The 144179-nt window shown below is 50.4% G+C and overlaps 1 protein-coding gene across 6 annotated transcripts; it reads right to left on the bottom strand.

Annotated features, from left to right (window-relative positions):
- Positions 1–51229: 51229 nt before the first annotated feature.
- BCORL1 (BCL6 corepressor like 1) lies at positions 51230–135175 on the bottom strand. Of its 6 annotated transcripts, XM_083160323.1 has the most exons (18): positions 135115–135154; positions 132780–132854; positions 129808–129900; positions 129394–129491; positions 120676–120793; positions 77790–77960; positions 77583–77673; positions 72614–75256; positions 68729–68873; positions 63870–63950; positions 62699–63076; positions 61785–62005; positions 59896–60117; positions 59487–59653; positions 56805–56950; positions 56425–56502; positions 54476–54638; positions 51230–52775 (listed from the first exon to the last, which is right to left on the bottom strand). In XM_083160323.1, the coding sequence occupies exons 6-18, from the start codon at positions 77873–77875 to the stop codon at positions 52505–52507; spliced, it is 4692 nt and encodes a 1563-aa protein (XP_083016449.1). In that variant the 5' UTR covers positions 77876–77960; positions 120676–120793; positions 129394–129491; positions 129808–129900; positions 132780–132854; positions 135115–135154; the 3' UTR covers positions 51230–52504. The 6 variants fall into 6 exon arrangements, with proteins under 6 accessions (XP_083016449.1, XP_083016445.1, XP_083016446.1 ...); XM_083160319.1 differs by lacking the exons at positions 129394–129491; positions 129808–129900 and having other exon boundaries at positions 120690–120793; positions 135115–135175; XM_083160320.1 differs by lacking the exons at positions 63870–63950; positions 129394–129491; positions 129808–129900 and having other exon boundaries at positions 120690–120793; positions 135115–135175.
- Positions 135176–144179: the final 9004 nt, after the last annotated feature.

Here is a 144179-nt window from a genome sequence, read left to right as displayed (position 1 = left end):
GTGACAGGGAAGGTGGCCCCTCTCAGCTCTGGGCCCCATAGCAGCTGCACTCCCTGCACCTATGGTAGTTACACCCTCTATATAACACATGTAACTGTGACAGGAAGGTGGCCCCTCTCAGCTTTGGCCCCATAGCAGCAGCACTCCCTGCACCTATGGTAGCTACACCCCTGCATATAACACATGTAACTGTGCCAGGGAAGGTGGCCCCACTTAGCTCTGGGCCCCATAGCAGCTGCACCCCCTGCACCTATGGAAGCTACACCACTGTATATTACACATGTAACTGTGCCAGGGAAGATGGCCCCTCTCAGCTCTGGGCCCCATAGCAGCTGCACTCCCTGCACCTATGGTAGCTACACACTGTATATTACACATGTAACTGTGCCAGGGAAGGTGGCCCCTCTCAGCTCTGGGCCCCATAGCAGCTGCACCCCCTGCACCTGTGGTAGCTACACCCCTGTATATAACACATGTAACTGTGCCAGGGAAGGTGGCCCCACTTAGCTCTGGGCCCCATAGCAGCTGCACCCCCTGCACCTATGGTAGCTATGTCCTTGCCTATAAGGGATGCAAAACATGCTTAACGTTTAACACAGGGTCTGAAGACGATTGAAGGCAAGGTGATGTCTGAATAACCTGATGCATCTGTCAGCTGAAGTCTGGAATCTGGGGCTGACTCGCAGGATGGAACCTGCACCGAGCACATTTCAATCAGGACGGACTCATTCATGTCAGCAAATCTGTCATCTGGGAACATCGGCATCGTGCTGTGAGAGGATTTAGCCTGATCACCTGCTAAACTCACAGAATTACTCTAATGATTTTCCCACAGAAAACGAAAGACGTGTAATCATGTAGAAATATCTCCTAACCATCGGCCGCTTCTCTGGATCCCGACTTTATTTGTCCGAAATTTCAACTTCAGGGTTTCCTGGCGGCGGCGTAAAGGAGCAGCAATTGGGCTGAATAAAAAATGATAGCAGTAAAAATCATTTGCTCAGGGAATGCGGTTAGTATCCCAGCGCTCAGAAAGCGGTGGTTCAATATACCAACGCCGGCATCCCTATCGCCATCAGACGAGCAGCAGGCACAGGAAGCCAATGCCGGAACACCAGCATCCCAAACATAAGTATGCTGGGGTAGGGTATCCGTGCAGCCGGTAAAGGGGGGGTCATGTTTTAGGACTAGTGGGAGAGTTAGGCTGTGGGAGGGATAAAGGTTAGGGTTAGGATATGGGGAGGGGGGATAGGCACATAGAAGCGGATTTAGAATTAGACAGCAGGGTACGGGTTTAGGTTTAGGCACTAACAGGGAGGACTAGAGTCAGGCTGCGGGAGGAGGTGCTAGGGTTCGGCTATAGGGGGAGGGCTAGAGTCAGGCTGTGGGGGAAGGTGCTAGGGTTAGGGTGCAGGGGGAGGTGCTAGAATCAGGCTGCAGGGGGAGGTGCTAGAATCAGGCTGCAGGGGGAGGTGCTAGGGTTAGGGTGCAGGGGGGAGGTGCTAGGGCTAGGTTGCAGGAGGAGGTGCTAGAATCAGACTGCTGGGGGAGGTGCTAGAATCAGGCTGCAGGGGGAGGTGCTAGGGTTAAGCTGCAGAGGGAGGTGCTAGGCTTAGGCTGCAGGGGGAGGTGATAGAATCATGCTACATGGGGTGGTGTAGGGTTAGGCTGCAGGGAGGAGGTGCAAGGGTAAGTTTGCAGGGGATGTGCTAGGGTTAGGCTGCGGGGGGATGCTAGGGTTAGGCTGAAAGGGGAGGGCTAGAGTTAGGCTGCAGGGGGGAGGTGCTAGGGTTAGGCTACGGGGTAGGTGTTAGGGTTAGGCTGCAGAGGAAGGTGCTAGGGTTAGGCTGCATGGGGGGATGCTAGGGTTAGGCTGAAAGGAGAGGGCTAGAGTTAGGCTGCAGGGGGGAGGTGTTAGGGTTAGGCTACGGGGTAGGTGTTAGGGTTAGGCTGCAGAGGGAGGTGCTAGGGTTAGGCTGCGTGGGGGGATGCTAGGGTTAGGCTGAAAGGGGAGGTGCTAGAGTTAGGCTGCAGGGGGGAGGTGCTAGGGTTAGGCTACGGGGTAGGTGTTAGGGTTAGGCTGTGGAGGGAGGTGCTAGGGTTAGGCTGCAGGGGGAGGTGCTAGGGTTAGGCTGCAGGGGGAGGTGCTAGGGTTAGGCTGCGGAGGGAGGTGCTAGGGTTTGGCTGCAGGGGGAGGTGCTAGGGTTAGGCTGCAGAGGGAGGTGCTAGAGTTAGGCTGTGGGGGGAGGTGCTAGGGTTAGGCTGCAGGGGGGAAGGTGCTAGGGTTAGGCTGCGGGGGGAGGTGCTAGGGTTAGGCTGCAGGGGGGAGGTGCTAGGGTTAGGCTGTGGGGGGAGGTGCTAGGGTTAGGCTGCAGGGGGGAAGGTGCTAGGGTTAGGCTGCGGGGGAGGTGCTAGGGTTAGGCTGCAGAGGGAGGTGCTAGGGTTAGGCTGCAGGGGGGAAGGTGCTAGGGTTAGGCTGCGGGGGGAGGTGCTAGGGTTAGGCTGCAGGGGGAGGTGCTAGGGTTAGGCTGTGGGGGGAGGTGCTAGGGTTAGGCTGCAGGGGGGAAGGTGCTAGGGTTAGGCTGCGGGGGGAGGTGCTAGGGTTAGGCTGCAGGGGGGAGGTACTAGGGTTAGGCTGCAAGCATAGATGGTTTGGGTTAGGAGGTTAGGGGGAGAGGAATAGATACATAGGGGGCCCCTGACGTGATTCTCCTTATTGGGATGCCGGGTTATCACGTGTATCCCAGTTCAGTTATATCCCTTTAGCCCAGCAGTAATTGTGTCCCTACACAAAGGAACGCTTTAGGGGGCATTAACCATAAATGATCCAGAAGGAGTTGCTGGTACTTTTAGTCCCACAACAACCAGAGAGTCTATATTTGAATATGAAGGCTGACAGTATTTTTATAGGAAAATAAAAATATTAGCATTACATTATCTGTTAGCAAACTGATGATTTATATGTACATAGATCTAGATAGCGCCCAAAGCAATATTGTTGTTATCTGCCTGGAAGACAGAGCATTTCTACTATATAAATTTCCTTTACATAATGAGAAAATGGAATTTTCAGTGACATAATGTTAAGTCAGCCCCGCTGATTGGTGACAGAGCAGATTAAACGTGGCAATGATGAATATAGATCGGACCTTTTACATACTGAAAAATCAATGAATAAATATTAACTGTGAAATAAATGAATGTTAATCTGAAATAATGTGATGTACGCGGGACAGATCGATGGAGGAGAGCAAATGGGATATGACAAGAGGTGGCGGAGGGAGGATTCCAACTGAGAAATTAGCTGGGAGTCATTTAGTCGGTGATGTCACAGACTGTCAATTATAATAAGAAGAATAAGTGACACGGTCTAGTTCTGCAGAATCCACTTGTTATTATCCTGCCCATTCTCTGGAGATTGTGCGCTGGCCATTTTCCTGGAGACTTGTATGGGGTCCAAACCTAAATTGGGTGCCATGTTTGCAGAGACTTGAGCATGCACCAAAGACTCTGGTAGGAGTATCCTGCAGACAGTGGCATAACTGGAACTCTTGCACAACCCCCCCCCCCCCCCTCCCCCTGGTGTTGCCAGGAGTTACATGCTCATCGTCGGGGGCTTCTTGCTAATCACCAGTTGCTTCTTGCTTATTGCCAGGGGCTACATGCTCGTTTTCAGGGTTCTTTGATCATTGCCAGGGGTTATATTTTCCTTGCCAGAGGTTTCTTGCTCATTGCCAGGGGTTTACATGCTTGTTGCCAGTGGGTTACATGCTTGTTGCCAGGGGTTTCTAGCTCATTGTCAGTGGTTTATATGCTTGTTTCCAGTGGATTGCATGCTTGTTGCCAGGGGTTTCTAGCTTGTTGCCAGGGGTTTCTAGCTTGTTGCCAGGGTTTTCTTGCTCGTTGCTAGGGGTTACATGCTCATTGCCAGGGGTTATATGCTCCTTGCCAAGGGTTACATGCTGTTTGCCAGGGGTTTCTTGCTTGCATGCGCACAGCCGTTCCCAGAATTCCGTGTACCGCTGTACATGCTACGCTCCTCTGACAAATGCTAGAGGTCCTCTTAAATCTGCCTCCTCCAAGGTGGTGGCCATTTTCAGAGGTTTTTTTTTCAGCTGATTCCATGCAGATGGCCAGACCACATGGAATCTGGAGCTCTGGCTCCCGCTACCACCTCTTGGACTGGTGACATTCCCTCCAGAGAGCAAGGGGCCCACATGGAATCTTCCCACAGGCCCCCTCCTTTTCTATACCACCCATAGATGCATCTGTGGCTGACTTGCAGTACTACAGTAGAGGTAAACGAGTGTTTCTGAATTTACTGTGATGTGTGTGGAATTGTGGTTATTATTATTAGCCTGACCTCACATGACCTCAGCGCCCGCCCCCTTTTCAGCGGACAGCGGCTGTAATAAAAGTCAGACTGACATTTATTACTGAAAGCAGGAGAAATCCATCGATGGTAAGCGATGGCCTGCTAGCAGCCGCATGCGGGGCGGATGTGTTGGCGAACACATTCCCTCGCACAGTACTGAGGGGATTCAGGTGGCAGGGGAGGGGGCAGCCATTTGTCAGGGCGGGTGAGTGTACGCCGCTTAGTGAGCGGGTCTGAATTAGGCCACGGTCCCAGTTAATAAACATGTTATTAATAGTAATAGATACAATTGTAAGTTAGCGTTTTCAGTTTTGCATGACAGGAACTGATCAGCCGACGTCTCTGCTGTTACATCATTTCTGCAAAAGAAACCGGTATGTCCTTCAGACAATTTAACAACAATACAATAATAAAGTTATCGAATTACCCCTAAAATATAATATAATTATATCGCTATATAAACTCACACATTACAACAATATATCATTACTAATACATTTATCTTATCCTGCATATAAGGAATTCTCTTCTCATTGAAATGCCTAGTTTTGACCTATATAATTACCTCGGTGGTGTACACCGCTGCTTTGCAGTAAGGTACGAAGGATGATCTTTCGCTGGTGACTGTGATAATAGCTGATGTGCCTAAATTGCATTATAAAAATTGCTATCATTCATCAGTATAATATTAGGGTCTATTACCAAGGAGTCTCTAGTCAGAGTAGCTAGTTGTTTCTAATCGGAGAAAAACTACAATCCAGCTTCAAGCTTTCGAGTCTGTGGGACACATTTATCACAATCGGCATCACAGATACAGATAAGATGTGATAAATTGGCGATCATCTGACCACCTACCTCACCCAGCAGGCAGGGAATCCTTAGATAGAGTAGGATAGCAGAAGGTAAGCCTGGAAAATGCTATCTGAAGATGGCATTATTATCAAAGGGCTCCATCTGGTATTTTCTCACTATTCATTAGTAAATGTGCCACATTTCCCATAGAAGAATGGGGGGGGGGGGGGGCTGGAAGGGGAGCAGATTGGCTGGTGTGTTACTTATCACCGGCTACTTTATCACTTCACCAAGCTTAATAAATTTGTCCCTCTGTTCCAAAAGGGGTCCCTGGTAACCCCTTATGCTGAGATTCCACATCCCTTCCCCCTGAGTACCATGGTCTGCTCTCACATGGGTTTTCTCCAGAAGCATTTTTACAAAAGCATACCAGATAACTTATGACTAAATTGGCCATGGTGTAGGGATAGTTACTGGAATATAGAGGAACACAACATGGCGGCACCCACGCCATACTTCTCTTCAATATGGGATGCTGTAATTACCCCACAGAGCATGGGTTTGTGTGTCTGGGTTAGGATAATTAGATTGTAAGCTCCATTAAGGTAGAGACCAATATGAAGGAATAAACATTATCTGATTCTACATCACTGCTTTATGTGTTGATACATAATTAATTAATATTAATTACTTTGTTATAGATATACATGTACATTGCGGGGTTAAAGATGATGGGCCATCACCGCGACCACTGACCCATGGGCCCCTGATGTCTAAACTGGGGTGGCCTGATAATAATCCACATGGATTTGAACTATTATTCCATAGCCGGGACAAATATAATATTTTATATGTTTAGACAAAACAGAGGGGCCTTAATTATCCTATATTGCGCATATATATATATATATATATATATATATATATATATATATATATATATATATATATATAAAAGGCTAACTACTCCTCCCCTCTATGAGATAGTACCACTAGAGGCCACTCAACTGACCAAATTACTCCAGAAAGTGAAAGCTATTTTCGCAGGGACATTGATCTGTTTTAAACTAGCTGGATATGGAGAGAGGGAGCGGGGTACTTGTGTATTTTGGCAGAGCCCATCCCATCGCATACCATAACGCATACGATGGTATGCGATGCGACGCGATATCGTACGATAGTGCACGATGGCATACAATTTTGAAATTGTATGCCATTGTACATGGCATACGATGCCATACGATGCGATGCGATTAAACATTGTATAAGCACCCTAATGGGTGCTTATACAATGTTAAGCACCCAAATGGGTGCTTATTTATTTATTTATTAACAGTTTCTTATATAGCGCAGCATATTCCGTTGCGCTTTACAATAGCAGACAGTGATACAACAAAACAGGGTATTTACAGACAGTCAAAATGTTAAATGCACCCCCACGCCACCCCCCCACTATAAACGGGAACCCGAAGCGTGGCGAGCGCGGCGGTACGCGTCCTACGACCTTTTCATACCCCCACTATCCACGTCGGCGTGGAGTTGAGAATAGAATAGTGCGGCGAGCGCAGCAAGCCACCGAGCCCAAAGCGTGGCAAGCGCAGCGAGCCCCGCGAGGGGACGCGGATACCTGTGAAGCCCGCAAAGGGAAGCGTTTACCTGTGAAGGTATCCGCGTCCGCTCGCCACGCCTCGGGCTCGGTGGCTCACTGTGCTCGCCACACTATTCTATTCTCAACTCCACGCCGACGTGGATAGTGGGGTATGAAAAGGTCGTAGGACGCGTACCGCCGCCCCTCGCGGGCTCGCAGCGCTCGCCACGCTTTGGGTTCACGTTTATAGTGGGGGGGGGTGGCGTGGGGGTGCATTTAACATTGTAAGCACCCATTAGGGTGCTTATACGATTTTTGATCGTATAGGGGGTCAAAATCGCGTTGCATCGCATCGTATGCCATCGGGTGCATGGCATACGATGCGATGCGATCCGTGCATCGTACGACGGACATCGGGGGCGCCGCCAAAATACACAAGTACCGGGATCGGTGAAAACGGAGATTGGAGGCAGGAGCATATAGGGACTGGAGGTGGGGTGGAGAGTTTGTGGGCTAAAAACTGTCACAGCTCAAAGGCCCTTATTCTAATTCGGACGGTACGGCCCGCGTGCGGCCGTACCGCCGATGTTTTTACTCTGCACATGCGCAGAGGTGAATCTGCGCATGTGCAGCCCCCTTCGCCGCAGACGTATTTCGTCCGCCGCAAAGGGGGCGTATAGGGGCGTGAGAGGCATCATGCCCTCATTTCCCTATGTGTACGCCCCGCGTTTCATGGGCGTTCCCATGCAAACGCGGGGCGTATGCATGGTAATGAGGCCATGACGCAACTCATGGGGGCGGAAAGCTGACGTCGCCGGATGTCAGCTTTCAGCCCCCATACAAGCTACCACACGGACGATTGTCCGTGTGGTCTCAGCTTGCGGGAGCTGCCGCGGCGTGCGGACCTGCCTTCGATGGTCGACGACCATCGAATGCAGGGGGCAGCTCCCACCATGGTGGAGGCGTACGCCTCCACCATTTTTATGCGGATCGCCAGCCGTCCGTGTACGGACGGCCGTGGCGATCCGTAGGGTGGGCGGGGATTGGTTTGTGCGGCCGGAGCCCCGTGTGCGGCTCTGGCCGCACCAACCAGAATAAGGGCCAAAGTAAAAGTAAAACTGTCACAGCTCAAAGTGAAAGTACACTGCAGAAGGCATCATTTTGACAGGCTTTAAACTAGTTTATTATATACGTGCACTGAACTTTCATGTTTGATATCTATGTGTCTCGTGTTTCTGTGTTTTTCAAGTGCTGGGAGGAGACCCTTATGGACAGTCCAAGTTCTCATTTCTGCAGGAGCTGAAGAAACAGTCCCATAGAGGGAGAATTAAATAAATGAGTGTGCCGAGCGTAGTGAGGCACCGGGCCAACTGCGTGGCGAGTGCAGCGAGCCCGTAAGGGGGGGGGGCGCGATCCACATCCCACCCTTTGTCGGGATTTCGGCGGTCAGGATTCCGACCGCTGGGATTTCGTACCAATCCCCTTTTGGATCCAGGTAGGGGTGACTCTGGATAGATGTCAAATGTCAGAAGGGATGAAAGGCCAATCCTCAACGAAAGTTCCGCCTCCTGGTACTTGGCCCTGCCCCCATGACTCACAACATCCAATGGGAAGGGAGCCTGAAGATCCTTATTTACAATAGAGAGCTTACGTCTGCAAAGGCGTGCGCAGCACATTTTATTATGGGGTGCACCATGAAAGGGGTGTGTCTAGCACCACCTATTGGGCGTGTCTAACACTGCTCATTGCGTGTATCAATCAGGCGTGTCTACCATCATCGCTGCAATACAAACATCTCTCAGCCACATCATAATCTCCGGCCTATTTCAGTTTTAATCTTCTAATTACTCTGTACAAATAAAGTAAAACCAAATATGGATGACACAGATATGTAGTGATATGGTCTAGTTACAGTACATTTAACAATGCAAAACACACATAATTGATTGATGGGCGCTTCTTTTACTGGAGTTCAGTTCTAAAAAGCAAAACTCTTTGGTGAAAGGCATTGCTAGTGGCGGGGAGGTGTTCATAGGGATGTTTTGGAAAGAAAAAGGATACCACTGCGCTCAAAGTAGCTGCTTAAAAAAGGGAGCGGTTATACAGTATTATAGAATAATTAAGCGCTTGTATATTGTGTCTATGTGCATGCCAAAAATATAAAAAAAAAACAGTAAAAATAACAGGCAAAGATTTAGCCAACTCCTTGACCTCTTTATCTCCCACTTTTTTAACCTTCTCGCCATCACTGAAACCTGGCTCTCCTCCTCTGACTCTACCTCCCGTGCTGCCCTCTCTTATGGAGGCCTCTCCTTCACACACTCGGTCAGACCTGATGGCCGCCAGGGTGGAGGAGTGGGCATCCTCCTCTTCCCCAACTGCACCTTCCGCGCCATCCCACCTGAGCCCTCCCTCACATTCTCCACCTTTGAGGTACACACTATCCGCCTCTTCTACCCTATTCACCTCCTTGTGGCTGTAATCTACCGCCCCCCTGGCCCCTGCTCCCCTTTCCTTGATAACTTTTCTGCATGACTTCCACACTTTTTTGACTCTGACCTCCCCTCTATCATCCTCGGTGACTTTAACATTCCTATTGACATCAATAATGCTGCCTCCTCTAACCATCTTGACCTTACCACCTCCTTTGGACTTTCTCAATGGACCTCCACCCCCACTCATAATCTCGGACACTCCCTTGACCTAGTCTTCACCCACCATTGTAATCTCTCTGAGTTCTCTAATTCTTCCTTCCCACTCTCTGACCACAATCTGCTCTCTTTCACCCTCTCATCCTCCCCTCTCCCCTCATTGCCCAGACCCACAGTCACCAGACGTAACCTCGGGTCTATTGACCCTACTGTCCTGTCTTCCCTGGAGACTTTCCTCTCTCCTCTTTCAACCATGACTTGCCCCAACCAGGCTGCCTCTTTCTATTACTCTTCTCTCACCTCTGCTCTCGACTCTGTAGCCCCCCTCCACACTGTCCCCCTCCGACGCTCTAAACCCCAACCCTGGCACAACAAAATAACACGATTCTTGCAAAAATGTGCACGCTCTGCTGAACGCCTCAGGAGGAAATCTCACTCTCTGGCAGACTTCCTCCATTTTAAGTTTATTCTCTCCTCCTACAGCGCTGCTCTCTCCTCTGCCAAACAATCTTTCTTCAAATCTCTCATCTCTTCCTATTCCTCCAATCCCTGACGTCTCTTTGAAACTTTCAACACTCTACTTCGCCCTGCACCACCCCTCCTCCCTTCATCCCTCACTGCCACTGACTTTGCCTCCTTCTTCCTCTCTAAAATTGAGGTAATCCGACATGATATCTCCTCCCATACCCCCTCTGCTGCCCACCCACCCAATCATCCTCCCCTCCCAAATACCCCACTCTGTCATCCTTCTGCCCTACTACAGCTGAGGAAGTCCGCTCCCTTATCTCATCCTCTCCCCCCTCTACCTGTCCCTTGGACCCTCTCCCCTCCCGTCTCCTCAGTTCCCTCTCCCCCACTGGCTGCTCCAACCTTGCTCACCTCTTTAACCTATCTCTTTCTACTGGCATCTTTCCCTCACCCTTCAAACATGCTCTGGTCTCACCTATTCTTAAAAACCAAACCCTTTATCTCCCACAAGCTACCGCCCTATCTCTCTTCTCCCATTTGCCTCTAAAATACTAGAATGGCTGGTTTACAGGCGTCTCACCAGCTACCTGTCTGACCACTCCATCCTTGATCCCCTTCAATCTGGCTTTCGCCCACTTCATTCCACTGAGACTGCCCTAGTGAAAGTCACCAATGACCTGCTGTCAGCCAAATCCAAGGGTCACTTCTCCCTGCTTATCCTTTTGGACCTATCTGCTGCCTTTGACACTGTGGATCACCCTCTCCTCCTCCACACACTCCAAAACATTGGCCTCTCTGGCACAGACTTCAACTGGTTTTCCTCTTACCTCTTCAACCGTTCCTTCTCAGTCTCTGCCTCTGGCTCTACCTCACCACCTTCTATCCTTCCTGTCGGGGTCCCTCAGGGTTCCGTCCTTGGCCCCCTTCTGTTCTCTCTGTACACTTCCTCTCTGGGTGCACTCATTAACTCCTTTGGCTTCCAATATCACCTCTATGCAGATGACACCCAAATCTACCTCTCCTCTCCTGATCTGTCCCCCACTGTTTTCTCTCAAGTTTCCAACTGCCTCTCTGCCATCTCCACCTGGATGTCTGAGCGATTTCTGAAGCTGAATATGGACAAAACCAAACTTATTATCTTTCCCCCACCCAGAGCTATGCCCCCTACTAATATCGCTATCACTGTTAACAACACCATCATCTCCCCCGTTCCCCAACTCTGCGGCCTGGGTGTCACTCTTGACTCCTCCCCCTCCTTTGCACCCCACATCCAAGCCCATTCTTGCCGGTTCCAGTTATGCAACATCAGGCCCTTTCTCTCACAGAGTGCAACTAAGCTGATCATCCACTCATTGGTCATCTCACGGCTTGACCACTGTAATGCTCTCCTCACCGGCCTCGCTCAATCCCAACTGGCTCCTCTCCAATCTGTCCTCAATGCTGCAGCCAGGCTTATCTTCCTCTCCCGCCGCTCTAATTCTGCCACTCCCCTTCAACAAAATCTGCACTGGCTTCCATTCCCCTACAGAATCCTCTTCAAACACCTCACACTCACATACAGGGCCATCTCTAATTCCATTGCTCCATATATCTCTAACCTCATCTCCATTCATATACCCTCCCGCCCTCTACGGTCGTCTCTCCTCCACCCTGATCACTGCTTCCCATGCTAGAGTACAGGACTTTGCCCGTGCTGCACCCCTTCAGTGGAACGCACTCCCTCGCTCCATTAGACTCTCCCCGACCTTGCAAAGCTTCAAACGGGCACTGAAAACTCACCTATTCATCAAAGCATACCCTTCCACTGCATAAACCAGCTGGTTCTCCGACCCCTTGCCTGTTTACATCCTGCTATCTAACCACCACCCACTCGCTTGCACCTCTTGTAATCTGTCTGTCTCCCCTTCCTACTAGATTGTAAGCTCCTCCGAGCAGGGCACTCTTCCCTCCTGTTGTCAAAGCCCACTTCTCTTCACATGTCACTCACAGCTCTCCTATACTCCAACACTGTTACCATCTTCGTCTGCATACTCATCTCCATCATTGGCCTCAAGCCTCTAGTTGTATGTTGATTGAGTCCTCACTACTTACATTTAAGCTGTAATGTGTATTGAACTGTGGCACTCTGTATTTGTTCTGTATTTTTGTTATTCATTCAATGTTATGCCAAGCTTTGTCTCCCTTGTATTGTACCTTTGTACGGCGCTGCAAAACACTTGTGGCGCCTTATAAATAAAATTATAATAATAATAATAATGATAATATCTGATATCCAATATGCATTTCCCAGTGCTCTGTGTGTAGTCAATTGAATCAGTGGGGGGGGATTTGTCGTCTCTGCCATGGCCGCACCCGCGCTGTGGCTGACTCACCTCCAGTGCTCAGTGGGCAGCGGCAGGCAGCAGCATGTCAGTGTGTCGAGCGGGTGCCGGTGCCCACACAGACCCTGCTGCTGCTTGCTCCTCCAAGCGACAGCTGGGGCTGCCTTACAGTAGTTACGCCACTGGATACACTGCTCCAACCCCCACAGCACATTCTGAGCACAGCACTGGGTGACTTTGGTCTTCTGCTTGTTTTAGGTAAGGTAGATTGTAAGCACAATTGTCCCATACCTCCTAATTGTCCCAATTTTTGTGGGACAATGCTGCGTTTTGTTTTATGTTTTTTGGGGGGTCTGTCCCATCCACGGGTAGCAGCATCCTGTGGGGGAGGGGGTAGCTGGGGGCATGCCTTGTACTCTGTGAGTTGCTTGCCATGCCTACAGTCCCTCTTTCTGCTGTGAATAGACACTGTGCCTCTGCAGCTATTGTTCGGTATGACTGCAGCTAGTAGAGACACACTTTTGCAGCTCTCCAGAATCCTGTGGGGAATTGCACATAAACAGCTCTACAAAAGGACTTTACAGAGGCCCCTTAGAAATACCCCCCCCCCCCCCCCCCCAATTCTAAGCATAGTAAGAGGTGCTACCGAGATGAGACTTGTAGTTCCATGCAGAAAAAAAAACTGAAAACTACAGCACTAAACACTGACAATCAGGACTATTATGATAAACTCTGACATTTAAAGTAAAGAGTGAGATTCTTAGCATTCTTTTTGGATATGGACCCAAAAAATATGGTCCCAAACTTACCCAAATACCCCCCACCCCCCAAGGCCAGCACAATCTAACTGCTCCAGGGCATCAGACAAAGAGCAGTGCAAATTTTAACAAGGTGTTACATTAATAGGAGGCTAAGGTGCCATTAATGTTACAAAGGCGAGAGGTAACATTATTGTAAGTGTTACACTACCAAACACAGCTGAGAAGTGTTAAATAAGTGTTACAATAATGATACCTCAAGGCAGCCCAGTCACTCCGACCTAGAATAGTTTTTCAGTATATGATTTTTTTTTGTCACCATCATCATTTATTTGGATAGTGTCCCCAAACTGTATAGAGATGGGGAACATTTTTTACAAAAATATATGACCCTCATAAATCAATTGTGACAGATGTTCCTGAATCGTGTTAATCTCACACCTGACCCCAGAACTCTCCCTCCTCGGAAAACGTCAAACCGGTTCGCCAGGTTTGTGATACATGGAGGCTTACAGTCGTCGTCGCGCTCTGAACCCGGACAATGGAACTACAGGAAACAGAAACGATGACAGCAGGTTATATATAGACCATACGAGAATAGATGTTCGCTGCAGAATAATGTCATTTACCTGCCATCGCCGCGCCCGCACAGAGGAAAAAACATTCGATGGTTACTTGTTATCGAATAATCTTTCATCGTCTCCCTGGCACTCGCAGCTGCCGCGTAGCCCAGGAGTCACTCGGCGGCTGCGAGGATTTGATCGATTTCAGGGCGGGCGCCGACATCATGCAAAGGAACGCCTGCGTTCGGCTGGGCGTGTCCAATGTTTCTATGGGTACGCCACCGTTCTTGTTAGAGACGGGCATAATGGGTCACTAACGAGAGCTGGGATCCAGCAGAACAGTCCGTGAAAAGATCCGGATCTTTTACACAGATCATCGGTTCACTTTGAAAGAAGGGGTAAATTGATAATGACGAAGCATAATTTGTTTTACAATCATTTATTGCCAATTTTTTGTGCTTTTTTTTTTGTTTTAAACCAGTGAGCTGAACAAATAAGAACATACATGACCAAGTAAAACACTGATCAATGGCTGGGTGCAGAATTGCCGATGGCCATCCCTAGCAGCAGCAGCCTCGTTATTCTTTCTTTTACTTGCAGTCGCAGCACTGAACTCAGTCTCCAGAGGTAGTACATCTCAGCTGCCACAGGTGGCAGCAGTGGAGTAAGTGCGTCCCAGTTGCCTGGAGGCAATATGAATATTGTTGAAGACCCCTCCCCCCCCCCACATGCACACACACACAACGTTATTCAAAATATATATAGTCTGTTATGAAATATATATTAAATACTGTATATAGTACACAGAGAGAGAGAGAGGGAGATCACATATATTTCAGAACTCAGCCACAGAAGCAATTATGATGGCTTTCAATTAATGGATTTAAACATGCAGTGGTGGAGATGTGCCCCCTTGAGAGCAGGAGCCCAGCAGCAGATGACTCCATTGCCTCCCAGAGTTCTGCCTCTGGGTGGCAGTGCTGAGATCAGGCAAATGCATTGTAATGGAAAACGAAACTGAACGACGGTTCACCTTTTTGGGATCGGCGGCACCCTCAGTCTTTTATGGGATCCGTTCAAAAGACCCGCTTCGTTCGCGAACGACCCATCTCTAGTTCTTTTGGTCCATGAAACGCCAGGGGTCCACCCTGGCACACCAACCTGCCTGTCAATCAGGATGCGAGCACCTTGCAATCACAGACGTTCGCCAAAGGCACCTGCAGCCGGAACATGAGCAGTGGCCAGGCCAGCGTCCGAATTAGGACCTGGCCGAGCAGGTATGAATCAGCTCCATTGTGCAAAGTGTCTAAAAGTGTGCCACTTCCTCTGGTGGTCTAATGCACGTGCACCACAAGGGCCTTACCTGTCTGTGCCACCACAGCGGGCAGAAAGAAACATTATGGGGAAGCTCTTTTGCATGTTGTGACCCTCCACACAGGGTCCAGGGAATTGCAGTTCCAGGGGTGACTTGTTTCCTGCCAACCTATTCTGGGTCTATGTCTTACGCAGGGTACCGCCACTTTGGTCCACCCATCATCTTCAGCCACATATTTAAATATCGTTTAGCACTACATCAGATTTGTTAGGGGAAAAAAGGAAAATGTTTCCCCTTTTTTAAAAGAAATGTTGAGAGAGAGAGAGAGAGAGAGAGAGAGAGAGAGAGAGAGAGAGAGAACTGCCCTTTGCTGCCCTCTTGTGTACAGGTCTCAAAATAGCAATAACAAGAATACATGCAGTTAACACAGGGTTGCCGACTCTCCCGGAATGGCCGGGAGTCTCCCGAAAATTGGGACCCCCTCCCGGCCCCCCGGAAGGGTGGGCAACCCTCCCGGATTCAGGGAGGACCCCCCCTGCGCCCCGTATCGCGGCATTAAAATGCGGGTCTCAGAGAAGGGGGTGGAGCTAAAATGTCACAATCGCGTAATTTTAGCCCCGCCCTCTCCACGGAGATCCGTGAATTCAACAGTTTGCCATCATGGGGGCGTGGCTTAGTGACGTCACACTTAAGCCCGCCCCCTGAGCGGCTGCTGGAACTCTCCTCTCCGGGCTTCTCCCGGAGAGGAGAATTATAAAGTCGGCAACCCTGAGTTAACAGTGCTGACGTGCTCCTTGCCAGGGGTTATATACACACCTCACAATTTTGATGAAGGAGGAAGAGGGACAGCTGCACACTCTATAGGTGCGTGCCCAAAATGTATAGAGCAATCGGGCGGCGTGCCACGCCCCGTTTTCACAGCTGTGGGGGCATGGCCAGCGCTGTGTGAGCTGCAGGCCATGCCCCCAGCCCCTCTGACTGCCTGAATAGATTCTGTCCACTGAAAAAAAAATTACCAATTATGAGGGCAATCATCCATTATCTTAACTTAAATAATTTTAGTGTTATTATAAGGTGGCAATATTAATGTAATACTATATAAGGGGCCAATAATATAATATGTGTGTATTTATAAATATTATTTGATTATGAAGGTAAAACTATTATCATGGGGCAGTATGTGTATATTATGTATGATTGGGCACACAGAATGGTAGACCTGATACAGAGAATGCCAGCTGTCAGACCCACATTCCCAGGGACAGGACACTGCATGCCAGGCCCACTTTGGCACAAAGGCCCTGATTCTGGTCCACTCACAAAAAGAAAACTCCTTATTTAATGGACAAAACCATGATGCACTGCAGGCGGGCAGATGTAACATGTGCAGAGAGAGTTAGATTTGGGTGTTATTTTGTTTCTGTGAAGGGAAAATACTGACTGCTTTATCTTTACACTGGTTTTGTCCATTAAAGAAGAAGTTTGCTTTTGCGAATGAACCAGAATCAGGCCCAAAGGCCAACGTTTACAGGCCAGGGGGCAATCCTGCTCTGCTGTGACGCCAGTCACCTCGCTGTACAGCAGCGCTATTCGCCCAGCAGTGAAGGAGGGCGGGGAAAGGCTGTTGTTTCATTACTCAGATTAAAGTGATTAAATCCGCATGGTAACTATGTTGTACTTTCCTATAATTTCTGTAGGAGTTACTGATGACTGGTACTAATTATACGTTATACTCGTTATCCGTGACTGTCCTGCTCTGTACAAATCAGTGCGTACCCTCTGTTCCTCCCTAAATGTGATTTCAGGGCATTTGCTTAGGGAGTAGGGACTTAACTAGTGTGTCAGTCTACCTGTCCACCTTCCTTCTGGGCAGACAGTGGATCTTGCACACCTGGTGCGTGAGTATCGTATTGGCAGAGTGTATATAAGTACGTGCAGTGTGGTTGTTAGACCTCACACTTAGAAGATATAACCAGTTTGAAGGGTTTATTCAAGTGGCAGGCTTGTAGGTTACAACAGTACTTTAGTAGTTAACTTCAAGCGGTAATACAACTTGTACATTTGGTAACGACAGTCTCTGGTTGTTACTTAGCTGTAGCGTTTTGGCGCGTGCAGGGTAAATGACAGTCTGCTGGTTTACGCTGCGGTATCTCTCCCAGTCTCGCTGCTGCCAATGATGACTGATCTCCCTGTGCAAAAGGTCACGCTGGTAACGGGTTTACAGCGGGGACTTGCTCCTATGCGCTCCGGTGCACGTGGAGCTACAAACAGCATGGACGGAGTCACACACGATCTGAGGCACACTCTAACGCGGGGACTTCCTCACAGGAAAGAGTGACGCTGCCAGCAGGGTCAGGGGTCTCTGCCCTGCTATTCGCTTAAGCGACCTGTCACTCAGGGTGACGCTTAACTACGTTGGCTACAAGGGGGAAAAGGAAGACTGTAAGTCTTACACTAAGCAGTGTATGCGGAGACAGGCGCTGAGCGCTGCAATCTAACACTCCCCCTCGCTTAAGGCTGTCTTCGGCTACATAAAAGAACTCAATACAATGCTTTGTCCTTTTGTAATACCTGTAACCGAAAATATGGTTAGAGAGAAAAGACATTCAGAACATCAAAAACTTCAAATCAACATTTTTGAACTTAGACAAGTCCACAGTCCTTCACGAACTTAGTAAGCAAGTTTCCCGACAGTCCTTTAGTAAGCATGTCAGCGACATTCTGTTCACTTGCAATGTATTCAACATCGATGGACTTGTTCTCCACTAGTTCTCTGATGAAGTGATGTCTTATCGCGATGTGCTTTGACCTTCCATGGTGCTTGGTAGTACAGGAAAGATCTATTGCTCCCCTGTTATCACATGCGATACTGATAGTCTCTTCTTCATAAAGTAGACCTAACTCACACAAAGTCTCTTTGATCCAGAGTGCTTCTTTTGATGTCTCTGTAAGAGCCATGTATTCGGCCTCGGTTGTTGAGAGAGCAACGGTCGGTTGTTTTCTACTCGCCCAACTAACTGCTGCTCCGGCCAGTGTGAACAGGTAACCGGTGTGGGAACGACGATCATCTTCATCTGCTCCCCAGTCGGCATCGCAGAAGACTTTCAAATTTGAATTGCTTGTCTTGGCGAATTTTAATTTCAAGGAACTTGTACCTTTTAGGTATCTCAGAATCCTCTTCACTGCGATCCAATGTTGTCTTCCAGGATTTATTGCAAATTGGCTCACCCGACTGACTGCATGAGTGATGTCTGGACGAGTTCCAATACTTGTATACATAAGACTTCCAACCACGTTCTTGTAAGGAACATCTTGCATTTCCTCTATTTCTTCTTGTGTGGTTGGTGACATACTTTTTGTAATCTTGATGCTTTTGTCAATTGGTGTATTCACTGACTTGGAGTCTGCCATCCCATACTTCAAGATTGTTGCCTCGATGTACGTTTGTTGGTCAACTGTGACTGTTCCCTTTTGCAAGTTTTGAACAATCCTCATGCCCAACAGATGATTGGCTGGACCTAAGTCTTTCAACTTGAATCTCTGTTTCAGTTGATCTCTTACACTTGTGATGTGATCTTCGTGACCTGCTATAAGTATATCATCCACATAGACTGCTATGATGAACAACTTTTCTCCCAGAGTTTTATGATAAAGGCAGTGGTCAGTCTCTGATCTAATAAAATTCATTTCAAGTAGTACTGTGTCCAATTTTATGTACCAGCAACGACCACTCTGCTTTAGGCCATATATGGATTTCTTCAGAAGACACACCTTTTCTGTCTGAAGTTCATTCTCATCATAATGATCTGGTGATTCCATATAGATCTCTTCAAGTAGTTCTCCATTTAGGAACGCTGAATCGAAGTCTAGTTGGTATAGCAGTAAGTCTTGTAAGGTGGCGACTGCAATTACTAATCTGAGAGTGTTATACCTCGCAACAGGTGAGTATATCTCCCCATAGTCAATTTCGGATCTCTGTGTGTATCCCTTAGCAACAAGACGGGCTTTGTAACGGGCAACTTCTCCGTCTGAATTTAACTTCTTGCAGAAGACCCACTTGTTCTTGACTGTCTTGCGGTTGCTTGGCCTGTTTACTATGGTCCAAGTATCGTTCTCTCTCAGTGCTGATAGCTCTGTGTCTATTGCAGATTTCCATTTCGCCCAATCACTGCACGCTTTCGCTTCTTGAATACTCTGAGGTTCACTGAAAGCAATATTCGCATATTCTTCCTCATATCTTCTGGCTGGTATGCCCTTGTTTCTTCTTACAGAAGCTCTTTTAGTTGGTTCGCTTCCTTCTTCAGAATTTTCTGTTGCAGGTATGCTTTCTATTTCACATACCTCTACTAGTGCTTGCTTTTCTTGCTCTTTTGCTTTTGTGGGTGATGCTGTTTCTTGAAATATCACATCTCTTGATTTCAGAAGACGTCTGTTCTCTGCATCCCAGAGCCTGTACCCTTTGCTCTCCTCACAATAGCCTAGCAATATGCACTGTTTTGATTTTGGGTCAAGTTTCTTCCTTCTCTCTTTTGGTATATGTGCATAAGCTCTGCTCCCAAAGACACGAAGATGACTGATGTCTGGCTTCTTCCCAGACCAGGCCTCTAAGGGAGTTTTTCCCTTCACGGCCACTGTAGGTGTTCTGTTTTTCAGGTATACTGCAGTAGATACAGCTTCTGCCCAAAAACTCTTCTCCAGGCCAGCATCGTTCACCATCGCTCGTGCTCTTTCAACGATTGTTCTGTTCGCCCTTTCACTTACGCCATTCTGTTCAGGCGTGTAGGCCATCGTCAGCTGATGCTTTATGCCATGCCTTTTTAGGAAGTCGGTTAGTACTTCATTTTCGTACTCTCCCCCATTGTCGGATCTCAGGACCTTTAGCTTTAGGCCCGTCTGAGTTTCCACTAGGTTCTTGTACTCCACAATTTTCTTGACCACCTCACTTTTCTTCCTTATGAAGTATACGTGTGTCATTCTTGTGGCGTCATCGATGAGAGTCATGAAGTACTTGTAACCACTGGTTGGCTCCTCTTCCATTGGTCCGCACACATCTGTGTGTACCAGAGCTAATTGCGTTTCTGCTCTGCCTGCTGACTTGGGAAATGGGTTGCGGGTCTGCTTGCCTTTTATGCAACTCTCGCACACAGGTCTTCCGGTGTCTTTCACTGTGATTCCTGTTGCCATCCCATCAGCTAATTTCTGGACATTATCATATCCTAAGTGTCCCAAACGTCTGTGCCAGAGCTCCATTGACTCATTTTCAGCAGAGGCTGCCAAAACTACATATTCATCTGTGTCTAGGACGTATAGTTGGTTGCATCGGGTTGCTGAAGCAATTACAGTCCCTCTTTCATTATGCACCATACACTTGCCCTTTGCAAACTGGACTCTGTAGCCTTTTGCCTCGAGTACGCTGATAGCGATGAGGTTACTTCCCAATTCTGGTACATACAGGACGTCTTGGATATCTGTGACTACTGTCTGTCCCTCAATTCTTAGTCTCACTGTGATTGTCCCAACACTTGAAGCAGTAAGGATCTTTTCACCAATCCCGGTAACTGTTGTGGGTGTACACTGTGTTAAAGAATTGAACCACTCCTTGTTGCAGCTGAAGTGTCTAGAGGCTCCCGAGTCCATGTACCAGAGATCCCTCCTTGGCTTGTCTGTTACATTCAGTGCTGACTCGTTCTTTTTATCATGCCGCTTGTGCATGCCACTAGTGTTCTTCAGCCTGCATTCTGAAGCCTTGTGCCCTACTTTGTGGCACACATAACATTTGAATGTGCATTTCTTGGGTTTCGCACCCTTTGCTACTAAGGCAGAACCCTCAGCCATGGCATCCTTGTGGATTCTCTCTTGGAACTGTAGTAGTTTGGCTCTCACAACTTCAGTTGTAAGCTTGGTCTCATTTGACTCTAGTGCGACAACTAGGAAGTCAAATTCCTCTGTCAAATTCTGCAGCATTACCATTGCTACTTCTTCCTCATCCACTTTTGCTCCTACACACGCCAATTGCTGAGCTATCGATAGTATCTTATCAATATAATCGTTCATGTCCTTGCATGCATTCAATTTTGTTCCATACAGTGTGCGTCTCAGACTTATCCTTCTCATTAAGCCTTTATTTTCATAAGCACCTTGTAGAGTTGTCCACATGTCCTTAGCGGACTCCTTCCCACAGATAGTAGAATAAACATGCTGCTCCACAGCCAGGCCTATTGTGCCAATGGCCTTGTCTACCTCTTCTGGGTTTGGACTATCTCCTGGGGCTATTGTGACTTTCCATAGCTTCTCCCTCTTAAGCTGCATTTCCATAGCGAACTTCCATGTAGTATAATTCTCTGAGCCTTTGAGCTTTGGAAAGTTCATGCTATGCCCTGTACTGTGCATTCTCGTTAACTCTTCCACAAATGGCAATTTAGAAATAATTCCTTTGTGTTCTTTTATGTACTGCGCTAGCACTTTGTCTTCAGGGGGTTAATCTTCGCGCACGTGACGTGCTGGGCCCATAACCTATTGGCAGAGTGTATATAAGTACGTGCAGTGTGGTTGTTAGACCTCACACTTAGAAGATATAACCAGTTTGAAGGGTTTATTCAAGTGGCAGGCTTGTAGGTTACAACAGTACTTTAGTAGTTAACTTCAAGCGGTAATACAACTTGTACATTTGGTAACGACAGTCTCTGGTTGTTACTTAGCTGTAGCGTTTTGGCGCGTGCAGGGTAAATGACAGTCTGCTGGTTTACGCTGCGGTATCTCTCCCAGTCTCGCTGCTGCCAATGATGACTGATCTCCCTGTGCAAAAGGTCACGCTGGTAACGGGTTTACAGCGGGGACTTGCTCCTATGCGCTCCGGTGCACGTGGAGCTACAAACAGCATGGACGGAGTCACACACGATCTGAGGCACACTCTAACGCGGGGACTTCCTCACAGGAAAGAGTGACGCTGCCAGCAGGGTCAGGGGTCTCTGCCCTGCTATTCGCTTAAGCGACCTGTCACTCAGGGTGACGCTTAACTACGTTGGCTACAAGGGGGAAAAGGAAGACTGTAAGTCTTACACTAAGCAGTGTATGCGGAGACAGGCGCTGAGCGCTGCAATCTAACATATCGATAGTTGACAGCTCGGGATCTGAGGCCAAGAGTGCCGAGGACCAACACTTCGGCCCGAAGCTCCGATTTGGGAATACGTCTGTGGACAGTGTGTGTGTCAGTGGGCGTTCAGGAAGGACGGTATTTACATTTCTCCTTTATCCTAGATCATCGTGTCCAGATCCAGTCGGTATACCAGGACCATTGAAGAGGCAGCAGGCATTAGACCACACGGCCTCTCACATTTATACCCTCATCTCCTGTTCTGTAAGTCACATTCTGGCTCTGTACTATATATACCGTGTTTCCCCAATAATAAGCCCTACCCCGAAAATAAGCCCTACCCTTGATTTTGGACACTGGTCCAAAATAAGCCCTACCCCGAAAATAAGCCCTATCAAAATTTCTCTTAGCCGAGTGTGCGCACTAACTTCTATGACCCCCTTCACCGCAGCCTTGCTTGTACAGTACTGTACTGTACTGTATTGTAGAAGCCTTTGAAGCCCCCGGTCCCAGGAATGCACTGCGCCCTGCACATGTCACCGCGCACATCACACGGCTTCTGTACACGGCGGGAGCAGCAGCGCAGACACAAAACGAGAAGAAGAACTGGAAAGTGCTGTGAGGAGCAGGACTGGGGGCATGGTGCTATAAAAGGAGGAACGGGGCTGTGAAAGCAGGACTGGGAGCATGGTACTTTAAAAGGAGGAATGGGGGCTCTGAAACGAGGACTGGGGGCATGGTACTTTAATAGGAGGAATGGGGGCTGTGAAGGCAGGAATGGGGGGCATGGTTGATTAGAATAAGCCCTACCCCGAAAATAAGCCCTATGGTGTTTTTTGATGAAAAAAATAAAATAAGACAGTGTCATATTATCGGGGAAACACGGTATGTAGCTGTGGATCCCTTGTAGTGCTGTATACAGGGCTGGACAGCTTCATAGCGCCTAATGCATTTGCTAATGCCCCTTTCAGACCGCACTTAAAAACTGGTATTTTGCCGATTTTTAACCATTTTAAAACGGTAATCTGTGAGGTCTGAAAGGTGCACAACCACATTACCGTTTTAAAAAAGCTGTTTTTTTAAAACAGTTAAAATGGAGGGTCCTACCCGTTTCAGACCCGGTATTTTGGCATCAAAAAATCTGAAATGGTATTTAGGACCCAGCGCAGTGAATATTTAATGAGTGCTCATTAAATATTCACTGCGCTTCACCCCCTGGAGCCCTAACATCAAAGGGCTAACAAACCCCCCCCCCCCTACTGTGTATATATTCTTAAAAAATTGTCTCTGTGGTATAAAAAATATTATTATTTTACCGCAGAAGAACAGGTAAAATGTGACGTTCAGTGTTCCCGATTCACAGGACATCACCCTCTGCGGACAGGTAAATGTGTCCTGGATGGCTTTAATCAGTGGTTTTCAGTCGGTCCTCAGGATGCCAAAAAGTTCACATTTTCCAGGTCACTCGGCAGGTGCACAGGTGCACTCATTACTCACTGACACATTTTCCAGGTCACTCGGCAGGTGCACAGTTGAACTCATTACTCACTGACACATTTTCCAGGTCACTCGGCAGGTGCACAGGTGTACTCATTACACACTGACACATTTCCAGGTCACTCGGCAGGTGCACAGGTGTACTTATTACTTACTGACATATTTTCCATGTCACTCGGCAGGTGCACAGGTGTATCCATTACTCACTGACACATTTCACAGGTCACTCGGCAGGTGCACAGGTGTAGTCATTACTTACTGACACATTTGCCAGGTGACCCAGCAGGTGCACAGGTGTACTCATTACTCACTGACACATTTTCCAGGTCACTCGGCAGGTGCACAGGTGCACTTATTACTCACTGACACTTTTGAAAGGATCCACGGGTGGAGCTAATAATTTTCTTTGTTATTTAGAGAGAAGACCTGGAAAACATGCAGTGCTTGGGGTCCTGAGAACTGAGTTTGGATACTCAAATCACGGCCTATGGGAATGTGGCAAGATTAGAAAATTCTGGGATAAGGTGGCGGGATTTATTAGTGGGGTCTGTGGGATACGGTTGGCAAAAGACCCGATTACCATGATGTTTACTAAGTTCTCCGCATGGGATCTAGGAGGGAATAAGAGGAAATTTACCCCTATTTTCACCATAGTGATTACAGTGGCGAAAAAGGTGATACTGCTATCCTGGACTTCTACCTCAACACCTGTATTGGCTTCAGTTAAGGCAGAACTATTAAAAATGTTGTATTTTGAAAGGCGGGCCACTCTGGCAGATATAGAAAATGGGGTACAACGTTTTTTATAAAACGTGGGGAGTCTATATTGATCCATTGGATGCTGATGTTAAGACACATGTCTTCAAAATGTTTGAAGGCACTACATGGAATATACTTCGTACATTGTCCTGGATAATTCCTGCAGGGGGGGAAGGTTAGGGGGTTGGGGAAATATTGGGTTGATTTGTTTGTTTGTTTGTTATTGTGTGAATAAGGAAAACCCAAAAAAATAAATCACACTGAGTGTTATAGTGTGTACACACGGTAAGATTTGGCTTCCGATGTTCCCGATATAGGGAACATCGGAAGCCAAATCGCATGCTTTTTTAGGGCTTGCGAGCCCGATGCGCTACCGATGCGCGCTCCCATGTGAGCGCATATCGGCAGCCAGATAGAGAGGGCAGGCAAAACTATATAGTGTAAATTGTGCCCCTCTGGCGTGCCGTGCGATGCGAGTCCCGATACGATCTGATTGCGTCGGGACTCACATCTCACCACAGTATCTGCCGTGTGTACACACCATTATAAGTACATTGATGTTTATTGATTATCCTGCTGTAACAACAATGACGCTCAATACAAATTGTTTTACAAAATAAAAATCAATGGGCAAGTTGTCACTCACTGCCCCACTGAATCACCTGTTCAGACTGCACTGCAGCTAAATAATTGAGAGCAACCCACTTTGGCATTCAGGTGTTGTAAAACTCTACCTATATATGAAATATCATTGAGAGAGCCCCACTGCCCAGATCCCTGCAACAGGGGAGGGGGACCCGGGACCCTTACCTCATGCTGGGCAACTGCTGAACCATTGGAGCTAATTCCCAGTTGTTGGGAGGACATTACTTAGCATAGCCTGGGAAGCGCACTGACGTGCATCGTTTCACTGCGCAGTGCAGAAGCAGATGTTATGGAGATTAAAGGGTTAAGAGTTTGCAATGCAACACCCAGATAGAAAACCTGCTGCTCATTGCTGCCCTCTAGTGTTACAAGTAAATAAGTGCTGGCAACAACACACTGGGCCTAATGTATCAGCCAGCAACTTACTGTACAGGTGCAATTCTAGCAAGATACCATACCCCCCAACCGTCCCGTTTACTGCAGGAACATCCCGGTTTTTGGGGCCGTTCCTGCGGCCCACCTGGGGCCAGCAGTGTCCCTTGGCGTGGGGGGGGGGGGTGGCGTTGGGAGTCCCCGCTGCCACCTGCTTGTCAGCGCATGCACACAGCATCTATTCCAGGCAGGCAGAGGGGCAGCAGCGGCAAAACGTGGGCATGGCCTCACACGAGTGATGTGATTTGAAGGACACGCCCCTAAACGCGAGGCCACACACCCAAAATTTCATTCACGCGACTGCACCGTTCCCAAAGGTCCCGCTGGACCACCAATGAAAGTTGGGAGGTATGAGATACTCAATAGAGTTATAGTAAACTTGTTTAAGGGCAAAAGCAATCTGCTGCTTTCAATCTAGACACTATCTCGCCAGAATCGTGCCGGCCCCACGAATCACAGGCTATTATATCTGGTCCGGCAGAGAAAGAGCACACCGCTACTAATATGCATTGCAGCTACAAATCCCAGCATTCACAGATTGTGGTGGCTGCGGCCGGTCCCACTCACAGGGCATCTGTGCAATGTGCAGCAGCACTGGCAGCACCACCCTAGTTACAGCCCTGCAAAATTCAATTTAGGGTTGGACATTGACCTGCCTACCTCCTCTCTACCTCCTCCTCGCCTCCTTCCCACATCAGAAAATGCAGGGACTTTTCTGGTGTGAAAGGGGCCAACCCAGGAATGCCCCGGTTTGATCCCTGGGCCATATTCCTGGGTGGGTCCCTGCATTTTCTGGTGTGAAAGGGGTATTAGTAAATTTCCCCCTGTTCGACTTATAATGTCACAATTATCTTCAGCACTTCGCAGTAACAATAGCTCAACCCCAAATTTCTCTCTAACGCAGTATTCACATAAAATTGCTTATGCGCTTGATTTCTATCACCCTCATCACATCAGTGCTAATGACAGTGACCTGTCTCATCGGGGGAGCGAGGAGTGCTTTAGACAACCGCGCCATTCTGGCCATGCCCCTGCTAAGTGGCAGTTAGGCCGCCTCCGGCAGACCTACCCACTTTTCCTTGGATGGGAGCAACCACCTGATTTTCATGAGACTCCAGACCTTTACAGAAGGGTGGGCAAGTAAGTGTAAATGTATATTGTTTCAAAAACTTGTGCAGGAATTAGGTATATAGTATTGCGGTCACCTTTCCTTTGTTTGGACTATGCCTTAGTCATTATATCACACTATCTTCCAGTGGTTGCCCAGCAACAAATGGGTGTTGTCAGTAGAGTTGTCGCTTTCTCCAATTTCCATACACAGAGAAGGTGGCGCAGTCATGCTGTCCGGTTCCCATGTACCAGACATATATAGTTGGTGGTTGGACATTTATCTCCTCTATCTAGAAATAACAAAGCAGGGGATATTTATTCATAAGCCGGTATCCATCAGTCTGGGGCCATTAAGAGAAATTATTCCAAGCCAGAAATCTCACCTATGAGATGGGTCATCAGGCGGAGGCTCATGGGAAGTGTAACGATGTAGAGATTTATTTAGGGAGGGGTAACTGCAGTGCAGGTCAACATGTGTCTCGGTCGACATGGGTCAAGGTCGACAGGACATTATGTCGACACAAGCAAAAGGTCGACATGGGCAAGGTCGACAGTCAAAAGGGGGACCTGGGGTTTTTAACTGTTTTTTTGACCCGAATGTTGACACAGTCGACATGGACACAGTTTGAAGTGCACCGCATCCCCTGGCTTCGCTCGTGATGCTTCGGGCACGGTGCCTCACTGAGCTCGGGCACACTATTTTATTCTCCCACCATGCCATAGTGGATGGTATGGCATGAAATACCGCCTGTCGGCACATGTCGGCTCAAAAAAAACAGTGAAAAACCCCATGTCGACCTTTGGACTGTCGACCTTGCCCATGTCGAACTAATGCTTGTGTTGACCTAATGACCTGTTGACCTAGACCCATGACGACTTTGACAAGTCAACCTAACCCCATGTCGACATTTTTGCCTGTCGACCTAGTGGTGTCGACCCAATGCTTGTCTTCCTAGTTGCTGTAGACCTAATGACCGTATCCCCTCCAATGGGTATGGGTCATAGGGATGACACAACTATCGTCGACAGTCACTAGGTCGACAGATAAAATAGGGCGACATGCATGAGGTTGACATTGTCATTAGGTCGACACAAGCATTAGATCAAAATGGAAAAGGTCAACATGAAAAAGTTAATATGAGTTTTTCATGTATTTTGTGTCTATGTCGACTTATGCCGACAAGGACAACGTATACGTGCACCGCGTCCCCTCGCACGGCTCGCTGTGCTCGGCACGCCAATATATTCTCACTCTGGGGTGATTCTGGTTGTAAATACAGTTACTTTAGTCACCGTACCACTGCCAATGCCGCCGGTTTCCAAGTGCAGCATAACCTGATGCTAAGCAGAGTTACCCCATTATCTCCCTCCTGTGCGTGTGTAACGCTGGCCATACACCAGAGATGGAGTGGGACAATTTCACAATTTTGTGATCATCGCCCTAAACCCATTGTCAAAAAGTAACCACAATCGCTAATGCAGACTGACCAACATGCTGGACAATCTGCCATGGATTGGATTGTCATTCGCTAACGTACGGTGGAGATTCGGCTTTGGTGCGACCGTTCTGACAATTCTACCGCTGCTGACAATCACTGCCATAGGGATTACAAGTGGTGTCTGGGAATTTTCAGATATGAAGATCCAATGTAAAGATTGAATAAATCTGAAAATTACTGGTAAAGATCTGTAGTATATGGGAGCACTGTGTAGTTACTTGCTGCAGAAGGGGGTATCCAGGCATGGGGCGGTATGCAGGCAGGGGGTGGTATCCAGGCATGGGGCGGTATGCAGGAAGGGGGCGGTATGCAGGCAGGGGGCGGTATGCAGGCAGGGGGAGGTATGAAGGCAGGGGGTGGTATGCAGGCAGGAGGTGGTATATATGCAGGCAGGAGGTGGTATGCAGGCAGGAGGTGGTATATATGCAGACAGGATGCGGTATGCAGGCAGGGGGCGGTATCCAGGCATGGGGCGGTATGCAGGCAGGGGGTGGTATGCAGGCAGGGGGAGGTATGAAGGCAGGAGGTGGTATATATGTAGGCAGGGGGTGGTATGCAGGCAGGAGGTGGTATATATGCAGGCAGGAGGCGGTATGCAGGCAGGGGGTGGTACCCAGGCAGGGGGCGGTATGCAGGCAGGGGGCGGTATGCAGGCAGGGGGGCGGTAAATATGCAGGCAGGAGGTGGTATGCAGGCAGGGGGTGGTGTGCAGGCAGGGGATGATATTCAGGCAGGGGTGGTATGCAGGCAGGAGGTGGTGTGCAGGCAGGGGATTATATTCAGGCAGGGGGTGGTATGCAGGCAGGGGGTGGTATGCAGGCAGGAGGTGGTGTGCAGGCAGGAGGTGGTATATATGCAGGCAGGAGGTGGTATGCAGGCAGGAGGTGGTGTGCAGGCAGGAGGTGGTGTGCAGGCAGGAGGTGGTGTGCAGGCAGGGGGTGGTATGCAAGCAGGGGTGGTATGCTGGCAGTGGGTAGTGTGCTGGCAGTGGGTGGTGTGCAGAAAGGAGGTGATGTGCAGGCAGGAGGTGGTATGCAGGCACGGGATGGTATGCAGGAGGGGGGTGGTATGCAGGCGGGGGGTGGTGTGCAAGCAGGAGGTGGTATGCAGGCAGGGAGTGGTGTGCAGGCAGGGGATGACATTCAGGCAGTGGGTGGTATGCAGGCAGGGGGTGGTATGCAGGCAGGGGGTGGTATGCAGGCAGGAGGTGGTGTGCAGGCAGGAGGTGGTATATATTCAGGCAGGAGGTGGTATGCGGGCAGGAGGTGGTATGCTGGCAGTGGGTAGTGTGCTGGCAGTGGGTGGTGTGCAGGCAGGAGGTGTGCAGGCAGGAGGTGGTATGCAGGCAGGAGGTGGTATGCAGGCAGTGGGTGGTATGCAGACGGGGGGTGGTGTGCAGGCAGGAGGTGGTGTGCAGGCAGGGGGTGGTATGCAGGTAGGAGGTGGTGTACAGGCAGGAGGTGGTATGCAGGTAGGAGGTGGTGTACAGGAAGGAGGTGGTATGCAGGTAGGAGATGGTATACAGGCAGGAGGTGGTATGCAGGTAGGAGGTGGTGTACAGGCAGGACAGGAGGTGGTGTGCAGGTAGGAGGTGGTGTACAGGCAGGACAGGAGGTGGTATGCAGGTAGGAGGGTGTGTACAGGCAGGAGGTGGTATGCAGGTAGGAGGTGGTGTACGGGCAGGAGGTGGTATGCAGGTAGGAGGTGGTGTACAGGCAGGAGGTGGTATGCAGGTAGGAGATGGTATACAGGCAGGAGGTGGTATGCAGGTAGGAGATGGTGTACAGGCAGGAGGTGGTATGCAGGTAGGAGGTGGTGTACAGGCAGGACAGGAGGTGGTATGCAGGTAGGAGGTAGTATGCAGGTAGGAGGTGGTGTACAGGCAGGACAGGAGGTGGTATGCAGGTAGGAGGTGGTATGCAGGTAGGAGGTGGTGTACACGCAGGAGGTGGTATGCAGGTAGGAGGTGGTATGCAGGTAGGAGGTGGTGTACACGCAGGAGGTGGTATGTAGGCAGGAGGTGGTATGCAGATGCAGGCAGGAGGTGGTGCACAGGCAGGACAGGAGGTGGTATGCAGGCAGGAGGTGGTATGCAGGTAGGAGGTGGTGTACACGCAGGAGGTGGTATGTAGGCAGGAGGTGGTGTACAGGCAGGACAGGAGGTGGTATGCAGGCAGGAGGTGGTATGCAGGTAGGAGGGGGTGTACAGGCAGGAGGTGTTATGCAGGTAGGAGGGGGTGTACAGGCAGGAGGTGGTATGCAGGTAGGAGGGGGTGTACAGGCAGGAGGGGGTTTGCAGGCCGGAGGTGGTGCGCAGGCAGGGGGTGGTACGCACCTCCTTTTGCATTTGCATTGCTAAGTATTGCATATGATAAGCTGCTGTGAGGGTCACTATATATATTTTATTATTATTATTATTATTATTATTATTTTTATATGCCCATTCATTTTTGGGAAAATATTTCCCTCCATAGGCCTTTCCAGAAATCTGGGACTATATTAAAAATAGTTTTAGCACCTTTACATTGAGCTCTGCTGTGACCCTGCTGCATTCACAATTTAGTTTTAAAAGCTTTGTCCTATTTATCTCTGGGTGGTGCTGTGCACTGCGCCAGCCCTATATAAATAATGGGTAATTGTAAATAATATCCCATAATTCCCACTTGCCGCGCAGGAAATAATTATATGGTAATCCTTTCTGACGTCAGTGTGACCTACCGTGTGGGATGTTATGTGTTTCACAAGTAAATAATGGTGCATTCCCGCATAACACATGGACCGGCAGACGCAGGACTGACGTAAAATGCCTGAGATATTTTTAGGTTTTTGTTGAGGTTCTTGGGATGACCAGCAGAGGGCGCTCCACAATAAACAGTGAGCATTGGCTGTTTGTACGTTACAGTTACACAGGCCTTTATTCGTATCTGATTGCTGTACAAATTTGTTTGGAAAATGGCAAAACCATGTGCACTGCAGGTGGGGCAGATGTAACCTGTACTGTAAAGAGAGATTTGTGTTATCGATACAATTGGTTAGGTAATCGCGCTCAGATTCTATCTGTGGTAGGTAACTATATGCATTTAAGGAGCAGCTGAGTATCAGAGTTGTCCAATCCCTGTGTGGTTGCTGTGTGCGTTAGCGGGTGTCAGATTCCACGATACCCAGCAATTGAAGATGTGGCTGTATTAGCTAATACTGACCCCCTCATTTGCACAAATCCAGCCAGTGCAGTCTCCTCCCGGCCGGGAGTTGAGCACACAACCGGGTACAGCCACATCTTCAATTGCCGGGTATCGTGGAATCTGACACCCGCTAACGCACACAGCAGGCGAGAGCAGCGGCATCGCGTCCAGGGAACTGCACACAAGCCGGGACCACACACCATCTGGAAGTCTCTCCCTCACAGCAGCACCTCGGGATGGGTAAGCTGCAGCCAGTGGGACGCCACTGCCTGCAGATCTCATTGACTTGTTTCACCAGCCCACGGAGGTCCGCGCAGCACCCGCAGAGACAATCATTACCCGTCACATCGAGCTTAGACTCAAACTTTGGACTGAAACCCATCATCCCCAGTGCTCAGGCACGCATCCCCATCCCCTGCCCAATTGAGACCGCTGCGGTCACCTACCGCAACATAGGTCCCAGGTTAGGGACCTATGCCTGAAGGGGTCCCCAAAAAGACACCCTTAAGCCCCTTTTAGAGGGGTGCGTTAGAGTGATACCTCGCTGGCCTATTCCTGTGACGCATCCAGGACGACATATTCATTTAGAATAAAAACTATCTGTTTTTATCACATTTGCAATTTCTCTTCTTATTTCTTCTTTTCACTTGTTCCTCATACTTCCACACCGCACACATTAGAACATAAGTAGAGCGCTAAAGTATCACCAACTTCATATAGAGATTTGTGTTAGTTATTTTGTTTCTGTGCAGGGTAAATGTCTGGCTGCATTATGTCAGGGTTGCCAACCCTTCCGGAAAGGCCGGAAGGGTCCCGGAAATTGGGTCCCCCTCCCGGCCCCCTGGAAAGGGGGGTCAACCCTCCCGCATTTCCATCCATCACCAGGGACCCCCCACCCGGCGGGGGGGTCCGCAGGTTAAATTACGTGAAATACCGACATTGCACTGCCGGGGGCGGGGCTAAAATGACGCGTTTGCTATAGCCACAGTCCCAATAGAGCAGCCCGTCCATTGCTCCGCCCCCGGACCGCCCCTCCCAGCGATGGCCACGCCCCCTACTTCAGTGAGCTGGCTGCCCTCTCCCGGAGAGGGCAGCATAGAAGTCGGCAAGTATGCATTATGTTCACACTGCAATTTAGATTTCAGTTTCAACAAACCCCACAAAAATGTAACTCTCTCTGCACATGTTACATCTGCCCCACCTGCAGTGCACATGGTTTTGCCCATTTTCCAAACAAATTTGTACTGCGATCAGATCTAAAAAAGGGCCCTAATTTGGAAGGTTCACCTTTGGTTTCAATTCCTTTTAATATAATACAGGGTTGCCGACTTTTATATTCTCCTCTCTTTCTGCAGCCGCTCGGGGGGCGGGGCTTTGACGTGACATCATTAAGCCCTGCCCCATGATGCAAAATAGCCAAATTCACAGATCTCTGTGGAGGAGGCGGGGGCTAAAATGACGTGATTGTGTAATTTTAGCTCCGCCCCCTCCTCTGAGACCTGCGGATTTCCGGCATTTAAATGCCAAGGTAGGGATAAGATGGCCGCGATCGGGGGGGGGGGGGGGAAGGGGCGCAGTGGGCATGATATCCATGTGCTCTAATGCCCCTCCCCCGGGGCATCGTTGTGAAGGGTATCGCTAGCTTTTGCAGGTCGATACCCTATACAAGCCTATGGGCTTCTAACCGCAGCGCTGTGTGAGGGATCCATCATGGATCCCTCCCAGCATTCCCCACAGCCGGTCCGTCACCCTGCACATGTGTAGGGGGATTCCCTGTCTCAGACCCGGAAGTCCAGCACCAAAACCGCGTCACAGAGGACAGCTCTTATCGCAAGAGAGTAAGAATTCGAAGGCCGGCGATGTGCAGCGAATACGGGCGGCGGATCTTAGAGCATTCCACAGTTGTAGTGTTAAGGCCCCATCCCCGTACATTATGTGATTTGGGCCGGTTTTCACTCCATTTCTCGGCACCATACGCCTGTGTGTTCTCCAGCCTTTATCCTGTGCATCCATGCACTGCACTCCAGTATCCCAGGCTGCACCATCCTTGGCTGGTCTCCGCAGGGCTGTGATCACTCCAGCCCATTACACCAGCGTGCAGTACTCCATCACGTTACACCAGCGTGCAGTACTCCATCACGTTACACCAGCGTGCAGTACTCCAGCACGTTACACCAGCGTGCAGTACTCCAGCACGTTACACCAGTGCGCAGTACTCCAGCATGTTACACCAGTGTGCAGTACTCCAGCATGTTACACCAGTGCGCAGTACTCCAGCATGTTACACCAGTGCGCAGTACTCCATCACGTTACACTAGCGTGCAGTACTCCAGCATGTCACACCAGCGTGCAGTACTCCAGCCCATTACACCAGCGTGCAGTACTCCATCACGTTACACCAGCGGGCAGTACTCCAGCACGTTACACCAGCGTGCAGTACTCCAGCACGTTACACCAGCGTGCAGTACTCCAGCATGTTACACCAGTGCGCAGTACTCCATCACGTTACACCAGCGTGCAGTACTCCAGCATGTTACACCAGCGCGCAGAACTCCAGCACGTTACACCAGCGCGCAGTACTCCAGCATGTTACACCAGTGCGCAGTACTCCAGCATGTTACACCAGTGCGCAGTACTCCAGCATGTTACACCAGTGCGCAGTACTCCAGCATGTTACACCAGCGTGCAGTACTCCATCACGTTACACCAGCGTGCAGTACTCCAGCATGTTACACCAGCGTGCAGTACTCCAGCACGTTACACCAGCGTGCAGTACTCCAGCAAGTTACACCAGCATGCAGTACTCCAGCATGTTACACCAGTGCGCAGTACTCCAGCATGTTACACCAGTGTGCAGTACTCCAGCATGTTACACCAGTGCGCAGTACTCCATCACGTTACACTAGCGTGCAGTACTCCAGCATGTCACACCAGCGTGCAGTACTCCAGCCCATTACACCAGCATGCAGTACTCCATCACGTTACACCAGCGTGCAGTACTCCAGCATGTTACACCAGCGTGCAGTACTCCAGCACGTTACACCAGCGTGCAGTACTCCAGTACGTTACACCAGCGTGCAGTACTCCAGCATGTTACACCAGTGCGCAGTACTCCATCACGTTACACCAGCGTGCAGTACTCCAGCATGTTACACCAGCGCGCAGTACTCCAGCACGTTACACCAGCGCGCAGTACTCCAGCATGTTACACCAGTGCGCAGTACTCCAGCATGTTACACCAGTGCGCAGTACTCCAGCATGTTACACCAGCGCGCAGTACTCCAGCATGTTACACCAGCGTGCAGTACTCCAGCATGTTACTTCAGCGTGCAGTACTCTAGCACGTTACACCAGCGTGCAGTACTCCAGCACGTTACACCAGCGTGCAGTACTCCAGCATGTTACACCAGCGTGCAGTACTCCAGCATGTTACACCAGTGCGCAGTTCTCCAGCATGTTACACCAGTGCGCAGTACTCCAGCATGTTACACCAGCGTGCAGTACTCCAGCATGTTACACCAGTGCGCAGTACTCCAGCACGTTACATCAGTGCGCAGTACTCCAGCACGTTACGCCAGTGCGCAGTACTCCAGCACGTTACGCCAGCGTGCAGCACTCCAGCACGTTACACCAGTGTGCAGAACTACAGCACGTTACACCAGCGTGCAGAACTCCAGCACGTTACACCAGCGTGCAGTACTCCAGCACGTTACACCAGCGTGCAGTACTCCAGCATGTTACACCAGTGCGCAGTACTCCAGCACGTTACACCAGTGCGCAGTACTCCAGCATGTTACGCCAGTGCGCAGTACTCCAGCATGTTACACCAGTGTGCAGTACTCCAGCATGTTACACCAGTGTGCAGTACTCCAGAACCCTGTGCTGCCTGCTTCATGCCTCACACCTCTCCGGTGCCTCTCTTCCAGTCTTGTCAAAGTCATGTGTGGTGCTCACACAGGGGGCTGCAACCTTTAGGGTATTTGCAGCAGAGTCCAAGGGGTATATTTACTAAAGTGTGGGTTTATAGAAGGGGGGATGTTGCCCATAGCAACCAATAAGATTCTACTTAGAATTTTTCAAGCACTTTCTAGAAGATAATAGCTAGAATCGGCTGGTTGCTATGTGTAACAGCTCCACTTCTACAAACCTCAGACCTCCTTTTTTGGGTGGTTGGAGTACCAGGTAATGACTCCATTACTCTGTGCCTCTCACTGTCACCCACTGCCTCCCCTGTCAACCACTGCCTCCACCTACATCTTCCTGACACCCTTTGCCTTTCCCCATCACTCTCTGCCTCCCCGTCAACCACTGCCTCCACCTCCTACATCTTCCTGACACCCTTTGCCTTTCCCCGTCACATTCTGCCCCGTCACACTCTGCCTCCCACTGTCACCAACTGCCTCCCCTTTTCACTCTCTACCCCCCCCCCCCATCACCTCTCCCTGTCACCCTTTGCCTCCCTCTGCCTCTCCCTGTCACTCTATGCCTCCCACTGTCACCAACTGCCTCCCCTTTTCACTCTCTGCCCCCCCCCCCCCCACCCATCACCCACTGGAAAAAAAGTTTTAAAAAACCATGTCAATATTTTCCTGTGTCGATTTTTAAGGTTGACCTTTTGTCACTGTCAACCTAATGCAAATCAACCTCTTGTCAATATAGACTTATGGTCTGTCAACCTTTTGTCACTGTCAACAATTGACATTCTGCTGCTGCTGCGAATCATCTGGCTGGTTTGATGTCCAGTCCTTTCAGAGAGTTAATGACCCGTGGAAGTGTTCATCGTCCGTCGGTGGGTGCGTACACACTGGAGCGAAATAATAAACAATATCGCTCACAAGGGCAGAAATGAGTGTACCACTGTGTACCAGAGACGCCGGGCTGTGACTAGGACTGCACAGGAATTAGCTATACAAAGTCCTGGACGAAACGCAATGGAACTTGATGTAAGGAAAGCTGTGGTTGGTTCATCGGTGCCCTTTATACACAGATTCAGACGCCGACGTACGCAAATGTACCAATGACGCACACCTCAGTGGTATGCCAGCAATGCCATTCTGCCCTTGTCTTATGCTGGGTACACACCAGGACGACTAGGGCCCGATCCCCACAATCTAGATCCAATTCCGACCAATTGGATGTAGATTGTGTGCTGATTGGGCCCTTTTCTGACCTGCTGTGGACCGATACCGATCCGATGCGCGGTCCCGCGGGTCGGACGGTCATTATTGACCCCCCCCGGGTCGTCCTGGTGTGTACCCTACATTATTTGTCCTCCTCAATAAACCAGCCTGTATTCTGTGTTTGTGGCCCTTTAAATCCTAGTTCTGCCGGAATGACTCTGGAGCTGGGGACCTCACTCCTCCAATCAGACGAATAGCCCTAATTACAACCATTCCGAAAACCTTTGCACTCCATAGATAACGTTGCTCAGAGAGTTGAGACCTCAGTTCCCCCTCCACGGTTTGGATCATTAGGAGGGGAGGGAATTAGCTGGAGGAACATTCATTAACCTTTAGCTAATAGTGTCCTTGGTGCTATCGCTCTCTGAGAGAGGATTTTATTGCAGGGACACCGCAGAAGGTGATATCATTAGATAGCTTTGTAGCTACAAGGTCTCTGGGAACTGGTGCCGGGCAGGGGCAGATAGTCGCCATCGCTGCGCCCGTCTGATGTAGGAGGATGGCCAGTAGGGGAAATAAGCCCAAATTTTATCTTTCATCAAAGAATTGAAGTATTAGGTCTGAAAAGCCGCACTCAGACCCATATCAGGAACATCAGTCGGAACATCGGGCATCTGAGATACCGGGAGCAGAAGCATTGCACCTAAAGACCTGCGTCAGGAAACTGCGCATTGGGACCCCTTCTGAGCTTGCATTGAAATTTTAGGAAAGTCTCTGCCTGATTGACAGATTGTAAGCTTGCGAGCAGGGCCCTCCTACCTTTATGTTGTTTTTTTACTACCCAGTTTGTTTTATTACTGTTGTTTCCAATTGTGAAGCGCAAGTGACAGGTAGCAGAGTCGGGGGGGGGAGGGGGGGGGGGCGGGGTTTGGGGCTGGGGTCATAGGAATTTCCCGGGGAGGGGGGTGGGCATGGGGTGGTGTGCAGACAGGGGGAGGTGGTGTGCAGGCAGGAGGTGGTGTGCAGGCAGGGGGTGGTATGCAGGCAGGGGGTGGTATGCAGGCAGGAGGTGGTATGCCGGCAGGGGGTGGTATGCAGGCAGGAGGTGGAATGGAGGCAGGGGGTGGTATGCAGGCAGGAGGTTGTGTGTAGGCAGGGGGTGGTGTGCGGGCAGGGGGTGGTGTGCGGGCAGGGGGTGGTGTGCGGGCAGGAGGTGGTGTGTAGGCAGGGGGTGGTATGCAGACAGGGGGAGGTGGTGTGCAGGCAGGAGGTGGTGTGCAGGCAGGGGGAGGTGTGCAGGCAGGAGGTGGTATGCAGGCAGGAGGTGGTGTGCAGGCAGGAGGTGGAGTGCAGGCAGGGGGTGGTGTGCAGGCAGGGGGTGGTGTGCAGGCAGGAGGTGGTGTGCAGGCAGGGGGTGGTGTGCAGGCAGGAGGTGGTGTGCAGGCAGGAGGTGGTGTGCAGGCAGGGGGTGGTATGCAGACAGGGGGAGGTGGTGTGCAGGCAGGAGGTGGTGTGCAGGCAGGGGGAGGTGTGCAGGCAGGGGGTGGTGTGCAGGCAGGAGGTGGAGTGCAGGCAGGGGGTGGAGTGCAGGCAGGGGGTGGTGTGCAGGCAGGGGGTGGTGTGCAGGCAGGAGGTGGTGTGCAGGCAGGAGCTGGTGTGCGGGCAGAGGGTGGTGTGCGGGCAGGGGGTGGTGTGCGGGCAGGGGGTGGTGTGCGGGCAGAAGGTGGTGTGCGGGCAGGGGGTGGTATGCAGGCAGGGGGTGGTGTGCAGACAGGGGTGGTATGCAGGCAGGAGGTGGTATGCAGGCAGGAGGTGGTATGCAGGCAGGGGGAGGTGTGCAGGCAGGGGGATGTACTGTATGCAGGCAGGTGGTGGAGTGCAGGCAGGGGGCTGTATGTAGGCAGGGGGGAGTGCAGGGGGGGAATGCAGGCAGAGAGTGGAGTGCAGGCAGGTGTTTTATGCAGGCAGGAGGTAGTGTGCAGTCAGGAGGTGGTATGCAGGAAGGAGGTGGTGTGCAGGAAGGAGGTGGTGTGTGGGCAGGGGGTGGTCGGTGGTGTGTGGGCAGGGGGTGGTGTGCAGGCAGGAGGTGGTGTGCAGGCAGGGGATGGTGTGCAGGCAGGAGGTGGTGTGCAGGCAGGAGGTGGCATGCAGGCAGGGGGTGCTATGCAGGCAGGGGGTGGAGTGCAGGCAGGGGGTGGTGTGCAGGCAGGGGTTTTATGCAGGCAGGGGTTTTATGCAGGCTAGAGGCGGTCTGTAGGCAGGGGGAGGTATGAAGGCAGAAGGTGGTGTGCAGGCAGGAGGTGGTGTGCAGGTAGGAGGTGGCATGCAGGCAGGGGGTGCTGTGCAGGCAGGGGGTGGTGTGCAGGCAGGGGGTGGCGTGCAGGCAGGGAGTGCTGTGCAGGCAGGGGGTGGTGTGCAGTCTGGGGATGGTATGCAGGCAGGGGGAGGTAGGTAGGCAGGCAGGGGATGGTATGCAGGTAGGGGGTGGGATGCACCTCTTTCTGCATTTCTATGGATGGCATAAAAGTTCCAGCGAGCAGCTTATCATATTTGATCCATGCTGAACCAGGCCCGCGTTCACTGGTCATACCACCAGCATTTTGGCGCTATTCCACGTTACTGACCCTAAGTGGTTGCTGGCTGTCAATCAAACTGCGTCTACATCCACCCTGCAAATGCCATTGTAGGACATGCGCAGTGCAGTACAGACACGTGCAGAAGGCAGAACATCACTCCGCCGCCCCTGAATCAGGCCCATAATCATACGCTGCATGATAAATTTGCTGTCAAAATCAAAAAAAGTTTTCATAAAATAAATGGCAGCAATAGACAGTTCTGGCTGCACCATCTGCCGGGTAATAGGACGGGAATATGCGGAGTATGTGCATAATTAGCAGTCTCAGGGCGGCAAATACCCAATGTGAACTTTCTTTGAACCAGTCAGAAAGTGGAATTTGGGTCAGGGGCGGGAGATGTGCCAGCAGCCAGGAAATTCCCTGCATTCTGCAGGTCTCCGTCAGAAATCCCAGCTCAGGGAGGGAGAGAGCGGAGAGTCACAAGATGGGAACCACCAACACAGCCGCGCCTGCTCGCTGCCCAGCATCAAAGCCCCTGAAGCTTTATTGGCAGATGAACGATGACACACATTGAGGAGTGTTACATACTCAGGCAGGTTGTGTCTACAACATAGGCAGCCATGTTGTGGGCTGAGACAGTATATAGGGCAACAGAGCCCATCGATCAGCTAGTGACTGGTCATGTGCCTCCAGCCTCTGTGATGGTTGACATCACAGAGGCTTCAGGCACATCACCATTTCTTCATGAATGGCTGGGCTGAGTTTTGTCTCGAACCACAACATGGCTGCCATGACACACAGGTCAACAAGGGGTTAGGTCGATGGGGTCATTAGGTCAACACAAACATTAGGTCGACATGGGGAAAGTCAACAGTCAAAATGTCGACATGCTTCCCCCCACACACACTTTTTATGGAGCCGACATTTGCCGACAGGCGGTATTTCATGCCCTGCCATGACTAGGGTATGGTTGGAGATGTGTAACAAGGCACCGTGTCAGAAGCATGCAAGGGGACGTGGTGCAACGATACGGTATCCATGTCGACATTCGGGACAAAAAAAGTGAAAAATCCCATGTTGATCTTTTTACTGTCAACTTTCCCCATGTTAACCTAATGCTTGTGTCGACCTAACCCCATGTCAACCTTCTGAGGTGTCAACCTTGATGCATGTCCACCTTCCTCTTGTCAACCCTATAATCTACATGGAACAGTACCGTGCGTTTACATGCTTGTCGCCCAGTTACCGCCTGTTACTGCCCTGTAATGCACTTGCGTTCTCTGTGTGCGTTCGCCTCATCCGATGCCAATTGTCCTTTGGCACATGCCAGGGTTTCTCTAGTGGAAGTATTATATAACATTTAGGGGTTATTCAATAAGTGACAGGGGAAATATCGTCACTCACCGGTAACTACCGCCATCGATGGTTGTCAGAAACAGCCGCAGATTGTCGAAGTCACTGACGCTTGTTGCCGATCCACAGACTTTCCAACATTCCCCAGCTGGAACATTGACTTCCGACTGTGGAGTTACTGTTGGATGAAACAAAAACGGCCCGGGATTCCCACTGTCAGGACGTTCCGACTGTCTCCCATATTGAATACCCCCCTTAGGGGTAAATTTACTAAGATGGGAGTTCTATTGAAGATGGGATGTTCCTATAGCAACCAATCAGATTTTACTTATTTATTTAGCACCTTGTAGAAGAAATTAGACAACATCCCATCTTAGTAAATTTACCTCATAGATGGGGGGATTTTTCCTGCTTGTGTAATGCAAATCCACACCCCCCCTAACCCCACACCCCAGTGTGTACAGAGCACACGTGTCTGACCCCGATCCCCGACATCCATATACAGGTACAGCCACACTCATCGTGTCTGTGATGGTTGTGGATTCATAGATGTACAGTGACTCTAGAAAGGAAATCAGTAGGTCGACAGGGTCAAGGTCGACATTCAAAAGGTCAACAATCAAGAGGTCGACATTCAAAATGTCAACATGAGTTTTTGACATTCTTTGGGTGTTAATGACGGCACCTGTTGACATAGACCAGGGGTCAGGGAACATTTTTAACCTTTTACGCCAAAATATATTTAGGTATATTTAGGTACGTTACCCCCTTGATTTTGAAAGGATAGAAATAGTAATACACACCGTACCCCCAAAAAGTGATGATATATCCTGCTAGTATGGTACACAGCCTGGCAGCCATTGAAGATGATGATGATGATTACCATGTATCGCTGTGTGTGGTACATGTTAATCATCACCATTACTGGCTGCCAGGCTGTGTGTGGTATCGCCATCTATAATGTGACGTCCAGGCAACTATTAGTGTCAGTATTACAGTATGATATAGTGACAGTCTGTGCACATTTTCCCCCAGACTAGAGATGGGTATACCGTGACAGAAGCCTATAACCAAGAAACTCGGTGCCACAGCAGCAGTACAGACTGCGCACTGGCAAAATGGCGCAGCAACTAGTCAACTCTACTGAAGAAGCAGGCGGACTTGGGGGTGGGTCCCGGGACAACATGCAGGGAAGTGTGTTATACACAAGGGCCTGATAAACTGCACTGTGCCAGGTCCTTGTACACGACAGTACTGTAACACACACACACAGCCCGCATTGCATCAGGTCCTTGTACACTACAGTACTGTAACACACACAGCCCGCACCAGATCCTTGTACACTACAATACTGTAACACACACAGCCCGCACCAGATCCTTGTACACTACAGTACTGTAACACACACAGCCCGCACTGCGTCAGGTCCTTGTACACTACAGTAGTGCACTGCGCCAGGTCCTTGTACACTACAGTAATGTAACACACACAGCCTGCACTGCACTGCGTCAGGTCCTTGTACACTACAGTACTGTAACACACACAGCCCGCACTGCACTGAGTCAGGTCATTGTACACTACAGTACTGTGACCCACACTGCACTGCGTCAGGTCCTTGTACACTACAGTACTGTAACACACACAGCCCGCACTGCACTGAGTCAGGTCATTGTACACTACAGTACTGTGACCCACACAGCCCGCACTGCACTGAGTCAGGTCATTGTACACTACAGTACTGTGACCCACACAGCCCGCACTGCACTGCGTCAGGTCCTTGTACACTACAGTACTGTAACACACACACAGCCCGCACTGCACTGAGTCAGGTCATTGTACACTACAGTACTGTGACCCACACAGCCCGCACCAGGTCCTTGTACACTACAGTACTGTGACACACACAGCCTGCACTGCACTGCGCCAGGTTCTTGTACACTACAGTACTGTAACACACACAGCCCGCACTGCACTGCGTCAGGTCCTTGTTCACTACAGAACTAGAACACACACAGCCTGCACTGCGCCAGGTCCTTGTACACTACAGTACTGTAACACACACAGCCCACACTGCACTGAGTCAGGTCATTGTACACTACAGTACTATAACACACACAGCCTGCACTGCACTGCGCTAGGTCCTTGAACACTACAGTACTGTGACACACACAGCCCGCACTGCACTGCATCAGGTCCTTGTACACTACAGTACTGTAACACACACAGCCCGCACTGCACTGCGTCAGGTCCTTGTACACTACAGTACTATAACACACACAGCCTGCACTGCGCCAGGTCCTTGTACACTACAGTACTGTAACACACACAGCCCGCACTGCACGGCGTCAGGTCCTTGTACACTACAGTACTGTTACACACACAGCCCGCACTGCACGGCATCAGGTCCTTGTACACTACAGTACTGTTACACACACAGCCCGCACTGCGCCAGGTCCTCACAGCCGAGCATAAATATAGAATCTATTGTATATAAATTCATACACATGCCGGCTGTGTCTCAGTAGCGCGACCAACCATTACCCCCAAGGATTTCATTTTTACCCCATTTGGGGTAATTTACCCCGTTCCCTGACATAGACCATCAATTAATGCAAAGCGTACCCTGCATGGCTTGCCATCCTTTGGGCACGGTGCCTCGCTACGTCCGTCACACTATTATATACACCCTCTGTGCCGACAATGATGGTGAAGTATGAAAGGTCTTAAAAAAAATGAAAAATATTTCGAAAAAATTGTGCGGACCTTTCAAATCTGTTGACCTTTCAACCCTGACGACCTTTCGCTGTTGAACTATTGACTGTCTATCCAGACACTGTAGATCTATCACCGGATACCGCTGTAATATGGCCGTTTGTCAGAACAAAGTCGCCGTGTGGTGTGGAATCACAAAGCTGGGCCATCATCATCCAATGCTTTCCTGAGCTGCGTGTGCGAATTATGCGCACAGCACGGCAACAAGTGGGCGCCTGTTCCCACAGTTGTCAATGAGCGAGGCTGTATCTGTACTGTACGTCGCCGTTTCTTTTCTCCCAGTCCAGTGCGTTTTCCACCTTCTCCATTTCCCTTCCATAAATACTTTTTCATACCAGATTCTCTCCCTCTCATAATTTCACCCCAAATTTCCTCACTTCTCCTGCCCCTCTCTACCCACCCTGATACAATCCATTAATTTGCCTTTGTACTCCTCCATATTTCCCTTTCACGCATCAGGCACCAAGGGCAGAATTAGTGCAACATAAATTGGGGCTTATGAAGGTTAGTATGCGAATAAAGAAGCAACTGCGTTTGTCTAGGCGAATGAAGATGTTAGCAAAAGTGAATCTGCCGTGCAGGAATGAGAAGAGACGCCCACCGCAGCCATCGTAAAAACTCATCCCGCAATTCCGTACACATTCACACCTCACATGCAAAAACGAGGAACATTACGGTTAAGGGGTTGGCCTAAGGCTACGCATCATGAACACAAACGTAGCGTCTCAGACGCCATGTTTCTGCATGTACGAGCCCGCAGCCGACGGCAGATACACAATCAGAAAACGCCCACCCACATTCAATTAACACCTCCGTACGGTCACTTCCTGCAGGATCGCAACATCCTCTTGCACGTTGCGATTGCAGGACATGCGCATTATCTTGATAATAACGCTTTCGTGTGAACAACGGCCAGAGGGGCAACTTCAGGTCACATCGCTGATGAGAGAATTCACAAATCTAGTGATTATTAAATGACTGCACGCGCAATGACAATTAACGAGAAAATGCGTACTTATTGTAAACGCAACGTAGTCGGACTTTGACTGACAGGAAGCTGACATTTGGGGGTGGAAACTTGACGTTTGCTTGGTGCATCGGAAAAAACGTAGGCATGCCCCGTTGTGTACACACAGGAATTAGGCCCACTGTGTATATATGACCGCACATGTCTATTGTACTATGGGGGTGATTCATGTCAGGTAAAGCTAGTCACTTTATATCTGGAACAAATCACGCTGCCACACATGGAGAGCAAATGCATTTTTTATGTGCAGGGAAAATACTGTCTGCCTTTGCATGTAGCCCACAAGTAAAGTTTTTTTTTTCTCACTGCAATTTAGATCTGTTAGAATACTCCTCATCCAAATCTAACTCTCGCTGCACGTGTCAGAAATAGGGGCACGCGTCCGCATCTGCGACCGTTTTCCTTACCTGCACACTGATGCATCCTGCGGCGCAAATCCCTGTACTGCGCTGTCCCCAAGTGTTCTCCATGGCAAGATGTGCATGGCGTTTTCCTGAGGCCTAGTCAGTGTCCCACGCTGCATGGGCACCGCCACTTGCAGTCACATGTCTGAATCCTCCAATGATCTCCCTGTGACCTTGATACTCTGACCTGTGCACTGGCCCATGTGATCCAGGTGTGCACAGATACTTCCTGGAGTTAATTGATGCTGCGACGTGCAACCAATCACTGACAGGCAGGAGAGATATAGGTCAGGCCTCTGGCCCTTCCTCCTTGCCTGGAACAACTTGTCTGATCATCCGGTCCAAGCCCAGAGTACCAGTCTCAAGCACACTAGCACTCATCACTTACCATCTCCTGTGATTGGCCAGTTAGGTGTGGGAACGCTGTCAGAGAGCCGTGACCTCGCCACTGAATGCAGCGGACTCCTAACCTCCTTGCAGGGGTCCCTGGGGAAAACCGCCGGTGGTGTTAGACCCTGCGCCTCTGATCAGAGTTTCGTCAATTCCCCCCACCTAGCTGTGTCCACAGTGCTCGGTGATATATGACCTATCCATACCCGAGACCCCCGTGTTCCAGTACCCTGATTCCACCACTGGCTCACTGCTGCCACAGCCGGGGGCACCAGATTCCTGACAAGTTGCACCTGCTCCACCTGCAGCGCAGCACGGTTTTGCCCAGTCGTGTGCTTTTTTTTACTTTACATACAAACATAAATCAGGTCCTATATATACTATATACTAGTATTTTGGATGGTTATTGTTTCCTTTTCCGGTCTCTCAACACTTTTCTTTCTCTCTGCCCCTCCTCCCATCTTTCTCTCTGCCCCTCCTCCCATCTTTCTCTCTGCCCCTCCCCCCATCTTTCTCTCTGCCCCTCCCCCCATCTTTCTCTCTGCCCCTCCCCCCATCTTTCTCTCTGCCCCTCCTCCCATCTTTCGCTCTGCCCCTCCCCCCATCTTTCTCTCTGCCCCTCCTCCCATCTTTCTCTCTGCCCCTCCCCCCATCTTTCTCTCTGCCCCTCCCCCCATCTTTCTCTCTGCCCCTCCTCCCATCTTTCGCTCTGCCCCTCCCCCCATCTTTCTCTCTGCCCCTCCTCCCATCTTTCTCTCTGCCCCTCCTCCCATCCCTTCTGCCCACCCAGAATGACATTTTATGTAGATGCTGTGGCCTGCCGTCTCCAGGAAACATTGTACATGCGGTAACAATGGGGGTTATTCAGACCTGATGGCTGTTGTGTGAAACTGCAGCGACCTGCGATCAGACAGACGCTGCCCACAGAGTGAGATCCCTGTGCAAGTCTGCGAATGGCTTGCATATATATCACCAGCAAGCTGCAAATCCAGGTGCAACGCACTCATCCAATGATTTTCCCAGTTTGTGCATAACTCGGAGACAGGCTGATCAAGGCTGGTGCTGACGACACAGACCCTTCCTGACGCCTGCGGTTTTTCCTGACACTCCCAGAAAATGGACTGTTACCACCCACAAATGCCAGCTTCCTGTCAGTCAAGTTGCAAGGGGATTGTGATTGGATTAATCGTTTTGTTTTTTTTACCGCTTGGCCTCGTGCATGCAGTCAATCGATAATCAATCGGCTTACACAGCAATGATGACAAATGCACTCTACTTATACTGGTTTTCATTGTTCCAGTAATTGTTGGCTATGGGGACCCTGGGCGCATTAGGACAGCTGGACCCTGTCTCCTGGATATTCACCATCAAATCCAGGCTGGTCACAGGAACATCGGCAGCTAGAGATGTACGCATGGTGCTCACTGTGCTGGCGTTAGATTTACATCGAACACAATCTAGTGTTCATTCCAGCACCTTTCAAAACCCGTTCAGTTCCTGGTGTGTCGCTACCTGCTGCGGTGCTTCTAGCACAGGTCTGGTCTGCATATCAGTGCTGAAATACAGAGCACACTGTGCTAGAACCAACACAGCAAAATCACCCCAGGAAGGGGTTTTGAAAGATGCAGGGTGCTGAAATGAACACTATGGCCCTTATTCAGATCTGATCGCAGTACAAATTTGATCTCAAAATGGGCAAAACCTTTGTTGCACTGCAGGTGGGGCAGATGTTACATATATAGAGAGAGTAAGATTTGTGTGAGTTATTTTGTTTCTGTGCAGGGTAAACACTGGCTGCATTATTTTTACACTGCAATTTAGATTTCAGTCGCAACACACCCCACCCAAATGTAACTCTCTCTGCACATGTTCCATCTGCCCCACCTGCAGTGCACATGGTTTTGCACATTTTGAGAACTAATTTGTACTGCGATCAGATCTGAATAAGGGCCTCTACACAGTAATCGCATCTACTAAACCCATACTTGCTATTAATCGGTAGGCATATTATATCTCTATATATCCTAAGCTTCCGCAACCCCTCCTCTCCGCAGTCAGTACATCATGGCTGACAGACGCCAGCGTCGGGCCTCAGCATACTTGCTCAGATCCTTAAATTGATTGGCTTCAGATAAACACATTTATAATTATTAATGCAAGTGGTAGAAACAAATTTTCTGTGGAGCAAGTCAGCGCAAATTCAATTGATCAGGGTGCAGCCCACTAAGACATAAAGGGAAGGTACACCACCTTCCAAAACAAATGCAAAAAAGGAACAGAATATGTCTATGTTTGGCGCAACCCTTTCTCAATAAGATGTAATCTGAATATATTTTCAGAAATTTATTGTGACATTAGCATAAATAAAAATAAACAAACAAATGTGGTAAACCATAAATGAGGCAGACACTCAAAGTTCCTTCCAATGATAGTCATGCACAGACAGTTGTTTACAGTCCAACACAAGTGGGGGGATCAAGATCTCACCAGAAAGATGGGTTGCGGTGGGCTATGCTCCTGCTGGAGAATCTGCGGCACCACCGCAGTCGGCTTAATCGAGTCCTCCCAAGAAAAGTGCTTGTGCTTAAAGTGTCCAGTGCTTCCAAAGTGCCATGTGAGTATTGCACAGGGGTGAAGCGGTAAGTATCCAAAGCAGCAACGCGTTTCGGAGATCCTCTGTCTCCTTTATCAAGCTGTGTGTGGATACTTGTATGATCTTATCGTCTTTTATACCCGTTTCCTGGGACTAGGGCTAGGTGCTGACCAATCGGAGTTCCGAGATTTTCCCGGGCCGGAACTTCCTTGCGTTCCAGCTAGACTTCCGGTTGCGTTCCACTGATTAGAAGGGATGATCGCTTCCGGTTTTAGCGATCATAGCGGTAATGTTACAGCAGTTAATCCCTCAAAGAGACTCATTCTACTCTCTGCGTCTTGAACGCCCACGTTACTTCTCTTGTCCGATTGTTTCTTTGTTAATTTTAATACCTCAAATTCTCTGTTCTCAAGTGAGCAGTTTAGACATACTTTTTGCGCTCCGTCCGCCATCTTTGTTAAGGGCAAACTTCAGGGCATGTACTGGGTAATCTTTTATTCTTGGCTAATGGAGTGAGACTCATCCTCAATACCTTCTGTGCAGTACTTGGTATTCCTGCATAGTCCATCCCTATTTACCGGGATGGTCTCTCTCCATTAGGTTTTCCCATAGATATTCCGGAGTAACATGTAAGAGATATATAATATATATTATTTACAACCATTGGTCAGTAGAACCAACTCCTTTTTAAAAGACACAGGAGATGTGCTACGGAAAATGAACATAATTGAATGGACAGATGATTGCTACCTAGGAAGTGCAGATGTGAGTACATTGTACACCATTATTGATTGGGCAAAGGGGCATGAAGCAATTAAATTCTTTTTAAATAAAAGTGACTATTCAGAAGAATTGCAAGATTTTATATTGGAGTCCATTTTATTCATTTTATCGAACAATTATTTTTATTTTATTGGCAGCTATTACCTTCAAATTAAGGGTACTGCCATGGGCACCAGGTTTGCCCCCAGCTACGCCAACCTCTTCATGGCTTATTGGGAAACAGGAGCAGTGGATGAGAGGTTGGTGGAGGGGGCAGACCTGGTAGCCTGGTGGCGTTTTATTGATGATATTTTATTTATATGGAAAGGTGAAGAAACGCTGCTAAAGAATTTTTGTGACTTTTTAAACTTGAACGATTTTAATATCAAATTGGTTTTTAATATAAGTAAGTCAAATTTGGTTTTTTTGGATCTTAACATCTATATAGAAGATGGCAAAATTAATACCAAGACCCACCGAAAGGAGACTGACTCCAATTCTTACATCCATAAAAATAGTGAACACCATGAAAGATGGTTAAACAGTATCCCGGTGGGGCAATACATGCGCCTTAAGAGAAACTGCACACAACAGGTGGAATTGGAGGAACAATTCAAGGAAATTGATCAAAGATTTGTACAAAAAGGGTATAGCCAAAAAGACTTACTTGAATCAAAAGAAAAAGTCAATAAAATGAATAGAACCGATCTTCTAAAAATCAAACCGAAAAAGGATGATAAAAATGGTCCAAACTATACAGAATGGGCTTTTTTTACCCAATATGGTGCTCACCACAAGAAAGTGGAAACCATTTTTAAAAAAAAATTGGCGGATCCTGTTAGATGATCCAGTCTTGGGAAAAGCCATGCCAGAAAAACCAAGATTCATCTACAGGCGAGCACCATCACTGAAAAACTTTTTAGTAAAAAGTGCACTACCAGAAAAAATTGGGGGCAGTGATCGCAACAAAGGCTTTCACCGTTGCGGATCATGCCTCATGTGCAAAGCTACAAATACTAAACCATTTGAAAAAAAAGCAACTCATTTTGAGGTAATGGGAGTCAAATACAAAATTAACCAATTTATCACATGTCACACACGTAATGTAATTTATTTATTGGAGTGTGAGTGTAATAAAATCTATATTGGTAAAACTACCCGAAACCTCAAAACAAGGTCTGCTGAACACATCTATAATATAAGAAAAGGATGTGCCACCCACCCACTCTCTGACCATTTTTTGAAAAACCACCATAAATGTGAAGGAGCAATAAAGAGATTTTTGGGGATACAACAGGTGGTCACCAATTGGAAGACCAGGGATTTAGAGACAAGATTGGCTAAAAATGAGATGAAGTGGATCTTCACTCTTAATAGCCTCTACCCCAATGGTCATAATGCAGACTTCGAACTCAAATGGTTTTTAGATTAAGGTTTTAGATTCTGTACTTTTACTGTTCTTCTTTCTTAACATTTTTTATGATGTTTTTATATCTTTTTTAATATGCTTCTCTTAATTAATTCTAACGATTGTTTTTTTATTATATATCTCTTACATGTTACTCCGGAATATCTATGGGAAAACCTAATGGAGAGAGACCATCCCGGTAAATAGGGATGGACTATGCAGGAATACCAAGTACTGCACAGAAGGTATTGAGGATGAGTCTCACTCCATTAGCCAAGAATAAAAGATTACCCAGTACATGCCCTGAAGTTTGCCCTTAACAAAGATGGCGGACGGAGCGCAAAAAGTATGTCTAAACTGCTCACTTGAGAACAGAGAATTTGAGGTATTAAAATTAACAAAGAAACAATTGGACAAGAGAAGTAACGTGGGCGTTCAAGACGCAGAGAGTAGAATGAGTCTCTTTGAGGGATTAACTGCTGTAACATTACCGCTATGATCGCTAAAACCGGAAGCGATCATCCCTTCTAATCAGTGGAACGCAACCGGAAGTCTAGCTGGAACGCAAGGAAGTTCCGGCCCGGGAAAATCTCGGAACTCCGATTGGTCAGCACCTAGCCCTAGTCCCAGGAAACGGGTATAAAAGACGATAAGATCATACAAGTATCCACACACAGCTTGATAAAGGAGACAGAGGATCTCCGAAACGCGTTGCTGCTTTGGATACTTACCGCTTCACCCCTGTGCAATACTCACATGGCACTTTGGAAGCACTGGACACTTTAAGCACAAGCACTTTTCTTGGGAGGACTCGATTAAGCCGACTGCGGTGGTGCCGCAGATTCTCCAGCAGGAGCATAGCCCACCGCAACCCATCTTTCTGGTGAGATCTTGATCCCCCCACTTGTGTTGGACTGTAAACAACTGTCTGTGCATGACTATCATTGGAAGGAACTTTGAGTGTCTGCCTCATTTATGGTTTACCACATTTGTTTGTTTATTTTTATTTATGCTAATGTCACAATAAATTTCTGAAAATATATTCAGATTACATCTTATTGAGAAAGGGTTGCGCCAAACATAGACATATTCTGTTCCTTTTTTGAATTATTAATGCAAGGTAAGGAGCCAATTATTTACCTCGTGAGTGCCCAATCCCTGTTCCAAACATGAGCCGCAATTTTTCACAGCGAAAATATTATTAGGGCTATAAGTTGTAGTTGTATGCCAGCTGTAGAGCTACCAGTTGTCTTAACATCTCTACTGTATGTACAACATATATACTGAATGTTTATTGAACAAAATCAATAAAAATGATAGAAAATAGATGCATATTTTGTACTGGACTTAATTATTCATTGCGGAGGCGGAGGCTTGAGGCCTGGGATGTGTGTTCTCTAATCCACCCGCAGGTGAGGAACACCAGAGCCACCGCTTCCTGTGTACACTGTACAAACCTGATATATATGGCTAACCACTCCTCACCTCTATGAGGTGAAGTACCGCCACAGACCACTAGGGGCCACCGAACGGACCAAATTACTCCTTTGTGTGCTAATGTCAGAAAGTGAAAGCAATTTTTGCAAACACACAGATCGGTTTCAAACTTGCTGCATATAGAGAGAGGGAGCTGGGGGTATGGTGGAGCCAAAAACTGTCACAGCTCAAAGTGAAAGTACCTTGCAGAAGCCAACATTTTTACACCAAGCAAAAATAGGGGACAATTCCCCGATACCCAATCACACAATCAAATAATGGACTGTCCACACCGTCAAATGAATATTTTTTGTTGTATTTTTTAGCACCCGTACAATAAAACTGTACCATTTACAATAAAAAGAAAATTCTCAGTTCACAAGAAGTTAAAGTGCCGCGTGGTTCCATTGGAGCAGCACACGGCGGTCCCCGCACCGGGGGGCTCTGATTTCATATGTCTGGTTCTGTCCTTTTCTCGCGCTATTTCCTTGCACTCCAAATTGCTTTAAAATTAGCATTTACTATAAAAAGTAAGAAGCATCGGATTAGTGGGAAGAAGAGCCCTGAGCACATTCACACGAATTTCCTCCTCCCCCCGTCGATAGCCATGCCGTCTACGCATCTGCTGAGTCCGCTGAAGAAAGCAAGGCTAAAGCGTCTAGTGGTGTCGGCAAGGCCCTGGCGCCGACCTCGGCACGCTTGTTCCAGAGCCTGCCTGTTCTTAGTCCGCCGCTACGCTGTCCTCGGGAAACCCGTTCAGCCGCACACCATGTGTCGTTTGAGTGTCATCAGTAGGCGAGCACATATACGTGTCGAGCGAGTCCAAGACCATCCTGCTACAGGTTAGGTAAGCTTGATCTACTTCTGCCAGCGTGATCCTCCTTTACGTCCCATCCTCACCGGTTTAACGCATACTCGTTTAGAAAGCAGATTCAGAAAATTGGAGGAAGGACAGAAAGAAAACATTTAATCATATTAATTTACAGCATCTTAAGTTTACCGAGTCCTTGGCTGTGGTTGGCTTCAATCCCAAGTGTCTTCAGACAACAAAGCGTGATTGTCTATCCTAGTATTGGGTGATGAGAGGGGTCAGTTGATCCGTAATGTCTTGTGGGTGAACCAATTCATTATTTGAGTTCATTCTCCTAAAACGCCATTCGGACACAAGTCGACAAAAAAAAAATTCATGGAACAAAAGTGGGGGGGAAAAAAAAGAAAACATCCAACACAAGGGGTCACAGAGACAAACCGCTCAGCGCGTGTAACGTGGCGTAGATGGAGAATTGCTGAAGATGGGCGATTCTGACGAATACGTGCCAGGAAAAGTCACAAGGGAACAGTCCGGTGACGTTAACTCACTACCCTCCGGGCCTGTGCTGGAAATCTCTTAACCATGGCGGTGGTGAGGATAAAGAACGCAAATGGAAGTTTTTACAGGAAAGGATGGGAGGGAAATGTTCAAATCAAAACATCCAATCACCGGTTTCTGGCACCTGCTAAGGCCGCCGCCCCCTGACCCGGGTTATTGCCTCCGATGCAGCGGAAGGTATTTGCACACAAGTCCTGGGTCAGCCGTCAACTGGTGATGGGCTGGAATTCCACAGATGAGCCCAAGAGCCGCACCAGCTCCGGATCGTATTTGATCAACTCTATAGTCTCTCCAGTGTCCTGAGGCCAGAGGTCCGTGCCCTCGGCAGGGGTGAGGATCTGGCTAGAGAGCACCTGTCTGGTGAACTCTTTCTTCTGCATGCTGACGATTTCAAAGTTCGGGAACCGAGCCTGGAATATCCGGGAGGACAACTTCAGCCTCTTCAGAATGTCAGAGATCAGGAACCAGTTGCTGGGTCTGCAAACAGATGAGATAAAGGAATGATACTGTTAATTCATTGTTTGCTCTGTATGATATATAGTTTTACCCAAGTTAAAGCATTAAAACAGGTGTTCCCTCCTTCCCCAACCTACAATAACAGTATCCACAAAAGGAGTAGTTTAATGGGGGTCATTTAACGTCTACCCCCACCATCAGGTGCTGCCGCAGACCACCCATGCTGCAGAGAAAACCAAAGTGCACCAAATGGTTCCAGCTCTATGTGCACAGCAGGACCCCAACGATAGCACAATCAGTGGTCAAGCAATACCAAAGCATAGAATGTGCTAAAAATGTTGCTAGAAAAATGTCCGCCGCCAAGGAATAGACAGATGCTAATGGGCTACTAATATCTGCAGGACAAGTAACCATATGAAACGGAATCTTATAAACGCACCACAGCAGGCAATGTGACTGATCACATAGACCACGCACTACAGGAGGTAACGTGACTGATCACATAAACCACGCATTACGGGAGGCAATGTGACTGATCACAGAGACCATGCACTACAGGAGGTAACGTGACTGATCACATAAACCACGCATTACGGGAGGCAATGTGACTGATCACATAGACCACGCACTACAGGAGGTAACGTGACTGATCACATAAACCACGCATTACGGGAGGCAATGTGACTGATCACATAGACCACGCACTACAGGAGGTAACGTGACTGATCACATAAACCACGCATTACGGGAGGCAATGTGACTGATCACATAGACCACGCACTACAGGAGGTAACGTGACTGATCACATAAACCACGTATTACGGGAGGCAATGTGACTGATCACATAGACCACGCACTACAGGAGGTAACGTGACTGATCACATAGATCACGCACTACGGGAGGTAACGTGACTGATCACATAAACCACGCACTACAGGAGGCAATGGGGCTGATCACATAGACCATGCACTACAGGAGGTAACGTGACTGATCACATAGATCACGCATTACGGGAGGCAATGTGACTGATCACATAGACCACGCACTACGGGAGGCAATGGGACTGATCACAGAGACCACGCACTACGGGAGGCAATGTGACTGATCACAGAGACCATGCACTACGGGAGGCAATGGGGCTGATCACATAAACCACGCACCACAGGAGGCAATGCGACTGATCACATAGACCACACACTACAGCAGGCAATGTGACTGATCACATAGACCACGCACTACGGGAGGCAATGTGACTGATCATGCACATGTTACATCTGCCTCACCTGCAGTGCAGCATGGTTTTGCCCATCTGCAATAATTGCAGCCTTACTAACAGGTCTGAAATCTGGCCCGACTATATAGTACTGAATCTAACATCACTGCAAGCTATTGTCTCTGTTATCAGACATTTTAGCCTTCAGGTTATTCCTGCCGTATCCTTAACCCCAGGCTGTCTGTTGTACAAATCTAATAAAAGTAGAATGGAAAAAAAAACAAATCAGGTTTTATCTATCATTTCTCTATTGCATAATTACAGACAAAATCTGATAAGGTGATGTTGCCCATAGCAACCTTTCATTTCAGTCTCAAAGGGGGGGAAATAAACGTACAATTCTAACATTGGCCACAAGAGGTCGCTGCTACCCACAACTTGGTAAACTCTTTTACTCTGCACACGAGCTGTTGCGTTCGTCAGTCCCGTCGGGCAGCAGACACTCACCCGCTAGTGAGGGAGACATGCAGGTTGTAACAGGAAATGAGCGGTGTATCCGAGAACTCAAACAAAAACTGGTCTTCCTGTTCCTTTTCCCCCTTCTCCTCCTCCTCCGCAGGGGGCTCAGAAGCGTCCAGGAGAATGTCATGGCCAATTTCATCCTTGGCTGCTGCAGAAGAAAGCACATGGTGGTGGTCAGAGAGGGGCTGCAGTAGGAATATAGTGGTCTATGGAGCAGGTGTGCGGCACACCACAAGATGCAGCCCCGAGGTGTGGTCCCAGACCTCACACCAGCATCTCACAAAGGATCCACATTTCTACAACTCATAGGGGCCCATTTATTATCAAGGATCGCATTTACAATGGAATGTTACCGCCCAGGATCCTATCACAGGAATGTATCATCCCTGATGCGCAGGGACAGTGCTCCAAAAGGGGCCCGTTCCTGGGATGTGCTGAGCCGGGCACCGGGGTGTCTGCGCATGCGGTTAGCGTTGACCCCTGCTGACCCCGCTGACTGCACTGCCTCAGCAGCAGTGTGATCCGACTACAGTGGGCTACCGACATCTCAGAATGGCGGTAGCCTAGGGATGCGATGCACTGCTGCCCGATGTTGATACATCGGGCAGCTTCGCATCCCCCATAGAAACCTATGATGGGATGCGGCCGGCGGCGGTGTAGGAGGGATCTCCAATACCTGCTGCGGTCCCTCCTGATACATTCAGGTGATACTTCATATTTGCGGCTAACCCCCGAAAACAGGTGTTTTCGAGGGATGTAGCCGCAAATATTGAATGATAAATGGGCCCCTTAAACCCCATACACGCTAAGCGATATTACAAACAATCTGGATCATGTTGGTCCATCTGAGCGATATCGTTGTAATATCGTCCAGTGTGTACTCTCAATATCGTTAACGATGTCCTCCATCATCTGTATGTGCAGCTAAATTTAAACTATATTGTCACCGACTGCATGTACAGTACAGGAATCCGATGCATCACTGAACGATATCGTTATGTGTGTATACACTATATTGTTTGCCTGTACAAAGGAAATCCTACACTAAGGGTGTTATTCTGACCTCAGCTGCCCGTCCTGTCCTCGTACAGGGCACTCCGAGATCGGAGACACCACAGAGGTTTCCCAGATCTGCGAGCGCTGGAGACATCATTCGATGGTCGCCAAGGCTGTAAATGGATGATGGCGGCGTGCGAGGGCGGTATAGGTGGCCGTGCAGGAGGCGTCTGGGGGACTTCGCAAGGCTGCAAAATTCACAGCCTTGCGAGTCAGCCAGAATAAGGCCCACTATCCTCTAGTGTAGATCTGGCCTATCTAAGGCTCTCCGGATGTTGTGAAACTACAAGTCCCAGAATGCCCTGCAACGGTTTGGATATCAGGGAATAGGATAAAACTGTGGCAGGGAATGCTGGGATGTGTAGTTTCACAACAACTGAAGAGCCAGAGGTTGGCCAGGCCTGGTCTAGTGTGTATTGGGGCTTTAGGTACAGCTGCAGTGACATCAAGTCTCCAGCAGAGGTCCTTTGTCTAAAAAGGAACCATTATTAGTGAGGGATACGGTTATTGGGTGGACCCTACATAAATCAACATGCATCGGGTCGACCACTGACAGTCGATAGGCCTTAGGTCGACACCTGAAAATGGTCGGCAGTATTACGTTGACAATGGGATGGTCATCAGTCAAAGTTTTTCACATTTATTTTTGAGTCAACAAGTGCTGACATGAGGTATTTCATGCCCTACCATCCACTACAGCGTGGTGGGAAAATAAAATAGTGTGCCCGAAGCTTGGCGAGGGGACGCAGTGTCCATGTCAACTATGCTGACATGCGGGTAAAAAAAACTGTGAAGTACTTCTTTTGACTGTCGACCTAATGCTTGTGTCAACCTTCCCGCCCTGTCGGAAACACATACAGGACTAGTAAGGCACTCACCAAACACAGAGCTGCTGTAGAAGTCCCAGGCTGCCCGTGGGTCACCATCGGTCCGGCCTCGCAGGTCAGAGAGGTAATCTGTGTGAGAAGGATATATGGCAGTGAGCAGCGCAGAACCCACATCTACCCTGGACGCCTGCAGACCGCTCTTACCGCTCCAGCTGCATTAAACGGCGGGAACGGGACAGACAGACCGCGTCTACACAGTACAGGCATGATTGTGACACGTGGGAAACTTAGGCTTTGGAACTGTTGCTGAACTGAAAGTCCCAGCATGCCCTCTAGAGGTAAGGTTGTAAAAAAAAGCAGCCGGCGCTTGTGTGCTGAGACTTGCAGTTCTACGGCAGCTGGAGAGGCGGTGCTAGAAACGTCAGGCTCACCTCTCAAAAACGTCTTCATAGAGTCGCTGCTCGCCAGTTTCATGGCGGTCTGTCCGGAGTACGTGGCCAGCGTGGGGTCTGCGCCGTAGGATAGCAGGAGCCACACCGTTTCCAAGTTGTCGTTGACCACGGCGTCGTGTATGGGCCTGAGGCAGAGGGAGAACACGTGTTAGTGGCCTGAGAATAGAAGATCGTTATACTCTGGTGACTAGGGGCCTTATTCTAGTTCACTCTTTCTGACAAAATCCTTCTTAGATGGACAAAACCATGTGCACTGCAGGGAGGCAGATGTAACATGTGCAGAGAGAATTGGATTTGTGCGAGTGATTTTGTTTCTGTGCAGGGTAAATACTGGCTGCTTTATTTTTACACTTCAATATAGATCTCACTTTGAAGAAAAACCCCACCCAAATCTAATCATATTTGCAAAAGTAACATCTGCCCCACCTGCAGTGCACATGGTTTTGTCTATCTAAGAAGGATTTTGTCAGAAAGAGTGAACTAGAATAAGGCCCTATATGAGGAGATCAGACCTGAGGACCAGATTCCCCCCTCATGCATCCCTCGCACTCATTAGGCAGATCCAATTAAGAGGAATCTGCATTTTCCAGAACTTTCTGTGCGCTTTCCGTGGGACACATGCCTGAAAGCACCCCTCTCACCCCCCTCTTTAGTAAGAGTCACTGCCCTCCATCTGCTCCCCCAGCTCCACCCCCACCACAGTGCAATAAATCAGCACTTCCTATGTCACACGGTGACTGGGTGGACAGGAGTGACTGGGCAGGCGGCCATCTTGGAAGATTTCCTTGGAATGCCCCCGACCAAACTGTTAATCTTCTACAGCTGAGGCCGGACTCCAATGCCTGTCATGGCTGTGCTTCCACTTCCTTCATCCTCCGTCTGTCCCATCCCCCAGCCCTCTCTCTGGAACATTTCCTGCCGTTAATATAAAGCGCTATATAGTGACAAAAGCTGGAATGCACTAATGGCCGACCGTCTCCTGTAGAAAGTGAGGCTACGTTACAAGTGCAACCGTCCGTCGCTACTAGCAACATGATCATATCCAGTGCACACATCCACACCTCATTACAGCTCGACACACCATACCGCAAGCTCTGATACACCCACCCAGAGTGACAATAATGTAGCAGGGTCCCCCAGCAGCACGGAGTATATCAGGAGATGAGTGATGTGTCAGTGAGGACAGGGCTGCATGTGACAGGGGCAGTGACATTATGTGAGGAGGGGAATGGAGGCAGCAGGAAGCCACAGACTGAGAGTTATATAGTGGGAGGAGCAGGGTCCCCAGCAGCACAGAGTATATCAGGAGATGAGTGATGTGTCAGTGAGGACAGGGCTGCATGTGACAGGGGCAGTGGCATTATGTGAGGAGGGGAATGGAGGCAGCAGGAAGCCACAGACTGAGAGTTATATAGTGGGAGGAGCAGGGTCCCCAGCAGCACAGAGTATATCAGGAGATGAGTGATGTGTCAGTGAGGACAGGGCTGCATGTGACAGGGGCAGTGACATGATGTGAGGAGGGGAATGTAGGCAGCAGGAAGCCATAGACTGAGAGTTATATAGTGGGAGGAGCAGGGTCCTCCAGCAGCACAGAGTAAATCAGGAGAAGAGTGATGTGTCAGTGAGGACAGGGATACATGTGACAGGGGCAGTGACATAATGTGAGGAGGGGAATGGGGGCAGCAGGAAGCCACATACTGAGAGTTATATAGTGGGAGGAGCAGGGTCCCCAGCAGCACAGAGTATATCAGGAGATGAGTGATGTGTCAGTGAGGACAGGGCTGCATGTGACAGGGGCAGTGACATGATGTGAGGAGGGGAATGGGGGCAGCAGGAGACCACAGACTGAGAGTTATGTAGTGGTAGGAGCAGGGTCCTCCAGCAGCACAGAGTATATCAGGAGAAGAGTGATGTGTCAGTGAGGACAGGGCTGCATGTGACAGGGGCAGTGACATGATGTGAGGAGGGGAATGGAGGCAGCAGGAAGCCACAGACTGAGATTTAGATAGTGGGAGGAGCAGGGTCCTCCAGCAGCACAGAGTATATCAGGAGATGAGTGATGTGTCAGTAAGGACAGGGCTGCATGTGACAGGGGCACTGACATGATGTGAGGAGGGGAATGGAGGCAGCAGGAAGCCACAGACTGAGATTTATATAGTGGGAGGAGCAGGGTCCCCAGCAGCACAGAGTATATCAGGAGATGAGTGATGTGTCAGTGAGGACAGGGCTGCATGTGACAGGGACAGTGACATGATGTGAGGAGGGGAATGGGGTCAGCAGGAAGCCACAGACTGAGCGTTATATAGTGGGAGGAGCAGGGTCCCAGCAGCACAGAGTATATCAGGAGTTTAATGGAATGGAGGCAGCAGGAAGCCACAGACTGACAGTTATATAGTGGGAGGAGCAGGGTCCCCAGCAGCACAGAGTATATCAGGAGATGAGGGATGTGTCAGTGAGGACAGAGCTGCATGTGACAGGGACAGTGACATGGTGTGAGGAGGGGAATGGGGGCAGCAGGAAGCCACAGACTGAGAGTTATATAGTGGGAGGAGCAGGGTCCCCAGCAGCACAGAGAATATCAGGAGTTTAATGGAATGGAGACAGCAGGAAGCCACAGGAGATGACCCGTTAGGTAGGACAGGCCAGTCAGTGATCACTCACCTGGTGCCATCCTGTGCGCTGCAGTTAACATTAGCTCCACTATCCAGCAGGATCTGCAAGATCTCGGTCCAGCCACGTGCGCAGGCTTCATGTAGAGCGGTGTATCCGGCGTTATCTCTGTGGTTGATGTCACCCAGATCTCGCTGCAGACAATACAGCACGACATCCTGGGGGAAGAGTACAGCTTTAATTGACAGAAGAACTGGAGACTCCCGGGGTAAGTGAAACAGGACTGACGGCTCAATCTAACATCACGCTATAGGAGGAGCGGCTATTGTCACGTCATACAGATGCACTTCCCGCTGTACACAGAGATCCCCTAACCACCCCTCTACCATGAGATAACCCCAAGCTGGCCATATCATTGTAGGAACCAATGGGGCGTCTGGATGAACAAAGAGCGGGTCACCTTATATCCCAGCCGCGCCGCCCTCTGTAGCAGGGTCTCTCCTGCATTTTTATTCACAATCAGCCTTCTGGCTTCGGGGGGAATGTGCTGGGCGCTGGGGGTGTCGCAGGAGCCAAGAGTGCTGGTACGTCGGGATCTGCAGGGAGTTCCGGGATCTGCGTTCTTCCGGGGTGATTTGATGGGGGTGTTCCTGGGGGACTGGAGGCTCCGTCTGCCTTTTCCCTAGATGGAATAACATCAGAACAAGGATATTAACTTCAGGACATTGAGTGTGATGTAAACAAAGGTTCCAGGTCGTCAGAAGTAGATTCTGATTGGTTGCCCGTAGCAACATCCCCTGTGAACTAGAATCCACATAGAAGCTGAGCTGAGCTTTTTAAATGTCCCATAATCACAGGATCCCAACCGCGGTTCCCAAGCGGCACTTACACTCCAGGTTTTAAGGATAAGCCCACAAGTGACTTACGGGGTGATTCAGGTTGGTTTGCAAAGCACATTGGTCTGCTTATGAACAAAACGATGCTGCACTGCAGGTGGGGCAGATGTAATAGGTGCAGAGAGTTACATTTGGGCAAGTTATATTATTACACTGCAATATAGATATCGGTTTGAAGCACACACCCCATCCAAATGTAACTCTCTCTGCACATGTTACATCTGCCCCACCTGCAGTGCACGTGGTTTTGTCCATTAGCAGACCAAATGTGCATTGCAAACCGACCTGAATCACCCCCTGAGTTACGATTTAACCATGTTTGACGGGAGTTCTACTGAAGATGGGAAGTTTCCCATAGCAACCAAACAGATTCTATGTATTATCTTCTAGAAGGTGTTAAATAAATAAGTGAATAACGGACAGGTTGCTATGGGTAACATCCTATCTTCAATAGAGCATTACATTTGCCCGTGTCCTGAGGGCTGTGGTTGTGAATGACTGGGTATAGGACGTCAGTGGTAACCACACACTGCACATCGCTGTGTAGCCTGTGGCCCCCAGCTCTTACACATGTCTATACTGATACACACCCCCCTAATTATACAGAAAGACCCCGCCCCATCCTACCGTGTACCTGGGGGCCAAGAAACAGAAGGACGCGCAGAGAAATCACACGCTGTTGCGCCCTGCCCGATTTTTAAAGGGCAAAATGCGCCCTGCCCCTCCAGCAGCGCCCCGCTAAAACAGCCTGCTGCCTGTCTTGCCGGTGTGCCCGGCAGCTCAGGGATTTCGGCGGGGCCAGGTCCGCCCCCCTTGCACGACGGTGGCAGCCCAGGCCCGCCCCCTTTAGTGACGTCGGCGGCCCGGGACCGCCTACAACAATGACGTCGGTGGGCCCGGTCCGCCCCATTGCGTTGCCCCCGTGCAGCAGCACCCTGCCCCAAAAAATTCCTAGAGGGAACACTATTATGTATCCTCCACCCCCGTATTACACAATACAACAGGGACACAGGGGGTTATTCAGACCTGATCGCTGGGCTATGACTTTGCAGCCCGGCCAATTACTGATACATTGCGCAATGGAACAGATCGTAATGAACGTGCGTGAGGCCATCCAGCAATAAGGTCCTGTGTGTTCTAATCACTGGCCGTACACAGGCTGATGGACAGGGAGCCGGTGTTTGGGGGAGGTAAACGGCCGTGTTTTGGGACTGTCAGGGAAAACACGGGCGTGCTCAGATATGTGACGTCAGCTCCAACCCCGATTGTCCTGTTCGTAACCCAGCACCGCGGCCGGTGTGTGTGACACACACAGACTGCACGAGGTGGTGGCTTATCTGATCGCACTCAGGTCTGAATAACCCCCACTGTACCAGTCAGCAGCACATGGAGATGGGTCATGCTGGATGTAACATAATGCAGACACAGCTCCCCCGGCCTTGTGCTTCCTTACCTTCACCTCCTCCTCAGCGTTGCCCCCGAGGTGCTTAGTTTTGCACTTGCGCTTTCCAGGCGGTTTGTCTGGCGACTGTTCGGAGGGTGAATCCTCTGGGCCTCCCCTGGAAGAGGCGTTGCGGAAATCGCTTTGTCTCTTTTTCTCGCGGGAAGTGAGGGGGCGTTTGGCTTTCCAGGCCTCGCCGTCCCGGTCTGGCGACAGTTTCCGTTTATTTAAGTCTGAAATGAATGAAGGCGATGAGAAGAGAAAGCTGAACACCGTGTATTATACCCTGTACACACGACTCACACAGTAACATTGCTGTGGCCAGAACACACAGACCCGTGGCCAATAAAGCCACAAATATCCACAGGCCCAATTGCAGGGGACAGATAGGCAGAAACAAGAGGATTTGGGGTTTAAAACTGCTGATTGGGATCCCGACAGTCATTTACCCGACGTCGGAATCTCGACGGTTAAAAACACCGACAGACAGGTTCCCGATGGCCTCCGGCTTACTCTCCCTCATGGGGGTCCACCACCCCCATAGAGGGAGAATAGAATAGGTGGCGAGCACAGCGAGCCCGCAAGGGTCTTTGTTGCGTTCACCATGCTGTCCGAGTCCGGGCAGTCGGAACCCTATACCACACCACAACTAAAGGACGCCACAGGATAAGGTCTACATGCATTTTTATGGGGTTTTGGTGTCAATGTCGAGAACTGGGTCAACACGGATCTCCTGTTAGTGTAGCACTTCGCTCGCCATGCTGCTTACTGCGCTCAGCACACTTTACCGATCCCAATTGCAGTTTGAGCGGATGTGTGATACCTGTGTCGACTTTTGCATGTCAACATTATGTCAGTGGCGACCTATTAACAGTTTATCTAGACACTGTTGACGTATCATCCGGATACCACATATAATGACCCACCTGCCCTGGACCTCCTCCTCCTCCGGCAGCACTGAGACACTTCCTCCTCCTCTTTCTCGGTCAGATATTCCCCGTTCTGGTATTTACGGTTCTTCTGACGCCTCCGCTTTCTCCGCCGCAGAGGACCCTCTTCCCCGTCCTGCTCGGAGGGGGTGGCGGCGATTCCGCCATACAGGCCTCTGGTGGAGAGCTCCCAGGGGTCTTGCAGCATCGGGCTGATTAGTTCCGGCTCCGGCTCTTCTTTAACAACCGTGAACCTGCGCGGTCGGCGGGTTTTATACGGCTTCCTGGGCTTGCGCCTTTTGCCAGACGGAAGCACCTCCTCCTCATCCTCGCTCACTGCGTCGGCGATTCCGAGCTCCAAGAATCCAGAGTTACCTGCGAGAGGGGTGTAAATGTAAGTCAGCGCTTTCCTCCTGGACTATGCCTGCCATTCAGCCGCACACGCCAACACTGAAATTACAGGACCACTAAACCCAAAGACGTTCTCTAGAAACCTGACAGTCCGATACAGCTGTGCCTAACGCCTGTGTCTTATCCTCACACACCGCTACAAGTACCCCAGCAGTCCTAGCGGCTGGGCCTGGACGCGGGACACGAAGCGGACCCATATGCGCTAATGAGACATTGCCAGCCGCTGATCAGTGTATGTCCCAGCCAACCAAGACAGCACGCAAGTCTGCCTGGCTGTCAGTCACAATGCCTGCTCTGCTACTGAAGCTCCTCCCTCCCAACATGACCTCCTGCTGCACATTTGTATTCACTTTAAATAATATAGGTGCATTAATTCCCCAAGTAGTAAAGGCTAGGGGATATATTTACTAAAGTGTCCGTATCAGCCAATTAGAATCGACTTAATGATCTAACACCTTCTAGAAAATAACAGCTAGAGTCAGATGTTGCTATGAGCAACACAGCCCTTGTTGCCGCAGTGATGTGTCTAGTTCCTACTGATTGGACAGTCTGCATTCTTGTGAATGCAGGTTCAGCCCATTAAATGCCCCCGGTGTGTAGGCCACACTCCCTAAAGAGAGGCGTGTAAGAGACGTGATGAGATCTACATTAGGTGCATCGGTGCCTTAGCCTTTAACCAAGAGGGCGCTAGAGAAGCCACTGACACAATATTCTGCACCTGTCCCCGATTCTAAAGTGGGAGCCTCTATCTAGTTACCTGTCTGGCTGCGGGTTCTGCTCTTTAAGACAACGGGGATGAAGTCTCTGAAACTGTTCTTGGGTTTTCTCTCCGGCGTGGCTAGCAGAAAGAGAAAAGCAGAGTGTTTCTGTGAGCATCATCTTATTGAATGCATGCAATGTGAGACCCCATCCCCATGTCACAATGTCTACTTATATGGGCACCGACAAAATGGCTGTTCTGCCTTGTTGCCGATTTGATGTCATCTATAGAAAGGGTTTACTTCAATGCATCCTGGTTGAAAGGGATAGCAGGGTAAGCCACTGATCACCACCGAAGATGCCTAAGGGCCTGTCCGGGGTGTGTAATTTGCATATTATCCACCTTTGGTGCAGAAGGCGCACTGAGGAGGATGATCAGCACCTGTTTCTGGTTGGCTGACTACATCTTGTGGCTCCCATTATTACTAGCACTATTCTTACAGTCCACTTGTAATATGCATTATTTGCAATAGGCCTACGGCAGGGATGGGATTCTTACCAGGGGACGGATAAAGGATGTTGGTATACTAAGTTGTATTTGTCTCAGTAATTGTGACTTTTTATATTAATAATACAGTCAGGTCAGACTGCATTGTGCATATGATTCTTCATTAATGTACTATACATATTTGCCCTGATTCTGACTCGGTACAATGCAAAGCTCACACCCGCCCTGCTCTGTGCAAACGGGCCAGAGACTATGCAAGTCCCCGAGTCCGTTTGCCAAGAGAGCCTGCACATGCGCAGAAAAAAACATTGCTCCACCGTGAAAATGCACAGGGGAGTGAATGAAGCAGAATGACCCCCATTGTGTGATGTAGCCAAATCCTTTACTGTTCTATCCCTGTCAGTATCTGATGTAAACTTGGTGCATATACTACTGTTCTCTACCGGCAACTCCCTGGTGCATATACTACTGTTCTCTACCGGCACCTCCCTGGTGCATATTCTACTGTTCTCTCCCGGCACCTCCCTGGCGCATATACTACTGTTCTCTACCGGCACCTCCCTGGTGCATATACTACTGTTCTCTCCCAGCACCTCCCTGGTGCATATACTACTGTTCTCTCCCGGCACCTCCCTGGTGCATATACTACTGTTCTCTCCCAGCACCTCCCTGGTGCATATACTACTGCTCTCTCCTAGCACCTCCCTGGTGCATATACTACTGTTCTCTCCCGGCAACTCCCTGGTGCATATACTACTGTTCTCTCCCGGCACCTCCCTGGTGCATATACTACTGTTCTCTCCCGGCACCTCCCTGGTGCATATACTACTGTTCTCTCCCGGCACCTCCCTGGTGCATATACTACTGTTCTCTCCCAGAACTTCCCTGGTGCATATACTACTGTTCTCTCCCAGCACCTCCCTGATGCATATACTACTGTTCTCTCCCAGAACTTCCCTGGTGCATATACTACTGTTCTCTCCCAGCACCTCCCTGATGCATATACTACTGTTCTCTCCCGGCACCTCCCTGGTGCATATACTACTGTTCTCTGCTAGCACCTCCCTGGTGCATATAATACTATTCTCTCCCGACACCTCCCTGGTGCATATACTACTGTTCTCTCCTAGCACTTTCCTGGTGCATACACTACTGCTCTCTCCTAGCACTTCCCTGGTGCATATACTACTGTTCTCTCCTAGCACCTCCCTGGTGCATATACTACTGTTCTCTCCTAGCACCTCCCTGGTGCATATACTACTGTTCTCTCCCGGCACATATACTACTGTTCTCTCCCGGCACCTCCCTGGTCCATACACTACTGTCCTCTCCTAGCACTTCCCTGGTGCATATACTACTGCTCTCCCGGCACCTCCCTGGTGCATATACTACTGTCCTGGTGCATATACTACTGTTCTCTCCCGGCACCTGGTGCATATACTACTGTTCTCTCCCGGCACCTCCCTGGTGCATACACTACTGTCCTGGTGCATATACTACTGTTCTCTCCCGGCACCTGGTGCATACACTACTGTTCTATCCCGGCACCTCCCTGGTGCATACACTACTGTCCTGGTGCATATACTACTGTTCTCTCCCGGCACCTGGTGCAAACACTACTGTTCTCTCACGGCACCTCCCTGGTGCATACACTACTGTCCTGGTGCATATACTACTGTTCTCTCCCGGCACCTCCCTGGTGCATACACTACTGTTCTCTCCCGGCACCTCCCTGGTGCATACACTACTGTCCTGGTGCATACACTACTGTCCTGGTGCATATACTACTGCTCTCCCGGCACCTCCCTGGTGCATACACTACTGTTCTCTCCCGGCACCTCCCTGGTGCATACACTACTGTCCTGGTGCACCTCCCTGGTGCATACACTACTGTCCAGGTGCATACACTACTGTCATGGTGCATATACTACTGTTCTCTCCCGGCACCTCCCTGGTGCATACACTACTGTCCTGGTGCATACACTACTGTCCTGGTGCATACACTACTGTTCTCTCCCGGCACCTCCCTGGTGCATACACTACTGTCCTGGTGCATATACTACTGTTCTCTCCCGGCACCTCCCTGGTGCATATACTAATGTTCTTTCCTAGCACCTCCCTGGTGCATATACTACTGTTCTCTCCCGGCACCTCCCTGGTGCATACACTACTGTCCTGGTGCATACACTACTGTCCTGGTACATACACTACTGTTCTCTCCCGGCACCTGGTTCATACACTACTGTCCTGGTGCATACACTACTGTTCTCTCCCGGCACCTCCCTGGTGCATACACTACGGTCCTGGTGCATACACTACTGTTCTCTCCCGGCACCTCCATGGTGCATACACTACTGTCCTGGTGCATATACTACTGCTCTCCCGGCACCTCCCTGGTGCATACACTACTGTTCTCTCCCGGCACCTCCCTGGTGCATACACTACTGTCCTGGTGCATACACTACTGTCCTGGTGCATACACTACTGTCATGGTGCATACACTACTGTCCTGGTGCATACACTACTGTCCTGGTGCATACACTACTGTCATGGTGCATATACTACTGTTCTCTCCCGGCACCTCCCTGGTGCATACACTACTGTCCTGGTGCATATACTACTGTCCTGGTGCATATACTACTGCTCTCCCGGCACCTCCCTGGTGCATATACTACTGTTCTCTCCTAGCACCTCCCTGGTGCATATACTACTGTTCTCTCCCGGCACCTCCCTGGTGCATACACTACTGTCCTGGTGCATACACTACTGTCCTGGTACATACACTACTGTTCTCTCCCGGCACCTGGTTCATACACTACTGTCCTGGTGCATACACTACTGTTCTCTCCCGGCACCTCCCTGGTGCATACACTACGGTCCTGGTGCATACACTACTGTTCTCTCCCGGCACCTCCCTGGTGCATATACTACTGTCCTGGTGCATATACTACTGTTCTCTCCCGGCACCTCCCTGGTGCATACACTACTGTCCTGGTGCATACACTACTGTCCTGGTGCATACACTGCTCTCATAGCACTAGCCATAATAATGATAAATGATGGTAGCATCAATAGGAGCCTTTATCTGCGGCATCACCCATGACCATACACAGCAGATAGTGGGAGCGGGGGATACCCCAAATACACACAAACGGAGGTACATCTGTACCAAGGTCATCTCACCCCTCCATGCTAACCAGATGCCTACAATCACCCTGTGCCAGGTTCAGGAGTTCAGAAGTATCATATATATTTATATTCAGCAGCCTTTATTACAGGTTTAGTGGTCCCATAATTCCGCGTACAACAAACCAACACCCACAGAGGAAAACACACAATTGTTACTATATATATATAAAAAAAACCCTGAAAGTACACTGCTCTCACAAATCTCTTGAGCTGAACTACAATGCCCAGCATGCACCACTTCTCCACAACACAAGGTTAATGGGGGGGGGGGGGGGATAAGGAGCAGCAGATTGCGCCGGTACTTGGCAGGTTGTTAGATGGTGTCACAGCACAGACCTGAGCCTGCAATAGGAAGTGTGACTGGGGCACAGGAAGTGCTGCTAACGGCCAGCCACTGACTCGGGTTATGTAACGTCCTCCTGAGCAGAGCTGCCCTAACACACACCCCTACTAGCCGGGCTCATTAGCACGTCGGGGACTAGGCCGGAATGTGTACTCCTATCTATCAGGAAGGCATCGGGCTGGGGAGGTGTCTCTCTGCACACCAGGCCTGACTGACGGAAGCTGTGACTCCTGCAGTTACCGCAGGCCCTGGGCCGATGATTGACAGAACGACACTTAATCAGTGACCCCACAGGGGACCCAAACATTGAAGATACAACACTTCAGGCCACCGGCCTGGACAGTGGGATGAGTTATGACTAGAGAGAATCCCACCATCTGGTCGTATAAACTGTAAGATCGGAATGACCAGAAGGGTGAAGAGACGAGTCTGGGACGCCCTCCTCTAGATTCTGCGTCATTTATCAGTCCGTACGTGGCTGCAGGGGCCACAAGGAAGGTCAGAGAGTGACATGACCTAACAGACATTGGTGCAGCTGCTCTATCTTCATAGAACCCGTGGCCACATTATTAGACAAATAATTAAGGAGAAATAAAATACAGCTCAATATCTCAGGAGGACGGGCCAGTTCTGTGCAGTTCCTCTTCGGTTAATTACACCCCCCCATTTGCCCTGGAGGGGCTCCGGCTGGTCATGTGATCAGCATGCTAATCAGACCCTTTATCATGCTAATCAGTCTGCCTCGCAGGTTTCGTTGCTGGGTCTGTAACTAAGAAGCTCCCGCAGCCTGTATCACCAGAGCCCAATCCTGACAGGCCACTGCAGAAGGCGCAGCGCTATCACCGGAACTTTTACTTGACGTTCGTTCGGTTCTTACCTAGGTCATACTCTGGGTCATAGGGCTCGGCCTTGATGGTGATTCTCTTCCGCCTCTTGGTCCTCGCAGCCGCCGCCGGCTCTTTCTTGGACTTGGCCGCCTTGTGCTCTTTCTTTTCGGGACTTTGGGCCGATCGCCTCTTCCACTGAAATAAACAGGATGCGGAGTGAACACACAACTGGAGCAGAGCGGCCATGAGGTCGCCTGGGAACTTCCGCATTGTACAATATTCCTGGGAACCCGGCTGGCGCAGGGAACCTTTACATTTACCTCTTACATGTGAACCTCTGTGTGTTAACCTGAGACGAGGTCTCCATGCTATTGTAATGTAATCTGCTCCCACCCACCTGAATCATAGTCAGAGTCCCTCCCCAGCACATGTCAATCACACCTGCACAGAGTGAGCGTTATCTAGTGACAATGGAGGACCCAGCAGATAAGGGGGGGGGGGGGGGGATCAGTGCGTCACAGGTCTCTGACATCACATTTCTCCTGCGCACAGCATCACATTTACATTTCAGGTAGAATACTTTCTTTATAAATGACGTAAAGCGCTGGCTGGGAGTTATAGTTCATACCGCTGCATTATTTTACTTTTGTGTTTTGAGGCTGGTTTTAAAATGTAACTGCCCTGTGCCCCCTTTTCCCTCCCTAGTGACCGAACCCTTTGACATAACAATACAGAGAAGTCGTATCAACAAAATACAGATGTTGGAGGGTGTGACTGGTATAGGACCTGTTATACAAAGTACAACATGACATCGCTGCTTCCAGGCTGCACCGCCAGCGGCGGGTAGGAACGCAGGAATGGCCGTGGAGGGGGGGAGGCTGTAGAGAAGTCACTGACACTTCTGATAAACACCCCCTGCCATGACCACCACCCTGGCATCTCGTATCCAGCAGTATCACATAGCATCAGTGTATGGTGAGCTGCAGAGAGCAGTCGCAGTGAATGGCACCACAGGTATAGTGTAATCTCACCCCTCCTACCTGGCTGTGCGGTACTGAGTCTCATTCCTTACACCCTCCCTCTAAATGCAGAAGCTTTACCCATTATATTTTCCCACCCATTACATTTTGCCTTGATTGGCTGAAGTTCAGTTCGTCTTGGCCAGAGGGTAGTATATCACTAATACATAGATCGTTTATTTAAATCGTCAGCAGAGGGAATGGGCAACTTATACAGGACAGCCCAATATGGCAGCTTCGTACGTCAGTGTGTGGCCCCCGTGCCAACAACTATCTGCGGGATGCCGCGGGCCCTGGGACGCAGTCAAGAATGGTGTATTGTAAGTATAACCATCCCATAGTGAAGTTGTACTAAATTCTGCCAGTCAGGAAGGGGTTACTCTATAAGAACACTGTAATATAAGCGAAGTCTTTATCAGTCAACAAATGTCAACATTCCAAACATCTCACTCGCCCTTCAGTGCCAGAACAGGGCAACGTCCGGAACGCGGACTGTACATGCGTCTTCCCTACATTGTCGGTTAGCAGCAGAGAAGATACGTCACAGAAGAAAAGGGTGGCGGTCAAGTTCAGCGGCAGCGCAGGGTGCCGGCCGACGTCGGACGTTTGTTTTTTTTTCTATTTGAAAGGGGCAATCATATGCAGGGCACAGTTTTGCCTTGTAAATGACTGCCCCTTAGAGAAAAAAAAAACAACGTCCAAGGTCAGTCGGCATCCTGGACGGCGGCTTAATTCGGACTCTATTACATCTCACCCATAGTCTAATAACCCAGGTGATAAAGCACAAACACGGGATTCTCTTACACAGGTTACATATACTGCGGCAGTTCACGGTTCCACATATTGCATCAGATAAATACGGATCATCGGATAGACATGCGTTAGCTCTCCAAGCATTACATCAACCACTGACGGTCGACATGGGTTAGGTCAACAAGCATTAGGTCGATATGGGGAAGGTCAACAGTCAAAAGGTTGAAATTAGGTTTTCCACTTTTTTTTGTCCCGAATGTCGACACAGTCGACAGGGACACTAAAAAAGTGCACCGTGTCCCCTCGCTCGGCTCGCTGCGCTCAGGACACTATTTCATTCTCCCACCACCCCCTGGTGGATGGTAGGGCAAGAAATACCGCCTGTTGGCACAAACAAAAAGTGAAAAACCTAATGTCGACCTTTGAGTGTTGACTTTTCCCATGTCGACCTAACCCATATGGATCTTCCGTCATGTCGATCTAATGCTTGGTGACTGTACCCGGCTGTAAGACTGGTCAGAGTACGGCAGGTGGGCACAATGGACCGCATTCACACCTGATTGCTGAGTTGCTAATTTGTAGAGCCCTGCAATCAGGTGTACACCGCCCCGCCAGAATGAAATCCCGCCCCGTGCAAGCCTGCGGGTGACTTAGCCAACTGGCGTGATAGAACCAGTCGGATCCGACGGCACAGATCCTCCATCCAGACTCCTGGGCACCTCTGCGTTTTCCCTGACACTCCCACAAAACGGACGGTTACCGTCCCAAACACCGGTCTCGCGCATGCGTATTACGGGCCGTACGCACGCATTGTCTATTGATAATCGTCCAGCCTGTGAATTCGCATCTGTGTGATCAAGTCTGAATCAGGCCCAATGTACGCCGTCACTTTGTGGTAACTTTTTACATACTAATTGCCCCCATGTATCAGGGGATAAGCGTTCCCCCTTCTCATATGGAGAGAGTGCCCATAGGAACCCACAGGGGTTGAGAGTTTGTGGGCTAAAAACTGTCACAGCTCAAAGTGAAAGTAAAAACTGTCACAGCTCAAAGTGAAAGTACATGGGAGAAGCTGTGATTTTGACAGGCTTTTAACTAGTAGTTCATAAAGTGGTCAACCACAAAATGTTTACCCTGGGAGCCCCCCCCCCATGTCCCATCTAACACCCTTCGCTCTCATACAATCATTGTTTATGGCATGTATAGATCAGTGGATGTGGCGACAGTGGCGGTGTCTGCCAAGATGCAGAATGACTGTCAGAGAAGGCGGCATCTATTGGAGTGCGGTGCCTCCTATTGTATCACACAGAAGATGCGTACAAACACATAGAGGCTCATGATCTTCATACATCACCGAATCAGGCCCAAAGTCAGAATGCGCATTATGTGCTGTCCCTTACTTTACTAAGATCGGGGGTCTACGTATTTATGTAGCATCTTAGATAAGATAATAGAGACAATCTGATTGGTTGCTATGGGCAACATCACATCTTCAATAGAACTCCCGTCTTTGTAAATTGACTTCACTGAAACCTTCATACAATTACCCCAACACCGTTCTGACCGGACTGAGAACCCCCACTTATACCCCTTTCATACCGCCAATTGCCAGGTCGCTGACGTCAGATGGGGGAGGGGCGGAGATGCATCATCGGGGGTGAGGGAGGAGACAGCGCTTGGAGTGGACACTGTCTCCAAGCACTGCCTCCTCTATAGTGTGAACAGGACCCATTCACACTGAACAGCAACCCGGGTCACAACCTTATTCAACCCTGCTTGTGACCTGTGTTGAAATGCAGTGTTGCTCGACCCAGGAATTTTGCTAGTGGCACTTTCACACCGCAGTCCAACCTGGGACAACTCGACAATAACCTGGGTCCCGAGATGCGGTCTGAAAGGAGTATATATATCTGGAGTAATTGCCCACCTCGGTTTTGCATTCCCTGTGACCTAATTTCCAGTAATAAAACCCTTAAAATCATTCATCAGTTTTAAGTTATAGAGAACCGTATACGTTTTGAGGACTACAGGTATCTAAGCTGGATTTGAGGGGACACCAGTTAGTGTGCAATATGAGTCTCTCTCCAATAGTCTCCCCTAGAACCGTATGTGATCAATGCTGGCAGGTTTACATGCACTATGTCCGGTATCGGTAACACTCACCTTCCGTTTCTGCGGTTCTGGCAGGCTTTTGTCCACGTCTTTCTGCCTCTGTTTACTCTTGGGCTTGGGTTGTGCTGGCACGGTGGGGCTGACCTCTTCTGAATGCTTAAAACGTCCTCTCAACCCCGGTTCTTTCTTAACCCTAGCCTTGACTTTGGTGATTGGTGGCATTTCCACAGGCAGCCACGATGAATCGTTAAAAGATGACAAACAGCCAAAGTTCTCATCATCGTCCACCCTCTCGATTTTGACCTTGCTCAAGTCTACCTCCTGCACGCAATGTAGAGTGTCTATAGGGGGCGCTTTTTTGTGGCTGCGTTTGCGGTGCGCAGGCTGGGCATGCGACACGGCCGTACTGGAGTCCTTTTTATTGGCGTCCTGGCTCAACAAAGAGGAGTCATGACTGATGTCTTTGGGTTGGCTCGCTGTCAGCTGGTCATTGGTCATGTAGGAGGCCAAAACTTTGTTTTTTGGCTTGGTGTCCCCAAAGGCCTTCCGACTGCAAGTCAATTTTGGGCGAATTTTATCGTCTTTGCAGTTCTGTTTGTCAGGAACTTTATTTAAGGTGCCGCTTCCTTCTACCCCTCGCTGACCACCCTCCGCACTTGGTGGAAAGTATAAAGCAGCGTTTCCTGCTGCGGGTTTTGGTGCGAGCAGAGTTTTATTTGAGCGAGACTTACGCGGTTTAGGCTCGCACGTCCTTTGCTTTGCCGGGGTCTTGTGGTCAGTGGCTGCAGCGACCGGTGCGTTTTGCTGCTGAGCATTACATGGAGGTTCGCCAGCACTTTTCTGAGGCGTCAGATTGGACTCCGCTGGAAGAATGCCAGAGTATAAGGTGTACTCTCCTACAGGAAGTCTATGAGGAGGACCTTGGCTTGAACGGAGCGTGCCTGTGGCTGATATGCCAATGGACAGCAGTGACGGCTGGCGGTATGGAGACCAACTCACTGGCAGAACCTGAGAATTGCTGGGCTTCCCATTTAAGGGACACTTTGGGTGCACCATCCCATGTCCAGATAAGGTCCAATCCTTTGAAGGACATAAAGAGTTCATTGTAGTAGTCCGTCCGTGAAGGTGCAGCTTTTCTGCGTGCTGCATGCCATCAACACCAGTCTGGGTATTCTTCTTGCCGCATGACCCTGAGTTCTTTGGTTCTCCCTGGTCGATGATGGATATTGGCTCCTGTTTTGCCAAGAGTTGGGAGTCCGTGTTGAGGCTCAAGCTAGAGTCTTTGTTCAACAACACCGAGGCAGGCACTGGGTTTGCCACCCCTACGTAAGTACCGGGTATAGTACTAATTAGAGCAGCAGAGTTTTTAATCCAAGTCCCAGGGGCTCCCACTAACTGTGGTGACACTGGTTCCCCATTCCTCAAGAACTCTGGAAACATTACCAACGGCGGTGCCCCTTGGACGCCGCTGCTGCTGGTGGTGAAGCTGTTTTGCATGGGGCGCTGAGAACTGCAGTCGGACCTGGACAAGACGGTGGAGAGTGAGGCTTTCCCGCTCGTGTGCACTGGGGTTAACACTGGCATAGGTGGAGTTTTACGTTGGTTAGACGGGGCGTGCTTATGGCGGTGAGATTTGGAGGACAAATCTAAAGGCATTTCATAGGAGTCTTGGGGGGAGACCATCTCTCTTTCAAGTTGTGGAGGGGACTTTAATGGGGAAACAGAAGAAGACTCTGTTTGCGCTTCCAGATTAGGGGTTCTGGAATAGGTGGTTAGGGTAACTGGGCTCACACTGACCATTGGGAGGGTGGGATGGGTGGACAGAGTCTGTAAAGCAGAGAGTGTTGTGGATGACGGATCAGAGCGGACGGTCGGGCCATCCACCGAGGATGTGATAACGTTTTTGCTGTTGGCGATGGAAATGGAAGGGACTGTGCTGATTGGTTTACTTAATTCTGCCGAACTCACTTTGCAGTCGGTGTTTAAGGGTCTTCCCAGAGAAGAAGCGAACGCATGTGGATGCAGTTCTGAAGACGCTTGCAGGAGGCACCGCTCCTGCAAGCAGGAGGGCATGATGGGAAGGGTCAATGTTGACGTCACCCCAAATGTGGTCGGTAAGGTAGTCACGCTGAGGGGCTGTCCGCAGTTCGGAGGAGGGATATAAACCAGGGGCTGGGTTGGTGTTATGACCGTACCAGACGTGAAGGACAAAGGAAGCTTCTGCATATTAGGGACCTGAGTGGCGGAGAAGCAGATTCTGCTCATAGTAAAGGGAGTGAGTGTGCTGAAACTGGAGGACACAACAGCGTGCGTTGCCTCCACCGGCTGACCAGCAATTTGTAATCCAGGGCCAAGGACGGCTTTCTGCTTGACAGGCGGATCCGGACCAGCGGGCGAAAGAGCAAGGTGTTCCCCCCCTGCCACCTTCTCCTGCGCTGGAGTCCTGGCATACTCCACTTTTTTACTGTGTTTGCTTGAAGCTGATTGGATGGACGTGTCCAACATGTTGGAGGCTGGTTTGCCATCCGGTGGCGAGACGTTCTCACAGGCTTTAAGCGACGTTGTTACTGCCGGCTTGGAGACAATAGGATCCGGCGGTTTCTCCTCCAGCTGTTGTCCAGATTCCACTGCTGCACCACCACCTTCCTGGAGCATCAGGGCATCGCTTTGGTTGGTTGCTGGTATGAAATCCACCTGAAACCAAAACACAGATAAATCAAAGGGGGCTCCACACTTCCCACTAATTTACTATATTTACTAAGGTGAGAGTTCTATTAACCAATTAGATTGTATCTATTATCTAGCGGAACAGTCATATGGAACCTTTGGCCGTTATTGAACTACACATCCCAGAATGTCCTGCTACAGTCTTGCTATTTGGCCATGCTAAAACGGTTGCAGGGCATGCTGGGATATGTAGTTCAACAAGAGCTGGAGGGACAAAGGTTCCCCATCCCTGGTCTAGAAGATGCTAAATAAATAAGTAGATTCTAATTCCCATTTTAGGAAATAAACCCCACTGTATCCATCTCCTGGACCAGGTATTATGCAGAACAGGGTTTATAAGGGATGGGGAACCTTCGGCTCTCCAGCTGTTGTTCAACTACACATCCCAGCATGCCCTGTTTCATTTTTGTTATTTGGCCATGCTAAAACTGTTGCAAGGCATGTTGGGATGTGTAGTTCAACAACAGCTAGAGGGCCGAAGGTTCCCCATCCCAGAGGTATATGGACCCCAAAGGGTATTTCCCTCTAGGTTTACTTCTCCCTATTGCATCAACTAGAAATAACAGTTCTGTATAGAAATACATTATATGTCCACTGGAACTTTACGCTATGTAGCAATACACAAATCTATATACATAAAAGACTAACTACTCCTCACCTCTATGAGGTGACGTACCGCCAGTGACCACTAGAGGCCGACCGATGGATCAAATTACTCCTATGTCCTAACAGAAAGTGAAAGCAATTTTTGGCAGGGACACTGATCTGAGGTAGGAGCAGATAGGGAACTGGGGTGGAGAGTTTGGGTGTGGTATGACCTCCCGATCTGGATTCCCGAAAGTCATTAGACCGATGGTGAAACCTCGGCTGCTGTGACTCCGTCAGAGGGGCGAGCATTACGAAGCCCCTAGCAAGCTCGCTGCACTCGCCACATGTTCTATTCTCCCTCTATGGGGGTCGGGATCCCGACCGTCGGGCTTTTGACAGTCGAGATTCCTACGTCGGTCTACTGACCTGGAGAGTTTGTGGGCTAAAAACGGTCACAGCTCAAAGTGAAAGTACATTGCAGAAACCGTTGTTTTTATGGGCTTTTAACTAGTTATTGAATAGTTGGTTAAAAAGATCAGCGGACAGTCGCCATTTAGATCACAAAACCTACATAAGAGCATACACACCTCATAAGATAGACAGATTGGTCGACACAAGCATTAGGTCAACAGTCAAAATGTCAACATGAGTTTTAACATTAACATGCTCCTCCCAGGAGGCGAGATCCGATAACAGTAACGCTGTGTCTCCGCGATCGTCTCCCCAATAGCCAATGCGCACTCGCGGCTGTTAGCAAACTGTATATCTTACGCCGGCAATTATAGGGTAACGCCATCTGGGAAATGCTTTTATTACGGAGCTTGCTACACTCTACGCAGAAGCCTATGTGGGCCGCGGATGCTGCTGGAGATGATGGTGGGACTGCAGGAGATATCGGTGATCCCAACATAGTATGTATGGGGATAATAAATCTTTGTGGGTACCCCTGAAAGCAGCTGGTTTCAGGGAATCAATAGGCCCCATTGTGAGGAAAGACGATTAGTGATGTCAAGTTCTAAAACATCACAGAACTTTAATGGAAACTAGTTTGGTAATCTAGCGAAGAAACTAATAGATAGATAGATGGATAGATAGATAATAACCACATGGGTGAAGGATGCTTAAGCGTAACATAGAAAATATTGCTGGAACAGTTGTGACTGAGAGAGGGGGGGGGGGGGGGGTATTCTCACATATAGACTTCCTGCCAGTAATCCCATTATAGGATAACGCTGACAACCTCTATTAGCCGCACAGTGCACAAAGGGACCAGCGGTATACACCAGGGGCTTGCCCTATATCTTTCAGGATGTTACCAGACATAGGGGGTTAGTATGAGCTGATCGCTGTTGTGCGATCGTTTACCGAAGGACAGCGCATGCATACGGATCGCAGAACACATGCGCAACGCCAAACAGCGCCAAAACGGAGTGTCTGTGACGTCAGCTCCGACCTCGATCAGCCGGTTTCATTCGCGGAGGTGTGAAAGTTACGCACAGACTGTAATACACTGGATGGGGGGCGAGCTGTGCATGGATTTGGAGCTGGAATGACGTTCTGCAAAGGTGTTCTCGCGCAGGGTGGGATCGCAGGTCTGAATAACTCCCATAGCTGTGAACACTGCGGTTCCATTTATACAACATGGTGAGTAATGGTGACAGATGGCCGTAGCCGGGACGTTCCCGCGTGGTGCGGTCAGGCTCACCTTGGAAAGAACACTAGTCACACACAGATCTTCGGACCCCAGGTGTTGGCTATTACTGGATTTTAGCTTCTCATCAGACAGTGGAGTCCTCCTGTCCAAAACCAAGGCAAGAGATTATGGTCTGGGGGTTACCGGTCACTTTGCAACAGCGGAATTAAATCAGATCACAGACACAAAGAGTTCATAGGGTTTGGAGCACATGCTGACCTGTCGTCGTTGATGCCGCACATGCGCACGCGGTCGGTACTGCTCCAGTTGTGCACGCCACTGTACAGCGGGGCGGCCGATATCATGGCAGGTGATTGCACCCCGGGAGCCGCTGAACGAGTCCGCAGCTCCACTGCCTCCCTCCCCGGTGCCCTGCGCAGATTCCACCTGCTGGGAAACACGGAACAAACAGCGCCATGAGAAAAGAAAGTGGGCACAGGGTCGGCTGAGGGTTCTGTGCCCCGTTCTGTCCTAACAGTTTGCAGTATGAGAACAAACACAGACAAATGCATAGACATAAATACTGTACAATACAGTTAGGGGGTTATTTTGGTTCACTCTTTCTGACAAATTCCTTCTTAGATAGACAAAACTATGTGCACTGCAGGTGGGGCAGATGTTACTTGTGCAGAGAGAGTTAGATTTGGGTGGGGTTTTACTTCAAAGTGAGTTCTATAGTGCAGTGTAAAAATAAAGCAGCCAGTATTTACCCTGCACAGAAACAAAATAACTCACCCAAATCTAATTCTCTCTGCACATGTTACATCTGCCCCCTGCAGTGCAGCATGGTTTTGTCCATCTAAGAAGGATATTGTCAGAAAGAGTGAACTAGAATAAGGCCCGTAATCTCAACTCGAAACAACCGGAATCACAATGATAGGTGGATTGTGTCTAGGTCACAGACGCAAGGTCTACCTGGACAAAATGTCAACACAAGCTATTAGTCGACATGATTTTTTCCTTCTTTGGCCCATTCCATGCTTTATGGACAATTGGGAATCCATGTCAACACTGACACCCAAAAAATGTGAAAAACTGAAGTTGACCTTTACATGTGTCGGAATTTCCCCATAAGTGTGTCGACATTTTGTCAGTGATGATCTACTGCATGTCGACCTTGTGTTTGTTGACCATTCATAGTGGACCCTATGATCCACACACACACTACAGGCATCGCCCATGGCCTGTACCCCATAGATATATCATTTGGCTAAGTAGATGTCACATGGGAGGACCACTGACAAGTGCTCCAAGCTGCCCAAAGGTGGCGTTATGGTGGGTGCCCAACAACATAAATAACACCCTTTAATTCCACATAACTGACATCCGTCTTTATCGACGCGGAATTGGACGATTTCTCCGTTGTCACTGACCAGACGCCGCCATAGGGATCAGTTGATTTTATGAAAAGACACAATACATGGTGCCTTCCTGAAAGCTTATCAAACTACTTGCCGCAGAGGAAGGCAACCTGTGGCTTTCCATCTGTCGGAGAACTGCAAGTCTCAGCATGTCCTGCCAGCCAATGACAGCCGCATGTTGTCTCGCCCAGCAGTTTTTAGAAAGAAATGATTCGGAATGATAATAGAAGTTCTGATATGGGTCACAGCTGGTAGCATCGTCAGATCATGGTTTAGCGGTGGTGGTGGGGAGGGGGGGGGGGTTACTGCATCACCAGTAAGCACAGGGAGGAGCGCGACGTGGGAATGTTCCGCCATTGAGGCCCGGCAACACAAACGGTGAGGCTGGTTCTCAAACTCCTCTATCCCCACCCAAATCATTGGGCGGAGTAATCCAGAAAGCAAAGTCTATAAACACAGAAAAAGTGTTAATATCTCTGGAGCTTGGGGGGGGGGGGGGGGGGCTGGGTCGCTCCTAGGGGAGGTAATAATGGAAGGATTCTGTGAAATCCGAGCTGTTCCGATGGCGCACCCCCTGGAATGACAGGAGAGACTGGGTCAGCCTCACTTCCTGTGAGAAGTCGCAGGGATTACGAGTGACCCCTCCGCAAAATCCTCCGCTTCTTCTGCACCGGACTGAAAAGCCTAAAATAAAGGAACCACATTAATGACTCCAGTCCAGGCACTGAGAGTGTTGGCTGGTGCGATACGGAAAATGTGTCTACATTTCCAGCTCCACGCAGAAATAATACACTCCTAGGACGGAGCGCGAGGCTCCCTGTGGGAAACACAAGACGTACTCAGGCTTGCTATGCGGCGCAGAAACTCGCTAAGCAATGCTTACAGAGGAGAGGCTGTAATATGCTAATGACATGTTCATGTATATTGGTGCGAGCTCTGCTAGCAGAACAACAACCAGGCGCAGGGAAAACAAGCAGGCCGGGCTGGTGCTTGTAGTTCCACAAGAGCCGCGGCTTGCGTCACCCTTTCCTAGCTACGTCCATTTTCCGCTCAGGTTGTGAAACCTCCGACCGGTATATATGCGTAAGTGCAGCTTATGCCATCGCAGAGGTCTGGTATTATATATAACCTTGTCATATACCTCCAAGCGAGCTAGCGTTCCCTGTATGGGTTTCAGAAGTCTCCCAGATAAGAGACAGCCTGATGTTGCTGGATCGTGGTGGATCGATTCTGCATTAGTGCCTCGGGCGTTATGCAGTAAGCAACCACAGAGTCGTCCCCCACCCCCCCCCCCCCCTCTTCCCTCCCGTGCCACTCTCTGCCCGTCAGATCGGCGTACGCAATGCTCCCCAGCTGTGAGGTCTGCTGGGGGCCGGCCCGGGAGAAGGGGGCTCGCAGAGAAATCCTGTTTCATGTTTGTTACGTAATACACACAGCACCGAGCACATAAAAAGCCAGCTAACATGTTGCGGAACTGGGTATACTCTTATCTACAGTTCCGCGCGTCTGTATTATATACAGTATATAGATATATATACTCCTTGTATACAGCCCGACACTACACCTGCATTGTGTCGCTCGCTATCCCTGCCAACGGGGATATTATTAGATGGAACTTTCGGCCTGTGGCACCTCAGTGAATAGACCCTGGCGCACCGTGATCCTTACTCGACACTTTAGGGATAACTGCACAGTCAGCGCTGAATAGCCTGATGGGAAAAGCTAGGGGGGGGGGAGGGGGGGCGACGGGTCGGGGAGCACTCCCCATTCAGGGAGGCCGGATTACTTTACTGCACAATAATCCACAGAAACCAGGTATTGACTCTGATCTCCACAGAGCCAGCAAAAACAATGGGTTGCTATGGGTAACCGCAGCAGTACTAGGTACATAGTCCTCACACACGGAATAGCAAAGGTGCCAGGATCGGTGGCAACCACGTGGGTTACGCCAAGTATACAGTCACCGTTAATGGAACGGAGGAGCTGCGCGTAACCTCAAGCACCTAGGTTGTGTCCAGCCATTTTATCAGTGGCACCAACAAACATCACCCTACAATATGCAATATCACAGGGACGCCAGAGAGATCACTAGCTCCGACTGCACCTGTCGCCCAAGTGCACTGAGAGCGGCCATTTTGTTGGCTTAACCAGTATGCATGAATAATTGAAAGGCTCCATTCTCAAGGACCACAATATAAAATGGCTGCCTGCACCATGTACCTTTTTTAATCTGATTGGGCAGAATGTCCCCATTTTACCAATTCAGACACTTATCATGTATATCAGGGATATATACCAGGCTGTGGTGAAGCTGACATACATAGAGTGCCTGCTCTACCTCAGTGCGAGGCCGCTGGGGCTGCTCCTCCCATCAACAGGGGAGAACACTGTCCTGAGTATGGCCGACAACCACAGGCATATGGTGGCCACTAGCAGCGGGCATAGTTGCTGGGTATTACAGTTAGCGCATACTTTTTTTCTACAGGGGCTTGGTGGGTACAGGTGTTGGTCACTGACGATCCGCTGCTTGTTGTTATATGCTGGGCACTGTCAGGGGAATGTGTTGGGCACTGCTCGCACATGCTGGGCACTGTCAGGAGAATGTGTCGGGCACTGCTGGCCAATGCTGGGCACTGTCAGGGGAATGTGTCGGGCACTGCTGGCCCATGCTGGGCACTGTCAGGGGAATGTGTCGGGCACTGCTGGACCATGCTGGGCACTGTCAGGGGAATGTGTGGGGCACTGCTGGGCACTGTCAGGGGAATGTGTAGGGCACTGCTGGGCACTGTCAGAGGAATGTGTCGGGCACTGCTGGGCACTGTCAGAGGAATGTGTCGGGCACTGCTGGACCATACTGGGCACTGTCAGGGGAATGTGTCGGGCACTGCTGGACCATGCTGGGCACTGTCAGGGGAATGTGTCGGGCACTGCTGGACCATGCTGGGCACTGTCAGGGGAATGTGTCCGGCACTGCTGGGCACTGTCAGGGGAATGTGTGGGGCACTGCTGGGCACTGTCAGAGGAATGTGTCGGGCACTGCTGGGCACTGTCAGGGGAATGTGTCGGGCACTGCTGGGCACTGTCAGGGGAATGTGTCGGGCACTGCTAGGCACTGTCAGGGGAATGTGTAGGGCACTGCTGGGCACTGTCAGAGGAATGTGTGGGGCACTGTCAGGGGAATGTGTCGGGCACTGCTGGGCACTGTCAGGGGAATGTGTCGGGCACTGCTGGGCACTGTCAGAGGAATGTGTCGGGCACTGCTGGGCACTGTCAGGGGAATGTGTGGGGCACTGCTGGGCACTGTCAGAGGAATGTGTGGGGCACTGCTGGGCACTGTCAGGGGAATGTGTCGGGCACTGCTGGGCACTGTCAGAGGAATGTGTCGGGCACTGCTGGGCACTGTCAGAGGAATGTGTCGGGCACTGCTGGGCACTGTCAGAGGAATGTGTCGGGCACTGCTGGGCACTGTCAGGGGAATGTGTGGGGCACTGCTGGGCACTGTCAGGGGAATGTGTGGGGCACTGCTGGGCATTATCAGGGGAATGTGTGGGGCACTGCTGGGCACTGTCAGGGGAATGTGCTGGGCACTGCTGGGCACTGTCAGGGGAATGTGCTGGGCACTGTCAGAGGAATGTGTCGGGCACTGCTGGGCACTGTCAGGGGAATGTGTAGGGCACTGCTGGGCACTGTCAGAGGAATGTGTCAGGCACTGCTGGGCACTGTCAGGGGAATGTGTGGGGCACTGCTGGGCACTGTCAGGGGAATGTGTAGGGCACTGCTGGGCACTGTCAGGGGAATGTGTCGGGCACTGCTGGGCACTGTCAGGGGAATGTGTCGGGCACTGTCAGGGGAATGTGTCGGGCACTGCTGGGCACTGTCAGAGGAATGTGTGGGGCACTGCTGGGCACTGTCAGAGGAATGTGTCGGGCACTGCTGGGCACTGTCAGAGGAATGTGTCGGGCACTGCTGGGCACTGTCAGAGGAATGTGTCGGGCACTGCTGGTACACCTTGGGAAAGCAGCAATAAATGTGATCGGGCACTGTCAGGGGAATGTGTCGGGCACTGCTGGGCACTGTCAGAGGAATGTGTGGGGCACTGCTGGGCACTGTCAGAGGAATGTGTCGGGCACTGCTGGGCACTGTCAGAGGAATGTGTCGGGCACTGCTGGTACACCTTGGGAAAGCAGCAATAAATGTGATCCCTGGTAATGACAAGCACTAGTTCCTGCATACAGCCATTCATCAGAGGGGTTTCGCCTTACACGCTGCCATATAAGCACACAGATGTTCTGATGTTGTTTAACCTCTCGAGTACCACAGTACCAGGAACCGATAAACAGGGTAAAGTACACAGGCCGCGGGTGACGAGTGTCCTGCATTATACACAGGGAACATGTGCGTTGTGCTCTCTCTCTCTCTCTCGTGTGTGATATTCCATCCTCCGCAAGAGATCTCCCACCTCCTCTCCCTTTCTGCTTATCTCCCTCACACAACAGCGCTTGTCTGAGCCCACCTCCTGCACACAAACCCAAACCATATTTCACCACTACCAAATAAACGGAGCGGACAGATGCTTGCAGTAAACAGAGACGCACAGAGCGGCGACTCCTGACACTCCCTGCTTGGAGGCCGGAGCAGGCTTCAAGCACGTTGGGGAGACTTCGAGCCGGATAAGGGCGAGTACTATGCAAGCCGGTGTAAACGGTCTGATGTCACCAACGGCATGCGCCGGATCAGATCCGCGAGCATCTGCCACCTGCAGCTGGCACAATCTGACATAAAGGCATACTGGCGCAATTTTTAATACATGAAGGGGGTCATTCAGACCTGATCGCACAGCCGCAAATTCGTGGTGGCCAGCGTTCAGGTAGACCCCGCCCTCTGGTGTGAAATCCCGCTTGCTGTGCGGATGGATGTGTGCGATTCGCAGCTGAGCGAATATCTGCAAAACCATTCGTAAGACGCTCACTGTTTTTTGAGCCGACAGGCGGTATCTCATGTCCTACCACCCACTAGGGTGTGGTGGGAGAATAAAATAGTGTGCCGAGCGCAGCGAGGCACTGTGCCCGAAGCATCGCGAGCGAAGCGAGGGGATGCGGTTCACTTTAAACTGTGTCCATGTTGACTGTGTTGACATTCAGGTAAAAAAACAGTGAAAAACCCCATGTCGACCTTTGACTGTTGACCTAGACATTGTCGAACTAATGATCTGTCAAAATAATGACCTTTCGACCTATAACCATGTTGACCTTTTCCCACGTCGACCATCATGCTGTAGACCAAATGACCCCCCCCCCCCCCGTGTATGTCCGCCAGAGAGATCACTGAGATCGGACAACGCCGGCGGCTGCAGGAAGCAGTGGAGGGTAATCCAAACACACAGATCACTTCCCCCCCATGTATCCTGGTGGCGGTAAAGAGCAGCCGCCCGGTATCGGATAACAAGACAGTGCGCCAGGCCACCACGTTTTTGGCCGCCTTGCCCCTCCCTGCAAAAGGCTTGGGCACACCTTCGTCATCCGGGCCGCGCCTCCGCAACGCCGTCCCATAAGCTCTTAGACGGCAGCTGCATTTTCCTGCATGTGAATGCAGTTTATGGGGTCATGCATGTGCGCTGCAACATTTGCAACTGCGCAGACAACCGAAATCAGCAATCAGCAGGCCAGGCTGAATTAGGCTCGGTGTCATATATAATATACAGCAGACTAGGGAACAGCTCAGAGATGCAGTTGTCTTTGGCTACAGACGGCCCCTTGTAGAGGCCTCCTGTCGATGCTGTGTACCAAGCCACAGCATCTGATCAGCTGTGAATAACATCGGCCATCTTAACACCTCTCAGATAACGCAGGGCGGCCGGCATTTCACCTCTAATGGGGAACAGAAATCTGTGTCAGTAACAGCCACAAGCCCTGGCTTTGTAGCGCCTATAAAATGCTCATGGTGGCTGCCCGTGTCCTGCCCCCATTGCGGCCTGGGGGCACTCACAGAAGGGTAAGGTCGTTCACAGGACACGGTGGTCATGGACAGATGTCAAGTGGTTTTTCATTCACTGGCAAGCACCGATGCTGCACCATCGATGGTAACCCTCAATGTCAAGGGGACATCAGTAGCTTCAGTCAACGTAGAACTTAATCATCGATAGCTAAACCATCAATGCTTTTCTAACGATGGTTTAAAACCATCGGCCTTCGATGGCCATTACGGCTGTATACCACAGTACGGACTTTTTTAAATAAAAAGATAAATAAAAAATCATCAAATTGTGTTGATAAAATTCTGAGCATTTTTCGGAAGAGATATTAGCCAGGTAAGTGGATACGGTTGCCTCTTTGCGTATGCCCACCATTTCTGCGTCTGATTTATCGTGCGATTGCGCCAGCTCTGCGTCGGCCGCTTTGCGCTGATAAAGGAGACGCTGCAAACCTGCTATCTAACACCCGCTGCACCAGCCATTTTGTGGGCTGATCCAATCGTGCCTCGTGCCTCACTGAGGTGGTATACGGTCGTTCGGTCGACACGCCAGAGGTCGACATGCATGGGGTCTGCCACTTAAGGGCGACACGGCTTAAGTAGACACCTTAAATAGCTTGAAATGCCTAAGGTCGACATGGATGGTTGACACAAGCATTAGGTTGACAATGGCTAGGTCGACATGGGGTTTTCGTGGGGGTTTTTTTTGAGTCAACATGTGCCGACAGGCGGTATTTCATGCCCTACCATCCACTAGGGCATGGAGGGAGAATAGAATAGTGTGCCGAGCGCAGCAAGTCGTGCGAGTTGACAGTGTCCATGTCGACATTCGGGACAAAAAAAAAAAGTCAAAACCTATGTCGACCTGTGGACTGACGACTTAATGCTTGTGTCGACCTTCCATCCATGTCGACGTTTTTCAGGTGTCGACCTAAGCCGTGTCAACCTTCAGTAGTCAACCCAATGACCCCTCCGCACTGAGGTCACCAGTGCTTCCCTTAGCCTACATGAATACTGGTTCATCCTTCAAAATGGCTGATAACTGTCTCTACGACATCCGAGCAGCATCTGACATGGAAGTTGTTGTCCCCTTTCCAGCCCACAGCTCCCAGACAAGGTGACACGTTCCCTGCAATAAGCAGGTCGGCAAGTCTCTTTCCCAATACAGGGACACACACTGCACAACCTATGGAAGGAACAGAACTCGTCTGACAAGTTCTAGGGAGCAGGGAATGATGACACTCGCGCCGTCTCCTGCACGTCTCCTGCATGTTCTTCACGGAGCGGATCCTGAATCACGTTAACCCCTGGGTGCGTGCTATTAATAGCCCAGGACGAGCCGAACTGCGCATACCATTTGTTTAATAAGACACAGCGACGACAATAGCGCCGCATTAATGGAAACAAGTCATTAGGCACCGACCAGTCCAGAGATACGCAAGGAATCAATATCCGCAACAGACGTGCGTCTCGTAAGTGGCAACCCCCCGCGTGACGCCTCCGGGCGACAACTTGTCACTCAGGAAACGTCAGTGTCACGAGAATACAGGCTCGCACACCAGAGGCCATGACTGGCAACCCCCGAAGGAACCGGCGGCATGACGCTCTGGGAAAGTGCGTCCACCCTGGCAACTTATACCAGGCGAAGATGGCGCCGATTATCCTCCGTCCACCGGTAAGCTTCGCCAGCGATTGTCTGAGCAGGAAAGGCTCAGAGGACCCCGATATAGGGTGCGTAATGTAAGGTTGTGAGACGCAGCCGCTTTCCTCATAGCTGCCTAGAATTTACTAGAAATAAATCCATTACCAGTATACATAGAAAGTTATTAATGCAGCATTGAGTCATCCTGTCTCGTCTCAAAGCCGTCCGCCCCTGACCGGTCTCTATTCCGTTCCTGCTACTGACCGTACGAGGTCATTTAAGGTATACAGGTCCCAGGGTCGCACCATTCCGACACAGTCCTACTGCTGTTTTTAAAGTCCACAGTGTTACCTTGGAAAACACATGTTCTAGGTGTAGGTGTCACTATACAGCTGTAAATCTATGTACGTGTTACAGATCGAAGGAAAGAGGTAAAGAATGCAGAAAACACAAATTGTGATGAATGAATACAACTACTATCAGCACAAGCAACGATACAACAATACAAAGCCATAAAACGATACAAAGCCATACAACGCCTATTGGTTTACATTCCACTGCGAGGTAGTTACAAAAAAACTCAAAAACAGAAATCAGAACTTGGTGCAGGGGAAACACTGCGTGGTTTATACCATGGTCTGATAGAGGAGCACCCTGGGACATTAAAGAACACGGTCAGCATTTCCTGGCACCAGGGGCAGGGAGTTCTGAGAGACTCCCCATACAGTCACCGTAGTGAGGTCACCCCTGGCTCATACGTGTGTACTATGAACCATCTGTACAAGGGTATAGTCTGTATCCTACATCACAGACACCTGGCACATGCTCTACGTATCCAACAGTGCACGGAGTCAGCTACGTCAGCTCTTAGCCTAGTGCTACTGGGGTTCCAGCCTACGTAGGGGTCACTGCCAAACCAGGCGAGACCATTATCTATAGGTGCCGTGGATGAGTGAGCTGCTGCTTAGGGTGCAGACGTCTGCTAAGGACAACAGAGCATCTTATATGAGGATCATCCTTATACACGCACTGTACAGTTATTTATTTATTAACAGTTTCTTATATAGCGCACACATAGTCCCTGTCCCAGTGGAGCTTACAATCTATATTCCCTACCACATGTACACAGACATTCTAGGGTTAATTTTGTTGGGAGCCAATTAACCTAATAGTATATTTTTGGATTGTGGGAGGAAACCAGAGTACCTGGAGTAAACCCACGCAAGCACCAGGAGAATATACAAACTCCGCACAGTTAGGGCCATGGTGGGGATAGAACCCATGACCTCAGTGCTGTTAGGCAGTAATGCTAACCATTACACCGTCCGTACTGCCCCGTATATATAACACATGGTGGGGATAGAACCCATGACCTCAGTGCTGTTAGGCAGTAATGCTAACCATTACACCATCCGTACTGCCTCGTATATATAGGACATGGTGGGGATAGAACCCATGACATCAGCGCTGTGAGGCAGTAATGTAACCATTACACCATCCGTACTGCCCCGTATATATAACACATGGTGGGGATAGAACCCATGACCTCAGCGCTGTGAGGCAGTAATGTAACCATTACACCGTCTGTACTGCCCCGTATATATAACACATGGTGGGGATAGAACCCATGACCTCAGTGCTGTGAGGCAGTAATGCTAACCATTACACCATCCGTACTGCCCCGTATATATAACGCATGGTGGGGATAGAACCCATGACCTCAGTGCTGTGAGGCAGTAATGCTAACCATTACACCATCCGTACTGCCCCGTATATATAACACATGGTGGAGATAGAACCCATGACCTCAGTGCTGTGAGGCAGTAATGTAACCATTACACCATCCGTACTGCCCCATATATATAACACATGGTGGGAATAGAACCCATGACCTCAGTGCAGTGAGGCAGTAATGTGACCATTACAACATCCGTACTACCCCGTATATATAACACATGGTGGGAATGGAACCCATGACCTCAGTGCAGTGAGGCAGTAATGTAACCATTACACCGTCCGTACTACCCCGTATATATAACACATGGTGGGGATAGAACCCATGACCTCAGCGCTGTGAGGCAGTAATGCTAACCATTACACCATCCGTACTGCCCGTATATATATATATATATATATATATAACACATGGTGGGGATAGAACCCATGACCTCAGTGCTGTGAGGCAGTAATGCTAACCATTACACCGTCCGTACTGCCCCATATATATAACACATGGTGGGAATAGAACCCATGACATCAGCGCTGTGAGGCAGTAATGTAACCATTACACCATCCGCACTGCCCCATATATATAACACATGGTGGGGATAGAACCCATGACCTCAGCGCTGTGAGGCAGTAATGCCAACCATTACACCATCCGTACTGCCCCGTATATATAACACATGGTGGGGATAGAACCCATGACCTCAGCGCTGTGAGGCAGTAATGCTAACCATTACACCATCCGTACTGCCCGTATATATATATATATATATATAACACATGGTGGGGATAGAACCCATGACCTCAGCGCTGTGAGGCAGTAATGCTAACCATTACACCGTCCGTACTGCCCCATATATATAACACATGGTGGGAATAGAACCCATGACATCAGCGCTGTGAGGCAGTAATGTAACCATTACACCATCCGTACTGCCCCGTATATATAACACATGGTGGGAATAGAACCCATGACCTCAGCGCTGTGAGGCAGTAATGCTAACCATTACACCATCCGTACTGCCCCGTATTTATAACACATGGTGGGGATAGAACCTATGACCTCAGCGCTGTGAGGCAGTAATGCTAACCATTACACCATCCGTACTGCCCGGTATATATAACACATGGTGGGGATAGAACCCATGACCTCAGTGCTGTGAGGCAGTAATGTAACCATTACACCGTCCATACTGCCCCGTATATATAACACATGGTGGGGATAGAACCCATGACCTCAGCGCTGTGAGGCAGTAATGTAACCATTACACCGTCCATACTGCCCCGTATATATAACACATGGTGGGGATAGAACCTATGACCTCAGCGCTGTGAGGCAGTAATGCCAACCATTACACCATCCAATCTGTACACACGCACCGCTCTCACCCATACACACGCGTCGCTCTCACCCATACACACGCGTCGCTCTCACCCATACACACGCGTTGCTCTCACCCACACATACGCGTCGCTCTCACCCACACACACGCGTCGCAATCACCCACACACGCCTCGTAATCACCTCTACACACGCGTTGCAATCACCTCTACACACGCATCACTCACGAGCATACAAGCGCGTCGCTCTCAACTCCACACGCGCGTCGCTCTCACCCATACACACGTATTGCTCACGCGCATACACACGTCGCTCCCACCTCTACACAAGCATCACCCCACTATAAACGTGCAGAATCCAATCATAAATGCATCATCACCTATATAAAGTCTTCTCTCAGTTACGTATATACACATGCATCATCACCTATATACAGGCTTCTCCCAGTTACATATACAAATGCATCATCACCTATATACAGGATTCTCCCACTTACTTATACACATGCATCATCACCTATATACAGGCTTCTCCCAGTTACGTGTATACACATGCATCATCACCTATATACAGGCTTTTCACAGTTACGTATACACACATGCATCATCCACTCACCTATATACAGGCTTCTCACAGTTACGTATACAAACATGCATCATCACCTATATACAGGCTTCTCACTGTTACATATACACATGCATCATCACCTATATACAGGATTCTCCCAGTTACGTATACACACATGCACCATCACCTATATACAGGCTTCTCACAGTTACATATACACATGCATCATCACCTATATACAGGATTCTCCCAGTTACATATACACACATGCATCATCACCTATATACAGGATTCTCCCAGTTACTTATACACATGCATCATCCACTCACCTATATACAGGCTTCTCCCAGTTACGTGTATACACATGCATCATCACCTATATACAGGCTTCTCGAAGTTACGTATACACACATGCATCATCCACTTACCTACCTATATACAGGCAACTCCCAGTTACTTATACACATGCATCATTCACTCACCTATATACAGGCATCTCCCAGTTACATATACACATGCATCACTCACTCACCTACCTATATACAGGCAACTCCCAGTTACTTATACACATGCATCATTCACTCACCTATATACAGGCATCTCCCAGTTACATATACACAATGCATCATCCACTCACCTATATACAGGCATCTCTCAGTTACATACACACATGCATCATCCACTCACCTATATACAGGCTTCTCCCAGTTACATATACACATGCATCATTCACTCACCTATATACAGGCATCTCTCAGTTACATATACACATGCATCATTCACTCACCTATATACAGGCTTCTCCCAGTTACATATTTACGTACCTATATACAGGCATCTCCCAGTTACATATACACATGCATCATTCACTCACCTATATACAGGCTTCTCCCAGTTACGTATACAAACATGCATCATCCACTCACCTATACACAGGCGCCTCCCAGTTACATATACACACATACATCATTCACTCACCTATATACAGGCATCTCCCAGTTACATATACACATTCATCATCCACTCACCTATATACAGGCATCTCCCAGTTACATATACACACATGCATCATTCACTCACCTATATACAGGCTTCTCACAGTTACATATACACATGCATCATTCACTCACCTATATACAGGCTTCTCACAGTTACATATACACATGCATCATTCACTCACCTATATACAGGCTTCTCCCAGTTACGTATATACACATGCATCATCACCTATATACAGGCATCTTCCAGTTACGTATACACACATGCATCATCCACTCACCTATATACAGGCGTCTCCCAGTTACATATACACACATGCATCATCCACTCACCTATTTCCAGGCATCTCCCAGTTACATATACAGACATGCATCATCCACTCACCTATATACAGGCTTTTCCCAGTTACGTATACACATGCATCATTCACTCACCTTTATACAGGCATCTCCCAGTTACATATACACATGCATCATCCACTCACCTATATACAGGCATCTCCCAGTTACATATACACATGCATCATCCACTCACCTATATACAGGCTTCTCCCAGTTACATATACACACATGCATCATCCACTCACCTATATACAGGCTTCTCCCAGTTACATATACACATCCCTCACTCACCTATATACAGGCTTCTCCCAGTTACATATACACATGCATCATTCACTCACCTATATACAGGCTTCTCAGTTACGTATACACAATGCATCATTCACTCACCTATATACAGGCATCTCCCAGTTACATATACACATGCATCATTCACTCCCCTATACACAGGCTTCTCACAGTTACGTATACACAATGCATCATCCAGTCACCTATATACAGGCATCTCCCAGTTACATATACACACATACATCAGCCACTCACCTATACACAGGCGCCTCCCAGTTACATATACACATGCATCATTCACTCACCTATATACAGGAATCTCCCAGTTACGTATACACACATGCATCATCACCTATATACAAGAATCTCCCAGTTACATATACACGTGCATCATCCACTCACCTATATACAGGCATCTCCCAGTTACATATACAGACATGCATCATCACCTATATACAGGTTTTGCCCAGTTACGTATACACACATGCATCATTCACTCACCTATATACAGGCATCTCCCAGTTACGTATACACACTTGCATCATCCACTCACCTTTATACAGGCATCTCCCAGTTACATATACAGACATGCATCATCACCTATATACAGGTTTCGCCCAGTTACGTATACACACTTGCATCATCCACTCACCTATATACAGGCATCTCCCAGTTACGTATACATACTTGCATTATCCACTCACCTATATACAGGCATCTCCCAGTTACGTATACATACTTGCATCATCCACTCACCTATATACAGGCTTCTCCTAGTTGCGTATACACACACACATCATCCACTCACCTATATCTCCCAGTTACATATACACATGCATCATTCACTCACCTATATACAGGAATCTCCCAGTTACATATACACACATGCATCATCACCTATATACAAGAATCTCCCAGTTACATATACACGTGCATCATCCACTCACCTATATACAGGCATCTCCCAGTTACATATACAGACATGCATCATCACCTATATACAGGTTTTGCCCAGTTACGTATACACACATGCATCATTCACTCACCTATATACAGGCATCTCCCAGTTACGTATACACACTTGCATCATCCACTCACCTATATACAGGCATCTCCCAGTTACATATACAGACATGCATCATCACCTATATACAGGTTTCGCCCAGTTACGTATACACACTTGCATCATCCACTCACCTATATACAGGCATCTCCCAGTTACGTATACATACTTGCATTATCCACTCACCTATATACAGGCATCTCCCAGTTACGTATACATACTTGCATCATCCACTCACCTATATACAGGCATCTCCCAGTTACGTATACATACTTGCATTATCCACTCACCTATATACAGGCATCTCCCAGTTACGTATACATACTTGCATCATCCACTCACCTATATACAGGCTTCTCCTAGTTGCGTATACACACACACACACACACACATCATCATCCACTCACCTATATACAGGCATCTCCCAGTTACATATACACATGCATCATCACCTATATATAGGCTTCTCCCAGTTACATATACACACATACATCATCACCTATATACAGGCATCTCCCAGTTACGTATACACACATGCATCATCCAGTGACCTACACATATGCAGAATCCCGTACTCCTACCTGCATCCTCAGCCTTTCCCCAGTATACTCGACGCTGCTCCATTGCCCCCCAGTGGGAAGATTCATCTCGTCACTGTACCCTACAAACATCGTCCTTCAGGTCCGCCTGTCACAGGAGTGCATGGGACATGCAGGGCGATTATAGGGAACCCCATTACACAACATCCTGCCCCCAGCCAAGGGGTGCCCAGGCTACCAGTACAGAGGGGTCTGCCTTACTGGTAGGGGGGGTGACAGGGGACGGGTGCAAAAGCAATCTGTGTAAATATATATATATATATATATATATATACACATTCACATATACACACACACACATATATACACACGCATATACACAGGTTGCATGGACATTATATATAGATAGATATATCTAGATAGATAATCTATATCTAGTGAGTGCCGAGCCACTAGACGTCACCCCGGATGGTGCTGAATCCCCGTCGCCCGTCCCGGTGACCCGGTCCCCGCCGGGCGCCCTGTTTGGGTGACAGCCGGGGGAGGCACCGCAGGAGTTGGGTGATCTCTCGCCCCCTCCCGCAACATCACAAGATCGCAGAGTGACCCAAACTCCTGCCAAGTGAGAGTTGCGGGTTGAGGACATCCGAGAGGTGATTGGGGAGACACCCGTCGGGTGTCCGCAGCGGCGCCCGGGTCCGCACAGGTAGATAAGAAGTTGCCGGGATGATGCTCACCCGCACACACAGCGCCCGGGCCCCCGCACGCCCCGCCGTTACCACCAGGGTGATCCACACCCCGATACCCGGGCACGCAGCTACACCCGGGCGAAGGGGGGGTGACCCGATTCCTCTGCGGGGTGCAGGAGTGAGGTGAGGGGGACGGAGACCCGCGGGCGCCTCCTGCCCCTGCTGGGATGCCTATATGATGAGGGGTGCCCAAGATTGGGCGAGAGGGGGGCCCACCAATACGCAGCCCGGTGGGGGGTTTAAATGTCCGGAGCGTCGGGGACACACGGGGGGGGGAAGGGGGGGGGGGGATGAGGGCGCTATCACACGCACCTGTTCCGTGACTCCACTCCAGGATCCAGGGCCAGGGCAGGCCGGCGCCTCCCTCGGGTGAGCCGGGTGCCGACGGGTGTTCCTGCGCCCGGACAAGAAGAAGAAGCTTCGGCGGAGACACTGGCAGCCAGCGAGCGAGAGCAGCGAGCCAGGCCGCGCGGGGCGTGACGGGAAGTGTAGTCCGGGCACCGCGCCGCCCACTACTGGCATTAATGGCGGCCACAGCGCCTGGAAACTACAGCTCCCGGCGTGCTCCGCGGGCGGCCAGCGCACACACATCCATCCCAGGGAGACACAGGGAGGAGGAGGACAGGGCATCAGTGTGTGTGACACTACACAACTACACAACTCCTACTGTACATACATCCATCCCAGGAAGAGGGAGGACAGGGCATCAGTGTGTGACACTACACAACTCCTACTGTACACTCATCCATCCCAGGAAGGATGAGGAGGACAGGGCATCAGTGTGTGTGGCACTACACAACTCCTACTGTACACACATCCATCCCAGGAAGGATGAGGACAGGGCATCAGTGTGTGACACTACACAACTCCTACTGTACACTCATCCATCCCAGGAAGGATGAGGAGGACAGGGCATCAGTGTGTGTGGCACTACACAACTCCTACTGTACACACATCCATCCCAGGAAGGATGAGGACAGGGCATCAGTGTGTGTGGCACTACACAACTCCTACTGTACACTCATCCATCCCAGGAAGGATGAGGAGGACAGGGCATCAGTGTGTGTGGCACTACACAACTCCTACTGTACACACATCCATCCCAGGAAGGATGAGGAGGACAGGGCATCAGTGTGTGTGGCACTACACAACTGCTACTGTACACACATCCATCCCAGGAAGGATGAGGACACAACATCAGTGTGTGTGGCACTACACAACTCCTACTGTACACTCATCCGGATGAGGACACAGCATCAGTGTGTGTGAACTACATAACTACACAACACCCACTGTACACACATCCATCCCATGGAGGAGCAGGACAGGGCATCAATGTGTTACACTACCCAACATATATACTGTACACACACATCCATAACAGGGCGGAGGACAGGGTATCTGTGGGTCATATTGAACAACTCTAGCTTTACACAAAACCATGTGTGACACTACACAAATTTCACTGTACATGCATCTATCCCAGAGAGACACGGTGCAGCGGAGAAGACAAGGCATCAGTGTGTGTGACACTACACAACCCTTACTATAGACACATTTGCCCCACGGCAGGAGTAGGAAAGAGCATCTCTAAGTGAAATGACACAACTCTAACACAAACACACACACACACACACACAGGGAGGACAGAATATATTTGTGTGGCAACACTGTACAGACAGATGTCCCTCCTAAGCAGGATCATGACGACTATGTGTGACATTACACAACTCTCACAGTACACACACAGACAGCTGCTCCTGGGCAAGGGAAGGACAGGACATATCTGTGTGACACTACACAACTCTGTACACACAGGCAGCTGTCACTGGGCAAAAGAAGGACAGGACATATTTGATATTACACAACTTTTACAGTATAAGAAGCAGGGTCATTTCTGTTTGACACTGCAGAACACTTATTGTACATATACACACAGACACACACAGCTGTGCTTGGGCAGGAGATCGACAAGAAATCTCTATGACGATACACACGTATTGCTATATACACATCTGACACCAGGCACAGAATTTGTGTGACAATGCACAACACTTATTGTGTACACAAAAGCTGTCTCTGGGCAGGGGGAGAACAGGGAATTTCTGGGTGACACCACACAACACTAACTGTACACACACACACATGTCCCTGTGCAGGAAGAAGACAGGACAACGCTGCATGACACTACACAACTTCTACTGTATACACAAAAACTGCTGCCCTAAAAAGAGGATTGGGAATTTTTGAGCACAACTACACAACTCACACTATACACACATCCATCCTAGGGAGACATAGGGAGGACAGGGCATGTGTGTGCCACTACAAAACTTTTATATATAATATAAAAAACAGTGTTTCCTGGACATGTTTGTTGGACACTACACAGTTGCACAAATCTTACCGTACACATCGATGCCCCTGTGATATTGCACAACTCAACAACAATACACAACTGTACACAAATATCATCAATGGTGAGGTAGATGAGAGGGCATATCAGTATAATACATACAGATGTCCTTGGGCAGAAGGAGAGGACACATTTTTGTGAGTCACAGTACACAACCTACTACACACACACATATACAATGTATATGTGCAATGTTACAGGAGCTGTTTTAGGGTGACCTCTGTCAGGTGTGTACACGGGTAACCTGTGTCAGGTGTGTACAGGTAGAAGAGACTGTGCCATAGGTGACCTGTCTCAGATGTGTACAGGTAGTAGAGACTGTGCCACGGGTGAACTATGTCAGGTGTGCTCAGATAGTAGAGGCTGTGCCACGGATGACCTGTGTCAGGTGTGCTCAGGTAGCAGAGGCTGTGCCACGGGTGACCTGTGTCAGGTGTTCTCAGGTAGAAGAGACTGTGCCACGCGTGACCTGTGTCAGGTGTGCTCAAATAGCAGAGGCTGTGCCACGGGTGAACTATGTCAGGTGTGCTCAGGTAGCAGAGGCTGTGCCACGGGTGAACTATGTCAGGTGTGCTCAGGTAGCAGAGGCTGTGCCAAGGGTGACCTGTGTCAGGTGTGCGCAGGTAGCAGAGGCTGTGCCACGGGTGACCTGTGTCAGGTGTGCGCAAGTAGCAGAGGCTGTGCCATGGATGACCTGTATCAGGTGTGCGCAGGTAGCAGAGGCTGTGCCACGGGTGAACTATGTCAGGTGTGCTCAGGTAGCAGAGGCTGTGCCACGGGTGACCTGTGTCAGGTGTGCGCAGGTAGCAGAGGCTGTGCCACGGGTGACCTGTGTCAGGTGTGCGCAGGTAGCAGAGGCTGTGCCACTGGTGACCTGTGTCTGGTGTGCTAAAGTAACAGGGATGTGTCACGGGTGTGCCCAGGTAACAAGGGTTACTGTGTCAGAGGTGTGCTGGGTTAAGAGGGAGCAAGGGCTGTTTAAGGGTGTACCCACGTAACAGGGGCCTGGGCTGTATTTAGGTTGTGCCCGGGTGACGGCGGGCAAGGGCTGTATCTACAGTGTGCCCGGATAACAGGGGGCCAGAGCTGTATCGACAGTGTGCCCAGGTAACAGGGCTGCGTGAGGGGTGTGCCCAGTTAATGGGGGCAAGGGCTGTGTCAGGGATGTGCCCGGGTAACAAGGGCCAGAGCTGTATCAGAGGTGTGCACCCGGGTAACGGAGCCAGGGCTGTGTCTACGGTGTGCCTGGGTAACAGGGGGCCAGGGCTGTGACTACGGTGTGCCCGGGTAACAAGGGGTCAGGGTTGTGTGCAGGGTGTGCCCGGGTAACAAGGGGTCAGGGTTGTGTGCAGGGTGTGCCCGGGTAACAAGGGGTCAGGGTTGTGTGCAGGGTGTACCTGAGTAACAGGGCTGTGTCAGGGTTGGGCCCGGTAACAGGGGGCCAAGGGTCTGTGAAGGGTGTGCCCAGGTAACAGGGGGCCAGGGCTGTGTAAAGGGTGTGTCCGGATAACAGGGGGCCATGGCTGTGTCAGGGGAGGGCACGGGTAATAACAGGGCTGTGAGAAGGGTGTGTCCGGGTAACAGGGAGCCAGGGCTGTGTGAAGGGTGTGTCCGGGTAACAGGGGGTCAGGGGAGGGCCCGGGTAACAGGGGAGAAGGCACGGGTAACAGGGCTGTGTGAAGGGTGTGTCCGGGTAACGGGGCCAGGGCTGTGTCAGGGGAAGGCACGGGTAACAGGGCTGTGACTACGGTGTGCCCGGGTAACAGGGCTGTGTGAAGGGTGTGTCCGGGTAACAGGGGGCCATGGGTGTGCCGGGTCACCTCACCCAGCCACCGGTATCTGTACATGGCTGTGTCGGTGACACCTCGTAAAATGGCTCCGGGGTCACCTCAGGAGATGCCGGGCACGGGGCTGCGCTACACGGGGAATGACAGTGTCTGGGGCAGGGGGCACCCCACGCGTGACGTGTCCCGTGTACACCGAGCGTGGGAAGTTTCCCCGACACATCACATGCTGCACCGTGCCCCCGACCCCCCCGCACCCACAGCCACCGTGCCCCCGACCCCCCGTGCCCCGATCACACGACAGACTCCATTACAGGCCGCCCGTAGTCCCAGCCGCTCACACAGGACTCCATTACACGGACGCGACCGTCTCCATGCACGGAGCCCTCACTGCCCGGCCCCGCATGTATCATACACATCGCTCTGTGCGAGATCCCAGCAGCGCGTCTCATAATAACAGATGCTGCCCCCGCTGCTGCTGCATAGGAGGGCACTTACCTGCCTGCACCGGGGGTAGTAACCAGGCACACCACATGCACCCCCTGCCGGCACGGGGCTGTCAGGCAACACCTCTAGGTAGCCCCGTGACATACCCCCTCACCCCACCTAGTGACATGCCCCCCTCACCTCATCCAGGTAGCCCTGTGACATACCCCCCTCACCCCACCTAGTGACATGCCCCCCTCACCTCATCCAGGTAGCCCTGTGACATACCCCCCTCACCCCACCTAGGTAGCCCTGTGACATGTCCCCCTCACCCCACCTAGGTAGCCCTGTGACATACCCCCTCACCTCACCTAGGTAGCCCCGTGACATGTCCCCCTCACGCCACCTAGGGAGCCCTGTGACATACCCCCTCACCCCATCTAGTGACATGCCCCCCTCACCTCATCCAGGTAGCCTTGTGACATGTCCCCCTCACCCCACCTAGGTAGCCCTGTGACATGTCCCCCTCACCTCATCCAGGTAGCCCTGTGACATACCCCCTCACCCCATCTAGTGACATGCCCCCCTCACCTCATCCAGGTAGCCCTGTGACATACCCCCTCACCCCATCTAGTGACATGCCCCCCTCACCTCATCCAGGTAGCCCTGTGACATACCCCCCTCACCCCACCTAGGTAGCCCTGTGACATGTCCCCCTCACCCCACCTAGTGACATGCCCCCCTCACCTCATCCAGGTAGCCCTGTGACATACCCCCTCACCCCACCTAGATAGCCCTGTGACATGTCCCCCTCACCCCACCTAGGTAGCCCTGTGACATACCCCCTCACCTCACCTAGGTAGCCCTGTGACATGTCCCCCTCACCCCACCTAGGGAGCCCTGTGACACACCCCCTCACCCCATCTAGTGACATGCCCCCCTCACCTCATCCAGGTAGCCCTGTGACATGTCCCCCTCACCCCACCTAGGTAGCCCTGTGACATGTCCCCCTCACCTCATCCAGGTAGCCCTGTGACATACCCCCTCACCCCATCTAGTGACATGCCCCCCTCACCTCATCCAGGTAGCCATGTGACATACCCCCTCACCTCATCCAGGTAGCCCTATGACATACCCCCCCCCACCCCACCTAGGTAGCCCTGTGACATGTCCCCCTCACCCCACCTAGTGACATGCCCCCCTCACCTCATCCAGATAGCCCTGTGACATACCCCCCTCACCCCACCTAGTGACATGCCCCCCTCACCTCATCCAGGTAGCCCTGTGACATACCCCCTCACCCCTCCTAGGTAGCCCTGTGATATGTCCCCCTCACCCCACCTAGGTAGTCCTGTGACATACCCCCTCACCCCATCTAGTGACATGCCCCCCTCACCTCATCCAGGTAGCCCTGTGACATACCCCCTTACCCCACCTAGGTAGCCCTGTGACATGTCCCCCTCACCCCACCTAGGTAGCCCTGTGACATGTCCCCCTCACCCCACCTAGGTAGCCCCGTGACATGTCCCCTCCCTGCACCTAGGGAAACCGTGACATGTCCCCTCTCCGCACCTAGGGAGACCGTGACATGTCCCCTCCCCGCACCTAGGGAGACCGTGACATGTCCCCTCCCCGCACCTAGGGAGACCGTGGCATGTCCCCATAACACACTTAGGGAGACCGAGGCATGTCCCCTCCCCGCACCTAGGGAGACCGAGGCATGTCCCCTCCCCGCACCTAGGGAGACCGTGGCATGTCCCCTCCCCGCACCTAGGGAGACCGTGGCATGTCCCCTCACCGCACCTAGGGAGACCGTGGCATGTCCCCTCCCCGCACCTAGGGAGACCGAGGCATGTCCCCTCCCCGCACCTAGGGAGACCGAGGCATGTCCCCTCCCCGCACCTAGGGAGACCGTGGCATGTCCCCTCACCGCACCTAGGGAGACCGTGGCATGTCCCCTCACCGCACCTAGGGAGACCGTGACGTCCCCTCCCCGCACCTAGGGAGACCGTGACGTCCCCTCCCCGCACCTACGGAGACCCTGACGCGTCGCCTCAGCGCACCTAGGGAGACCGTGACATGTCCCCTCACCTCACCTAGGGAGACCGTGACATGTCCCCTCACCACACCTAGGCAGACCGTGACATGTCCCCTCACCGCACCTAGGGAGACCGTGACATGTCCCCTCCCCGCACCTAGGGAGACCGTGACATGTCCCCTCCCCCCACCTAGGGAGAAGTGACATGTCCCCTCACCGCACCTAGGGAGACCGTCGTGACATGTCCCCTCACCGCACCTAGGGAGACCGTGACATGTCCCCTCACCCCACCTAGGGAGACCCTGACGTGTCCCCTCACCCCACCTAGGGAGACCCTGACGTGTCCCCTCACCCCACCTAGGGAGACCGTGACATGTCCCCTCACCACACCTATGGAGACCCTGACGCGTCGCCTCACCCCACCTTGGGAGACCGAGACATGTCCCGTCCCTCCACCTAGGGAGACCAAGACATGTCCCCTCCCCCTCACCTAGGGAACCCGTGACATGTCCCCTCATCCCACCTAGGGAGACCGTGACATGTCCCCTCCCTGCACCTAGGGAGACCGAGACATTTCCCTGCCCCGCACCTAGGGAGACCGTGACGGGTCCCCTCACCCCACCTTTGGAGACCGTGACATGTCCCCGCCCCGCACCTAGGGAGACTGTGACATGTCCCCACCCCGCACCTAGGGAGACCGTGATATGTCCCCGCCCCGCACCTAGGGAGACCGTGACATGTCCCCGCCCCGCACCTAGGGAGAAGTGACATGTCCCCTCCCCCCACCTAGGGAGACTGAGGCATGTCCCCTCAACCCACCTAGGGAGACCGTGACATGTCCCCTCACCACACTTAGGGAGATCGTGACGTGTCCCCTCCCCGCACCTATGTACCCCGAGACATGTCCCCTCCCCCCACCTAGGGAGACCGTGACATGTTCCCTCAACGCACCTAGGGAGACCGAGACATGTCCCCTCCCCCCCACCTAGGGAGACCGAGACATGTCCCCTCTCTGCACCTAGAGAGACTGTGGCATGTCCCCTCCCCCCTGCACCTAGGGAGACCGAGACATGTCCCCTCACCCCACCTAGGGAGACCGAGACATGTCCCCTCCCCCCCACCCTGGGAGACCGAGACATGTCCCCTCCCCCCCACCTAGGGAGACCGAGACATGTCCCCTCCCCCCCACCTGGGGAGACCGAGACATGTCCCCTCCCCCCCACCTAGGGAGACCGTGACATGTCCCCTCCCTGCACCTAGGGAGACCGAGGCATGTCCCCTCACCCCACCTAGGGAGACCGTGACATGTCCCCTCCCTGCACCTAGGGAGACCGTGACATGTCCCCGCCCCGCACCTAGGGAGACCGTGACATGTCCCCTCCCTGCACCTAGGGAGACTGTGACATGTCCCCTCCCCGCACCTAGGGAGACCGTGACATGTCCCCTCCCCGCACCTAGGGAGATCGTGACATGTCCCCTCCCTGCACCTATGTACCCCGAGACATGTCCCCTCACCCCACCTAGGTAGCCCTGTGCCATGTCCACCCACTGCACCTATGTACCCTGTGGCATATCCTGTCACCTCTCCCAGGGAGCTCATGTCCCCTCACTGGAAGCTCTGTGCATGGACAGCCTCTCACTGCAGACTGTATTTATTATTACATGCATGACCCAACATCGTCCTGCTATGTTCTCATGTTGTGCACAGTACAATCTTCCTGGTGCAGAGATATTCTCTTATATTACACACATACTGTATACACAAATCCCTACAGTGACTCTGCAAGCTCCTTTACTGCAAATAAACACCATGGATACAGTGCAGCGCCACACTACAGATGCTACGTGTTACATAGAACAGTGCACTGCAGTATTTCTCACTACAGTTACAATACATTATCATCCCACTGCACCTCACTGCACTGGTCTCCTATTCCCATACAAGGCCCTCTCCAACTCCACTGCCTCCCGCCTGTGACGACCGCCTTTCCTCTACCCTAGTCACTGCCTCCCATGTGCAAATTCAAGATTTTGCCCGTGCTGCCCCAAAGTTCTAACGGGCACTGAGATCAATCTGTTCCTCAAACATACCCATACACTGCGTAGCCTAGTCTTCAGACCACTTCTCCCTAACCCCTGCCTTGGCCATTCCTGGTATCAGATCACCTTGCTTGCACCTCATGTTGCCTGTCTGTCGGCACTGAAGGTCCATACACACTGGGCGACTATGCCCAGCGTGTATGGACAGCGATAATGCCAATCATCGCTGCGGGGGAAACCGCTCAGTGCATACACACTGAGCGGCTTTCCCTCTGCCCGGCGCCGACGGAGGGGGGGAGGATGGCGTTGCAAAGGAGCGCTATGCAAAGCTTTCCAGCAGATGAACCGCTTTCCCGGCGATGCTGCGGGAGCGCACAGCAGCGATCGCTGCTCATCACCGGGCCATACACATTGGGCGGCTTTGAGCTGAAAGCCGCTCAAACCTGCTGTTTTGAGTGACTTTCAGCTCAAAGTCGCCCAGTGTGTATGGGCCTTTAAAAAAGGGGGGTTAGGCTGCGTGGCAAGAGAGTTAGGATTAGGTGACAGTGAATGGGGATTAGGGCCGGAGTATGTTAGGCTGCGGGGAGGGTTATGGTTAGGCAATTAGCAAGCGGCGTTAGACCGAGGGGCAGGAGAGTTAGACTTGGGCAGCAGAGTAGAGGGGTTAGGTACTAGCATGGAGGGCTAGGCTGCGGGAAGGGTGGGGCAGGGGGAGGGTATGTATACTTACCTGACCACTGCCAGGGACTATATGGGATGCCAGTGACGGTATGTGTCCCCTCTAGACTGGGCCATCTGCCAGCTGAGGTCTCCAGACATCTACCGAGAACCATTAATGAACTGAAGGCTGCTATACCCCAACTGGAAATAATCTGTATTCTATGTAATGTACTGTTAGGTTATGTCCTAACAATAGCATTTACCCACGTCTTTTTTGCCTGTTTGCTAGTTTACACGATCGCTGGGCAGCGGTCAGCTCCGAATCAGGCCCCATGTACCAAGCCTTAGAGAGAAGTGGAGAGATATAAAGCACCAACCACGCAGCCCCAAACTGTAAACTTTTCAAGCACAAGGATCCATTTAGCACGGCTCACATATTCATTGCGATCTAGGTGGGATCTTACCGGGGGGGATGCCGTCGTATCCCAAATGTCTCCAGAACACCGGAACTCTGAAAGAATCAGGATGCCGATGTCGGAATACCGACAGCCAATCAGGAATATAATTATGCCGGGGTGGGTTAGGGTCAGGCCGGGGAAGTGGGGTCAGGTATAGACACTAGTGGGGGACTTATAGACTGCAGGGGGAGTAGAAGGATAGGGGTTAGTTTTAGGCACATACAAAGGGGGGGGGGGGTTACGTTTAGGCTGCGGAGGGGGTGAGGTCTAGGCCACAGAGTATGGGGTAATGCTCTGCCAGCTGCTGCACATGTGCGGTCAGCCAGACACTGCTGCACAGGGTTCTGTTAGAACCTTCTGCCTAGGCGGCAATACAGCGTGTAGCCCAAATGGCAGGCAACAATGCTGGCACGTCGCACCCATTTCGGCAACACGTTTGAGGCTGCGACTGCAATCCCATGCACGACTGCGTTGTCTCCGACCCCTTACTTCCTGCCACCAGGCTTCGTTGATGACTATTCTGCCATAGTACCTACTAATACACTATATAAAGGCAAGGAGAAGCCGTGTGCACGTGAGTAGTGTCCGTTACACGTGGATCCCTTACACACGCACACCCTGCTACGGCTCTTCCTCAGGGCCTGTACTGCAGCTGCCTTGTACACACACAATACGTCGGGTATATTACATCACACCCCTACACCCGCGCTGCACACAATCTCTACCAACTGCAGGCAACACATATTTAATTCAGAGGTCCTCGCCAAAATGGCATCCAGTTTCCTCACAGACGTGCAAGCAGCACACGGAGTTAATGCAGCTGCCGGGCGAGCCACCTATGCCGACGATCCTCTGCAGCATAAACAATGAGAACCTCGGCCTCATTATGACAGTCCCACACCCACTCTCGCTGCAAGAGACAGAGGCAATCCTAACAACACGGAGGACTGATGCCAGCGTAACACCCCGTAGTACCCGCACGTAGTTATTGTGGCTGCAGCCCACAGCACCCTCCCCAGTGCTCCGTGTGCTGTGATATTAATATGGAACATTTCTAAGGTTCCCCCACATCCTAACACCTGGTACGCTGTGGCGGGAGGAGTGCATTGTGCACAGATGTGAGCACGATGCAGGATTATATATGCGTTGTGACCCCCCCCCCCCCAATATAACACAAGTATTAGCCATCTAAAGAGCGTCTGCATGAGGGGGAAATACAAGGGTTTCCAAATTCTACACCCATTTGGTGTGATGATGGATTGTGGGGCAGATGTTCTAAGCCTGTAGAAGCCATAAGTGGAAGGTGATAACTCAGCAGCCAATCAGTTCCCAACTGTCATTTTTCAAACCCAGCATGTAGCATGACAGTTAGGAGCCGCATGGCTGCTGCAGCATTATCACCCACCATTTTAGCACTCCACCAGGCTTAGTGGGTCTGCCCCTCACTAGCCTCTCCTAACAATGCTGATCATGTGCGGATGTTTCCGTGGGGTGTGGATCAGTGGATCCACAATGTCTAGGTCATTGGGTCACCAGCAAGTTGTTAGACAGTCATTAGGTCGACACCATTAGGTCGACATGTGCCTAGGTTGACATGCAGGAATGTCGACATGAGTCTATGTCGACATGGGCTAGGTCGTCAGGGTTATTGGGTCGACATGGGTGAGGTCGACAGTCAAAAGGTCGACGTGGGGTTTTTCACTGTTTTTTGAGCTGACATGTGCCGACAGGCGGTATTCCATGCCCTACCATCCACTAGGACGTGGTGGGAGAATAAAATAGTGTGGCGAGCGCAGCGAGTCACAGAGCCCGAAACATGGCGAGCACAGTGAGCCACGCGAGGGGACGCGGTGCACTTTAACTTGTGTCCATGTCGACATTCGGGTAAAAAAAACAGTAAAAAAAACCATGTCAACCTGCACTACAGCTGGCACTCCAAACATGGACGGAGTCTGCTGTACTGAGGTAAATTTACTAAGATGGGAGTGCTATTGAAGTTGGGATGTTGCCCATAGCAACCAATCCTATTCTACTGCTTGTTTATTTAGCACCTTCTAGATTCTGGACGATAAAAGATAGAATTTGATTGGTTGCAACATCCCAATAGAACTCCCATCACACCGCTCTTGGCCAGGAAAGTGATGTATAATACAGTATAAGTTATGTACAATACACAAGTAACGGTGACTTACCCCCCCCCCCCCACCCCACACTCACACACACACACCTTCTATGTGTTTGTATTTGTCCTTGAGCTTACAGTGTAGATACCGTCTCGCGCCGACACACACGAGAGCCCGTTTTACCCGGAGACATTTAACCCAGCAGGATATTTTTGGACTGTGAGGGAGGAAACTGGGGCACCAGGGGAAACCCACGCAAACGCAGGAGGGGAACAGGCACACTGCCCCCAGTCACACCCCACCCCCCCCCCCCACCCCCACACCCCCCCCCCCCCCCCCCCCAGCGCACAATGCCGGCAGATCTAAGAGGAAGAATCGAGTGCGTAGACAATGCTCTGGCTGCAGTCTGTGTCCATCACACGCACCCACTAATTACTGCAGGGATCACCGATTGTCTGCGCTCCCTGCCAGCTGTCTGTACCACAGCGAGAAATCTGCAGTCTCTCAGCCGCCTTCCTGCAGGAGCAACTGGGGATACAAAGCTGCAGACGCGCAGCACCCCATTCCTGGGCAGAGCGCCCCCCCCCCCTTTGTACAAGACCCACACATTATCCTGGTTAGGTTTATGCATATTTTGCGGCTTGCATGTAACTAGATGAATGCTGTATGTCATAGCTATAACCCTCCACACGGTCACCAGGGTGGTGTTAACCTGCCCTCTAGGCTCCAAACACATGCAGCAGGCGGGGCTAGGACCAAGTGCGCTCCTCGCAGTCTCCATCTGCGGACGCCAACTCCTTACTGCTTTATTGTCAGACGAGCTGTAGTACCGGCTCCACACGGGTGGAAGTGGGCGATAAAGCAAGTCAGTTACCTAGGGTGCCCCGATTTTGGTAATATATAGGGTGGGGTGGAGGGTTTAAGTAATAATTAACAACGAATATGTCTATCACAGTACACCTGTGCCGCACTGTTCTGATCCATCGCTATTGAGGCGCATACACCTGCCGCTGGTGACTTGCTGATAGCAGCCCCGCCCACAGCCCCCTGATGACCAATCGTGATGATGTTTAGCCTAAAACCCGTCTGAGAAAATTACCTACACAATAGTGACAACTGCAGCACAATCGGCTCAGTGGTCTCAAAGTTTAGCGCATACAGAGAGACGTTCTCATTGGATGGATGTGTTTGCTGTGGGATATAATCAGGATCCTGCCGCAAAAGAGGTACGACGGCCAGATAGTCAGGATTCCGACGGTCAGCATACCGACATCGGAATCTTGACTGCCAGTACTCCGACAGGGGGTCAAGCGCAAAGAAGCCCCATGCGGGCTTGCTGCGCTCACCACAGGTTCTGTTCACCCTCTATGGGGGTCGTAGACCCCCATGAGGGAAAACAGCCCGTCAGTTGGGATCCTGACAGTCGGGCTGTTATCTGGTACCTGTGAAATCCAACCCTGCGAGTCTGAGAAAATTATTTTCCCAGTGTGTGCGTAGCCCAGGACTTACTTAATGGCTGCAAAACAATCAGGCTGATCAGGGGTGGGGCTGACGTCACATGACTTCCCCTCACACACCTGGCCACGCCTGCGTATTCCCTGACACTCCCAGATAACAGCCGCTCACCATGTAATGATTCCCAGTGTGTGCAGTCTGTGCGTAGCCCAGGACTTACTCAGCGGCTGCGATAGAATCAGGCTAATCGGGGGCGGAGCTAACGTCACATGACTTTCTAAAGTCTGGGCACACCTGCTTTCCATGCCCAAACGACGGTTTCCTGTCAACCACCTTGCGCTTGGCCAGCGATCAAAAAATAGCTGGATTTTATCACAGGACGTCCTCGTACATGCGCACTATGATCTGTAAACATGCGCAGTCTATCGATAATCGCCTGGCCCGCGAATTTGCAGCTGTGCGACCAGCTCTGAATTATGCCCTCTGCACCTAAACACAAGGTTCCTGAGGTGGAGATAGAAGAAGGCGCACTGTACGCCGCTGCGTGAGTCAGCGTATATGACAGGCATGTCCAAACTATGCCCCTCCAGCTGTTGTGAAACCACAATTCCCATCATGCCTTGCCATAGTTTTGCTATTAGGGAATGCTAAAACTATGGCAAGGCATGCTGGGATGTGTAGTTTCACAACAGCTGGAGGGCCACAGTTTGGACACTGTTTCCCCCACCCCACCACCAGGTTGTAATCTGTAGGGCATTATTAAAGGTTTATTTATGTTACAATCATATGCCAGGGTGCCCACCCTCTCACTGTCCCACCCACCACTTCAGAGTTTTTATTTCTACATCGCCAACATATACCGGAGCGCTGTGCCACAATATTTTATTCATACTGATAATACAACCTCCTAGTGGAGCTTTTAATCAAATTTCCCTGACACCAGGGCCGGTTTTGGCGCCTGATTCTGGTTCACTCGCAAAGGCAAATTCTCTCTCTATTGGACAAAACCATGCTGCCCTGCAGGTGGGGCAGATGTAACATGTGCAGAGAGAGTTAAGGCCCCCATACACTAGGGCGACTTGTCCTTAGGACAAGTCGCCCCCGACTTCCCCCTGAGCTTCCCCGGCTGCTCCCCGGGGGAGCTTGATTAGATTGGCACTTGATGTGCCATTTTTTACATGTGATAAATCGTCTCGATTTATCACATGTAAAAAACCCGGGGAGCAGGGGGGGGGCGCTAAGAGGTGGGAGCTGGTGGGAGCAGGGGGGCTGGGGACGCTGCGGGGGACACGTCTGTGTCCCCCGCTGCTGGGGACGCTGCGGGGGACATCGTCTGAGCGGCGAGAAGGTAGAGGGAGCAGGGGGGGCTGGAGACGCTGCGGGGGACACGTCTGTGTCCCCCGCTGCTGGGGACGCTGCGGGGGACATCGTCTGAGCGGCGAGAAGGTAGAGGGAGCAGCGGGGGCTGGAGACGCTGCGGGGGACACAGGCTGCATAGAGCCGGGCAGGGGAAGCCGGCCGGGAGCTGTCAGTAATGAATAAAAAAAAAAAGCCCATACAATGAATGGGCAGCCTGTGATTGGCTGCTGAGCGCTCTCTCAGCCAATTGCTGACTGGCTGAGAGAGCGCTCAGCCAATCACAGGCTGCCCATTCATTGTATGGGCTTTTTTTTTTATTCATTACTGACCGCTCCCGGCCGGCTTCCCCTGCCCGGCTCTATGCAGCCTGTGTCCCCCGCAGCGTCTCCAGCCCCCCCTGCTCCCTCTACCTTCTCGCCGCTCAGACGATGTCCCCCGCAGCGTCCCCAGCAGCGGGGGACACAGACGTGTCCCCCGCAGCGTCCCCAGCCCCCCCTGCTCCCTCCACCGCCGCGCCGCCCCACTAGGTCCCAAGTCGGGTGGTCGGACGTGCAGCAGGTCCGACCACCCGACGCAGATCCGATGCGCACGGGACCGCGCATCGGATCTGAGGGGACATCAAAACTAGCCGATTTTGGTCCGATTTTGGCCAGATCCGACTGATCTGGCTGAAATCTGACCAAAATCGGCTAGTGTATGGGGGCCTTTAGATTTGCTTATTTTGTTTCTGTGCAGGGTAAATACTGGCTGCTTTATTTTACACTGCAATATAGATGTACAAACCCCACCCAAATCTAACTACATCTGCCCCACCTGCAGTGCAGTATGGTTTTGTCCATTAAAGAGAGAATTTGCCTCTGTGAGTGAACCAGAATCAAGGTTTTAATCTGTAGCCAATAAATTCACCCATATGTCTTTTGAGCATAGTAAAGTAAAGATAATAACGGAGAACATACAAACTGTACACAGATAGTGTGAACAATGATTTATGCTACCGTATTCCCTACTGCCAATTTCTCTCTCCTGAATTACCATCAGGGATAAAGCTTGCACGGCCTAGGGCAACATAGCCAAGAGGTGGCCAATGTGGTGTCCGACGGTAATCCAGTCTCAGGGGCTGTGGTAGAGGGAGGATGACAGCAGACAGAATGAATATCCAGACCAATGCTCACCCATAGATGTGCATGATACAGTCACTAACGCTCGTCTATGTCTGGATGGGTGGAACAGGCCAGGGTGCGGAGCTCTGCCGTACACCATGAACAGTAAATGTGTGCTTGCGTAGGTTGAGACACACACAGACCGTGATAAAAAAAAACACATTTGCTTGTGGTAAAGTTGTATCATGTGCAGCTGGTCAGATGCAGGAGCAAATATGGGATAATGATAATAGCCTATATTGGAGGACCGCTAGCAATTGGCCGGACGCTGACACCGAGTTTATGATTTGTGAGCATGTACGAGAGGCAGGGAGTCATTTTTGCTGATCAGAGACGTTCTCACCGCTGCAGCTAGATTTATCTTCCTCTCCCGTCTGCACCACATCTGCCAAACCAGGCACTGGCTCCCCTTCCCCTACAGAGCCCTCTGTAGGGGACCTCGCGTTCAAGGTCCTCTCCAACTCCACTGCCCCCTACATCTCCATACATACGTCCCTCCCTGCATTGTCTGTGGCTCTAGACCTGAGACAGGTCTCATCCTAAGCTAAAGATGATCCTTGCACCCCATGCTTCTAGCTGGATTGTGTCTTGACAATTGTAGTGGTTTGTACTGTATTGGCTGCTGTAATCTGTTGCCCTATGCATGACGCTGCGCACCTCTTGTGGTGCCCTATACTAAAGTACGCCATTACTGCATATGCTTTTGTGCCCATTATATGCCAATTCTGCACTGGCACCCAAAATGTCAGGGCGCGGAAGCTCAGAGAGGTTACAACCAGCTCAGGCTCAATGACGCCACCTCCTCCTACTGTGCATTGGTCTCCAGCTTCATGTTACTGAGGGACTGATTCAGAGTAATACGCTGTGCGATATTTACAGAGCCTAACGATTGACGGGTGCCCGCTCATACGCAGCGATAGCACGGTGCACGCATCAAAGTTCATTACAGCAGCTGCTCGCGGTGAGAACCCATTCACAAGTAACTGACAGGAAGCGGCCATTTTGTGTGAGGTAACTGGAAGTGGCAGAAAAGACGCAGGCCACCACCATTTTCGGGGCGCGTTTCTGAATGACACCGCGATCCTGTACACATAGATAAAAAGGGAGTCAATGTTTTCATAGGGCCCTATTCAGACCTGGTCGCACAGCAGCGATCAGGTAGACAACGTCACGCTTGAGTAAAACCCTGCATTGCGCGTCAGACTAGCTAAGAATTTGCAGCCAAGGGAATATCATTCGCAAGAGGCTCACCATCGATTGATTTTCCAACTGGTCACAAGCACTGCGTAGCCCTGAACTTGTTCGGTGGCTCCAATAAGATCAGCCTAATCAAGGCCAGAGCTGACGTCACACATGCCTGCGTTTATCCAGTCACGCCTGCGTTATCCTGGACACTCCCACCATTTACTCAGTCACGCCTCCGTTATCCCGGACACTCCCAGCGTTTATTCAGTCACGCCTGCGTTATCCCAGACAATCCCAGCATTTATCTAGTCAGGCCTGCGTCTTCCCAGACACTCCCAGTGTCTATTCAGTTAATCTTGCGTTATCCCAGACAATCCCAGCATTCATTCAGTCACACTTGCATCTTCCCAGACACTCCCAGCATTTATTCAGTCACACCTGCGTTTTCCCGGACACTCCCAGCATTTATTCAGTCACACCTGCATTTTCCCAGCCACTGCCAGCATTTATTCAGTCACGCCTGCATTTTCCCAGACACTCCCAGCATTTATTTAGTCACACCTGCGGTTTCCCGGACACTCCCAGCATTTATTCAGTCACACCTGCATTTTCCCAGCCACTCCCAGCATTTATTCAGTCACGCCTGCATTTTCCCAGACACTCCCAGCATTTATTCAGTCACACCTGCATTTTCCCGGACACTCCCAGCATTTATTCAGTCACGCTCGCGTTTTCCCAGACACTCCCAGCATTTATTCAGTCACGCCTGCGTTTTCCCAGACACTCACAGCATTTATTTAGTCATGTTGCATTTTCCCAGACACTCACAGCGTTTATTCAGACACGCCTGCATTTTCCTGGACACTCCCGGCGTTTATTCAGTCACGCTCGCATTTCCTGGACACTCCCAGCTTTTACTCAGTCCCGCCTGCGTTTTCCTGGACACTTTCAGCATTTATCCAGTCACGCTTGCATTTTCCCGGACACTCCCAGCGTTCATCCAGTCACGCCTGCGTTTTCCCGGACACTCACAGCATTTATTTACTCACACCTACATTATCCCGGACACTCCCAGCGTTTATTCAGTCACGCCTGCGTTTTCCCGGACACTCCCAGCGTTTATTCAGTCACGCCTGCGTTTTCCCGGACACTCCCAGCGTTTATTCAGTCACGCTCGCATTTCCTGGACACTCCCAGCTTTTACTCAGTCCCGCCTGCGTTTTCCTGGACACTTTCAGCATTTATCCAGTCACGCTTGCATTTTCCCGGACACTCCCAGCGTTCATCCAGTCACGCCTGCGTTTTCCCGGACACTCCCAGCGTTTATTCAGTCACGCCTGCGTTTTCCCGGACACTCCCAGCGTTTATTCAGTCACACCTGAGTTTTCCCGGCCACTCCCAGCATTTATTCAGCCACGCCTGTGTTTTCCTGGACACTCCTTGCATTTATTCAGTCACACCTGCGTTTTCCCGGACACTCCCAGTATTTTTTCAGTCACACCTGCGTTTTCCCGGACACTCCCAGCATTTATTTACTCACACCTGCGTTATCCCGGACACTCCCGGCGTTTATTCAGTCACACCTGCGTTTTCCAGGACACTCACATTTATTCAGTCACACTTGCATTTTCCCGGACACTCCCAGCATTTATTTACTCACACCTACATTATCCTGGACACTCCCAGCGTTTATACAGTCACGCCTGCGTTTTTCCTTGACACTCCCAGGGTTTATTCAGTCACGTCTGTGTTTTCCCGGACACTCCCAGCATTTATTCAGTCACACCTGCGTTTTCCCGGCCACTCCCAGCATTTATTCAGTCACACCTGCGTTTTCCCGGACACTCCCAGCATTTATTCAGTCACACCTGCATTTTCCCAGCCACTGCCAGCATTTATTCAGTCACGCCTGCATTTTCCCAGACACTCCCAGCATTTATTTAGTCACACCTGCGGTTTCCCGGACACTCCCAGCATTTATTCAGTCACACCTGCATTTTCCCAGCCACTCCCAGCATTTATTCAGTCACGCCTGCATTTTCCCAGACACTCCCAGCATTTATTCAGTCACACCTGCATTTTCCCGGACACTCCCAGCATTTATTCAGTCACGCTCGCGTTTTCCCAGACACTCCCAGCATTTATTCAGTCACGCCTGCGTTTTCCCAGACACTCACAGCATTTATTCAGTCATGTTGCATTTTCCCAGACACTCACAGCGTTTATTCAGACACGCCTGCATTTTCCTGGACACTCCCGGCGTTTATTCAGTCACGCTCGCATTTCCTGGACACTCCCAGCTTTTACTCAGTCCCGCCTGCGTTTTCCTGGACACTTTCAGCATTTATCCAGTTACGCTTGCATTTTCCCGGACACTCCCAGCGTTCATCCAGTCACGCCTGCGTTTTCCCGGACACTCACAGCATTTATTTACTCACACCTACATTATCCCGGACACTCCCAGCGTTTATTCAGTCACGCCTGCGTGTTCCCGGACACTCCCAGCGTTTATTCAGTCACGCCTGCGTTTTCCCGGACACTCCCAGCGTTTATTCAGTCACGCTCGCATTTCCTGGACACTCCCAGCTTTTACTCAGTCCCGCCTGCGTTTTCCCGGACACTCCCAGCGTTTATTCAGTCACGCCTGCGTTTTCCCGGACACTCCCAGCGTTTATTCAGTCACACCTGAGTTTTCCCGGCCACTCCCAGCATTTATTCAGCCACGCCTGTGTTTTCCTGGACACTCCTTGCATTTATTCAGTCACACCTGCGTTTTCCCGGACACTCCCAGTATTTTTTCAGTCACACCTGCGTTTTCCCGGACACTCCCAGCATTTATTTACTCACACCTGCGTTATCCCGGACACTCCCGGCGTTTATTCAGTCACACCTGCGTTTTCCAGGACACTCACATTTATTCAGTCACACTTGCATTTTCCCGGACACTCCCAGCATTTATTTACTCACACCTACATTATCCTGGACACTCCCAGCGTTTATACAGTCACGCCTGCGTTTTTCCTTGACACTCCCAGGGTTTATTCAGTCACGTCTGTGTTTTCCCGGACACTCCCAGCATTTATTCAGTCACACCTGCGTTTTCCCGGCCACTCCCAGCATTTATTCAGTCACACCTGCGTTATCCCGGACACTCCCAGCATTTATTTAGTCACGCCTGTGTTTTCATGGACACTCCCAGCATTTATTCAGTCACACCTGCATTTTCCCAGACACTCCCAGCGTTTATTCAGTCACACCTGCGTTTTCCCGGTCACTCCCAGCATTTATTCAGTCATGCTGCGTTTTCCCAGACACTCCCAGCGTTTATTCAGTCACGCCTGCGTTATCCCGGACACTCCCAGCATTTATTCACCCACGCCTGCGTTATCCCAGCCACTCCCATCAGTTACACCTGCGTTATCCCGGACACTCCCAGCGTTTATTCAATCACGCCTGCGTTATCCCGGACACTCCCAGCATTTATTCACCCACGCCTGCGTTATCCCGGACACTCCCAGCGTTTATTTAATCACGCCTGCGTTATCCCGGACACTCCCAGCGTTTATTCAGTCACACCTACGTTTTCCCGGACACTCCCAGCATTTATTTAGTCAAGCCTATGGTATATCGGACACTCCCAGCATTTACTCATTCCCGCCTGCGTTATCCCGGACAATCCCAGCATTTATTCACCCACGCCTGCGTTATCCCAGCCACTCCCATCAGTTACACCTGCGTTATCCCGGACACTCCCAGCGTTTATTCAATCACGCCTGCGTTATCCCGGACAGTCCCAGCATTTATTTACCCACGCCTGCGTTATCCCGGACACTCCCAGCGTTTATTCAGTCACACCTACGTTTTCCCGGACACTTACAGCATTTATTTAGTCAAGCCTATGGTATATCGGACACTCCCAGCATTTACTCATTCCCGCCTGTGTTATCCCGGACAATCCCAGCATTTATTCAGTCATGCCTGCGTTATCCCGGACACTCCCAGCGTTTATTCAATCACGCCTGCAGTTTTCCAGCCACGCCTGTGTTTTCCTGAACACGCCCAGTGTTTATTCAGTCACGACTACATTTTTCTTGGCCCTCCCTCTAAACAGCCGGTTACCACCGCTCAGCAGCAATCAGGTCTGAATCAGGCCCAATATGCCGCTCCTGATGGGCATCTTAATACATTGCCAGGCAGCTGTAGAAACAGAATATAATTTTCCCACATCCACTGCGTACGTAATTGCAGCTGCGATGGCATCCATCTCTCTGGGGCAGATTGCTAAGCCTTAGAGATAAAGCGGACGGAGAAGCGGTACCAGCCAATTAGCTCCTTGCTGTCATTTTCCAAACACAGCCTGTAACCTGGCAGTTAGGAGCCGACGGGCTTGTACTTTATCTCTCGTCGAGGCTTAGTACATAGACCCATTAGTCAGAGCTTCTCAGAGGTGTATAAGAAACACCAGTTTATACGACTGGTTTCTTTCCGCGTTGACTGTATACGTTCCTGGGAAACCCTAGAACTGATACATGAGACTTTATTTATAATCTTATAGGGATCACAAGCCGCAGGATTTATACGGTACAGACCTCGCAGCTCCCTAGCAGCCACAGGTCTCGGTGCTCTGCTGCAGAGCCTTCAGGGACGGCTTAGTGTGCACTAGCTCTCACACTACTTGCACGCCCGCCTGCACTAGGGTCTGGCCTGACGCTGCTTCCCGTGCTGTAAACAGCTCCCGTCACACAGCCCACAGTCACTGAGAGCTGCGTACGGCACAGCACAGCAGACACAGTAATGCACACGGCCATGTCCCCACCCGCAGCACCTGTCACACACAGCCCCGGCGCTGCAGCACCTGTCACGTACAGAGCCTTAAAACTGCAATTAGCATCCATCACATATGCTGCTCCCTCATCTCACGCCATGTGCCGGCAGCTGACATCGCAGAGCTTCTAACTTTGAGACTGACCTGTCACGTACACCAGGCTGCGTCCTGCGCAACCCCCGCTGCGTGCTGCAGAAAGTGTGCACCCCTGCTCCAGAACCAGGAGTGCATGCATATACTGTAACGTAGGGGGTAATAACGCCCGCCCTCAGGGTCGTACCACGAAGAGGCCTAAGCCTAATGCCCCGTGAGCCTGAATCTGCTCTGAGCGACCAGCGCCGCTGACTGAGCCCCAGTTCTACATCGGGGTCACTTCTGGCATGTCCCCCTTGTTTGGGGACTGGCCTCTGACTTCCTCTGTCTGCTCCTATTGGTGACGGCACCAGAACCTGCGTAATCATGCCCAGAAACTGCCACACTGCCCAGGATGCCGCCTGTCACTTTCCCCCCAGGTCTCCCGCCTCTCTCGCATCCTGATGCCAAAGACCTGCAACACTCACCAGGGATGCCCCCTCCCTCTGCAGCTCTCTCCCCCTCATCCCTCTGCTGTGGGCTCAGCGCTGGGCAGCCTCCTCCCAGCAGCTTCCCAAGAGCTGCCCCAGGCTGCAGAGTGAGGGAAGGAGAAGCAGCTGAGAGGAGGAGGTGCTGCCACTCGCAGCAATGTCACCTCCCTACATGGGGGACGGCACAGAGCTGTTATCTGTCAGGGTTTAGGTCCGTTCTGCCTGCTCGCTGTACATAGTACAGTGCATTCCACACTGCACCCTGCATACACACTGCATTCCACACTGCACCCTGCATACACACTGCACTCTACGTACCACACTGCACCCTACATTCCACTATGCACCCTGCGTACTGCACTTCACCCTGCATACACACTGCACCCTGCATACACACTGCATTCCACACTGCACTCTACGTACCACACTACACCCTACATTCCACTATGTACCCTGCGTACTGCACTGCGCCCTGCATACACCACACTGCGCTCTACGTACCACACTGTACCCTACATTCCACTATGCACCTGCGCACTGCACTCTACCCTGTATACACACTGCACTCTGCATTCCACTATGCACCCTGCGTACCGCACTACACTCTACCCTACATTCCACACTGCACCCTGCGTACACACTGCAGCCTACATACCATTCTGCACCTTATGTACACACTGCACTCTACGTACCACACTGTACCCTACATTCCACACTGCACCCTGCGTACACACTGCACTCTATGTACCACACTGTACCCTACATTCCACTATGCACCCTGCATACACACTGCATTCCACACTGCACCCTGCGTACTGCACTACACCCTGCATACACACTGCACCCTGCATACACACTGTACCCTACATTTCACTATCCACCCTGCGTACCGCACTGCACCCTGCATACACACTATGCTCTGCGTACCACACTGCACCCTACATACCATTCTGCACCTTATGTACACACTGCACCCTGCATACACACTGCACTCTACGTACCACACTGTACCCTATATTCCAATATGCACCCTGCGTACCGCACTGCACCCTGCATACACACTGCACCCCGCATACAACACTGTACCCTACATTCCACTATGCACCCTGTGTACTGCACTGCACTCTGCTTTCGTACACAGTGCACTCTACGTACCACACACTACATTGCACCCTACGTGCCACACTGTATTCTACATACCATACACCACACTGCAGCAGTGATCTATATGACCCCACAATCACAGAACCTTCCACCCTCCAGTGATTTATTATCAATAGGCAGCAATAGATCCCCAGTGACATCACACACCCATCAGTGCCTGAAAGGCCCCACTGAGGTAACAGGCAGGGGACGGAATCGGATGACCCGGCCTCATGGGATGCGCCCAGCTGGACTGTATCAGTGGCTACATTCAGCCATCTCATGTACTAACTCATGTGGTTCTTAGGTTTGTTTTTAGAGGCATCCCACAAAGTTATTGGTGATCACAGCAACAATTCCCAGGTTAGGATCGATGTAGCATTCAGGAACTAATCCAAAAAAACAACCAATATCAGATTCCAGTATGTTTGCAGCAGCACAGAGTATTCCAGGAGATGAGTGATTTGTCAGTGAGGTCAGGGCTGCATGTGACAGGGGAAGTGACATGATGTGAGGAGAAGAATGAAGGCAGCAGGAAGCCACAGACTGAGAGTTATATAGTGGGAGGAGCAGGGTCCCCAGCAGCACAGAGTATATCAGGAGATAAGGGATGTGTCAGTGAGGACAGGACTGCATGTGGCAGGGGCAGTGACATGATGTGAGGAGGGGGATGGAGACAGCAGGAAGCCACAGACTGAGAGTTATATAGTGGGAGGAGCAGGGTCCCCAGCAGCACAGAGTATATCAGGAGATGATGGATGTGTCAGTGAGGACAGGGCTGCATGTGACAGGGGAAGTGACATGATGTGAGGAGAAGAATGAAGGCAGCAGGAAGCCACAGACTGAGAGTTATATAGGGTGAGGAGCAGGGTCCCCAGCAGCACAGAGTATATCAGGAGATAAGGGATGTGTCAGTGAGGGCAGGGCTGCATGTGACAGGGGCAGTGACATGATGTGAGGAGGGGAATGAAGGTTGCAGGAAGCCACAGACTGAGAGTTATATAGTGGGAGGGGCAGGGTCCCCAGCAGCACAGAGTATATCAGGAGATGAGTGATGTGTCAGTGAGGACAGAGCTGCATGTGACAGGGGCAGTGACATGATGGGAGGAGGGGAATGGTGGCAGCAGGAAGCCACAGACTGAGAGTTATATAGTGGGAGGAGCAGGGTCCCCAGCAGCACAGAGTATATCAGGAGATAAGGGATGTGTCAGAGAGGGCAGGGCTACACGTGACAGGGGCAGTGACATGATGTGAGGAGGGGAATGAAGGCTGCAGAAAGCCACAGACTGAGAGTTATATAGGGGGGGAGCGGGGTCCCCAGCATCACAGAGTATATCAGGAGATGAGGGATGTGTCAGTGAGGACAGGGCTGCATGTGACAGGGGCAGTGACATGATGTGAGGAGGGGAATGGGGTCAGCAGGAAGCCACAGACTGAGTGTTATATAGTGGGAGGAGCAGGGTCCCCAGCAGCACAGAGTATATCAGGAGAAAATATGTGTTAGTGAGGACAGAGATGAATATTGAGTCTCATTTCATACTAACCATGGCAAACGGTGGAGTCAAATGCACCTCTATGTAAAACAGATCTTTATCCCATTTTGTTATAATTTTATAGAGACTTTGTCCAGCCCACTCTTGCCACACTCGTGTGTATATTATGTTGGGCTATCCTTAATTTAACCAGTATTATGAAAAATGGCGTACATGAGGTTCTATAAGACAGTGGCGTGTCACTAATGGGTGCACAGTGAGCGGTCCATGGGGGCCCACACCGCGCACTCAATACTCTTACCCCAGTGCAACAGCCGTGGCCACCTCAGAGCTCCAGGAAAATATCGCCGCTGCCATTTTCCCAGGGGACTGCGCATGGGGGGAGGGGCCTGCTCAGACACGGCGCACTGGGATGCTGCCCTCATAAGACGCCTCTGCTGCCAGACCCTTGTTTATAGAAGGTCTGCACATACCCAGGTTCCCTCTTCCGTATGACAGCTTTTGTCTTTTAGCTCCGGAAAGGTATTTGCAGCATGTGAAAGTACGTTCTGTGCTAGACACTGCAGGGCAAAGCAGATGCAACATTCCTAAGTGGCTCTTTCAGCACAGAAGATGGGAATGTTCTAGCTTACGGCCTTTCAGCCCCCTGTTGTCTTTCTGTCAGCGTCAGCGCACGTATCCGCTAATAAGACTCCTTGCGCACATTTCAACGGGCACAGCGCTGACAGGGAGCAGCATCACTATCGATGATGTATGTGGGGCAGCCAAGGTGAACCGGCGCCGCTGGACCACAGCATAACCCAACCACAGGGCGTAAATCCTGACTCAGATTTGTTAGCAGAAGAACAATGCTGCGCTGAAGGTGGGGCAGATGTAACATGTGCACAGATATTTAGATTTGGGTGGGGTATATTTTTTCCCTGCGCAGGGTCATTTAGATTTTAGTTTGAACACACTCCGCCCAAATCTAAATCTTTGCACACATTACATCTGCCCCACCTGCAGCGCAGTGTGGTTTTGCCCAGATGTGAGTACATTTGCTGTGCTAACGAACCCAAATCAGGCTAATTATCCCAATATGGCTGTCATGCCCCCCCCCCCCCCGCTGTCAAATGGCTCATGGAGGTGTGGCCATAGTCAGAATTCACTCAACTGCGCATGCGCACTCCAGTAGCCAATCGGAGGTGTGCCCTGGATGTAAATCATGGAAATGCGGAATTGGTGTGGAATGTAATAATGACTAACCAGGACAGACACAGACAATGGGCCGTTTATGTCACCTGCTTATATATATATATATAGCTGTAATCAGGTGTAACTGTGTAATGGCGGCAGCAGCTGCTGCAGCCACACCTGTATTCGTGAGTCACAACACAGAGCCCAGCGCTTACCTTGTATTACTTACGTTCCCCTGGAGAAGAGGCGCTCAGCTATTCTGCAAAGAGTTCTACAGGGTTTCTGGTGAATGAGGAAATCACCAAATCCCGGAGCAAGAGCACATGGACCGGGCTGAAACAATGAATGAAACGGTCACGTATTATTACCAGCCTTTAGTCAGAAATCCCTACAAGGGATCGCAGCGCCGCGTAAGGGAATGACCTCAGCAAAGATCGCTAATCAAAGAATTTGAAAATTAAGCGATTAATCGAACAACGACGCATGCGTACCATCTGCATTACTTATACATGAGGGGAAGTTACGATTAAAATGCGTATGGATGGTAAACGCAATGACGTCTCAGTTGACCGAGAGGAAGAGGGCGTTTGGGGCTGGTAGCCGGACGTTTTCTGGGTGAGTCAGGAGGGTCTGTGACATCAGCAATGCCCGTATCACTCACAGCCTCAGACCTACTTATATTCGCTCAGACGGCAAAGACTCTTCGATGTTCTGGGAGTTGCGTGTGGATGGCGATCTGAGATCCATACACAATTTTTACGCACAGGCATTTTTCTTTCTGTCTTGGCGCAGTCATATGCAACGCTTAAGATTAGTGATCCGAGCTGAATAAGGCCCAGAGTACAGAAACAAGACACAACATACTTACTAAAGTCAGATTCCAGCCATTATTTTATATTGATTTCAAATGGATGAAAATCGCATTTACACAGCTTTACTAATACTAGGGCTAATACACAGATTTGCTAACCCATCAATTTATTTATTCACATTTTTAGGTCTTAGTAAATGTGGGGTTTAGCCCCAGAAACCCAACATCTTTTACATTGTTTTTCATTCATTTAATAAGCAATAACGATGGAAACAGACGTTTAGTAATATAAACCCCTCTCAGTACATTGCAGGACATACTGTAGGCTACAGGAGTCGGTGCCGGCAGTGGGGAGGAGAGGATGGTACAAGGAGGCTACACCAGGCAGCGGTGCGTATTTCCAGGTGTGGCTGCATCGACGGGGGCAGATCTGAGGGCCAGATGTATCACTTCAAAAAGTGATAATGTGGAGAGTGATAAACAACCAGACAATCAGCTCCTAACTGTCATGTTACAGGCTGGGTGTAATAAAATGACAGGTAGGAGCTGATTGTTTGTTTATTACTCGCCACTTTTTCACTTTTTGAAGCTTGATACATCTGGCCCTAAAGGTGCCCATACACGTACCGATTTCAGTGCGCTGTGCGTTTTAAACTTTATTGCTGCTATGCGATATTGGCACTGGTAGGGGATACGATGCGATGTACTGTACTGTACTGTGCGATGTACTGTACTGTGCAATGCGATGTACTGTACTGTGCAATGTACTGTACTGTGCGATGCGATGTACTGTGCTGTACGATGCAATGTGATGTACTGTACTGTACAATGCGATGTACTGTGCGATGTACTGTACTGTGTGATGCGATGTACTGTACTGTACTGTGGGATGTACTGTACGATGCAATGCGATGTACTGTACTGTGCGATGCAATGTACTGTGCGAGGTACTGTACTGTATGATGCAGTGCAATGTACTGTACGATGCAATGTACTGTACGATGCAATGTACTGTACTGTGCAATGTACTGTACGATGCAATGTACTGTACTGTGCAATGTACTGTACTGTGTGAGGTACTGTACTGTACAATGCAATGTGATGTACTGTACGATGCAATGTAGTGTACGATGCAATGTACTGTACGATGCAATGTGATGTACTGTGTGAGGTACTGTACTGTGCGATGTACTGTACCGTGCGATGCAATGTACTGTGCGATGCGATATACTGTACTATGCGATGCGATATACTGTACAATGCGATGTACTGTACTGTGCGATGCACTGTACGATGCGATGTACTGTACAATGCAATGTACTATGCGATGTACTGTACTGTGCGATGCGATGTACTGTACTGTACTGTGGGATGTACTGTACGATGCAATGCGATGTACTGTACTGTGCGATGCAATGTACTGTACTGTGCGAGGTACTGTACTGTATGATGCAGTGCGATGTACTGTGCAATGCGATGTACTGTACGATGCAATGTACTGTACGATGCAATGTACTGTACTGTGCGATATACTGTACTGTGCGATGCAATGTACTGTGTGATGTGATGTACTGTACTGTGCGAGGTACTGTACGATGCAATGTGATGTACTGTACAATGCGATGTACTGTACGATGCAATGTACTGTACGGTGCAATGTACTGTACGATGCAATGTACTGTACTGTGCAATGTACTGTACTGTACGATGCAATGTGATGTACTGTACGATGCAATGTAGTGTACGATGCAATGTACTGTGCGATGCAATGTGATGTACTGTGTGAGGTACTGTACTGTGCGAGGTACTGTACTGTGCGATGCAATGTACTGTGCGATGCAATGTACTGTACTGTGCGATACGATATACTGTACAATGCGATGTACTGTACTGTGCGATGCACTGTACGATGCGATATACTGTACAATGCAATGTACTGTGCGATGTACTGTACTGTGCGATGCGATGTACTGTACTGTACGATGCAATGTAGTGTACGATGCAATGTACTGTACGATGCAATGTGATGTACTGTGTGAGGTACTGTACTGTGCGATGCAATGTACTGTGCGATGCAATGTACTGTACTGTGCGATGCGATATACTGTACAATGCGATGTACTGTACTGTGCGATGCACTGTACGATGCGATGTACTGTACGATGCAATGTGATGTACTGTGTGAGGTACTGTACTGTGCGATGTACTGTACTGTGCGATGCAATGTACTGTGCGATGCAATATACTGTACTGTGCGATGCGATATACTGTACAATGCGATGTACTGTACGATGCACTGTACGATGCGATGTACTGTACGATGCAATGTGATGTACTGTGTGAGGTACTGTACTGTGCGATGTACTGTACTGTGCGATGCAATGTACTGTGCGATGCAATATACTGTACTGTGCGATGCGATATACTGTACAATGCGATGTACTGTACGATGCACTGTACGATGCGATGTACTGTACGATGCAATGTGATGTACTGTGTGAGGTACTGTACTGTGCGATGTACTGTACTGTGCGATGCAATGTACTGTGCGATGCAATATACTGTACTGTGCGATGCGATATACTGTACAATGCGATGTACTGTACGATGCACTGTACGATGCGATGTACTGTACGATGCAATGTGATGTACTGTGTGAGGTACTGTACTGTGCGATGCAATGTACTGTGCAATGCAATATACTGTACTGTGCGATGCGATATACTGTACAATGCGATGTACTGTACGATGCAATCCGATTTTAGCCTTTTTTTTAAGTTTATAGTCACCTAATAGACTTCGCATCACATCGCACTGTACTGCAATAGTTATGCGATGTGATGTAGCACAGACAGTACTGCCTGCACATACAATATTGTATAGCACAAAAAGTATCACATCGCATCACATCCCTGCAGGTACACGGTGCGATTCTAACCAATTAAAAGTTCAAAACGCATGCGAGAATCGCGACGTGTATGGGCACCGTAAGGGGGTGGAGGGCCCGATTCAGAAGGAGCCCCCCATGTTTTAATGAGCATCAGTCATAGGTTCCTGTGCTAATATGCAGAGCGCTAAGATCCAGATATTGGCTCCATGGGCCGTAGGGTCGACACTATGAAAGCAGACACACATTAGGTTGACCACTAAAAGGTCGACATAGCTATGATCAACAGGGTCAGAAGGTCGACACAAGCATTAGTCAAAAGGTCGACATGAGTTTTTCAAGTTTTTTTGTCACAAATTTCGACTTGGTTGACATGGACACCATAACGGTATACCGTGTTCGCTCGCACGTCTCGCTGCGCTCGGCACACGATTATATACTCGATCCACGCACTAATGGATGGCAGGGTATGAAATACCGCCGGATTTGAAAAAAGAAAAACTCATGTCGCCCTTTTTGACTGTCGACCTTTCCATTGTAGACCTAATGCTTGTGTCGGCATTCCGACCCTATCAACCTTAACCTATTTCATGTGTCCAGCTAAGCACAGTTGATCTTTATTGGTGTCGACCTTCATGGTGTGTCGACTGCATCCCGGACACACAGCTACCGCCATCTGAAAATGGCGGTATCCTATTGGCTTCACACCGCATTGCCGTCCGGGAAGAGGGTTCCCTCTGAACCCTCTCCGGACGCAGATGGGATTGCATATTAAAATGTGATCATGGGCCCTAAGATCCCGCCCAGATCGCAGCGAATCGGTGATTCGTGAAAGGTAAAGGGTGGAGCCGGTCTCCAATAGTGACGACACGACAAGCAAGAGTGCAGCCGCTGCAGGAGACAAATGGCTATGCGGAATTCCAACCAAAGGGCCACTGAGCAGATGAAGGCTGTCATTGAAGTGCTAGAGAAGAGGGCTGTGAGAACAGGAGCGAGGAGGATCGCCCCGTACACATGGGGATATGGTCGCTTAGCGACCATATCCCCGGCGATGATGGCTAAAAATCGCACCATGTGTACAGGGCTTTAGAGATGGCCAAGGCAGAAGCAAACTGATGACAAGGTCATGTGGTGGAAGGGTATACTATGATGAACAGCTGGGATTTCAGTGCACGTTTAAAGCATTGCAAGGGCGGGGAGAGTCCGATAGAGTTCCAGTGAGGGGGGGGGGGGGGGGCACAGGCAAAACCTTGGACTCGCGCATAAGATGCAGCAATCAGGGCAGAGGAGAGTTGACGATCTTTGGCCGATCGGAGAGGGCAGGAGGGAGTATGTAGGGAGATGAGGTTGAAGATGTAGGAAGAAGTAGCATAAGAGAGGGTCTGTGAGGGTGAGGAGCGTGAAGAGGATTCGCCCGGGGAATTGGGGCCAGGGCAGGTTCTGGCGGAGGCCACTGGCAGATGTGGATCAGCGGGAGAGGAAGAGAAGACTAGCTGCAGCGGTGAGAACGGAACGTGGGGAAGCGAGATGGGAGCGTGGCGGCCGGTGAGGAGAAGCTTGCAGTAGTTGCGACGAGAAACGATTAGCGAGCGATGATCAGTTTGGTAGCATTCTGGGAGAGGAATGGCCCGAGGCAAGCGATGTAACATAGACGGAACGGACAGGATGGACTGAATGTAGGAGACGGAAGAGAGGGTGGAGTCATGGATGACGTCCTACGACCAGGCGGGTCGGAGGTCCAGTAATCGGCTGATCTGCTAGCGGCGCTGCCACTTTAATATCACCTTTGGTGAGGGTCCCAATACAAATCCAGGCGGCTGCAGCATTTGCAGCACAATCTGCTGTTATTACATATGCAATTCTAAACTACAAACGTGAGATCATGTATGTATTATTTTCTATCGGTGGTCCCGATATAAATGATTATATTATATCGCATATACGAGAGAGTGTGTGTGAGCCTAAGCTCCACTAAACGGTTCCATTGTGAGTGCTGCAGAGCAGGATCCCCCAGGCTGACCCTACTGTCAGCTGGTTACGCAGAGCCCTGTGCCTGTTGCAGAGCTCTGACCTTTACCGTCTCCAGTAGGTCACCAGAATGCGCGCTGTGCTGCACTGGGATCTGGTGTGTTAGCAGAGTCTGGAGTCAGACACTGGCCTGGTGTAAGCTCAGATCACTCCTCACCGCCTCCGTACACAGCGTAATGGGGAGACAAGCCCGAAACCTCCTGTCACCCAGGAGACTGCAGCGGCTCACAACAATGGCAGTCTACTGTTCCTGCAACTAGGCCCATGACATACAGAATGTGTGGCTAAATACACACATGTGCTCGTCCGCAGAGCTCGCATCCTGCGGTGTCCTGCAGTGGCCAGTCATGGCGTATTACAGAGAAGGATGAAATCAGATATTTTAGTTATCTGGTTACCATTTTGTTTTCATGTTCTTCAATTTTTGTTATAATCAAGCATAGCGGTTATTTGTGTAATTATTTACTGCATAGATTTTACCTCACAGACATGAGAAAACGATTCGTCGAGACCGCCTGAAACGCTCACCGCGCGCGCTAGCTTTACGTCTGACCCTTGAACTTGGCCATAGCAGGCCAATAATGCGCCATGGGCCTTCTGACCCTGTCAAACAGCAATGCTGACATATTTCAGTTGTCAACATAAGTCCTGGTCGACTTAATGTATGTCAATCTTCATGCAGTCGACCTCATACCCAGACTGACATCATGACATCACAAGCATGGTTGTTCCACGTTTACGTGGCATTAGCCATAGTCACTTAGACTTCATAGAGAGGGGTTTTGTAGGATCCCTCTCCGACAGCCCATACTTGCACCCGAGCGGCAAAATGGGGCCTTGCGCATGAGGTAAAATCAAATTCCCAGTGTCGGCCATCGCTTTCCTTATGACACTTTTCCACGGCGCAGCGAAAGATTCTTGTTCTATTGCCCCAAAATCTCTTCATGAGAAATATCAGTTCTGGGGGCAGAATCACAGGGGAGGGGGGATAACCTGAGGGCGGCACTAGTGAGTCACACAGGCTTTAAATCAGTGTGGTCCGTACTGACAGGAGGCTGTATTTGGAGGTGACCTTTGACGTGGTGAGACTCAGTCTCTGGGTAAACATCTGTGGACTAGGAGGGAGCGTTCTCTGGTGTCTGAGCATAGAGGGGGATATAGAAGGTGCCACACTCACAAGACTCGGTGTTAACAAACAAACATCTATTTAAACTTTGGCTTTTAGCAGCCGCCCCTCTCCCGCTTCCCAGAATACTTTTGGGTTAGTCTCCCCCTCGGAGAGTTCCGCCATCGCTGTACTTCATAGTCGCTTCTCTTGTCACTTACAGCAGCAGCTAGGTCGACATGAGTTTTTCACTTTTTTTTGGAGCTGACATGTGCCGACAGGCGGTATTTCATACCCTACCATCCGCTACGGCGTGGCAGGAGAACGGGATAATAAAATACTGCGCCTTGCGCAGCGACGAACCATGCCTTGCGAGGAGACACGGTACACTTAGACAGTGTCCATGTCGACTATGCCGACATTCGGGACAAAAAAAATTGAAAACCTCATGTTGACCTTTTTGACTGTCGACCTTTCGACCTTCCCATTGTAGACCTAATGATTTTGTCTGGCTGGGTCCGCCTATTTAAGGTATGGAACTAAGCCCTGTAAACCTTCACTGGCCAACCCGATGCATGTCAATCTTTATGCAGTCGACTCTATGACCTCTACATATATATTATGGGTGAGATCCACAGATTACTCACAGGGGTTTGCACAACCCAAACAGTGGGACTTGTACAGAAGCAGGAGCGGCTATGTGAAAGGAGAACAGGGCACGGCTGGCGTCGTAAATATGGAATATCGACGCACAGTGACATTTAGGTCTGTCAACCCTTTTTGGTTATTGCAGATGCGTCTAACTTAAATCGCTGCAGGATCCCTATGTTGGGAGATGTTTACTAAGGGGTGTAACACTATCAACTGTGGGGGAGGGGTCAATACGCAAACGGCCAATTAGAAGTGGCTATCCAGCGTAGAGGTCAGGTATATTTTGCCACACCCATAGTGTGGACATGGGAATGATGACATGGTTAGCATGTCGATATGTTCATTGTGTCGACATTGAGCACACTGAAGGAATGTCAACAAGCAGTTTTTGGCCAGACCTAACCCTAAAGCTATGCCTAACCCTCAGGTAGACAATTTCACTATGTCGACATCCTAGCCCTCCACATTTTGGTGTCAACATTATGAATGTCAACAGTCTGACGGCCTCCGTACCTGCGGTTGAGACAAAGTGATTTCATTGTGGGCGAATTACCATTGCGGTGGTCTAACGGCGGCAGCGTCAGACCAACTCACACCCTTGGCTTGGCCTGATTTGAATCCTTGCGTCTTAAATGCTTTCTACCCAATGGGCTAGCAAATGCTTCAGAGTGAGATCTCGCCACCATCAAGTGCGCTATGCCTTGTAGGAATTCTACCAGCGGCACAAGTGGATACACCCTCCAGTACAAGTGTATCTAACTGGCGGCTGTGACAGTCTGGTCTCTAGTCCTCAGCATACATCCAGCCGCCGCGGTACGGATTCGCCAGCGTAGGTTACTGCGCGCATATAGAGCGTTTACAGCAAAATTACAGTGAAGCAGAGGGTCCGAGGCGGCGTACGGAGCGTCTCTCCAAATCGGAGCCTGTCTATGCCATGGCGGGAGGTACTGAAATCAATCGCTTGCCAACCTGCTGCTAAAGAGGCATAACTAGGCTGTGGCGGCACATTGGGGGCGATTCAGTCCAGATCGCTCAGATTCGAATTCAACCCCGTCCACGATGGTGTGGGTTTGCACATGTGCACACCCCGGAAGTGAACGCCTTAGGTGAGTTTCACACATGCTGGGGCGTTCCCTTAATGGTGTGCGGAAAGGGGCGGACACACTTGCCCCCAAGTACAGCGCTGGCGCCCGTGTGCACGGATAACGACAGGCATCTACCGATCAAGGAACACACGCCGCACGATGCGTACAAGGCTAGGCATGAGTGAGCGCACACTCTCCTGGCTCACAATGCAAAAAAACACACAGAGGGCTAATTCACGTTCATCCTCCACATTCGTCCTGCCCACGATCGTTACTGGTGGTTATTACCGAGCATTGCTAAGGGAGATGTGAAGAAACAAGAAAACACAGCGTATGCAGAGCAGGCAGCAGCCAATAACAACTTACTCTGGTATTTCCTGGTTCACGCAACCGAACTGTAGCAGATGACAGCCCGAAACTGCAGCTCCCCCAGGCCTCTGCACCGACACACTCCCAGCTAATGACTGCAATGGGGAGGGGAAAGGGTTACTGGGAGCGCAATAATCAGATACCTCCCCAGATCGCTGAGATTATCTGCTGTCAGGAAAATCCCACACGCGCTCCCATCCACTCACCAGGGGGAGACCGCTCCGGCATACAGCAATACCTGCTATTCCGGCGTGATACAGGCTACAGACGTATCTGTAACTCGTATCCCCGGGATCACTGTGCGCGGCGTTCAGCTCTCCCGCTTATGTTACATGTAAGCTATTGGGGAATTGCACTAGTGCAGCAATCATTAGGAGTGTCCTTATCATAGGGTACAGTTATACTACTGACCTGGCACCGGACAAAGGGGGATGATCAGGGGCCCCGACAGAAGCGGTCCGTCCGGAGCCGGGCCGCTACCGGAATATCAATGATCTTTAAGGCCTGAAATATAGAATAAATCACCTGCGTCAGGCTTTCTGAACCCTAATTTGTCAGTCAATACATTCCCTGCCAGTCCCTTATATCAAGGATTAGGGAATCTATCGTTTGTTGTGGGACTACAAGTACAAGGATGCCATGCCTGTACTCCGAAGACAGGTAGACAGGTATGGAAGGAGCACTACTCCAGGATTACTCATTGTGCGCCATGGCTCAGACAGACAGGTTAGGGTTGTGCTGTGGCAGGCGGTGGGTTAATCCCAAGGCCACGGAAGGCAGAGCATTAGCTGCGAGCACAGAGCACGCAGGGAGATTGGACAGGCCTGGGTGTGTTAAAGCGTAATCTTAAATGCTCTGTGCAAAAGTGGTGATCACGGGAACAGGGTTTTATTCCTGGAGGATTTGTGGCACTGGCGTCACACGGACCACATTGCAGAGAGAAGGGAAGTACGGGCCCTCCTTTGTGACCCGCACTGCCCCCTCCCTTTTATGTGACATGACAATCTGCTGCGTGCAAGCTCAGGCAGGGTACGGACAGCCGCTCTCCTGCATCTGCGATACAGCTACTTAGCAGATCTGTTCCCAAATGAGAGCAGCCATAGCGCAACTCCCCAACCGTCCACAACACCATGCACTGGCCGGCGCACAGAAATAATCTCACACATCGGCTGCCAGACACCAGTTACCCTGCTGCTCACGTCTTTCCCAACTCTCGCATCCTTCCCCCCAAAGCTGCACTCCGCCGGCCTGCGGATGTCTCACAACTCCTATTCCCGTCAGAGAAGACGGCAGGGTCGGAGATTCACACAAATGTTCTGAAAAAAGACGAGAACATTGAAAACGGCTGATGCAAGGCTGATCGTATGTTGGCCTGCACAGAAATAAATGTGTGCGTTTGCCCATGTGTGCGCTTCCTGCCCCCCATCCTGATTGGTTTCATAACCGTCTTCGTGATCAATGTGCGCCGGTACAAACCATACGGCTAAACGCAGGAGCAATTGCATGCAAATGATTCAGACCTGAACGCACAATGACGATTTTGCAGCGGCCAACATTCAGTTTAGTCACCGCCCCGCTAGAAATCCCGCCATGTGAATCAGTGTGTACCCTGTGCATTTGGATGTGTACGGCGACGTATCCATTCACAGCCATACGAAATGTCCAAAACCCATCGTATTAGGCTCACCGTCGAATGATTTTTACACTGGGCTTATCCCAGGCGCCGCGTAACCCTGGACTTACTCGGCGATGCGATGGAAAGGCATATCCGGCCTGGAGCTGACGTCACACACCTGCTCAGACACTCCCAGCGTTTTCCCAGACACCCCCACGTTTTCCTTAACACTCCCACAAAGCGGCCGGTTACCACCGCCACACGCCTACTTCCTGTCAATCAGCTTGCAACTGCCGTGCATTTAGAAAAAGTTGCAGGACTTTGTCGCAGGATGCCCATGCATACTGAGAACTATACGCATGCACAGTGTATCGATAATTGGCCACTGTGCAAATTTGCAGCTGTGCGTTCAAGTCTGAATCAGACCCCTAAGCTGATGCGTCCTTTCTAAGCGTTTGCTATGTACACATACCCCTTATCCCTAATTACACCCTATCAGCCGCAAGTGGAGATGCATCCGAGCTGCCTACGCCTCAGCATCCTTAGTAACAGCGTACCTCCGGCTCTGCAGCTTGTGCCGCGCAATAATGTGCGAGATCTTCTCATTTCCGCACCTAGAAATCAGGTTATAGGCGGGATGTTGCTATGGGAAACCAATCAGATTCTATCTATCTATTATCTTCTAGAAGGTGCTCAATAAATAAGTAGAATCTGATTGGTTGCTATGGGCAACATCAAAACTTCAAAAGAACTCCCATCTTAGTAAACTTATTATTATTAATTGTTGAAGTTTAACCTCAAATGGAGGTGGACAGCTTTACCTAATGTTCCTCAAAATGATTTCATAGCTGCATACACTCTATAGGTGCAGACAGTTTTGGTGGGGGCCTTAGTGTACGATGCCCCCTCGCAGAGGGTGACACCAATATGCCGGCTTCTCCACAGTGACAGGAGCCAGCTGCTGCAGTGTGACCGTTTCCTGCAGCACCAGGTGTCTGTCCGAGAAGGAGCTGACTGGAACGCTGGGCTGCCTCCACATTCATTTAATTGGATTTCCCGCCTCATTTACCTTGGCCACACCCCTTTTGACGCACAAGTTGTTGTCACACCGAATTAAGCCTCAGGAATCCAGGAACACAGCCGCTGTCACTGACACATCTACGACACAACCAAGCGACTGGCTTTTTCTGCGTTCACGTCTTTCCACCTCCCAGTCACCGCCCGCCAGGAACGCTTATACGCCACATTACTGTTTGTCCCGTATGCAGGAAGTGGTGGTGGAGGAGGGTGATTGGCGATTTGAAAGCATAAGGCCTGGCTTTGACATGACAGTGATAGGATGTGTGAGGTGACCAATGACATGCACAGGGCCAGCCTGACGCCTAATCCTCCCCTCGCTGGACCCATCAGTGTAAAGCCCAGTAACGGACTGCTTGGGAACGCGGTAATGTTCCAGCTGGACACATCCAGTGATCGGAGCCAGAGTTGTGCTTACACATTGTGCAGAGCAAATTTGGTGCATACCATAAGCCCGGGAAACCTTCCAGCTGCCTGTGTCTCTAAGGGCTCCAGGCAGACACAAGACACTATTATACGAGCCTATGAGCCCTGGATTCATTTCTATCTCGCATCCAGATTACAATGGATCAGTGCTGGCCAGAGGAGAGACCCACTGCAGCCTGGGCCCAGTATTAACGAAGCCATCACCACAAATAGGATCATTATCAGGCAAGCGGCTAAATGTGATTGAAGATTGGCCATTACTTACCTCCGTGCGCGATCGTCTCCCTGCCTGTGGGTGATAACAGAGAGCGCCTGCCTGCATTCAGCTGCGTTACCGGTTCTGTAAAGAGTGAGCAGATTGGAGACTTAATACTGTCTTTGGTGCAGGTGGATACTGGTATAACATAACAAACATGGCTGACAGAAAAAAAGATGGCGTTATTACTGACTTAAAGCTGATTCCACAGCAGCGCACTAGTGACAAATATACTCAGAGACAGACAGAGCGGGGGGATACAGACTTGTTTCCTGGCTGCTTAGACCTGACATAATCGGCCTTGGTAAATTGTAGTGAGGGTTTATACCTGCTCCCCCCACTGTCCACCACCGCCACCACCACCACCCCAACTCCTACATGCTTTAGGCCGATTTCTACCCACAACCCAATAGTCCTTTATACCGGCGGCTGGAGGCTGACCGATTCCTACCAATACCGGTGGAATCACTGTGAAATGCACGTGTTTGCCGTCGGTACATAACAGATGTGCGGCTGGTCACATTTGCCGCGCCTGCACTGTCTATATCAGCGGGTGACAGTGACACTGTGCATCGATATCGCCCGCAGCTTACACACTGTCATGTGTGTACACAGCCGTATGTAAGTATGTGCAGCCTTTTAGAGGGAAGGAGAACAGCCCACGTGGACCCCAAAGTGGGTCATTAGATGTGATGTCTATTACATTAGGGAAAGCAAGGGAAATATCCATATAACAGTGACAGAGGGTGTTGTGATTACAGTGTATGTATGGGGTATATAGGTGCATATATGCATGTACGGGGTATATATGTGCATGTATGGGGTATATATATGCACATATGTGTGAATGTATGGTTGTATATGTGCATGTTTGTGGTATATATGCACATGTATGGGGTATATATGCATGTACGGGGTATAGATGTGCATGTATGGGGTATATATATGCACATATGTGTGAATTTATGGTTGTATATGTGCATGTTTGTGGTATATATGCACATGTATGGGGTATATGTGCATGTATGGGGTATATATGTGCATGCCTGGGTACTATATGTACATGTATAGGGATGCATCTGTACATGTATGGGGATGCATATGTACATGTATGGGGGTGCATATATAATTATAGGGTACATATCTCATGTGGGGGGGTATATGTGCATGTATGGGGTATATGTGCATGTATTGGCATGTGCATGTATGTGGTTTATATGCATGTATGGAGTGTATATGTACATGTATGGGGATGCATATGTACAAGTATAGGGTGTATATGTGCATGTATGGGGTATATGACATGTATTGGATATATGTGCACGTATGGGAGTGTATATGTGCATGTATGGGAGTGTATATGTACATGTATGGGGATGCATATGTACAAGTATAGGGTGTATATGTGCATGTATGGGGTATATGACATGTATTGGGTATATGTGCACGTATGGGAGTGTATATGTGCATGTATGGGAGTGTATATGTACATGTATGGGGGTGCTTATGTACAAGTATAGGGTAAATATCTCATGTGTGAGGGGTACCTATGTGCATGCATGGGGTGTATATGTGCATGTATGGAGTGTATATGTACATGTATGGGGGTGTATATGTACATGTATGGGGGTGCATATGTACATGTATGGGGGTGCATATGTACAAGTATAGGGTGTATGTGTGGATGTATGGGGGTATATGTTTATATATGGGGTGTATATGTGCATGTATGGGAGTGTAAATGTGCATGTATGCTGTATATGTGCACGTATGGAGTATATATGTGCATGTATGGGAGTGTATATGTGCATGTATGGGGTATATGTGCATGTATGGGAGTGTAAATGTGCATGTATGCTGTATATGTGCACGTATGGAGTATATATGTGCATGTATGGGAGTGTATATGTGCATGTATGGGGTATATGTGCATGTATGGGAGTGTATATGTGCATGTATGGGAGTGTATATGTACATGTATGGAGTATATATCTCATGTGTGGGGGTACATATGTGCATGTGTGGGGGTACATATATGCATGTGTGGGGGTATATATATGTGCATGTGGGGGGGGTATATATGTGCTTGTATGGAGCACGGGGAGGGGGTATATATGTGCATGTGGGGGGGGGGGGTGTCTATGTGCATGTATGGAGCACGGGGAGGGGGTATATAACCTGTGCAGCTACAGGGACCCCCCTGGGTGACGGTAATGAGGATGAGCCCCCCCTCTCCTCCCCCGTCAACACGGACACGGAGCAGCTGCGCGGCGGGCGGACTACAAGTGTCAGCATGCTCTCCCAGCCAGGGCCACAACCACCGCAGCGCTCTCCCCGCACTGACCTCCTGCGATGTCTCCGCATCCCGGAACCCCCGGCGGCGCTCAGACACCTTTATTCCCCAGCAGCAGCCGCTGCCGCCGCCCGCCCCCAGACCACACCCAGCGCCCGGGACCCGCCGGGAGATCTGCCCCCAGGACAGACGGGATACTCAGTGCCGTGCCCCCCGGCTCCCGCAGCCCCGGGCTCCCGTCCTGTGCTGCCCCCTGCTCCTGTGTCTCCCTTTCCTGTGCCTGACCCGGTACTCATACCACCACCTCCATCATCATCAGGGGCAGCCTATGTCACCCACCACACACACACAGTCCTGTCTTCCTGGGTCCTCACTGCCCCCCAATACACCATAGCCCCCTCCTGTGCCTGACCTGTCACCGGCAGCTGCCCCGGTACTCATACCACCACCTCCATCATCATCAGGGGCAGCCCCTGGTTACCCACAGTCCTGTCTGCCCGCTTCCTGGGTCCTCACTGCCCCCCAATACACCATAGCCCCCTCCTGTGCCTGACCTGTCACCGGCAGCTGCCCCGGTACTCATACCACCACCACCATCATCATCATCAGGGGCTGCCCCTGGTCACCCACCACACACACAGTCCTGTCTGCCCGCTTCCTGGGTCCTCACTGCCCCCCAATACACCATAGCCCCCTCCTGTGCCTGACCTGTCACCGGCAGCTGCCCCGGTACTCATACCACCACCATCATCATCATCAGGGGCTGCCCCTGGTCACCCACCACACAGTCCTGTCTGCCCGCTTCCTGTGTCCTCACTGCCCCCAATACACCATAGCCCCCTCCTGTGCCTGACCTGTCACCGGCAGCTGCCCCGGTACTCATACCACCACCACCATCATCATCATCAGGGGCAGCCCCTGGTCACCCACCACACACACACAGTCCTGTCTGCCCGCTTCCTGGGTCCTCACTGCCCCCCAATACACCATAGCCCCCTCCTGTGTATTACCTGCCGCTGGTACCCATACCACCACCATCATCATCAGGGGCTGCCCCCCAAATACACTATAGCCCCCTCCTGTGTATTACCTGCCACCGGCAGCTGCCCCGGTACTCATACCACCACCATCATCATCATCATCAGGGGCAGCCCCATGTCACCCACCACACACACACAGTTCTGTCTGCCCGCTTCCTGGGTCCTTACTGCCCCCCCATACATTATAGCCCCCTCCTGTGCCTGACCTGTCACCGGCAGCTGCCCCGGTACTCATACCACCACCACCATCATCATCATCATCAGGGGCAGCCCCTGGTCACCCACCACACACACACACAGTCCTATCTGCCCGCTTCCTAGGGGCTCACTGCCCCCCCATACATTATAGCCCCCTCCTGTGCCTGACCTGTCACCAGCAGCTGCCCCGGTACTCATACCACCACCATCATCATCATCAGGGGCATCCCCTGGTCACCCACCACACACACACACAGTCCTATCTGCCCGCTTCCTGTTTCCTCACTGCCCCCAATACACTATAGCCCCCTTCTGTGTATTACCTGCCGCTGGTACCCATACCACCACCATCATCATCAGGGGCTGCCCCCCAAATACACTATAGCCCCCTCCTGTGTATTACCTGCCACCGGCAGCTGCCCCAGCTGGTACCCATACCACCATCATCATCATTAACAGGGGCAGCCCCTGGTTACCCACCACACACTCCTGTCTGCCCGCAGGATACACATCCCAGTACACTATAGCCCCCTCCTGTGTATTACCTGCCACCGGTACCCATTCCACCATCATCATCTGGGGTATCCCTGACTCCTACATTATGCATATGTTACCTTATACGGCACAGGACTGGGGTGTATTCTCTGCAGGGCATTGCTGTTATTAGTGTAGTACATTATCATGCCCATAGTGGGCATTGGGGACACAGTCGGGGGCTTGCTTAGCCAGAACACAGCTGTGCCACCTTCCTTATATAGAGAGGGTAGTCCCTGTGGCTCATACTGCTCTGTGGCGCTGCCCAGATTGCTGGCACCACACAGTGGCAGTGGGAGAAGGTAAACTGGTGGTATCGGGAACGTATTAGACCATGTAAGGCTGTAACTATGCTAATTAATAGTATATATGCCTGCACCGTTACTGCCCCACGGCCCTTTCAGAATGGCCCCCTATATCTCTGCTGCCACCCGCTCATCCTAAGACACTTTGGACAGGCCCCCTTCAGGATCTACAGCCTATAGGAGTGTCCTCATCGCTGCACTCGGCCCGCCCCCACTGCACGATTAAATTATGTCATGCAGGTGACATTGTGGTAGTGGGCACTCGGGTGGCAGCCGGCCTAGGCCTCATTGGAGCCCTGTTATGGTGCTAGGCCCATATTCACCCATGTGTGATGACATAGAGAAAACGAGAAGGGGGAGATGAATAACACAGCACTAGTCTGTGTACCGGGCAGTGACGTAACAAGGGGCGGACGCGCCATTTCCCATTTCAAAACTGCCGATCATATGAGGAATTGCGGGGACACAACACCGTCACCTGCTACTACTTGGTCCATGATGCCGAGTGCCTTGATACTGTTGGAGGCCCCATGAAGTGTGCGGCCCTTAGGCAACTGCCCATTGAGCTCATACATAAAGATGGCCCTGTATAGTGGCGAGACTCGGGAGATACTGTCTAAACCTAATGCGATTTATTATAGAGAAATTACATTGGTCAATCTCTCCTCCCAAATAGCCGGGGATCATGTGACACGGGAACAGGCCCTTCTGTAACATTTGTTTTACGTTGTGGTGCTCAAATCAAAACGCTTATAAGTTAATTAAATTTAGGTCCCTTTAATCTGAGTGTGAGTTTTATACCCCATGAAGAGCCCCCCCCCCCCCCCCCCCCGCGCCCCACGTATTCTGCTGCACTATTTTTGCATATCACAATTTACCATCCTTAAGGTGGGAGCGCGCTTTATTAGAACGATATGCGTGATAGCCTCGGACACATAAAGAGGGCCCCACACAGGGTCAGCCGGACCCTGCACCTTTCCTGGATGGGAGCTGTTGCGGCTCTGCGTTCTGCATGCAGAACAGAGGGGCCCCAAGTCGCTTTATCAGCGTCACGTGACAAGCGGCCATTTGTCTGTAGAGGCTCCCCAAAATGTAGTTGCACCGGGGGTCCCACAAGCCTTAGAGCCGATTCAGACCCACTCACCGGGCTGCGAATACACAGCCCGAACGATTATTGAATGACGGTACACTGTGCGCATGTGCGAGCCGTCCGTGCGAACGGGGCTACTAAAGGCTAGCCTTCGCTATTCGGCGGTTGTTTGTGGACGACGCCGTTTTTTTTCCTGGGAGTGCCCCACAGGCATCGCCCAGCCGCTGGGAGGGATAGCCACAAATAATAAGTACCGCTGGCATGTAGGCAGACGGGATCGCAGCAAGAATCTCCGAAAATCGAATTTTCACTATCGACCTTCTCATTGTTGACCTAATGCCTGTGTCGACCTTCCAACCCTATCTCCCTGCCATTTCGACCTATGCCATGTGTCAACCTTCAGTGGTTGTCAACCTAATATGAGTCAACCCAATGACCCATGCCCTCATAAATCCGCCCAATATGGCATCCTAGCAGCCGGCGATAGCGCAGCTTAATAATTAACGGCATTTTTAAAAGCGCTTCTCATTGGAATCAATACATTTTTATTGAAAATAAACGCAATGCGGTGAGAACAGATGAATCAATCGCAGAACAATTTCCAAGGAACAAGAAAGAAAACCTGGCATGCAAGGAATCTATGCTGCGAGTTATAACTAGTTCTTAGCGGCATGTAAAACAGAATAAGACTTCTATATGCATCGGTTGGGGGACAATAACAGCGTGGCTGGCTGATTACCAGATCGGGTAGGGTCCATGATGGTGGTCGGCGAGGGTCCGTGATGGTTACCAAGGTCAAACACCACACTCGGCAAATGTATAATGACAGTGTGCATGGTCTGTGATACAGGGCCAGCAGAAGCCTCCTGGGCGCCCCCTAGAGGGCAATGGCACACTTTCTGAGTTACACGCGACCCCCTGTCCGTTCTTGTCCTAGGCTGCGGCCTAGCTTGGCCTAACACTGGCAGCGGCCCTGCTGTGACATAGGGACTTGTATACACTGCCAGATGACTTTTGTGTTCCTTTGTGTTATCAGGGAGTATTGCCCTTGCTGCATCTTTGTCTAAATGTAAGTAATTGTGTGACAGAGCACCCAGCTCATTTACTATGGCAGATAACAAGGCAATAGGACGTGGGTCACAGTTCAACAACCAAAATGACAACACGAAATCACTAACATTCTTCTGCATGTGAGTAGGGGACAGTATATTCTCCCCGTGCTTGCATGTGTTTCCTCCGGTTTTCTCCCACAGTCCCAAAATATACTGGTAGGTTAATTGGCTTCCAACAAAAATGAACCCTAGTGTGAATGTATTGAGCAGGTCCATCCAGCTGTTGTTGAACTACATATCCCAGCATGCCTTGCTACAGTTTTAGCATGGCCACATAGCGAAACGGTAGCAGGGCATGCTGGGATGTGTAGTTTAACAACAGCTGGAGGACCAGATGCTCCAAATGCATTGAACATTTGGATTTAACTATGCTGTAGAACACAGGTGTGAAACTCGCGGCCCGTGGGCCGCATGTGGCCCCTGCCGCCTGCTTTTGCAGCCTGCATGCTCTGCGCCAACCTAAGTAGGGTGAAAGAGGACAGTTTTAATTAAGGCTCTGGTTCCTGAACCAATCAGAGCTCGCGGTAGGCTCTGATTCCTGAGCCAATCAGAGCTTGCCGAAGGCTCCAGTTCCTGAGCCAATCGCGGTCCGGCAGATGCCGGACCGCAAGCTTTCATTGTACTTGTCCCTGGGCATCATTGGAGTCTGTACAGCATTTTGCACCATTGCAGTTAATATCACAGGCAGTCTTTCCACCTGGTACCTTATCATGCAGTGTTATTGACCATTGTAAGCAATTGTATTATGGGGGTGATTCAGGTTGGTTTGCAAAAGCAAACTCCTTCTTTGATGGACAATACCATTCTGCACTGCAGGTGGGTCAGATGTAACATGTGCAGAGTGAGTTACATTTGGGGGAGTTATTTTGTTTCTGTGCAGGGTAAATACTGGATGCTTTATACTTACACTGCAATTTAGATTTCATTTTGAACACACCCCACCCAAATCTAACTCTCTCTGCACATGCAACATCTGCCCCACCTGCAGTGCACATGGTTTTGTCCATTAAAGGAGTTTGCTTTTGTAAACCAACCTGAATCACCCCTTATGTCTCCTTTGCAGTATTCCACAATTCTATAACAGCGGTTTTAAAATCCGCTGTATGAGTTTCAGCTTATATTTACTTGATGTTAAAACCCCTCAGGATACCATTTAGAAGTTGCTTGCTGAACACTGCCATACTTGTGTGAAAATTCCCCCCTGCTAGTCACATGGCCATGTAGGATTGTTCTACCACCTGTTTAGGACTAGGCTACATGGGCAAATTCAGCATTTTTGTGACTCCTTGTTTGCTACGTACCTTGGTGCGATAATCTCCTTTAGTCGCACAATGTCCCAATTTAACCACCCCGCGTGCACCTCAGGCAATTAATCTCCTCCGTAGAGCTCGATGGTATGAGCCACTATTCGCTGGTTCAGGGGAACGTCGCCAATTGCAGGCAGCAAACGCTCACAGAAAGAGAGATCAGAGGGAGGCGTTATTTTTCCTCTGGGTGATTAGCCCCATTGTGAGATTTCATTGCCGAGACTGGAATCGCCCGCGTAGCCCTAAACCTATCATTAACATTTCATCTGTAATAAAGGACAAAATAAGCAACGAGTTCTCTTCCAGGAATGTTTTCTTAGCCTCTCGTATACCTAGCGCAATACTGCCCGGAGTCTACGTGGCAACTCAGCAAAGTGTAATATTGTATAAATGAATGGATAAAGGCAGAGGATGGAACGGAGCCGCTTCCTCTGTTGGTGGTCACCCATCCGCGATTTTATGCAGATGCCTCTCTCAGAGTCATTCTTAACTTTGTGATAGTCGGACTCAATGACCCCCCCCCCCAGATTCTGCACCCCCTAGGCAGCTGCCTAATGGTGGAGTTGGCTCTTTCTGGGAGTATAGGGGTATCACACAGATCCTGCAGAGTGAAGCGGTTATGCCACCAGGATACTACAGCAGCACCAATTGCCTCCATCGCTGGCTGGAGACACCATCCCTCCTCCAGGCTTTGGCGGCATGGTCAGAAGGACACTGACAAACGGGAACACGTCATCCGGTCCTGTCGTCACTCGTATGTACTATCTCCTCTGTCCCCAGTCATTGTCAGATGCATCATCAGAGTGCAGTTCCTCTCTCCCTTATCGGTCCCTGAGCTGACAAAGTGTGGAAACCCAGATAAGCCGGAGATTCATATTTATATTGGACACTCTCAGTCATTTTCATAGTATCTGATTATTTTCTGCCTTGTTTCAGTCCTGTCTATGCAACTTCCACCCATAAACTCTGCAGACCAGGACAGTCGCCCGTTCTGCTGTATGCGTAATATTGGCACATGCGCATACCCATGACTTTTATGGGCTGCATCAGCTGCAGCCTATAGAAGCCAGCTAGGGATACACGGCAAGGCAAAGAGCAGCTTCCTACAGGAAACCAACTCTCTGCCTATCGCAGCCTGGACTGGCAGTCCTGGAGGGAGGTAACACCTCCCAATGGACTGACTTACTGTAGGTGACTGGCAGGTCAGACTTCCAATAAGAAGTCACAGCTAGTCACCTTGCTTCTCTGAGGCGGAGCTGGGTGGCGGAGTTTACCTGGGGAGGGGGGGGGGGGGGGTTGGGCCTTGCAGTCCTGCCGTATATGTGTGCACTATACAAATGACTAGTAAGAAATATGCAATACATGAACCAAGTGCCCTTCCTGTAATCACTACAGGCTGCCGGCAATCCAAAATATCACAGAACAGGGGAACTCGCGGTGGGACAGTAACTCTGTAACCTGCGGCATATTATCAGGTTTAGGCCTCTGTTGTGTGCGTTTAAGCCCATACAAGGGTTACCACCACCCATCCGGGATTACTCCAGACAGTCCACTAACCAAAATCAGAGCCACCCCGCCCCATTCTTGTACACACTAGACGATATAGTAAAATATATCGCTCAGAAGGGCCCTGGTGTCTATGGCGCTTTAGTCTTTGCAAAGAAGTAATATGACGATGACATCCAGGTTACACAGGTGTGTGGTGCAGTTGGGTTGAGTACACTGAAGACCACATTACACGTATGAAGCGACATGAGTCAAATATACAGTGGAATCGTTTGGAAAACTTCCTTTAATCTCTGCTGCCATGCCCACAGGGGTGGAACTGCACCAGCCAATAGGGAGCTGCAAGGAGTTTCCAGCTTTCTATTGGTCTAATGGGTCACATCCTGTTCTAGAATACTGTGTTCAGTTCTGGAGGCCATGTCTCCAGAAGGATATTAATACATTACAGACGGGACAAAAAGGGCAACAATAATGGTGCATGGCCTACATCACAAACGTACCTTAAATCTCAATATGTATAGTTTGGAGCAGAGCAGGGTCAAATCAGTTGGGATTGGGAGCAGATTGCGCGTGTCATTAGATGGCTCATACAACCAGGGTCATGTGACACTCCCTCCCTGGCTAGCGGAGTAGAGAGGTCAGAGTGACACTTCTGAAGTTGGAAGAGTGTCAGCTCTTGAGAACACCTGCATAGTGGCTACTCAACTACCCTTATAAGTAAGGGGTCTATTTTATTATTCTTATTAGCCCATCACTGTGATAAGACTTTTTTTTTTTTTTTTTTACGTAGCAATAAAAAAATCACTTCTTGGCTGAATTCATCATAAGCAATTTCCCATAAAACCCTGCGAAACAGGCCGCGAGTGGTAGCTGCACATGTATGACCGTCTTGCGCGCACATTGTAGTATATGGAGCTCAGATTTGGGTCAGTTACATTACATTTTGAAAATAGAAATATTATAATTAAATAAAGGGCCTCCGCTGTGTGGACCGACCTACTCTGTGTGGGCTGGCCTGCGCTGTGTGGGCTGGCCTCCTATCTGTGGGCTAGCCTCTGCTGTATGGACCATCCTCCGCTGTGTGGGCTGTCCTCCGCTGTGCGGGCCGGCCTCCGCTGTGTGGACCGAATTCTGCTGTGTGGGCAGGCCTCCTATCTGTGGGCTAGCCTCTGCTGTGCGGGCCGGCCTCTGCTGTGTGGGCCGTCCTTCGCTGTGTGGGCTGTCCTCCGCTGTGTGGGCCATCATCCGCTATGTGGGCCCTCCTCCGCTGTGTAGGCCATCCTCCTCTATGTGGGCCATCCACCGCTGTGTGGGCCGTTCTCCGCTGTGTGGGCCATCCTCCGCTGTGTGGGCCGTCCTTCGCTGTGTGGGCCATCCTCCGCTGTGTGGGCCGTCCTCCGCTGTGTGGGCCCTCCTCCGCTGTGTGGGCCGTCCTCCGCTGTGTGGGCCATCCTCCGCTGTGTGGGCCGCCCTCTGCTGTGTGGGCCGTCCTCCGCTGTGTGGGCCAATAAGTATTAAAACAAATTATGGCAAATTATAACATACATTGAAACATAATTACATAATAATTCCATAGATTTCCCATGTGATAAACGGTATTACCAGAGCTGAGGTCATCGGGATGGCCATCGGTGCAGACGCCATCGATGGTTGCCATTGATGGTGATTCTGTACCCAGCCATTGATAGTGGCAAACTATTTGGTGGATAACCATCGATAGTTTTAGCTATCGATGGTCATCCATTATATTTGACTGAATGGCCCATGGGCCAATAAGAACACGGAGACGGGACTTCCAGGTGTCAGGGGGCGGAGCTATGCTCCGTGTCCCGGTACCTTGAAAAAAATAAAGGAAACATCGCTTCTCCTTTGCCATCAATGTAGGGAAACCATCTGGTACTCCCACATCGATGGCAAAAGTATTTGACATCGGCCACAAACCATCGATAATTTTAAATCATCGATGGTCGATGGCCATCCCTAGCTCAGTGTCCTAGCACCTTGAAAGAATAAAAAAGAAACAT

This window comes from Crinia signifera, chromosome 9 (assembly GCF_055691185.1).
Source record: "Crinia signifera chromosome 9, ASM5569118v1, whole genome shotgun sequence".
Lineage (NCBI taxonomy): Eukaryota > Metazoa > Chordata > Amphibia > Anura > Myobatrachidae > Crinia > Crinia signifera.
Note: the sequence above shows the minus strand (reverse complement) of the source record. Positions and strands in the feature narration are given on the sequence as shown.

Coding starts and splice junctions, on each gene's coding strand:
- BCORL1 (XM_083160319.1), bottom strand. CDS start 132,836: ATGCAGGCAGGCGCTCTCTGTTATCACCCACAGGCAGGGAGACGATCG. Junction 60,118..61,784: donor ACGCTGAGGAGGAGGTGAAG/GTAAGGAAGCAC, acceptor TATTCCATCTAG/GGAAAAGGCAGACGGAGCCT. Junction 54,639..56,424: donor CTACAGCAGCTCTGTGTTTG/GTGAGTGCCTTA, acceptor TTTCTTCTGCAG/CAGCCAAGGATGAAATTGGC.